The sequence below is a fragment of the Excalfactoria chinensis genome, chromosome Z (assembly GCF_039878825.1).
Source record: "Excalfactoria chinensis isolate bCotChi1 chromosome Z, bCotChi1.hap2, whole genome shotgun sequence".
Classification (NCBI taxonomy): domain Eukaryota; kingdom Metazoa; phylum Chordata; class Aves; order Galliformes; family Phasianidae; genus Excalfactoria; species Excalfactoria chinensis.
In genome coordinates this window covers 32,767,243-32,903,858 of record NC_092857.1, presented here as the reverse complement: position 1 = coordinate 32,903,858, position 136,616 = coordinate 32,767,243, and the positions used below count along the sequence as shown (strand labels likewise).

The window sequence follows — 136,616 nt, the reverse complement described above, 5'->3', positions numbered from 1 at the left end:
GAGGGACAACAATAAATATTTCCATAAATACATTAAGAGGAAGGCTAGGGAGAATCTCCATCCCTTGTTGGACGCAGAGGGGAATATGGTGACCAAGGATCAGGATAAGGCTGAGGTACTTAATGCCTTCTTTACCTGAGTCCTTAATGGTAAGACTTGTTCCTCTCTGGGCACACAGCCCCCTGCCCTGGTAGACAGGGATGGGTAACAGAGTAGGCCCTGCATGAACCACAGTGAGATGTTTTTGGACCTGATCTGAAACTCTGGATGCTCACAAGTTCATGGGGCCGGATGGAGTGCACCCTACAGCACTGAGGGAGTTGGCAGATATGGTTGCCAAGCAACTGTCCATTCTTCAGCAGTCCTGACTAACTGATGTTGTCTGGGTAGACTGGAAACTGGCAAATGTAACACCCATCTTCAGAAAGGGCTGGAAAGATGATCCTGGTAGCTACAGACCTATCAGTCTCACCTCGGTGCTGGGGAAGGTTATGGAATGGGTAATCTTAGGAGCCATCATGGACCCAATAAAGGCCAACCAGGCCCAGTCAACATGGGTTTACATATGGTAGATCTTATCTGACAAACCTGATTCCATTCTCTGACAAGGTGATCTGCTTAGTGGATGAAGGTAAGGCTGTTGATGTGGTCTACCTGGACTTCAATAAAGCCTTTGACACACTACCCCCCAACATCCTCGTGGAGAAGCTGGCTGCCCACAGTTTGGATGGGTGTATGCTCCACTGTGTGAAACACTGGCTGGATGGCCGGGCCCAAAGAGTTGTGGTCAATGAAGTTAAATCCAGCTGGTGGCCAGTCACAAGCAGTGTCCCCCAGGGCTCAGTACTGGGGCCGCTCCTATTCAGCATCTTTATCAGTAATCTTGATGAGGGGATTGAGTGCACCCTCAGTAAGTTTGCAGATGACACCAAGTTGGGAGGGAGTGTTGATCTGCCTGAGGGGAGATAGGCTTGTATCAGGAATTGTGTAGTGAGCAGGACTAGGGAAGCCATCCTGCCCTTGTACTCGGCACTGGTGAGGCCTCACCTCCGTTCAGTACAGAAAGGACATTGAGGTGCTGAAGAAGGTCCAAAGAAGGGCAACAAGACTTGTGAGGTTTAGGTTGGGTATCAGGATAAACCTCTTTATGGAAAAGGTTTTTAAACAGTGGAATAGGCTCCCCATGGTGTTGGTTGAGTCACCGTCCCTGAATGTGTTTAAAAACTGCTGTGGTGCTTAGGGACATGATTTAGCGGAGGGTTGTTAGAGTTAGGGTAGTATGGTTAGGTTGTGGTTGGACTTGATGATCTTTAAGATCTTTTCCAACCTGAGCAATTCTACGATTCTGTGATTCTATGCAACAGGTAGTGACCACTGTTGGGTGGCTGGACAGCTGGCATCAAGCAGCACCTTGCCCTGGGCAGCAACTGCTTGACCCTGCTTACAGCCACATAGATCCATCTTGGCTTTAAACACGGAAAGAAGACAGTATCATGCTGCCATAAAGGTGCTGCATTGTCACAATGATGTCATGCCACCATGACACTTCGTTGTGATGTATTTGGCTTATGGCAGCTGTGTGAGCAGTCTGAGCGTGATGTGGCTTCCCTGGCCTTCCTCAGGTCTCTCTGGGTCTTCCTGTGGTGCCAAGGGCTGGCGAACCTCAGTTGTCCCCTGGCTCCAGCTCTGGCTCATGTAGGCATTGTCAGTCCAGACTTCCATGTGGGTAGTGGCATGAATTTCTCTTCTGGTTGACTGGACTTTTAATCTCAGAGACAAACATTGGCTTAAGTCCAAAAACATGTACAGAAACATTACATCTTGAGTTGAAAAGGATAAAAGAACTTGTAATATATTCCAGAGATGTGATAGAAGAAAACACTTGTTGTATTGGTTTTAAATGTACAGATGGTAACAAATGTACAGAAGGTATAAGTGAATAAGTAAAGGAAAAACTCACCAATGGTGGTGCCTTGGCTGAAGAAGCTGGGGCAGTCCTCCCTGGTGAGCGATCTCCAAGAGATACTGCTTCAGTGGGAGTCAGCCCTTAAATGAGGTCTCAGAGGGGATGGAGTCGAGCTCCACCCCTCCCGGGAGCACAGCTACATCACCCTCACCTGTGCTCCCACAGCTGACCCCATACTTGCCTCAGCTGATTAATCAGAGGTTCAGGCTGTGATTACCAATCTCCCATACACTTGTACTATGATGAGCTGTCTGAGTTTACCTTTTGTCCAGCACAACACAGGCCTGAAGGCTGTACTGAACACATACTGCAGCACAGATGGGCACCTATTGAAGCCTACTGTTGTATGAGTCACCAGCTCATCTGTATACAGTAGTGTCCTGGCCAGGATCACTGCATCCCACACCTTGATCCACATATCCATCACATTTCCCAAAGATGTTGTAAGTTACAAACTGTATTAAAACATTCAGGCTTCTTCAACCCAAAGTATAAGGCCTAGTGGACATAGCCTAAGTGATGAACTCTTGTGAAGCACTGCCTTCTGCAGGGCTCCTGATTCACCTCCTCACATCTATGTCTAGCATGCTGTGGGGCCAGACAGTGGTACAGTCCAGCTGTAGCAGGTAGATGTTATACATGTTGATGCATCTGGTGTGCTCCCATGTTGTTCTGTTATTCATTTTGTTTCTTTGCCTATATAAACACATTCTTATTTCCATGTAGCCTTTTCGGCACCAGCTTTTATCTATCTATCTATCTATCTATCTATCTATTTATTTATTTGAAACTGGTATCTTGCAGGGCTTGCCTAGACAACTAAAGGCTCTGAAGTGTATTAGCCAAAAAAATTTCTCCGTGCATGTTTCATCTCTGTGTTATTCCTAAATATCTAAAATCTCTTTATGGGCATGCTTTAATTCATAAATAGCTCTTGTGATTGTCTACCACCTTGCTGGTCTCCTGGAGCCTGGCTTTTAAACTGAGATATATTTTAAATAGTTCCATTGAGCAGCATCCTCAGCTTCCAAAATCTTCCTATAGAAGAAATACTTGGGAGTCATTAAGACAGCATCAGTGCCAGAATTATAATTGGGCTTAATTCAAAGCCGCTCATACTAGCTGCAGGTTATGCTGCCAAATCTGTATTCACTAGTCAAACTCGAAAGAAATGTGATGCCTCTGGGAGGTGTCTCCTGTGCTGGTCTTAATGTGGCCTACCTATTATACAGAAGAGCACCAAAGTAGTTCTCAGTTAGGTTGGATTTTGCTGCCAGACAGAACTACCACCCTCCAGTTCCTGAAATGAGATGCTATGAGGGAGGAAGCAGTGGATGTGAGCACTGTGAGGTGGTGGGTAATGTGTTTCAGCAGTGGCAACTGCAACTGTGGGTCACTTCTGTTGGTATAGGTTTCTACAAGTGCAGCTTGCGGGCTTTTGTTCATCACTGGTGAAAATGCAGATCTAATGGTGGTGACTATGATGAAAAACAATGCTTTTTTTTTTTTTTTTTTTTTTTTTTTTTTTTTTTTTTTTAGCTGAGAATTTGCTCTATTAAACAGTTATTGTGCTCTTTGCATCTGTTGTAGTTTCCATGGAAATACATAGGAAGCATTACCTTCAGAGTGACCTATGTATACACAGCCCCCAAGACAATTCTCTGTGACTCAGTGCAGCCCAGGCAAGGCAAAAGGTTAGACACCCATGGGCTAGCGGCTAGGGCATACAGCCACCTACCCTTTCCTGCCACTAGGCTGTCTCTGCTTGCTAGGCACTGAGAGGTCCTGAACGGCAGAGTTCTGCATCATTCACTAAGTGGCTTTCTTGTTATGGTCCGGACCTTCCACACCTGCAGCTTTTTTTTATCTGACAGGAGAAAGATGCTTATATTTTGCATAGGCTGGCTTAAATATGAAAGAGACAGATAAAGTCCCAGCCTTTTTGGAAGACGTTATGTACATATTCAAAAGAATGTTCAGATGTGCAATGTAACATATTTTCTGTTTGCTGTACATCCAACAGTGTAGCTATGATCAGGTGCGCTGCTATTAAACCATCAATAAACCTAGCATCCTTGAGATCCTGAGTACTTGGGATCACCGTTTCCTGGATGGAGCTGAGGGTACATAGTGCTTACAGTAATCAGCAGTTTCTTTGGTAGAAAGAAGGCTTTACACGCAGTGAAGGAGCAGACACAGCAGGAGTCCCACAGTGCCTGGGCAGGAAGGCTGATGAGGGTGGCCAGGGTCAGCCACAGCTATCCCCAGTGATGTGGTGAGTCTGGATGCAGGCAGAAGACAATCCTGCACATCTTAAGATCTAGCCAGGAATGGGGAAGGATGCATTGTAGCTCAGTGAGGCTTAGCATGTGGGTTGTGCTGGCAAGCAGCTCCTGAACCTGTGCCATGGAGCTTGGGGACATGTTCAGACCCTCAGGGGAGGGGAAAGGCCCTGATGCCTGCTGCATGTTGCATGAGGAAATTTTATTTCTACTCCTTCAGTATTTCTGTCATTTCTCTTACATTTGAGTGACATTGCTAAGTCATTTATCTGTCTGAGTGATCTCCTGTTACTTACACATTTACTGGTTTATTAATCTGATTTTGGATTTGATCACATAAGAATGAAAACTGTAAGAAGATTTTGACTGGTGAGACATGACTGTAGCTAAGATAATGGGATCTGAATAAGCTTTTAATATTGTGTAGGTTCATTTTAAGTATTTCTTTTCTGTATTTTGTGGTCTGTTACTCTTGAAAAGCTCTCATTTTTTCCAGTGCTCCTGTCTGTAAAGCTGCCATTGGCTTTGGGAATTATGTGGAATTTCTGAAGAGTTTGGCCATGAGCAAATGTGCTTGTCGTGTTATAAGAAACATTTAAAATATCCTAATACCAAACTGATTTTTGAACAAAACTTGCACAGTCTATCCCAAAATTAACTTAGATAATTGTTTTCAATACCTTATAAAAATTGCTGATTAATAATTACACGAAGCATTCAGAAAGATCTTCAGCTTCTGTAAATAAAAGTAGTTCTGCTGAGGTCTGTTTAACATCTGTATCCTTTCCTGTAACCTTAGAAATGCATTTGCATATTTCAGAGATCTCAGGGCTTGAAGTGCGTAATAACACAGGTGCACATGGGAATTGCCATGCTAGGTGTTCCTTCTCTATGGCCAAAAGCTTGAATGAAGTAATGGTCAGGATCTAATTTTACTCATAGCACCACTTCATGACATTCTGAATATGGGATCAAAGGCACATTATAGTTCAAAACTAATATGGGGAAGTAATATTTAATGTTAAATTTTGGGCTGCTGTTCAGATGCTAATTGCAATATTTTTTTATCCCATTTCAGAGGTGGAAAGCACAAAGAAAGAAGAGAAAAAAGCCACATATAGCTTTACAACAAAACTACAGTAAAATAAAGTGGAGGTAAGATATTCAGTCTAGTTCTAGCAGCATTTTTCTTTTGAGATATTTGGGTGTAGGGAGATTGCAGAGGTGTATATTTTCACTAGCATATAATATGTGCACTCAATTTTCTCTGCAATCCGTATTGAAAAAATAAAAAATTACACCTCATTATTTTTGTCTCGGTTATATTCTTCAGGGACCTTTTAGGACCTCTTAGAGCAATATTGCTGATGGCTTATGTTTTCTGAGCTCCTTGGAGTTAACAGTTATCTCTGGCTGCATTTGAAAACAGCAGTCTGGAACCCTCAAGATTTTCATTCATTCTTCACGCTGTCACTTGTACTGAAATGCACTGGTATCTATTATAGCTGTTTAAACAGTTCTTGGACCCAAGCTTTCTTGGTACTACAGTGTCTGTGACACCTACTCCCACTCAAGAGAGGCCTTTAGAATAAGAAAATTCTGGAATTTGCCCCCTCTTCCTGACTCTGAAAGCAGATTGTGACCCAGTGACACCCCCAAAAGACTTGCATGCCTCCTGGCATGCATTTTAATATGTAGTGGTGCCACTTTTTGCCCTTAAATACCTCTATTCAGAGGCCAATGCAAAAAATGAGCAATGATCATTGATGTTTTGTAAAACTTGTTCTCACTTCATTAACCTGTATTATTCTCACTTTATTTAATCTGTATTAACAGATTATATATGTATCACACATGTATTTATATATGTTTGCATTTTGGAGACAAAACTGGCTGCTGCAATCAGTTTAAAATATGCAATATGGAATATGAAGTTGATCAGGATACCATGTTTTTTCATTTGTATCTTCTGAAGTGCTGGAGAATTGTGTCTGAAATGGTAAGTATATGGACAAGTATTGGGAATAAAAGTCATTTGGTGATGGGAACTCTTCTGATAGGAAGTTCATTGTGCATTGAGGAGTGCCTACAATTAGGAGGAGTGTAAACAGAGTGCTGCTGCTCTGCTGCTAAGATTTGCTGAATTCAGTGGACCACACAGAGCTTGTATGGAAGAGCTTCTGAAATCTCCTTGGCAAGTAAGAATGTAGAGGCTGAAACTCTACATTCCAATGGAAAAGCATTTCCACCCCATTTTAATTCTGCATTGCTTCCCACAGTGCCTTCATAAACATTAGATCCAACTTTCTCGTAATGCAGTGATTACCGTCTGGCTCCCAAACATCCATATGCCGAGCAGACTTGCTTTACAGCTTTTTCACGTGTAGAAACATCTATCTTCTACTCACATAACTCTGTTTATATTTCTGATATATGACTGTGTAGCCACTAAGGCCTTCTGCAAATGCATATGCAGTATATTTCACATACTTTGCAATATTCTTTCAAGTTCCACATTTCATAGGCATTTCTTATTGTTGAGTTAGCTCCAAATTTCAATCTCTCTGTTCTTCTGTACCACTTTTGATTACCCATATTTTCCATTTCTTCAATTTTTCATTTTCTTTAAATATATTTTTTTTAAATTATTTTTTTTTCCCCTTAGGGCCCAACTCTTCCCTAAACATTTGGATTTGTTTGGGTTTAATTGCTTGCTCCAGTGCATAACTTTTATAACATTTTTTGTTAGGTTTTTTTCCCTTATGCATCCTGTTTATCTCTTTTTGTTTCAATTTCCCATTCATTATGAGAGGCTGTAACTACTTTAGTAGTAACAGTGATGATGCAACAATGAGTTCATTAGAGGTGAGGACAGCTAAGATGCTATGTTTATGTCAGTACTTGTCACTGATGGATAAATCTGCTTATCATCATAAGTTTCTCCCTACGGTAATGTTATGTCATTCTAGCTTCTCAATCACTTTCTAGTGATTCTAGGAATCAAAACAATTTTGTTGTCTGAGCCCAGAAAATGTGAATAAAGTATCCTCAGCCTCTCTGATACTCCTGTAACTATGCTCTAATCTAGAGCAAGTAGGCAATGACTGAGAAACAGTGATTGTCGTATGCATACATTCCTATCATGGGCAATGAATTGCTTACATATATGATATAATGGCCTTGACAAGAACCTGTTGCAGAGTGAGGGCAGTCCTGTAATCCTTTAAATCTCTGGTTTATTTCCAGCAAGGAGATCTGACAGGCAAAGAATTGAGTAGACTGATTTAGGTAAAGTTACCCCTTTGTAACTTCTTTGCATGTGTGATCAGATTCTGACCTTGCTACACTTTTGGAAATCCAGAACTAGTTCTCTGAACTCAGGCATTCTCCAGAATTTGGCTGTTTCTTTGTATAAGGGGAATATTTCCTCTCGAGGCTGCATCGTTATGGGGAAATAAAAAGCTAAATGCTTCCTTGAAAGTCTCTCAACAAGATTTTCCACTCCAAAGAGATTTCCTTATGGGTCCCTAGAGGCCTTTATTTTTTATTTATTATTATTATTATTTATATTCTATCCTACAGTAATGTGCACAGCGAATACTTCCTTTTCAGATTTTTCCTTTGTCATTACCACCGTCCTCTGAGGTAGCTGGTGGTCAGTTGTGAACTATTTTATATTGTTTTCTAAAACACGAAGACATTGCTCTTAAAGATCCTTTCCACTGAGTAGTGAGTTAATATGTTACCAGCTGAACTGATTATTTTCACTTTGATTTGTGAATAGAAAAGTACAAGCCAATAAAACCTCAAAACAAGCATGCATTTGGACTGGGCTGCTTGGCACTTGTCCAGCCTATGTAGCTAAATCAGAGAAGAACCAACCCAGTGAAAGTATTTTGCCATTAGTTCCTGGTATTACAAAGCAGCTTATACATATTCTTTGTCATATGTGTAAGATCAGCTGTAGGCTCATTTTAAGTTTTGGCTTTAGTTCAGACTAGCATCTTAAGATTGCAATCAAAGTACCTGGCTTGGAACAGAATTGTGTTATTTTCCAATGCAATGCTAGCCCAGAATTTTTTATTTATTTTGAAGAACTGCCTGCATTAAAAGTTCAGTTTTACTGTATTTAAGAAGTACTGACTACTAGGTCTTTTATCTTGTTTACTTACTAACCCCTGTACAAGAATACGTGATTTTGTCTGGGTAGCTTGAATCTCTGTTCCAAGAAGTAAGTGTACTGCTTTTATTTTAAATTCACATGCTGTGTTGGAGCACAGTTCAGTGTAAAATAGTACCCTGTGCTCCGACTATGCTTGCAGTGTCTTCTTGGACTGGAAACAGCACGCTGTGTTTGCTGTTATGTAACTGCCAAAAGTGTTGATTCAGGGAAATTCAGATGCCATGACAGAGTGAGAGCATCAGGAAAGTTCTTTCCTCCTTAATGGAAACATGGTGTTTGGTGAATAGTGCATCTAAAAGCAGCAGACTGTGTAAATGTGCCAGTGATGGAGTCCAAAGTGAACACAATGATGATGTTAAATTCCTAGGGCACTGGGTCCTGCTGCTTGTTGCAGCAGCCAGAGGGTGGATGTGTCTTCCACAGTGATAGGCTTATATGGCATACGTGTGGCTGCTACCAGAAGGAATCCAGTCTGGAAGGTGCTTTATTTTGAGCAGCCTTTAGAAGGCTGCTTCTGAGAAGCAGGCCAGGCAGATAAATACCACTAGCAGGAGAGACATCCTGCTGTCCAATTGGGTACAACTGCTCACTTGGGCCCTGTGGTTCATCCCACTGACTGGAGTGATCTCCCAAAACCAGCCTGTGGAGAAGAGGGAAGGTGGGGCAATGGACAGTGGAATGGAAATCCTTTTTGTCTTGTGGCATGATGGAAATAGTCTTATTTCCTGGAGACTTCTCTTTGCCATCTTCTACCTTTGCCATCTTATGTGGTAGTAGCCCATCTACTTGTTTGTCCTGGGGTGCACGAGGCATGGCATTGCTAGTAGGTCAAGGAAAGTGACTGTCCCACTGTACAGTCTGTGTGTACAAACTGTGTGTTCAATCCAGGGCAGAGAAGGCTGAGGTGAGGCCTCACAGTGGCCTGCAGCTCCACACAAGAAGCAGTGCAGAGCTCTGCTTTCTGGTGATGTGATATGATAGAAGGGAATAGCATGAAGTTGCTTCAGGGGAGGATCAGGTTGGGTGTTAGAGAAAGGTTCTTCACCCAAGGCTGGTGGGCTTGGAACAGGCTGTCCAGAGCAGTGGTCACAGCACTGACCTTGGTGGAGTTCAAGAAGCATCTGGATAAAGCTCTGAGACATATATTTGATTTATTTTTTTTTTGGTGGTCCTATGTGGAGCCAAGACTTGGACTCAATGATCATTATGGGTCCCTTCCAACTTGAGGTATGCTATGACTTTTTGATTCTATGATCTCAAATAAAGAGAAATTCTGAGTGATGATATATTTAAAAGGCATTGTGTTTTCCTTTATCATTGGTAATATTAGGTGTTTCAGATAGTTGCTTTCTTTAAACTTTTAAAACCAAGGCTCAAGTAAAAGTTGGTCCATATATTTGTGTCATAGAATGTGAACTTGGAAAAGTTAATTTTAAACATCTATATTTGAAATACTGAATGCCATTTAATGCATCCAAGAGACTTGGGAAACAATCTCATTTTTAATGGCATAAAACATTCCTGTTTCCTTTAGGAAATAATATAGAAATGCAGTATTCCTTTCAGCTTTGTGTGAAATCAACAAGAGTATATCTGTGAAATATGTTCCTTGTTATGTCAGGTACAGTGCTGCACTAGCATCATGTACCAGGTGGCATCCAAAGTCAGCTTTGCACCGAACCAAAATGTTTTCTCATCTTCCTTCCCCAGCAACCTGGGATCTGTGTATCACAGTGTGCATCACACAGTATGTGTGAAGATGTCTGAACATGGAGTCTGGTGCCTACTGGGAAGCCTGTAGCCACAGAAGGTATCTCAGCTGACATAAAATGTGCAAGGATTGCTAGCACTGCTAGAAATAGGCTGCTTGTGTTAACCCTTAGTAGTTACATTCTGTTAAGAACATGTCACAAGTGTCTCCTGTTTTCAAAAGAGAAACTGCAGCTGCATAACTTATTCCATGGTAAGCTCTAGTTTAACAATACTAGACAGAACTACTAGAAAATTGCTGTCACCTTTGTAATTCTGTACGTGTTTGACCCAGAGTCTCCGTACTTTCATATGCGCATAATTGCATCCATCTGCTGTGATGAGATCAAAGAATGGTTGTTTTAACTTTTGATCCAAAATGAAGAAAGTGGTTGCACCAATTTGTCAGTTCAGTGGCTCAGGATCATTCTTTGATTCTGCCTCTGACAACTGGAGGTTAGATTGGAGTTTGTAAAATTAATGCATTATTTAAATTACTCTAATTGTATCACGACCATTTCTGCTTAAATACAAATGCTGTTTTTAAAACACTTTTTCTTTCTGTCTAAAATGCAACGCTTCTTCACAACTGACACATTAAGTAACTCTATTCCAAATTTGAACCTGAATCTTCAGGTGCTAGTAATCATTAATCAATTAACTGGTCTTAGACAAATAGTTATAAAGACTACAGAAGCAAATAAAGTCAAGTACGAGATGCATTTCTGTCATTACATGTATGTGTAATACAGCAAATCCACATGTACTCGTTCAGTACTGGTTTTATTGGTTTACTCCTTTCACTAATCTATACTCTAATTCCGGTAAAGCAAAAATACCAAAGATGTGTGGAAACTAGACAACACTGCCATTGAAGTGGTTATAATTTTACTCCTTCCAGGAAAAATCCTCAGAGATTCAGAAAGGACTTTTCATCATCATAAACATGAGCAGGAGCACAGAAACCTAGACTTTGTGGAGACTACAGTTCTTCTGCATGCCTGACATGGTCTCTTTTGCAGCACGTAGACTTGATGCTGCTAGACAATTGTTCATTTATCAGAAATTATTAAATCAGGAGTAAAGAAAACAAATCCTGTCTTCACAGATTCTGAGAAAAATACAGCAAACAAATGTGTATGTGCAGGTATATATTTTGTAAAACTGTGTTATCACGGATTTAGCTTGTAAGATCTTGGAATAAAATCCTTTCTGAACACCTTCATGATGAAAAGTGGTTCTTCCTTTTCTACTGTGAATGGATCCTGACAAGTGAATGTACATTCAGGATCACACTGTGACATTTCTTCAAAGCTACTGCTGTGTCATTTGTGTAATTATGAAAAGGAAGTCATCAATCTGAATAGACCCAAAGCTTATATAAAATAATAAGGATTTCCAGAAGAAACTTGGGAAGGATAGTTCAAGTCTTTTCAAGAGAAAAAAAGGCAAGGAGATGGAGAGAAAATAGAAATATTCCAACTGAAAATAGAAATATTCCAACTGAAGTGGTGAGTTTCTTTTCTTTTTTCTTTTTTCTTTTTTAACTGTGTTGATTGCCTGCCTTGATCCTACTGTGCCAAACTAAACTGTGGTGACTCACACACAGATTTTTTTGTGTGTGTGGAAAAATGCGATTTTTTTCCCATGTAAATTGAGTTGGGGGAAAAGAAAAAAAAAAAGTGGTTTATCTTTAAGTGGTACCCCCTACAAAAGAATATAATTTGCTACACAAAAAATGGTGGCCCCAATTTCTTCCCGAGAATAGGAAGTATATTCTTCATGATGTCAAACTATTATGTAAATAAGGGAAGAAAAACAGGCAGTCAAAGTCTTTGAAGAGTTGCCCAGGAATGTAGAGAAAGAATGTAAAAGGATTTACTTTCTAGACAGCAAGAAGTATTGAAGACAGGATTTGGTATGTATTGGGATGTTGAACTGCAATGTCTCCAACATAATTTCCTTAATAAACCAGTGTATGTATCTGAATATTTTAGGGTAGAATTGTGTAGTCCTGAAGTGTAGAGTTGTGGATGCACAAATGAAAAACAAGACTCTTGGGGTTGGTACTGCAGTCACTGAGTATGGAAATAATTGTGTTGAACAAGAACACGATTGTGTTCAACACATACAGTGGCTTTAAATTAAAGTAAGTTAGATAGTAGAAAGAAATTCTTTACCCTGAGAATGGTGAGGCACTGGCACAGGCTGCCCAGAGGAGCTCTGGATGCCCCATCCCTGGAGGTGTTTGAGGTCAAGTTGGTGGGTGGCACTCCTGACCATGACAGGAGGTTTGGAACTTTGTGATTGTCAAAGTTCTTCCAACCCAAGTCATTCTGTGACAATTCTATGATGAACCCTTACAATCTAATGTAAGCTGCCTGCTTTAGCACAGGGATTGAACTCCATGATCTCTTGAGGTCCCTCCCAACCCCTGCAATTCTGTGATTCTGTGGAATACCCACGGGAATGAAACTACATGCATAGAGCTCATTGAGATACATTGTTTCAGATGCCTACATATAAGATTTATTTTGTCTTCCTGCTTATTTCTAATTCAAGTGCATTTGCGTAACTTTTTAAAAGCAGAAATAGGCATTGTGATTATTATGAAGCACACTGTATCTATCACATTGATGAGGGAGCAACAGCACTGCTTTGACGGCAGAGAACTGCATCTTCCCTGCCTTCCCTGTAAATAATGTAAAGTCACATTCAGTTTGAAGTTAAGTATTTGACAACAATAAAATACAAAATATGCTGAGTGTATTTATTATTGTCATTTATTAGGAATGCTATACCCTCAGCTCCACACTACTGTGGAAGTGTATATAATAGTTTAGCACCAAAAAATGTGTGTCTTCTGAATTGCAAAACCCCTCATTTAGTGAGAAATGCTTGGGAGTCTGATTTCCATTGGAACTAATGGAATCTAGATATCTAAATGATGATCTACTGCCAGTCCCTGCAAGTCTCTAAAGAGACTGGACACTTGAGCAGCTCAGCTGTGGGAAAAATGGAACCCTTCTAGGGGATGTGCCTGGAGTCCTCAGGCTAAAGATTGCTCTGTGCAGATGGGTCCTGGCACCTGGAAGCATGCTGTGTTCCATGCCACGCTGGTCCAGCCTTGCTGGATATAAATCATAGAACACAGCTCTTCTGAAAAGGATTTGTGGGTGCTCACAAACAGCAAGCTGGATATGAGCCAGCAATGTGGCCTTGCAGCCCAGAAAGCCAACCATATCCTGGGTTGCATCAAAATAAATGTGGTCAGAAGGTCGAGGGAGATGATCCTGCCCCTCTACTCTGCCCTGATAAGACCACATCTGTAGTACTGTGTTTCAGTTTGGGAGAGACACAGACCTGTGGGAGTGCATCCAGAGGAGGACCACAAAAAAGTGGTCCAAGGGATGAAACACCTCCCCTTCAAGGACAGGCTGAGAGAGCTGGGGCTGTTCAGACTGAAGAAGAGAAAGCTCCAGGGAGACCTGAGAGAGGCCTTTCAATATCTGAAGGAGGGCACCAAGACTCTTTAGGAGGGTCTCTTGTGATAGGACAAGAGGAAATGGTTTCAAACTAAAAGAGAGGAGATTCAGATTGGTTATTAAGAAGAAGTTTTTTACAAGGAGTGGTGAGGCACTGGAACAGGTTACCCAGAGATGCAGTGGAAGCCCCATCCCTGGAGACACTGAAGGTCAGACTGGATGGGGCTCAGAGCACCCTGACTGAGCTGCAGGCATCCCTGTTCATTGCAGGGCAAGTGGACTAGATGCCCTCTAAACGTCCATTCCAACTCAAATGATTCTATGATATTTTAATTATTTTGGCACGTGTGAAGTCTTCAAATTGCCAGTCAGCTCTGACAGGTTTGTGGACACGGTGTGAGCTGCTGACTTGCCGGCTAGCTTAACAAAAGAAGAGCAGAAAATAAACAAGCCTGAACATTTGTACACTGTAGGCACACGGCATGGCCGTTCACATAACAGCAAGGTGAACGGTTAGTTACTGCCTGACCGGTGGCATTTTCATCAGTCGCACCCATCCCTCCGGGAGGTGGGCATCGACTCAGCTGCGTGTACGACACGGCACTCGCTCGATCGAGCCGGGCGGTGGTCGCGCTCGTATTTCAGTGACTCGGCGGAGGACTCGTGGAGCCGCCACCGGGAGGCGCTTCCAGGAGCGCGGCAACGCCGCCGGGCAGGGCTTCTCTCCCTCCGCGCGATGCGCGGCGGCGGCCCCGCTGCCCAAAGCGCAACTCGGGGCGCCTCTCCGCTCTGCGCCGCGTCCGGCACGGGCTCAGCCACGGCCGCCTTTGCGTTCTGAAAGCACAGCGCCGTGCTAACAAACGGGCGGGGACAGCTGTCAGCAGCGCAGACGCAAGGTGGACGAGCTCGAGCGTCGCCTCACCGGCATCGGGCTGCCGCGCACCGCCCGCTCCGAACAGCAGTTCTCAGCGGGCCGGGCGGCCGGGCTGGGGGAGTCGCTCTCCCCGCGCGTCTGTACGGCAGGCAGCCGGCAGGCAGCCGCGCTCCCCCTCCCGTCTCACCGGCCGTGCGACCGCAGCCCCTCCCCAACCTGTTCCTTTAAGGGCCGCGGAGGTGGGGCGGGACGGGCGGCTCGCGGCCGCGCCGCCGCGCGCCATTGGCTGTCCGCGCCGCACCGGTGTCCGCCCCCTCCGCGCACTGTTATGTCTGTGTCTCGGTGTCAGCCGGACGGGTGTTGCGCATGCGCGGCGGGCGCCCATCCAGCCGGCGGGGCCGGGGCCAGCGCTGAGAGCGGGGCCGGCGCCGCCGTCGCGGCCGGCCGAGGGTCGGTGCGCTGCGAGGCACGGAGGAGGCAGAGGCAGCCGCCGCCACAGAGCAGCACCGGGCCTGCAGAGGATGCCCGCCGCTGCCGCCCGACGCGGCCGCCTCTGCGCCTTCATCTCCATGAATTAGCGCCGCGGGGTGGGGGCGGGGGCCGTGGCGAGCGCCCGACGGAGCCGGCGCCCCAGGCATGGCCAGCGCGGTGAGTGCCCGGCCCGGTCCTCCCCGGTTCCGCTCTTTATCCCCCGTTTCGGGGCTCCCGGCTGCTGCTCGCGGCGCGCGGCATCCCCGGGCGCGGGGTGCGGGACCGCGCCGCGACCGCGCAGCGGCTCCCGTTGCTGCCCCGGGTGGTGCCCGTGGGGCGGGCTCGGCTCTCGGGGCGCGCGTCCTCGGCCGCCCGCTTGGCGCTGACCACCCGCCGCCTCTCCCCGCAGTGCGCCGTTCAGGTGAAGCTGGAGCTGGGGCACCGAGCCCAGGTCAGGAAGAAACCCACCGTGGAGGGTTTCACCCACGATTGGATGGTGTTCGTCCGCGGGCCCGAGCACAGCAACATCCAGCACTTCGTGGAGAAGGTCGTCTTCCACCTGCACGAGAGCTTCCCCAGGCCCAAGAGAGGTGAGGCTGTCCTCGGGAACGGGTGCCGCCGAGCGCAGAACAAAAGCGGCGGCGCCGCGGGCCGCCCGTCGCCCCGCCGCGGAGCCGAGGGATCCGGCAGCCCTCCCCGAGCCGCCGCCCGCGGGTCCACGCCCCGGGCACCTGCGGCCGCGCGGGACCGGCGCCTCCGGGACCCGGCCGCGCGTTGCTCCCGCGGGCCCGGACGGCGCTGTACTCCCCTCCGCCGGGGCAGGTCGGGCTCGCGGCTGTGCCGCCCCGGCCCCTCGCCGACCCCGCCGCGCCCGGCGTTGATGAGAACTTGCGGAGCGGTGAGCGTGTGCGGTGGCCGGGCCCGTGAGGGAGGTGCGGCGGCCTTTTGTCTCCGGATCCGATCCGGTCTTGTCCTGAGCGCCGTGGTTGTTAGCGGAGGTAACGGTGCAAACAAAAGAAGGTGCTTTGTTTGTGAGAACGTTTATGCGCTCGTGTAGGCGCGATGGTTTGCGGTTGTCTTTCGTCGGATCGGTAGTCTCTATTGTAACATAGAGCTCCAGCCTCTCCTTAGTATGACATGGTAAGGAGTCCGTTCGCCCGGAGGTACCTGGGGGAAGTCGGGTGTTTGGGAGGCAAAGGATGGGACGTTTCACTGTACTGAAATGAGGAACGTTTTTGAGGCAAGGTAAAAGCACACATTCCCATTTAATGTTTCTCAGTTCGATCTGGGACTTCTTTCATATTTTTGCATTTGTTTCGTTTTTTGTTTTTGTTTTTTTTTCATTTCTCGAGGATATTTTACTCCAAATATAAGAAATGCAACACTTTGATGTTGATAATCTCCGTTCTATTATTTCTGTTTTGTCATTGCAAACCTGAGCATGTTTTTTCAGTGAGTGTGAAAGCAGAAAGGTATTGCATGAATAGTTTTTAGCGGAATATATGCAGAACTGCTACATCTGTGGTAAAATAAATGGCCCAGATTGCACAGTGAAGTCTTCCTTTCCTTCCATTTTCCTACCATTTCTTGTGCAGAAAAGTATGGCTTTAGATTGATCTGAATAGTTTGGAAGAAAAACTGAGAATAGATGTGAGTAGCCTGAGTAGGCAAAGTAGCATTGTTTGCACACAGCAGATAGGGTGGTGTATTGGAAGCAATGCTAGGATGTAGGTTTAATACTTTGAAGTGCTGGGACTGCCTGGCTGATGCTTATGATACTCTCTGCTTTCATTACCTATTCTGTGTTTTCTTTTTTTATTCTTGTCTGGCCTCGGGAGATGTGACTTTGCAACCCATGTGTAGGGGTGACGTGGATGTTGCGAATAGGAATACATTTGAGGACTTGTGCAAGTGAAAGATGGCATGGTTTGCTTCTGTGAATGCTTTGTGCCTCCAGCTGCTGAGTTTAGTTAAGCAGTCATTTAAGCTATTGTTTTAAAGTGTTTGGAGTTTTATTTATGTGCATCTTCTTCATGATGTGGCAACTGCTGGGAAAGATGCCAGCTTATATAGCTCGGGAGGGGACTTGTCATATTGTGATTGCACATGACTCAGATCATAGGATATGCTGTCTTTGGTGGGAGCAGTTGCAATAAGACCAGATGGTGAGCACTCTGCTTGCTCCTTGGCTTTGCTTAGTCTCCTGAAGCTGAAGGAGTGCATGTGTGTTGGGGCAAGCAACAGAGATTTCAGGTCCTTGAAATCACAGTGGAAACGAGGAGCATGGTGCTGCTGTGTTTGAGTCATCTAGTATGCTGCCTTGTGTTTAATAGGCTGGTGCTGATATGTGCCCTGTGAACTGAAACGTTCTGTGTGTTTTTCTAATTTAGCAAAGATCTCAACTGTATTTGTAAGAACATTCTAAGTTTTCTTGCTCTGTAAATCAGGGCTGCTAGCTTGATTTGACCTCAAGTGGCTTTCAACACTGTGAACCAAAGTGTTGCATGTTCACTAGGAGTAATGTGTTTGCTGATAGTGCTAGTCAAGCTTCTTGTTCTCCAAAGCTGTCTTGGAAGTTGTTACACTCTTCAATGCTTTTCTATAAGCTAACCTACCACTAGGAGATGCATGGTAAGTTCTCATGCTAATCCTGAATCATGTTCTGAATGAGCTGAAGTGAGTGTACAACATGAATCAAAGCCAAGTGTCAGAATACTGATGAGCCATAACACCGAACTTCTTGGTGACTAATCTTTACATCTCTGGATTATTGCTGTGAATGGCCACTCTAACATGCGTGCTTGCTAGGAGAAGTTCTAATTCATTAAATCTATTTGTTAAACCTTTAGATCAATTCAAGAATAATAAATGAATAGGCAATCATAGGTTTTATTAGCTCATAATGTGTTTCTGCTGCCAGCTCAGTTTTTATTATTGGCAGTCATTGCAAACATCAAGGGAGGAGAGATGAATTATTTTCTGAAGCAGCTTTTCAGTGTGCTTGCTTTGTGTGTGAGAATAGCTGTTTGAATGTCAGTTTGGCTTCAGCTCTGTTTTTGTTTCTCTCTTTCCCCTGAACCAGGATTTTGGATGTACTGGAGGCTGGTGGTCAGTCTGCAGACAAAGGTGTGCCCATGTGTTTGTTCTACTAGTAGCTGCTGCATGCAAGCAGGGTTGGGTATACTGAAATTGCATCAGTTTTAAGGTGGGAACACAGCTAGGAATGGCACTTGGCCTCTGGAGATATCTGGCCTCACAGATAAGGCTGGTGTGTGTTTGTGTGTGCAGGCAGGATAGGAAAGTGATGGTGTCTGAGAGGGAACAGTGTGTGTATAAGCTAGAGTGACCTAATGAAGGAGTTTCATTCATCCTTCATTGTGTCTTACCTTAAAAACTTGAGCTTGGCAGTGGTTTCTTTGTTTTCTGTTGTTTGCCTTATAGTGACCAAGTGTTTTGGTTTGTCTTTGCTCAGAGGAGCACGCCAAGTCATTCTCGTTGGTTTCCTGGTTTCCTGTGCTTTGACCCAAGACTAAAGCATGCCTGTGGAGCAACATTTGCCACTGGATTCTGGTTAGCTTTGGTCCAACTAGCAAGCTGTCTGCAAAAGAGGAGTTGTTGGTCTTCTCTGACAGTATCTCTAATTTCTTCAGATGCTAAGCAATTTAGCAATACTTTATTCCTTTTCTTATTCAGTGAATGTTGGTGCTCTGCAACAGCAGTTTAACTTGCTGTTCATCCTGCAGCATTTCACTTGAGTAAGGGGAAGCACCTTTTAATATCCTTCAATGCTTTGTTTTAAGTACGTGTTATTAGAACTGGTATGGTCTCAGTGGTTAAGTTCTTCTTAATTAGTGGTACATCTTGACAATCTATGTGAAGAAGAGGTGGACTAATACTTTTGAGCTAATAACAGTGTGAAAATGCAGGTTTGGACACTGGAAAGTTGTAGCTTAGAATGTGGAAGGTGTTGCTTTTCTTTATAGTCTTGGTAGTAACAATAGTTACATCACATCATACCATGACTCTAGACCATCCTGAGTTGAGTGATGGAAGTGGAACTGCTTATTATTCTGAACATTCTTTAGAAAACCTACATTTCTGTTTTTGACCTTTTCTGTTGTGTGTTATCTGATGGAAATTTTAGTAGGAGTGTGCCTAAATAACCTAAGAACTTAAGTTAATTGTAGCTCTTTCATTTATTTTTCATTCCCCAGAGGCTTTTTTCTTCCTCCTGCATTTCACTTAAGCCTAGCCCTCCAGGTGTGATTAAGTGGGAATTTCTTTTTCTGTCAGTCTTACAGGTACGCTTTTGATACAGTACCAGGTTTGATACTTCAACATCATGGTAGGCATTGCTGTTTTAACTTCAAACACATTGTTGGCTGAGGATTTGCTTATCAGTGGATTTCAGCTGCAGCTAGATGGAACTTCTGATGTCTATTGGACAGTTCTGTTTGTTTAATAGGAAACTCTTGAGATGTAACGTAGCTGCTGCTTTAATAAGAGGCTGAAGGGCTCTGAGAGTATATTGGTGTTTTCAAGTGCAGTTTCTAATTCAGCCTAGTGTAAATTACAAGAGCATGTCACAGTGTTCTTTCTGAAAGAGAATGAGAAGCAATTGAATGTGCTGAAACTCTCAAGGTTCATCATTACACAAGTGCCATCACTGAGTACTGGCAGCACTGACAATAGGATGCTACTTGTCTATGAAAACCTTGTCCTAAGAAGTAATTTACTTCTCCAATAAGTCTCCAAACATGCTGAAGTTCAATGTCGATCCTTTATTTGGAAGTATACAGTGTAATAGACTTGATTCCTAGATTGAATAGTGTACAGCTGTTTTCTAAGCAAGCAGATGTGGTGATCCCTTTTCTCCCACTTTAAAGTCTACCACGTATATTTGGCCCCTGTTTTCAGAAGTGATGATGTGCTGTCTGGGGTGACTTGCATTGTGTTCAGTTCAGCTGAAGTTTAAATACGAGACTGAAGTATGATGGTCTCTCCATACAGACAGGAATTAGCGACAGCGCAGTCTGCAGTATGTCAGTGTAACAGTACATGTGAATAACAAGACCAGCAGTATTCCCAGGCATCACTAAGTTACACTTCTTTAACTGTCATTTTCAGGTTTTCAATTGTGGTTGAATTAAGTATTTTGTGGATTTTATTTTCACTTTCCTGAATAGGATGTCTAGTTTGTATTAGATATTTTTAATTCCCATGGAGCATATTTCTGCAGGGGAGGATGCTGACCTGTATCTGTTCTGACTGATTTCATAATCCTTAAGAAATCAGCCTGGGTTACTAGTGAAGGCCTCTGGAATTTGTCTTGTGTCAACTTAGTTTTAAATAGCATTTCATGGTTAATACAGTGTTTTTAGTTGAGGAAGTTGCGGCTAGGTCTCTTCTAAAGGTACAACGCTGATACTCTTTAACACCTCTAAGTTTTAGTTACAAGGTAAGAAATGAAGTGTAGTTTCGGAACAATCACGCTCAACAAATTGGATTGCTGTAGAGCAGTACTCTTTTGAAAGGAATGTGGAGAACAAGGATGCTCAGTGTAAGGTTATACGTGTTGCATCTTCATAAGAGGAAGGGGGAGATCTCAATGTTGTTAAATCAGTAGACAGTTAAACTTATTAGCATTTTACTTCAGAAAATGAAAACAGCTGGATTTGCTGTTTGTTGTTGTTAGTCTGTCTACTGCTGTGCAGTTTATATCCTTGGGAAAATTAAAGTGGGGCAAAGTTATGTTTATTTTTAATATCCATCTATTTATTATTACAGGTTAGATAAAATGAGCTCCAGATACAGTTAAGATTTTTCTTTTTTTTCTTCCCCCCCCCCCCCCCCCCCCACACACACATTCTGTGCTTGTGCTTTGCAAGATGTTTAATTTGGTCAGTAACTTTTCATGGTACTGATAAAGGTATGGGAACTGTTCTTAACAATCATATACACTGTGATTAGGGATTTGAGGTTGTTTTGATTTAGGTTTTGGAATTAAGTACTAGGGAGTTACTCTGTTCTTTGTTGTGTTGGAATCTGTAGCTGATAATACTCCGAATAGAAAAGAGAAGCGCAGATTAATTCATAAAGGTTTAACCCAATCTTTAGGCTGCTGCGTTTTTGTTAAGTTCTTATAGTGGACATCTGTATGTTTAAGGTTCAGTTTGTAAGTGTTCTACTTCTTTACTTTCCAGCAGTGGTTAATGGATGCATGAGAACAAAGTAACGGTCAAATTCTAGCACTTGTGTACATTTGCATGAAAATTATGTTTTTACAGCAGGATGAGGAAACACTTGGCTTCACATGGAAAATGTTATTTGTTTTTTTGTTTGTTTGTATTTCTCATAGTTTTTCATTGTGGTTTCTTGTTCATGAAGGGGAGGAAGAGCAGAGTGGTATTTGAAATATTTGTACTTAGCTCTCTGTGTGGGAAATTAATTCTAAGTGCCTTTTACTGCCTACAATTAAAAGACACAGCTAAAATATTAATACTGTAATTTATTATGGCTTCAAAAACATAATGTTGCTGGTTAAAACTTCTTAAAAACAAAACAAAACCAGAACAGCAGCAATACCACCTTTGCTTTATTTAGGGGCACCATTTTTTTAATTGTACCATGTTGCTTTTTAAAGCCATGTTAGCAGATAAGACTGTTGCTAGCAGGCTCAGGCAATTATTGGTAAGTTTATTTCATCAGCCAGCTTGTGCTGCCACCCCTGCGCAGAGTACTGGTGCAGAAGGGTCTGCTCAGAGGAGCTCTGGCCTGTGCCTCTGCTGTTGCTGCTGGATCACGCCTACTGTGGCACCGCAGCCTGCCTGCTGCCACACCTCAGTGACTGAACAGTACTGTTATGAACGTAGCATATCACTTGAAACAGGGGCTTTTAGATGAGGTGCTTTGTGTTGGTAGACTCGTGAGGGAAACTGAACACTATTTCTGTGTATATTGAGTGTGAGGCATTACTTTACCTTTCACTTGCTAACTTTAAAGGACAAGTAATCCAGAAAGGATTAATGTTGAGATTCTATTGAGATGGAACTTTTCCAGTAACGTGTGCTGGAGGCTGGGAACTCTGGAGCTTTCCACTATGTGTGGAAAGTGGGGCAGATCTGGAAATGTTTGTGGTAACTCAGAGGAGCCTTTCTGTTGTAAGAGGTTGAAGTCTTACTGGGGAATTTTGCTTAGTGTTATCCTCTTATGTAGGTAAATCTTGGTATTCAGTACTGGACTGAAACTTAACAGCAGACTGCATGTTGAGTCTTATGTAATGTAAGCTCCAGGTTAGTGTTTTACTGAAGCACTTGATAAAATCCTCTTACAGCATGGCTGTTGCAGAGCGGTCATAGCACTGACATCATGTTTTACTGAAAAGCACCTTTAAAGTGAACTTCATACTCTTGTAATTTTAAGCCATCACTGCAGTATTTTGGGGGGTGAACTTAAGGAAATAAGCAGGCAATAATATGCACAATTTCATTGTTTTTAGCAAAATCCAGCATCTAGCTGTTTTCAGCCAACAACCAGCTGATGTCTTTTATTATCAGAACGCCACACAGGCATTTGAGGCACTACTGGTGTTCAGGATATTTGCACAGTGTGTGCTCACTTGCTGTAGTCTCAGTGCTTGTGACTGTTGTTCTGCTTGTTCCTGCCTGTGAGCTCACTGCATTCAAGGCTGACTGGTGCTGAGGGAAACAAGGGAGAACTGCATGTCTGCTGCCAGCAGGTAAATCTGTGCTGGTCTTGCACATGGATTTTTGAGGGAGGATTTTCACATGCTTGAAAACTAAACACTGAAAGTATTGGTGGTGTAAGTCATTGCCTGAATTGAGGGGTTGACTAGAAGATGGGAACATATTTGTAGTAATTATTCCTTTGCTTGTATCAAAGCAGCACAGTAATTCAAACCAGAGACGTCTCAGTCATCTCAAAAATAAGTGATGTCAAGAAATAAAGACATAATCTAATGACACTAGTAATATCTGGAAAGTAACAAGCATGTACAGCATTTGAACAAAAGGCTTTTTTACAAACATACTGTTTTACTTAACTTTTTGTTTAAAAATCCAGTCTTGAAGGAAATGTGTGTGCTACCTCAGTGGCAGAAAATCTCACGAATTCTGTAGTATGTGAAGATTGTTGATATGCTTCGATGCTGCTTCCGTTACAGTTTTGCCTTCCTTAGCTGGAGTAGTCTGTTCTCATATGTGATACAATTCATGTATGGTTATAATTGTTAAATCCTTCTGACAATCAGATTAGTAGTTCTTTGCCTGGCTGTTACTCACTGCTGTAGAATATCTTCTTAAAGGTTGTGGTTTCTGTGAATCTGTACGTAATGAAGGATCCCACTTGAACCTAGCAAATGCTTCAGAACAAAAAGTACAACTTTTGTAAATTTGCACCTTTCCATTGAGCCAGGTATTATTCCAATTCTGCAAAACATTGCTGTGATGTCTCCTCAGCAAAAACGATTTTACCTGTAACTTGCAATCTGCTCGGTAACTTGTTTGAGCTGGGCTAACAGAGGCAACAGTAGAATAGTACAATGTCTGTCCTTATTTTCTGAAGAATAAAGATCCTTTAGGGATTTTGGCTTCTCAGTCCAAGGATTTTGTCTTCTAAGGTTGGTCTTTATTTGAGAACCAGTGCACTTCCTTTCTTAATAAAAATACAACTAGAACATCTAAATGTGTTCTGTCTTGTGGGATTAGCCTTGTCTGTCTCCTGTTTCTAAGTATGAGAAGTCAGTACTGTTACAGCAGCATTTCTGTTTACCGAACTAGCATCCTTTCTTATCAGGTGACTGGCTTCTAATGTTCTTTAGAACAAATCTTCCCCATAGTACTTCCATAACTGCATACTATTTTAAATAGGAAACTACCTGTAGCTGACTGTAACAAATGCTGTAAGGTATTTGTGTTTACATCACTGAAAAGTGACTCTCTGCAAGTTCTTTGGGGACCTTTGGCAGTCATGTGTAAATACACTAAGAGCAACCCCTGAATATAAGTCAAATAAAGTAGCCTGGCAACAGTATACCTTCTGTGGGCATTGCTGGGCTGTCATGGCACCACTCTTCTACTGAGTGGGTGGACATGAGAGTCCATCATTAATGCAGTACAGATAGCAGTGGATCTCATTTGCCCTAGCAGGGAAGTAGGTTTTACTTCAAGATACCCCAGGAGGTCAGAAATAACTCCAGGGAAGCTGCAGTGACCTGTGATCTTGATGCTTCTGCAGGGAGCTTCTGGTAATGATATTCTATGTGAATCTGATTACTGCAGTTTTGCTGCTCAGACAAGCAGGGACCAAACAGTTTTGCTGGGATGATGAATTTCAGAAACCCACTGTAAATACAAACATACACACACTTCTGACAAATACTGACCACATTTTTGAGTGGATTCTGTAGCTGTCCAGCAGTTTAAGTTGTTACACCTACTGTGTTTAAATGCCTCTGCTTTGGGAAACCAGAAAGTATTTGTGAGATGCTGCACTTATTCAAAGTCTGTTCTTGAAGTGGTAGTCATCAATTATTTTGGAATTTACTTCAGGCTCTTTTTGTTAATTGTCGAGCACATTTTAGGGTACAGAATGGGAGGTTTAATTTTTACTTGCAAAATTATTTCTAAACAAACTAGATGTCTCCATTGAAGGTACACAAGAATAAAAATTAAAATTTGATGTGAAAAAAGATTGTCAAATAAACTGTGTGATGATTTTGTTTTCGTTATCCTCTCCACTGCCTGGAAATGAAATGAAAACAATCTGGTTTCTATGGAGCAGAACTGTGTTAGGTTACTCACTTTTGGTATTATAAACGTAAAGTTTAACAACAATTGCAGAATGCAAGTTCTGTAACAAAAGTTGGTTGGTTGTACTCCTCTTCTGGTGCTGGTTTTCTGTGTTAATGGCTGAACTGCAAGTTTACTGAAACTGGAGTAATGAAGTACTTGTGTACTGATATTTTGAATATACAGTCCAGATTGTCTGTCGACTTCAGGTAAAATGTTTAAAAGCTTTTGGTTTCTATTTTGTATGTTTAGGAATTATTTGAATCTGTCAGTTTGTATCTAGACTATTGAAAATTTTACATTTTGGTTTTAGTTTCTTCCTTTATGTTTTGACCTGAAGTCCAGTTAACAATAACTTCTCAATCAAAGTCTTGATCACTGCTTTTCGTATGTCCTTTACATTATGCATTCAATATGTAAATGTTAAGGTTTAGCTGCATGGTTGCCATATAGTCCATAAATGTGTTTGTATGTATTGTAGTGTTAGAAGCTTAACAGCCTATTTTTTTTCTGACTTGAACCGTAAGTGTTTTGGAATTTAATGCAGTGATTAGATCAGTGTGTTTGCCTTCAGGCATCAGTCACTTAATCTAAACTCTGCCGAAAATTTCTGGCACATGACTTATTTGAAAATAATACTATTGAGTAAAAGAAAAACTGGAATCTATATCTTTGTATGAAAAACAGTGAAGCAAATAAAGACTGGCCTACAACGAGGCACTGAAGGTATGACTTACTTTACTTTCCTCCTCCTGCTTTCCAGACTGGGCTATCTTCTTTCAAACATTTTGTGCAGCCTGTTATACTTTCCATTAATCTTAAGTAACTGTTCTCTAAACTATTTCTCTAATAAAATATTTTCACAGAGGCAATGTGGTGTCTCACCAGCTTAAATGTGAATTAGTGGTAGAGTAAGCCCAGAATGCAAAAGCTTTTAATCATGTATCTGTGGTTCACAGGCAACTTCTTGTCTTGCTGAAGTTGAAATAGTCGACTTCATAAAAACTGGGCGAAACTCTGTGTGATCATGAGAAGTTTTTTCTTCAAAAGCGCCTTGAAAGAGCGGAGGGAAAAAATCAGGAAAAGGCATGGATTGCAGTTGATTCCTTTTGTTTTGATTTCCATGGAGACCTTATGAAACAACTCCTTCCCGTACTAGAGATGGTCAGGTTTTTGTTTGCTCCTCAAAGGAAGGATTAAAACCAAAATTACATGTTTTCTTAGGATGGTATTAACTCCATGTAGCAACTGTTTTGCCTGTGAATTCACTCAGTGTTGAGGAAAAGATGGGACAGGTGTGTAGGTGCATTCTGGCCTAGTAGTTTGTACGGTCTTTTCACAACAGGTGAAAGTTCTTAGTCTTTCAGTTTTTAGCCTGTGGAAATCTTCAGGTATGTGTTAAGTGGACTACCAGTGTATTTCTCTGGTCACTGGTAATGCTGGTAGTTGGAAATAGTATCTTCTGCTGCGCTGCTAGGTAGTTTCACTGTTTCCCTTTACTATTTATGATTGTTCCCCATTTCTTTCATTCTCTTCCACACCAGAAGAGGTGAGAAGAATGCTTAAACTTGAAAATGGGCTTCCAAACTTGCAAATAAATATTAGCGAATCAAAAACACATCTGGTATGTTTTTCCTTAGCTTTCTCCAGTTGTCCCTATCTCTGCTTTCAGTGAAGCAGTGTTGACTTAAACTGTTGCTGTATGTTACCCATTCCCTGTGGCAGTTAAGTCAGCTTAGTGTATTGATGTGAGATAACAAACTTAGAATAGTTTTTTTATTTGGATTAAAAGAATAATCAACTCTGGTTGGTGCCTATATGCTTGAACAGATGGACTACAGTTCAGGTATTATTACATTGTACCTTAATGAAACAGAGAACTTATCTTTTTAAACCCAACTGGTAGTTTTTAACTGATGGGGATGATGCAAGCCTCATGAAAATCATGTGGTGTATGGATTTCCTTACTGGGCCAGAAGAATATTTGAACAACTTTCCTTTCAAATACGCTTATCCCAGTGTTAAGATTTTGATGTGTTCCTGTTAGAATGTCTAGGAATTGATGTTTCATCTGTCCTCTGCCTTTTTGAAGTTAGTTTTTAGCATTTCCCCAAGATGGCTTTGAAGTTCTGTAGTTAAGCTGGGATATCAAAGGGCCAAAGGAATTCAGCCATAATTGTTTTATGGCTTGCCAGAAATCAGACCTATTTGTATAGGTAGCACAGAAAATAGCTGTGATTTGACAATTTGGTGCCATTTATCTCTACCATTAAAAAAAAAAAAAAAAATGTTGAATGGGTATTTTGAAAACAGGAACTAAGTTGTAAATGAAAATTGCTTTTCTGTTTTCTCAAAGGAGCAAGAAGGAAACAGTTCAGGAAACTTTTTATTGAAGTGAAGTTAATGAGGACCCTGTCTACTTTAAGAATACCTAATACTGTACTTGCTCTGTGAAACTGTGTTTGTTCTTGTAGTACAAAGGCATGTAATCAGACCTGCAGAATAAAAAGGACTTAATTGCTAAGTAGTCAGAAGAGTAAATTCATGGAGATTTATGCTGTAGCTAGAGTAAGTTGTCTAAGTGACAAAGTCTGAAAAACTAGGAAGAAGTCATTTTATGTTAGCAGTATATGCATGATGCCCTTGTCTTCTGAAAATCTTTCTTTGTATTAATGCCCAAGTATGATTCAAGTCTGAGCAGCTAAGCTTGAAGACTGGAAAATTATAGTAGAATTTTTTCTCAGTTGCTTGGGGAAGACATCCTAGAAATGTGTTGGCAATCATACTTTAAAAAAAAGAAAAAGCTCTGGATCCCCATAAATAATGAGTTTTTGAGCATTCTTTTACTTTCCAGAATGTTGACATGCATCTGGTCACAGCAGCTTGCTCATATGTCTTCATTTTCTGTTAAATGTTTTGATTTGCTTAGGGGATCTGATTAAGGTTAAAAAAAAAAAAAATAAAAATCTGCATGAATATACGGAGGAACTTCTTCACAGTGAGGGTGACGGAGCACTGGAACAGGCTGCCCAGGGAGGTAGTGCATTCTCCTTCTCTGGAGGTATTCAAGACCCACCTGGATGCCTATCTGTGCAGCCTGCTGCAGGGAGCCTACTTTGCAGGGGGGATGGACTTGATCTCTAGAGGTTGTTTCCAACCCCTACAATTCTGTGGGTTACCCTAATGTTACAGTTTGAAGTGGCAAGCAGCTAGACACAGCAGAGCTGTTTGTTCACTAGCCCTGCAGTGGGATGGGGATGGAGCTAGTAAGAAAAATGAAAACTTGTGGGCTCAGACAATTAAATAGGAAATGAAAGGAGGAAAAATAAACAGGGAGGGAGGAGAAAAAATAGAAAAAAAGTAACAAACCAACACAATAGTAGCAAAAAGAGTCAACAAAATAGATCATTCACAGTGAAGTTACTCATCACTAGCTATCTGATACCTAGAATGGCTTGTGTTGGAAGAGGCTTTGTCACTTATTCTATGCCATCTCCATCATGCTTAGTTCTTAAAATTTACACTTTTGTTATTCACTTTTTCTGTCCTTTGATACATGCAGAGATATCATTCCCTTCATCTCTGGACTGCCCCTTTAAGATGTCTGCTGAGATCATTTTATTCCCCGACTTTGGGCTCCCTCTGTTGTAATGGTCATTCCAGACAGGAGGGATAATGTGTGGTCTTTGATTGTTGAATGCTGAAGCTTGCTCTGGTCTCATCACTTCCATGCTCTCCTGGTGCCATTAAGATTCATTCTCAGTACCACGGTATCAGTGGTATTGCTGTACTATCATTAACATTATGTATAATAAACATAGTCATGATGACATTTAGCAATTGTGTGATTCAAATAATTGGATAGTTTCAGCTCAAATCAAATCCACTTGAGGTACATGTTGGACTTGTGCATCCTTCTGCATCACTCATCACGTGTCCCTAGGTCCTCCATGCCAGGAGGACCTTATCTTCTTGTCTTGCTTAATTGCAGCACATTCAACATCTACAGAATCCTTGTGCAAAGCTTGTCTGTGGTCAAGCCCACCCCTGATTCTGAGCTCATCCATGTGTTGCATCTCTCCCTTGATAGCCTGAGGAGACCTTCTTTCCTTAGTTTAAAGCATTTAAGGCATCAGGCCTGACCTTAAAGCCACTGCCATATCTGAATATGCATCTATAAAGATGTCGAGCTGCATCTTGTTTGTTAAAGTAACAAACCCAGTTGCTCACTGATACAGTATTCTGCAACTAGAGAGGCACCAAGGCATTAGTGTTGCTCAAACTGAGGACTGTTGAAGTAGTTGGTACTTAGTTGGCGGTAGCCTCTGCTGTGTAAATAAAGCAGCGCGTATTCATTGTGATGAGAGTAAGAAGTGTTCCAACCTACAGGTGGGGATTTGAGGCCCATAAACAGCAGCACAGTGCACAGAATTCTGCTGCAAAGTTCCAGTTTGAAGCAGCTGATGAGGATTTGGATGCTGTGACCTTTGTCTGGCATTGAATGTTTCACCCAGTTTCTTTTCAAAACTCATTTCCAGAAGTATAGACCATCTACTTGGCCTTCGTGTTGGGTCCACTAGCAGGTGACATATAACTAAGGACACCCAAGTGGCTGGAAAGCTTACTATAAAGCCCACTATTTAAAACTGTAATCTGATACACAAATAGTCTTCATACGGTTGTTTTGCAGTTTACTTCTCTCCTGGTAACTTGCATGGAGTGTGACAATATTCTTGGTTGTTTGACAGCCATGCAGCTTAAACTGTTTTGGCTTCTTATCTTATTTACATCCTAAATTTTTAACTCTTTTAGCTATAGAACAATGAAAAACTGGAGACTTTGGATACATCTTGAAATTTTCATTTGGTGTACTAATGTTGACTGGAATATGAAGGGAGGCTTTCCACCTGTAGCATGACTATAGCCATTTGACTTCCATTAAGTCCCTATTAATATGCTTTTATCAGGTCTTAGTTGATTGTGTTCTGAAAAAAGGTTTCAATGAAAAGTTAATAATGTTTATTTTGGTTGGTGGGCATCTCTGAACTGTATTAACTCCTCCAGAGAAGTATGTCTGCTGCAGTTAGCAGTTGTAGTTTGCCTCTTTCTTCATTGCATAAAGGGTGCCAAAGAGCTGTACGCAGCACATGGTAAGTGCCTTTGTGAATATTCCATTTAGTAATGTCCCTGTTGTCAGCTCCTAAAACGTAAATAATATGGTATTTCTGGTTATTTTAGTCTCAATGCACTAGTTGAAGCAACCAGAGGAGTTTTATTTTTCATTTGCTAGTACATTGCCAATGCAGTTTAGTTTTCAGGGAAAAATATGAAGTGCATCTGTGCTTATTCTGAGCTTGGGGTGCCTGAGAAGCTTTAAGTGGTAATGGATCATTACAAGAGTTCTTGTTGATACCATCCTTTCTAATGCAGCTATGCTGTTATTTGCTCTGTAAAGTTTATAGCAAAAAGAAACACAATTCCTTTTAAACATCTATAAAACAAAATACCTGGTGAAAAATGCAGGTTGTGAGCTTACCTACCAAGCTGAATTCCCGTATGATGAATCTTATTGTGCTTTAGGTAAGACCGAAGGTATGTTCTTCCAGAGCAGCTCAGTACCCCATTAAAAATTGTGTTGTCCTTTTCCTCCTATTCAAAGATGGCTGTGCTCTTCTTTATGTGAGCTGCTGCTGTTTTTCATGTGACAGCGGTGTGAGCTGGACCTTCATTCAACAGGAAACAACTTTAAGTCCTTCCAACTACTTCTCATTCTGAGCTCTGGAAAAGTCATTTTCTGTTGGGTTCATGGGCTGAAGTGACAGGCTGTAGAGCTGCAGTGCAAATGGGAGAGATGGGAGTAAGTGGCAGAGAGCTGGAAAGAAACACAAGACCCTCTTATGACGTGCTCTTACAAAGCACGTCGTCTATGTTTAAAAAATAATGAAAATGATAGGTGGTCTCCCTCCAGAGAATGGGCTGTAATTAAAATATGACTTCACTTCTGATTTGGTCTGCCTGTGCTAAGTTTAACTGAATGAAAACCATTGGAACTGAGAGTAATGGCATGAAGCTGCAATTCAGGGTGGGAGATGCTGGAAGGCTCTTCAGTGAAAGAAAGGGTGGTCAGACCCTAGAACAGGCTTCCCAGGGCAGTGGTCATGGCACTGAGCATGGAGTTTTTCAAACATTTGAACACAACTCTCAGAAACATGGCTTGAATTTGTGGTGGTGCTGTATGGAGCCAAGAATCAAGACCTTCTCATTGCATGTGTCTCTTCCAACTCAGAATATTCTGTGATTCTCTTCTGCAATTGTTTCATTCTATAGTTGTTCTTTTAATGTTAATTTCAAAGCAGAAACACAGGAGGCCAGCACTGGCTCAAGCTTTATCTCAGTACAGGCATATAGCAATATAATAAGACCATAGTTTTAACACTTTCTGCAGCAAACCTGATCCATGCTAAAGTTGGATTAGCTGTTTATTTCTCCTACATCAGTTCATACTTTGGGAACAGTCCTATTTTTGTAAAAGCAATATAAACTTTTTATTTCTGATAGTGAATGTTTTTAGTGCTGATTTATTACTTATACTAGCAGCCTGTGTTTAGTAGATAGCTTTAGATAGCTGAAGCTGAGAGGCTTTTTTTTTAATTTTTTTTTTTTTTTTTTTTTTTTTTTAAGAATTAGACTCCTTTATACTATATTAGTTGCTTTTCTATGCTGCAGGTTATCATCTCTTAGGCCCAAGAAAGTAAAACAAATCTTTTGGTCCTGAGTCTGCAACACAGAAGTGTAGGTCTTCCAGTACTGCTTATAGGACTTGTTATACCATATCAGACACGTCTAATGTCTCTTCAGTAATGCTGAGCCCAAGAAGAAAAGGTGTTAGGAATCCTAGAGTTTTTTTATGTTGCTGGCAGCAGTAGGACTTGGATGGGTTAGAGTACTATAGACAACGTTGCTTCTTGCAAAGTTGAAGACTCTTTGACAGTTGCTTGGCAAAAACTAAATGTTATCAGCAAAATATGGAGCAGTAGCTAATTGCTGTATGTTTTTTGTGCCTACTGATTCAGAAGCCTTTCCCACACATCTGCCTGCTTCAAAATGCATTACTTTATGGTTATATGATTTTTTTTTTTTTTTCCCCACAAAAAGATGTAGCCTTCCATTTGTTGCTTGTGACCTTACATGTGGTTCAAAGTTGAGTTGCCTAGCTAGCAATGAAAAACAAAAACCCCACAAACTTGCATTTTGTTGCAGAGTGCAAACACAAGTGTTGGGAATGCTTTCTCACTAGTAAAGCTGGTTATTATCATTTGTAAGCATTGTAACAGATATTGTAATAGTCTACTGCTTTCTGTTTTTGCTTGCTCCCAGACCATTGGTGTCCAAAAGACAGAAGCATGTGATGTCACATCAGTGTCATGGAGAGTTCTGGTGACATCAGAACTGACCAAACGAATACAGAATGAATGTACAGAATACAGGGGTGTTCCATCTAAGCACTTTAGAAGTGGAGAAAACTTTTCAATCGGTGTGTCTGAAAATTTCTTGGTCAGCATGGTCAACTGGCTTATTGTGCATCTATACGGTTGTGAATAGGGCCAGGTGCAGATGCTTTCTGACAGTTTTTTTTTGCAAAAAAAAAAAAAAAAAGCCTATTTAATGTTATTAATTTTAATTGTAAAGTATTGTTCAAAACCAATCTATTGGTCTCTTCAGAAATGAAATATGTATAGTTTAGAACTGAAACTGCTTGTCAGGTTCTCAGGCAGATTGAAAATTCCTGGCCTTTGAACTGACAAGTACAGACTGAAAAATAGGGTAGAAAATATGTTGGTTGCCCAAAACGTGGGCAGTATACAGATGTTTACACAAAGAATATTCTTGTAAAAGCTTGTATAGTAAATGCTTGGACTTTCTACTACTTCCCTTTTTTTCCTCTGGAGGGAAGGTATGGTGTGTGCATTTGTCAACAGCCAGGTAGAAAAATGATGAACGGACTCATCACGAAAGCAGGGAGACTGGAGTTTCAGGGTTAGCATTTTTCCTTCTAAGCCAAATGAAGTGAACAGAATTAACTGTCTAAGGACAGGTACAATTCTTAGATTTACATGTATGCTGACACAGCTCCGTATTAACTCTCCTAATGAAAGATGCAAAAGCTTCTGTAGCTACCTACCTACGGGCATTGCCATGGTGGTTCTCCTGTGGTGTTCCAATTTGTCAGAAAGAAACTTTCACAAAACTTTTGTAATTTAAAACACTGAAGAAGAGACTTTTTAAAAAACCAAATGAAAAATGAAGCCAACCTGATGAGTGATAAAAAACTAAGATGGGGATTTCCCTGATTTGGTTCATCTGGTAGTTAGTTATGGTTTGGGTTTGTGTACCTGTATTAAGAACAATACCTACTGTTGACATAGCAGAATTAACCTCTCCTGGAACAAAATAGTGAGGGAACAGGATCAAATGATGCAAACTCATTCATCTTAATGAGATTTAAGAGAAGTGTTATGAGGGAGACCTCTTCTGGCTTTTTCTTTTTCTTTTTTTTCTTTTCTTTTTTTTTTTTTAAACAAGGTGGTCATTTTTTTTGCTATGACTTTGTTGAGCAGCTTTTTATTTTCCCTATTCTGTATACTTGTTAAGTACTTGCAACTTGCAGACCAAAATCCCTTCTCCTCCCCCTTTACTCTTGAATCTATGTACTGAATGTGAAACAGCATTGATTAGTGACTTAAAGTGGTTTGATTTTTGACACAATACTAAGGTAATGATTTTAAAATATGTTTTCTTAGATTGTTTCTATCTCTGAAAAAACTTTTAACTCTCTTTTAAAAGCTTTTTTTTTTTTCTTGTTGTTGTTCCCTCTTCCAGAATACTCTGACTCAAGTAGAAGAGTAAGACGTTATTGCCTGGTTTATTTAGTGGGGAAAACTCTGCAACATGCCTCTTTTCATTCTTGCATTCAAACTGCCTGGAGGTGGTTTGGGGACAGTTATGATAGAAATATATTTTTTGATTACTGAAGTATTTGAAGATTATACTACTGGCAGAGTATGTAGTGTTATTCTTCTGTTGGTAAAAACTTTTCTCAAAATAGATGGCCATTTAATTTCTTTAAAATGTTTGTAAAATTAAGGCCTTGCAATTAAAATACTGTAGCTCAAAGAAGAAATATCCATGCTTATTATTTCCTGGCTTTCTGTATATAGGAAGTAATTGGACTGAATGAAAGATATCGCTTCCAGGGAAGTTCAGGTAACTGAATATGAAGGGTTAGCTTCTAGTATCAATGGCTGAAGGTCCTGGCAGAACCTTATATATTTAAATTACAGTTGCTGATGTACCGATACACATACACTAACTCAAAATATGAGTGCTGGATGTTTTTAAATCTCATTACACAAAGTGTAGTAAGTTTATAAGAATGTAATGGTGGTTAATGTGGAGAAACATAACCATACCTTGAGTACTGTGCTCAGTTTTGACCCTCTCACTACAAAAAAGACTTGGAGGTACTGGAATGTGTCCAGAGAAGGGCAATGAAACTGTTGAGGGATCTGGAGCACAAGTCTTATGAGGAGCAGCTGAGGGAGCTGGGATTGTTTGGTGTAGAGAAGAGGCTCAGGGGAGGCCTTACACTTCTCTACAGCTATCTGAAAGGAGATTTGGCAAGGTGGAGGTAGGCTTCTTCTCCCATTTAACTAGTGATAGGACTAGAGAGGATGGCTTTCTGCTGTGCCAGGGGAGGTTCAGGTTGAATATTGAGGAAATTCTCTGAGAGAGTGGTCAGATGAGCTTTCATGGGAGGTGGTTGAGTCACTAACCCTGGAGGTGTTCAAAAAACTTTTATACATTGTATTGAGGGACAAGTGAGGAAACGGTGGTGGTAGGTAAATGATTGGACTATATTATCTTAGAAATCTTTTTCAGCCTTGGTGATTCTATTATTGCTGGGTCCTTTTTGCCCTTTTTGAAGAACGGAGGGATGCTGGATGTCCTACAGTCTTCAGGTACCACTGCCATTCTCTGTGGTCTTTCAGAAGTGCTAAAAGTGGTTTTGCAGTCACTTTTGACAGCTTCCTCAGCGCTCATGGGTGGAACCCTCTGGGACCATAGGTCTGTGTGTATCACATTTGCCTAGATGATCTCTAACTAGATAATCCTCAATCAAGGGAAATTATTCCTTTCTCCAGACTCTCTCTCTTACCTTCAGGATCTGGAATTGCCAAAGGCCATCCTTAGCAGTAAAGACTTAAGCAAAGAAGGCATTTGTTTGGCAAATAAGGGATTATATGTTAAAATAAATTTAATATTAAATATATTAAATATTAAAGAACAGATAATACATGGTGGATTCTTTGTGGTGTGCTGAGATGTTTGTGCCAAAATGTAAATTTATTGAACTTATATTTGGAAGTCTGTCCTTATCTAAATTAATACAATTGCTGGAAGCAAAATTCTGCCGTATGTGTGTGTGTGTTTATTTGTCAGCTGAGCAGTGCCAGTATGATAAGCCTTCAGAAGAGGAGATGGACAGCTCAGATTTTTGCTGCTTGAGGTAATAAAGGTATAAGGCAATACAGAACACTGTGCAACTGTGACCTGCATTGGCATCAGAGGGAAAAGGTTAGATGTTTTTTCTCTATTTTTCCTTCCTCCCTCAACATGAGTCTGTTTAAAAAGAAACCTGTGGCAAGTAGAAGGTCTTATTCTGTATTCATCAGTTACTATTGCTGAACAATGGAAGGGCAACTATGTCACAAGACTCAGTGGTAACAAAAATACAGTTTTGCTAGTATCTTTGTTGTGTTTTGTTTTTTTATAATGCAAAGCAGCAGTTCCTTTGCAAGAGCTTTCCTGGAACAACAAACACAGGACTAACAGCAGAAGCAAAGTATATTGTAAGCAGTTTGCTTTTGGTCAGAAGTTGGTTTGACCACTTCAGTTAGCTGGGCCAAAGAATCCAATGGCTGACCACTTTCGAGGGAACAGAAGAATTTCAGATCTGCAAAGTTTTCCAACCAAAACCTATTAAAAAACCTCAGCCAAACAACAACAACAAAAAAACCCACCACAACAACAAAATAACCCAACCAACTCAGATCCTTTTCATTGTCTTTTTTTCTTTGGTATTCATAGTTCTATTTTTTTTCTTTCCCTCCTCCATTCTCACATGTCTATGTGATAAACTACATATGAGAAGTTGAGATTTGCAGAGATCTGAAAGGCTGATTCTTGAGGGAGGCAGATGGTGCTGAACATTTACAATCTTTTTATTTAAATACAAAACTAACTGAAGGAATGAAGGTGGAATTGTATGGAAACATACATTTGTATTTGTTACATCAAACTCTGTATCCAGGAATGGAGATGAATCAGCCTTTAATTTTTTTAATTTTTTTTCTTTTTTTTCTTTTTTTTTTTTTCTTTTTTTTTCTTTTTTTTCCTGCTAGGTAACATCAGCTTGACTGTTTGTCAGGGCTGCAATAAATTAAGGTCTGTCTGAGAGCCTCTTGTCACTTCTTCTCACCAGGCTCAGTCAGTTTCTTGCAGAAAATAATTGAATGGAAGGAGATGGGAAGATTCATTTTGCTATCTCATTTCAGCTTTTCTGGGTGTTGTAGTTGAGCAGTCACCCTGCACATCAGGGTGTTAAGTGCTTTTCAACAAAAAGGGGAGGCAAGGAAAGAGGGCAAGTGAATTTTAAAGGAATGACTCAATGCTACATATTGTAAACACAGAAAATTTGAACATATATTTAAATTAGTCCTAGATTATCAAAAGGTAAAGGCCATGCCTTACACACCTGATATGAGTAATCCTGTTCTTAATCTGTGCTGGAAACACTTTTTTGTACCCTGAGAATGTGATTAGACTTTCTCAGGCCAGACTGAAAACCCCACAACAAATTGTATGGCAGTCGGATGACTGTGGTACTGAAAATTTCAATTGAATGTAAGATGGAAAAGTTGTAACTCGATTCTTCACATACAAAGAAAATGAACTTTTTTCTCAGAGATTTTCAGTGAAATGCTGGGTGTATTAGAAGTTCTGCAGAAGAGTTTATCTGGTGAAAATTTTTGGGCTGTTTTGTTTGTTATTTTTCTAAGATGATTGGGAACAGCATTTTGTAGTTCTCTTTTTAATGGTAATTCTGTATAGTGAAATGCAGTGCTGATGACTTCTTTCATGTTGATAGCGTTTTTAATTTAGTCACTGTTAGTTTGTTGAAACTTAATGTTTGTTCATCCATTTTTCTCCTGGCTGGTTTGGATGCTTATTAAAGCCCTCTCCCTTTCTTCTTGCTGATGTGACAGTCATTCACAAGCTTTCTCATAGATACTATTTTTTAAAAATAGACCATTTGTTCATTTTTTCTTGTTCCAAACTAATAAGGCAAAATGTGCAGACAGCTGATCAATCTTGTTTTTTATCCAGGAAGATGTGCTTAGCATGGCGCTGATGTTTTTGCTGTTTTCTTTATAGTGGCCTCTGAAATATGAATAATCCCCACTCCCTGGCTTTCATTATTAACATGGATACTGAAATTGCTTATCGAGCTTTATCCTACTTCTCTCTCTCTCTCTCTCTCTCTCTCTCTCTCTCTTTCTCTCTCTGTCTCTCCCCCCTTTTATATTTCTTTTGCTCATCTCTGCCAGTGTTCCAAATGAGGAGATGGTCTTCAGGCTGATCTGAGGAAGCTGAATCGTGCTTCCATTAAGATCAAAAGTCACTTCCCCAGCCATCTGTGGTGCATGTGGTTGGCCTTTTAAAATGGAAAAACTTGATGTTGGAGAGAAAACTGCCTAGCAGAAAAGGTATTGAGAAGATAGGAACTTTAACTTACCTAAAAATGCTTTGTTGTAGAGCTGGTGTTGAAAAGACCTTTGAATTTGTATAGAAAATCCTTGAGATTTCTCACTGGGAAATTGCTTCAAAAATGTTGAGTATGTGCACAGTGTTTATGTAGTTGGGTTCAAATTTATTAATGAAGAAAAGGGATGTTTATTTTCAAACCTCTGTTACAGTAAGACCAGCGCATTAGGGAAGATAACTGAATCTTGCTCTTATAGTTAGGGAACTGTTCTCAATTTAACTTGTCTTCAGACCACACTGCTAACTAGAGCAGACAAATGGGAAGTGTGAGCAACTTCAGACACCAAGTTGTGACTTGATTTGGTACTTAAGCGCAAAGCAGTTTAATTTGGTTGTTTATAGGAGATGACACACAAGAGGCCTGCAAAACAGCATCATCCCTTTTTTATGACTGTTCTTATGCACTGCAGATGTCTTCCAGGGTATGCTGCTAGTACATGTAGTGGAGCAGCTCTATAGTTTCTTCAGCTATTTCTTCTAAATGTCTGCGGTGAGGGAAGGTGTTTAAGTGTAGTGGATCATCTTAGGCTGGGCAGGAGTTATATCTCAGACTGAGTATATATTCAGCATCATGTTGAGAAGGGAAGGGTAGTTATTGCTCAGGTATGTATGTATAAGGGAGAAAATGTGGGTGCTGTTTTCTGTTTAATGATAGGTAGTAAATTCACTAACACAAGCATAGTTGAAGAGTTAAGAAATAACTGATATTCTTCCTTTTTCTGTTTTGATCTGTGTCTTGGGATTTATTTAATTGTAAGGAAAATGCAGTCTTATCTGTTTGCTAGAGAGACTGTATTTGTGAGGGTTTTTAGAAGAATGACGATTCTTATAAGTATAACGTTTTCATAACTATTAATTTTTGGATACTGTTCCTGAGACTGAGTAAAGTGGGAAGAATTTGGATTTTGCAAAGTTGACTTTGGACAGCTGGAAAAGTAAAACAGCAGAAGTTAGGGACAAGGATAGAAGGCTGAAGAGAACTGGCACTGAACATAAACTTCAAGGAGTCATGAATGCTAAGTAAGGAGAGAACAGCTTGTAGTGATAAATAATCTGATTTTCATTTTACCGTGCACAGTTTCCTAGTCTGCTTTTTTCTTTTCTTAACTATAATAGTTTTGAGAGTTAATCGTTGGAAATATGTGGTTTCTACTTTCAAAAGTCACTTCAGTTAGGTTTGATTGATTAAGTCAGCAGTAGCATTTTACAGATGTGTCTTCTTGCAAGAAATATAATTTCTGAAAGCTTTAGCCGTTCAAGCTAATGTTTCCATGCCTTGCGTCTATTTGCGTTTTTTTTTATTCCCCAGGAGAAAAGTTCTCCAAAAGTAATTCTGCTCGATTTCTCTGCAGAAAGGGAGGAAGGAGTGTTTAAAAACCATCTACCTGAGTTGCAGCAGGTCTGCTGCTCTCTGGGAAGCATTCATTTTTCCATGCCCCTGAAGCACTGAAGCACATGAATGAAATCTGGTGGAAGAAGTAATTTTGATTTAGATATTCATTTTTTGCTGTTCCAAATTCAGAATCTGTTCCACTTATTCCTCTTGTGAATCCTTAATTTTTTTATTTTTATTTTTATTTATTTATTTTTTTTTTTAATATGTGCTTCTTACTACACTGTTTCTGTTACCATTTGCTCTGTTCTCAAGTTTTTATGGCTGGATGGATGTTCTGCAATACAATTCCCTTCTATGTATGAAGACACAGAAGTTCTTTTACTTGTTTCAGGGCTCTAATAGTAGCCTGTGTCTTCCATGATGATAAGGAGAAAAAAAATGTTGTAAACTTTACCCCTTTTTAACTTTTTTGAGTAAAATAGTTCTGTGTGGGCATATAGAGCATTCTGTAAATCTAAAATTTTGTCAATTTTATACAAAAGGCATGCCGGTATAAACAAATTAGTAACTAAAACAAATTAGTAACTAAAAACATTTGAAGATTTTTCCTTCAAGTAAAAAGATTGAAAACTAATGTTTCTCAAAATGTCTGAGATAGTGTTACATTTTCTACTATTCTTTTGAAGATAATTTGCTTTTAAGTTACTTCACCAGTATGATCTACAAAGTAAACCTTTTTTCCTTTTCTAATTTATGAGCATTCTGTAATACTTACTGTATTATGAAGGCCACAAGCATCTTTTTCATTGTGTCAAGGACTGTCAAGTATAGCAATCTTTAATCTTGCTGACAATTACTCTTTACTTCAGCAGACTGGAGGTTTAGACAGGTTGTAGCTGTAAGGAAGGTGAAGCCTCTAGAGAAACTCAAAGATGGTGGAAAATATCCGGGATGGAGAACTGCAGTTAGGGTATCCATCCAGAGGAAACCTTTGATCAGGTATGATTTTATTAAAGTGAATGTTGCGTGCGACCTTACTGTGTCATACGTATAGGTCTTCCTTTGAGTTTCCAGAGATGTTGAAAACATACAAACAGGTTTTTAGTACATTGTTCTCCTAGATTGCATTTATTAAACATTAAAACAGCATGGAGTATTACTGGAAGAGAAACAAGTGTAGGATAAATTCCTGAGTGATCATAAAGTTATTGGTATGAGGGTTTGAAGAAATCATGTTCTTGCCATTACCTGTCTTTACTCTGGATAAGGAGAGCTTCAATGGATCTCAGCTCCTTGGAACTGTAAAAGAGAGGGTATGTAAGTACTCAGAAATAGTTGAAATATGTGTACATCTGCTGCAAAGAGGCTTAAGAGTTGATCATGGATTAAGGAAGGGAGGAAATAAATCCGAAGGAAACATGATCATTAGTAAATGGGATTTGAACAGAGCCTGTTAATGAGACAATGGATTTGCACTCTGAAAACCCAGCCACACTTACACTTTCTAGTGTATGTAATTTAGTAAGCTGGTAAAAGGTGGACAGCTGTTCAGAGGTGAAAGCAAGGTATTTCCACCCATTCCTGAAATACAGCAACTGGCTGCCAGCAGTTTTCAATACTGAGTCACTAGTTACTGAGGCTTTAGTGATGTAAATGGGTATCTTTTTGCTTAGCTAAAAACCTTCCATTTGGAATGTGCTTCATTGAAAGGTTGGATGAGACAGAGTTGATGATTATCTTAAGAGGGTAAAGGGAAGGTTTTAAGTTGATTATCTCCAGATAGAATTTTCAAGTCAAGTAGACCACTACTCTTATAAATAACCTTTATACAGCAATCGGGGAAAAAAATAAAAATAAAAATCACACTTTAAAACGTATTTTTTGGGTTTTTTTGTTTGTTTGTTTTTAAATTCAGTCTGACAGGATGAGGAACAATGGTTACTTCACTGTGTAATTTTATCCATTGAAGTATTACGTTCAATACTGGAAAAGAGTTTTAGGGCTTTCTGTTCTCAATTAACCTTCTCTGTTTGTTTTCTGTGTCGACTTGATGGCTATTCATGAAAACATTCTGATGTATTCATGGAGCCTTCTGCTATATTTCATCCAGCAGCTTTGTCATAGGTGATCAAAGCTTCTAATACTGTAAAATTATTTCGGTTTTGACCAGCCCACAGATGTACATGTGCACAAATCCATAGCCAGTAGCACTAAAGCTATGAGCATGCTCTGCCTTGACAACCATTGCATACTGTCATAAATATAGAAGTTTATCTTCTCTCAGAATAAGTAGGATTTCAGAAAGATGTCTATTTCCAGAAAGTTATTCACAGGATTATTCATATTGTCTTCCTCCTAGTATCTAACAAAGTACTTTTAGTTTCTTTTCTCTATCCATGTGTCTGGAGTCAACTGCATGCTGTCTGTGTTTGTGTTCAGCTTACTCTGCCTTCACAGTTCATCTTCTCATACAGTGAAAGATCCAACTCTGACACTTGTGTATTGCTAATACAGAATGTCACAGTTCTGCCTTGCAAGAGAATGCATACACACTGCATGATTTTCTCTCTTCTCGAAACAAATACATAAGAAACATCTTTGGTATACTTGCAGCTTTACAGTCTCTCCCCAGACCTTCTGCGGTCACTTCAGATACCGCAGAAGCTGGTGAGTATGTCTTCATTCACAGACAGATGATTGTTGTTGGAAGTTGTTTTCTCTTAATAGAAAAGAGAGGCTATGTATGTATGTAATGAACTTGCAGTATATCTTTCTTGCCATATTCCTGGTCTTCATGGTTTTTTTTGGATGTTACTGACTGTGGTATTCTTGTTGAACATCTTGGTTCTTGTTAAAATAAATAATATTTTTTTAATTTGTTTGCTTATTTGAACACTGTATGAAATAGTTAAAGCAATGGTGGCTATTACAGCTTTCAACAAAGATTATGTAGGGTTCAGCTATGATAACACTTGAATTTAGTCTGTGGAACTTGAAGCATTCCACAGGTGAAGAACTGTATCCCTGTTTACAGGGTTGGAGATCCTGAGACATGATGACGAATTTTCTTTAGAGGTGGATGAGAGTCCAGCTCTGCTGTGCACTTAGTCCTAGGTCTCCCCACCAGATCAAGCGTGAAGGAAGAGTGTAGTTATATGCTGCTGTAGGATAATACATCCAGTGTTTTTTGTTGTTGTTGTTTTTTCACTGTTCAGGAGAAGGGACTGAACTGTTACAAAGCAAGCAAAAAAACTTGTAAACACGACTTGAAAATCTTGTAGTCATTTCTTAGAATCACGTACTACATGTCTGTGGGCAAAACAGACCAGAGAGCTTCCTGAATGACCTGTAGGTCATCCCAAATATTTCTTTCTCCCTCTTCTCAGCTATGTGCTTTTACTATCCATCTGCTGTTGTGGCCACATTCAAAAAGGCTCTGACTGCTGTCTACCTGTTTTCTTCTCTGCCTAGAGAGCCTGTATGTGCTTGCACTCAAAGGAGGAAGTTCTTAACTGGCACTTGACCCATTTCCCTCTTTGTAATCTCCTGACTGAAAGTTTCCTGCTACTGTTACTGTACCCCTTCTGTACTTTAAACATTCCTTTTCCAAAATAGAATTGTAATTTATTTTTTTTTTTCCCGGTAGACCTGTAGACATTCAACATACAGTACTACTCTTGGCATATGAGCAGGCTTTGTCAGTTGCTGTGACAGCCAAGCTCAGCACTCTGATGTGCTGCCAGAGAGGCTGTGCATGTTCTACCTTGCTTCACAATGGGTGAAGAGCATGCATGCAGAACCTAACTCTAAGCTGAGTTATGGGATTGTATTTACAGTCCCTTTCTACATTTTTTTTAATTATTTTTCCCCCTTGTTTCCAACAGTGCCCTTGACAGTCAGTCTTCAGCAAAATTTACTTTATCTTCTTGGGACACTGAAGGCTGCATTTGCGTCAGTCTAGGTTAAGTTCAGTGACCACACACTATATTTTCCTCTGTGCTGCCAGTGCTGTAAAAGAATGCATGATATGTCCTTTAGAATGACTGGAATATAGACTAATTGACATGTGGATTTACAGGGCATGTTTTGCTTGGCCTGTAGAACCCTTTTTTTTTTAATCCCAGTTGAGCAGGAGGTATGGAGGTCACTCGCCCAGTTGAGGTGATAAAGGAATGCTAGTAGTTTCACTCCTGTATACAAACCAATCTGTAAACAGCTTTAAGGAGTTAGCTGAATTCTCTGACCAGTTTTCGCACGGTGCAAGGAGTAGTAGCAGGCAGGACATTTTTTTTTCTTGGAGGGCTTTGAATTGTCCTTTCAACACTGAATGTCCATCAGCATTGACTGTACCAGATCTGTCACTTGTCAGGTCATTTTAAACTCTTCAAGAAGTTAATTCTCTCATGTACGTTGCTTTTGTATTTTATAGGAGCATAGCAAGTCGCTAAAGATCAACAGTTACTGTGTCTTTTCACACTGTCTTAAAGTTGTCCTATAATTAATTTTAATTGGGCAAAAAAAGCACTTGTGACCTGGCTATTAAATACCTGCAGGATAACTGTAGACTCTATATGCAAGGAATATCTTTATTTCAGTAGAATGTGTTATGTCTGCTGGAGTAATGCAATGACTGCTGACCACTGGGCAGATATGTTTGTATTTTGGGGTACTTAAAATGCATGCTAAATGCATGCTTATTCCAAGCTAGGTATCCCTGTCCTTGATGCTAGCTAGGAGCCTATACCACATTTCTTGTCCTTAGAAGATGCATTCATTATCTTCATGTGCTATGAATTGTCCTTGTGATTTTAGCAGTGTTGCACAAAGTTCAGGCTCTCCTCTTGAGCAATTTAAAAGTACAGCTAAAAGAACTCCAGAAAAGTGGAGTTAGTGACTGGACTAGTCCCCAAGGCTGACATGGCATGCTCCCCTAATAGTAGGGAGAGATAGGAGCTGAACGTTAACAACTTAAGTGACTGAAAATTTGCCCTTTAAGAATTATTCAGTGGTCACGTTCAAAAACCAAAGGACTGTTAAATGTAAAAAGAGAGGAGGTACAGCGATACTGGGGGGGGGCCAATACTGAAAGGACATGAAGCTGTTGAAGACAGTGGAGCAGGTTGCCCAATGAGGTTATGGATCCCCCTTCTCAGGAAGCATTCAAGGCCAGACTGGATGTATTTTTGAGCAACCTGGTCTACTGGGAGGTGTCCCTGCTTATAGCAGGGGGGTTGGAAATAGATGATTTTAAATATCCCTTCCAACCCAAACTGTTCTATGATTTGTTGCTCCCATTATCTCTCATTTCATGCAATTGCTGAAATTTATCTCAAGGCATTGCAGCTAAAATTTTTCAGGAAGTTGTGACAAGTTCTTAAGATGGAGTACTTTTGAGGATGCTAAAGTTGAAGTAAAGTTGGCAAAGTAAAGCAGAAAGAGTAATAACCGAGTCACTTGCAATTGATGTATTGAACATCCAAGAACTTTGCTTCTGTGATTCATTTGTATGTATTTGTATGTGACACATATGTCAGAACTGTCCATCCTACTTGTGAGCAGTAACCAAAAATTAGTATATTTTTCAGGTTATACTTCTGTATTTTGCTTGGAGTTTGCTAGTTGGTTGGTGTTTTGTGTTTTCCATTAGTCTTCTAACCCTAATAACATGGTTAAAAGTTTAGCTGCTCAGAACCAATTGTTTGTGGTTTTTTTTTTTTTTTTTTTTTTTTTTTTTCTTTATCAGATTTTTGTTGTTCCACTTTCAGATGGCAGTCCCTCTAGTCTCTAGTGTAGAGTTCTGTTTGAGGTGCTCTGTAGTGGTTTATTTTCCTTTTTCTTCTTTTGTTGTTGTGAAGACTTCCCTTAAAAGTTTTACTTTGCTTTCTGATGGGCTGGGCGATGCAAAGCTGAATGGTAAACCCAATTAACTTCAGAACACTTGTTTCAGCAGGGATCTTCACGACAGAGGAGAGTGACATAGTTGCTTGCAGGCTGGCTATATATTGGCCATCAGAAGCTCTCTGATGTGACAGAGAGCACAGATCTGCTGTGCAGTGTCAGCTGAAGAAGTGTTCAAAGGCAAGCTGAAAGCCATGCTGTACAGGAAATTAAATCACAGGGCAGGGAAGTGGAACAGGGCTGACTGCAGTCATTAATGCCTCTGTCATGAGGGGCCTACAAGGAATGTTACTCAGCAACTGCAGTGTCCCTTGTGTGATGCCAATTAAGTAACACAGATGTGGAATTTCAGACAGCTAGGATTTGGATATAACCAGAAAGGACTGAAGGCTTCTTGCAATGCAGAGGTTAATTGTGGTGTCCTGGAAAATGAGGAGTGGTCAAACTGTATCTGTATGAAAATTTGCTAAGCATTGTTACTTTAATATAAACATGGAGAATTTGGTGTTATTAAATAATTCTGGCTGAGAACTGAGTTCTAGTGACAGGCTTTGATTGCTGAGATAATTGTGTATTGGCTCTGCTCTATTTCCTCCAGGAGCTATTGTACCATTTCCTCGGGTGTTGCTTTGGGAGCAGAATACACGGAGGTCACTCTGAAAGTAATGCCTCATATTTATTTCCATGGAAACTACAGAAGATAGGAAGAAAAGAATGCTAATATTTAATAGAGCAAATTCTCAGCTACAGAATATGCTATTTTTCAATGTAGTCACTACCATTAGAATTTTTTACTTATTTTTTGCCAGTGATGAACAAGAGCCTGCATGCTATGGTTATAAAAATTTGCACCAGCAGAGGTGACCCACTGTTACCTCTGCTGAAATCACCACTCATTGCCTTGCTGTGCTCATATCCACTGTTCGGTAAGCATAAATGTTCTCAAGCATCAACAGATGTCAGTGGGTGCCACTTTTTACTGATGGAGGAATTTAGTGTCACCTCTTTGCTTCATCTGCACAGCAGTGTCAGACTCCATTGTGTCAGAGTGCCCCTCTGCTGCCATCTGTCACACAGCAGCAACATGTAGTGGAATATCGGTGGGAAGGTTCGTCCTCTACTGCCATGCCACCAATATCCATGTGTGACAACACAATAAAACAAGAGGCATACTTTGAGAGCAGACCTCACAGATCATTGCTAGTATGTTTATTTCCAAACTGTACAGTGTTACAAATGCCTTATTTTAGATTCATACGTGTGGATATTTTGTTTGTTCTGCTTCCTTTACTTCATTACTTGTATGCAATTGTTAAATGACTGTGTAGGTAGGGTAGGTATCTTATTTAAAGTGGACTGAAAACTCAAGCACCATATCTTTCACAAATAAACAGTGCTAATTCTGCTTACCAAGCAGCTAAGGTAGTACACTGTAGTTTTTTTGTTGTTAAGCATGTAATTTGCAGTGAAGGAAGTAGATAATTGTGGAAATGTGTGTTTAAGAGACCACATTTGGTGCCAAGAGGAACCACGTTTCCTCTTTTAGCAGCAGGGGATTTGAGGAGGAATAGTGTGCCTCACTGATCTCCAGTGGGTTATGTTTTCTTTCCCAAACCAGCCAGTGGGAAACCTTACTGAGATAGTGGCAGTCTTGTTATAACAGTCTTTGGTGTAGAGGTGAAGGTGTCATGATATTTACATTGGAAGGTGGCTGAAATGTTGGGAAAAAATGCCTATTCAAAAGACAACCCCCCAAAAAACTACTCTTTAAATAAAAGCTGTGGATTTTTTTATTTTTTTTATTTTTTTTATTTTTTTTGGTTGAGGAATTTCTTTTTCTACCTGTAGGCTTCAGAAAGAACTGAGTGTAGTTAAATTTTTAGCTTATTTTCAGTGTTTCTAAAAACAAGTTTTTCAGTTTTATTTTATTTTATTTTATTTTATTTTATTTTATTTTATTTTATTTTATTTTATTTTATTTTATTTTATTTTATTTTATTTTATTTTATTTTATTTTATTTTATTTTATTTTATTTTATTTTATTTTATTTTATTTTATTTTATTTTATTTTATTTTTTTCCCCCAGCTTTGTTCCCCAGTACATCAGGATGAATGTATTATAGTGGAAGATAATACCCCCCATTTTCTAGGACTTGTCCCAAATTCTGAAGGATTTTGAAGGGAGGGAAGGAATGAACAGATTGAGTTTTAGGGAAGAAAACAGTACAACAAAGATACGTCAAAATGCACTCTAAACTGATGTTTCAAAACTAATGATTTTGAATGTTTGAAAGGTTCATCTACAAATACTACCTGTGTGCAAACATTGCTATTACAGGAAGTGATGCCGTGAAGTGTCTGTGGTGTTGAGCTTATTAGAGATATATATGCCTGGCTCTGCAATGTGTGGTGTTGCATCCCAATAAGGAGAACATCCAGTGCTAGTAATCCCCAGAGCAAGTTGTGTGGACACAAGCATCCATCAGCCTATGGGTTGGTTGAGGACACAATATCTTCATTACCATTCCCAGTGATAGCTGCTTTTTGCAGTGTTGTGCTATCGATGTTGTTAGAAAACATTTCTCTGTTTCTATGACTGCGTGTGTGGTTTTAAAATCAGGTGTTACGCAGGGTTTTATCTTCCTTGCAGACCTGAGTAATTCTTGTGTTTTAATGCTAAATTCAACTTTGTTCAGCCATGTAAATGTGGAAGATGAGACCAAGGAAAATAGGATTTGAATTTGTAATTGATTTTTCTTTTTCAGGAGGTAAACTGTACTTTTATTACCTTTACTTTGTAAAGTGAAAAAGCTGGCAGAGGGGCTGCTAGTGTAAATTCTTCTTAGCCTGTCTGATGTGAAACAGTGGATAGTTACCACTACCTTCAGCAGATTGTACATGCATGCTGTTTTTTTGGAGTTAGCCTGTGTAGTAATTCAGTGCATGGTACTGTACAGTCCTGAACACTCAGTTTAGGCAGTTCCATTTTTTAATGAAGAATTCAGTGTCCGTATGGGTTTGGGTTGTGTTCACAGAAGTTACCTGAGGTTTATTGTGGAGGGAAAACTGTTGTGTTATGCAGCATTTATATTGCCTGTGTCTGTGTCATACGAGAGAATGTACAAAATAGTAAAGGCTACTTTGGGTATACACAACTGTAATTGATTCATCAGCCTTCTCAGCAAATTCTTTGAAATATGTAAATGAAATTCTGTGATTGTTAAATCAAAGTTTGTCTTTAAAATTTACAGTACTTCTAAGAGACATAAAAAGAGCTGTTCTTTGTTAATAATTCTGATGTGAGCAAAGGAAGAAAAGTGTTCTTTTGATGGGCGTATTTTGAGTCTCTCCCTCTGACTCCACCCCTTGATGCCTTAGAACTAGGTTAGGAGGTTTGTGAAGTCAGAGTTAAGTCACTTGCCCATCACAGAGCTTACCTGAATGCTTCCATATTGCATGCTACTTCTGTTTTAGCCAACATCTTGAGTGTGGGAAGATATGGCAGTGCCCGTAAATCGACCGCCGAATAGAATTCTGCCCATAGTCTTTTTAATTATGGTCTTTGTTTACGGATTATTTACGTCTGAGGATGCTTTTTGGTGGACAGTTCTCTTCATCATAGTTTTTGCTATCAGAAGCATTTACCAACTTGACATTTAACCTTTAAAAAGCCACCCCCCCCAAAAAAAAAAAAAAAAAAACAAAAAAAACCCCAAGCCTCCAAACAAAAGAACCCCAAACCAACAGCAACAACAAAAGCAATCAGACTCTTAAGAAAATAAGGGAAGAAAACAGATTCTCCCCTGTTCTTAAATCTTTAAGACATTAAGGAATTTAGATTCAAGGGAATAGGAGAGACCTCGTAAGTGACTCCTCTTGTGAAGAAGGTTACTATTTTTGCTTAGGGGGAGGAATCCTTCAAAAACCGTTTCAGCTCAAACCTTGTGAAACGTGGGAAGGGCTGTTGTCATGGGAAAATGCCAGCTTTGATGAAGACCTAACACACTGATGTAATACTACTGCTTTGGTCTTGTGATTGATCTTTTTCTATTATCTTTTACTTGTGGAGTTTTGAGAGAATGGGTAAATCAATGCCAGAATTACATCAATGTCCGAAGAATGGGTTTTGCTGTTCCTTCAGCCTGTGTGCAAACGTGCTGCTTGGAGTTACTGGACGAGGTAAGAGAGGTGGAGGAGCAAATGAGCAAGGAAAAATGGCTGTGTTCTAAACTGTGTTCAAATCTGTGTTTGGAAGGCTCTTCTTTCCAGCTGTGTCTTTTGCTTGATGACAGGTCACTTTATTGTCAGATAGATCAGATGAGTATTAGTGTTGGTAGCAGATGAAGAGTGTAAAATAAAAAGCTGTTGGGAATTCATTACTTAGTGAACTGAACAGCTGATTAGCTTCCTCTGCTTACCTCTCTGAAGGGCTGCTGAAGGCAGTAGTCTTTCAACAGGTTTTTAAAATTTCATGAGAAGTTTCATCTCTTGGCACCAGTAAAATGGATAGGAAGTATAGTGTAGAACAGTTATAAATGAGTTAAACTCTGGTAAATAGATTTAAATTAAAACCCTTAGAAATCAAGGTGGATGTCAGGCAAAGTGGATTCTTTCAGTCAATATACCCTAGCACTTACTCAAGAAAGTAGAGGGAGTAAAAAAAAAATTCACTGGAATGAAGTTTAAATTCAGCATAAAAGATGATGATTTATAATTTCCATTAGATGTAAGGGACTTAGCACTGAAGGAAGAGATGGTCACCACAGATATTTGTTTATAAGAGAGGTCTCTGAATTTGTAAAACAGCATCAAAATAGGGGCTTTAACTCCCTTCTGTTCTTTTCTTCCTCATGCATTGTGTGAGCAGTGTGAAGAGTACCTTATCTTTGGGACAAGTTCTGTCAGTCTGCTATGGACCAAAAGATTTGGGAAGGACCTTCCGTAACTGGAAAAGAAAATCTTCATTAAGTAGGAGATAGGAACAGGGAAAGTAGTGAAAATGATGCTCGTAGAGAAACGGGGGTAATCTGAAGTCAAGAAGAACTGTCAGTGTGGAACTTTTTTTCGGTCATGAATATGACTTTTCTATATCTTCTTGGAAAGACAGTTTTATCTTTCTCCCTCATAGTTTATTTTTTTATTTATTTATTTATTTTTTTTCCCTCTCAATTTTTGTGAATGGATATCAACTCAAGTATCTCCAATACATTATGGCATAATTCTACATTAAAAAGCCACAGAGTTTTATCTGTATCTCTTTATATGACTTTCCAAAAATTTCATATTTGAAAGTGTTTGCTATAGATTCTGAAGATGAGCTGTTAATGCATTTTAGGATATTAATGTGATTGTGTGTGTTTGTCCTTAAGTTAAAATGCAATCATGAAAATTAAAATGACCACTTTACTCTGTGTTTTTCTGAAGAAAAAGTCTTTATGATATCTATTTCATTCCGTTCAGCGAGTTTGTGACCATATAACATGCCCTCCATGCTTGGGATTACTGTGTCCAGCATGATGATGCATGATCTGCAGGTTGGTGAACAGTGGAGGGAGGCAGAGTGAATATCAACTAAATGGCTAATTCAGAAGCTAGTTGATTGAAATCCAGTGCATGGGAAGAGGAAGTAAGGGCAGAAGTTTGGAGTCAGAGACATGAGTTAGCAGGGAATGAGTAGCTGGCCATCTCTTTCACTAGTCTGATTAAAAACATATCCTCGTGCATTGGGCCATTCAGAATACAAGACTGGCACATTTTCCTGACTAGTTTTTCGAAGTGGCTGTGGACAAGCTTGATAGAAAGCAGTTTTGGAAGGTAGCAGTTACAGTGCAATAACAAAGGCCCATAAGGCAGTAATAAGGGCCTTCAAGGGATTTAGAATAACAATTTGACATGGTGAAAAGCCTTATTGTTGCTTCAAGAAGACTGAAAATCCTCAAAAAAATTTACCAAAACTGATTTACAGAGAGTGAGGAAGAGAGAGAAGCATGTGTTTTTAGTGACCTTGGAATAGAACACTGGCTTTTGGGATTTGATGGGAATAGTTTGCAGACCAGGAGAAATAAAAAGCATGTGTAGTAAGCATACAGTTACATTTGGCTGAAATGAGAACAGAACATTAGCTCTTAAAGCTCTTTGCACTTCTTTTTGTAGCTACAAACATTGTGATTGTTGTTTGGTTGCCAGAGTTGTTCTTTTCAGTTGTAACAGTGTTCTTAAGGATCTGAAAATAAATGAGGGAACAGCTAGGCATAAATGATGTTGTATGTCCTCTTTTGATGTCGTTGGAGTGGTTTTTCTATTTTTGTTTGCTTCATACCAAAATATGGCTGTGCTACTAAGCTTTTTGTAATGGATAGTATGCCTCATAAAGGAAATGGGAGAGGTGGGAGAATAAGACTGCATATGCAGTGTTTATTGAGGAATGGCATTTTTCATTGGATATGTTTACCAGCTTATGTGGACTGCAACAAGATTAAAACTTGGAAGTGACCAATACTGTGGAAGCCATGTACTGGGACATTTTAATGCCTAGTGCCCAGTGTATTTGCACAGTTAAACAGGGAATCAGAGTTCTTCAGACTTTGCTGCTTAATAATTTTTTAATAATTGCTCTGAATAAGTTACTTCATTTTTCACATCTCTCTTTCTATGATAACAACTTCAGGAAAGGTGCTACAAGAATAAACTCTCCTCATCCTACCCCTCCCTTTCTGCTGTTGAGAGTTTTGACCGGTTATATCTGGAGATGTATCTTTACTGCTGGCTGAGGTCTCTGGTATTTAAGAGACAGAGGATGTTTAAGTATGATGAGAGTCCATCTGCCTGCTCCCTATGGATCATCAAGAAATGTTGGTGTTTCCTGTTCATTTTGTCTCTCAAAGCAATCAGAGATAGTCTGTAATATAATCAGAACAATGAGGTGGAGAAAACAATTGGAAGATATGCCTTTTATTTAGAATCGAGGATCAAGTGGAACTGCTTGATCACTTACTTTTAAATGCTGTAGATAGACCAGTATAGATATTAAGCTATGAAAACAGTTTCTATTATGGCTGTCAAAGACAGATGTTACAGTAGATTATACAAGACTCAGTGTTCCTGGTTTCTTTTTGACCTTCAACCTTTTAAAGGCTGTGGTACTGCCTTTGGCATAAAATCCCTACTGATAGAACATTTTATTTATTACATGTTATAATAAGGTAGTTGCAGTTGTATAAACATACTCTCCTGGCAGGTGTCACTGACTGCAGGAGAGTAGGATGGGGAGAGAAAGGGTGTGTGTGCGCGCATTCATTCTTTCTTGTCCACAGCATAAACAACTATTAGATGACCTGTGTTAAACTATAACAATGCTATCACTGAATTCTTTTTTACAGTTACTGAAAAAATTGCTAATGCAGTGCTAAAACTGCGCGATTACATTTAGCAGCACCTTGTGGTTGTAGCTGGGAGCCAACGGAAGCAGTGACTCAAGCATGTACACCTTTTCTGACATGAAATAGAGAATAAAACAAATAGTATAACATGGACTAGAAAAATCAAGAGTAGAAGATGTTACACACAGATGCAAGACCAACAGCTTTCACTCTTGCCTCAATACATGCTCAGTCAATTGTATAAGTTAACATAGTTCTGTGTTGGATTTTTTGTTGTTGTTGGAGAAAGAAACTCATTTAAACTTTTGCTATAGAGCTTGCAGGGGATAGCTCTTTTTTTTTCATTTATTTATTTATTTATTTCCCATTCAAATTAATTGTGTGGCACTGTATGATGGGATTTCCTTCTTTAGTTGTAGACTTTGTGGATAGAAACTATTGTACCTGTTAGTCTAGTTTGGACCAAGTACGTTGTAAAGGAACAGTGCTTCATTGAGCACCACTGGTTTGTAGAAATGTATGATGTGTGCTGAAATGCTGCACGAAAGTGAAAGTAAGTTCTGGGCTTGTAAAATAGATGCAATATGTGATTCTAAATTTGACTGGCAGTTACTGATCATGGTAGTTCTGGATTGTTAGAAGACAGCTTAGGGTAAAATTATAACTGCATTGACTTAAGCTTCATTCACTGGAGAATGTGCATCAGAATTTCTTGGAAGCTTCATAGAATGGCCTGGGTTGAAAAGGACCTAAACAATCATTTAGTTCCAACCCCCCTGCTATGTGCAGGGCCACCAACCACCAGACCAGGCTGCCCCCCTCCAGGGATGGGGCATCCACAACCATCTTGGGCAACCTGTTCCAGTGCGTCACCACCCTCTATGTGGAAAAACTTCCTCTTACTACCTTCACTGTCTCATTTTGAAACTATTCCCCCATGTCCTATCACTGTCCACCCTTGTAAACAGTTGTACCCCCTCCTGTATCCACTCCCTTCAAATACTGATTTTATTTTTATTATAAGTTTCTATTTGTATTATAAGTTTGGATCAGGACCTCTGTTATGTTGATGAGTGACTTTTTGGTATTTGTTTGTTTGAGTGGTGTGGACTTGCATTCTCCTTATGGGATCTCCCGAGGCTGTCAATGCATGTGTGATATAGTTTGATATCAGTCTGACTTAATTTCTGAATATCACTGTGTTCTTTGAAAATTAGCTTTAGATTTGGTAGGTGACCACCATCACTATCACTATGTATGTCTGGTGCTGTTTAGCTGATGTGGTGTCACTGTTCTGTCTTGGAAGAGATTCCAAGTGTTACACTGGGTGGGTCTGTAGGTAATGGTTCATTGAATCAACTTGAATTTTTAGGAAAAAAAATGTGTTGAGTGATTCATTCCCCTCCTTGTATTGCTATTTCTCCAGGGTGTGTATCCAACCTAGAGAATACAAACTGTGCTTTTACTGATGTCAGTATGGGTTTAGTCGACAGATGGTGAGGTATAGGTATGAGAAAAAGGAATATTCTCCAGTGTTGTTAGTCATGAAGTGGAGAGCATGACTATAGCATTTGGTGTTCTTTATTAGATGTCCTGCATAATGTCCATGGTGCAAATGATGACACTGGGAGATGACCTTCTGCAGCCTTCCCTAGAAGTGGAAAATGGTTTGCTTTTGGTTAATGTAACAGATAAATTATATAGTTAATATGTATACATAGGAAGCAAAGAAGGAATACATTTTATGTCAGTCCAATTTTGTAAACTCTGCTGTGATTTGGTAGGAAAAGTGGAAAATCATAGCTGAATTGTTTTAGATGGACAAAAATTGATACTTCCAGCTTGCCACTGAATTGTTATTTTCCCATTCCTTTTATATCTGAGAGTTAGACTTTCCTGACTGTGAAATAATATAAAAACTTATATTCATTTGTGTAAGTAAATTACTCATGTGGTGAGCATTTAGGGTGTATGGAACATGCATTTCCACAGCTGATAAGATGCAGATAGCCATGTGGGCGATACTCTTAATGCAGGCAGCTGCACATAAAAACAAATTGTAAAAAGGAGAAGGTATTGCAAAGGGTATTTCTACATCAGTTTTACTTGGGAATTTAAGATGAAATAGTGAAAGTCTGGACTATTTGTTAAAGTGAGTGGAAGGAGGTCATGGATGGAATTGTGTTTTTGCAAGTGAACAGAGGATTCACAGCGGTAGTTTTTCTGGCACATAGATACTAGCCGGTTTCAACAGTAACATTAAGGAATTGGAATTATGTGGATGAAGTAATAGGATGAAAAGCAATATGAGATTGGGAAAATGAAGAGGAAACTGCTTTTTATTTTTATTTTATCTTTTAATCTAAGGTGCTGTTCCAGCCTGGAACGGTGGGACAGAATATATCTTGCTGCTATTGATGCTTCTGGCATTGCTGATGCCTTGACTGAAAATGGGATAGTTTTTGAACACATGTTGCAATTATCTAATTTAAGAACACAACAGGTAATCTTGGCAGTTAGATAAGACAGCGTGTGGTGCTTTCCTAAGGAAGATGCTTTTGGGGCTGTGATAGTGCTTTGCTTTTAAAATCAGTGCTTAGCTGCGCTGTTTTCAGCACATTACATTGCAGGCTATAAATGGCAGTGTTACACTGTCCCTTGTGCTATTGCTCACACTAGATGCAATCTGTGGGTACTGATGGCAAAATCTCAATTGTTGCAGCTACCCTTATGATAGATAGATACTTTGTCACTGTACACATTAACCCCCCTCTCCCTTTTCCTCTCCCTTTTCCCCCATAGTATAAAATGTGGAAAGTAAGACTTCTGCAAATTACACAACTGTTCTGAATAGGAAGACAAGGTATCTTGAGTGCGAGCACTCTCTTTATAGAAGTAAGGAGGACTAATAGAAAATGATTAGCTGATACTTGAACTTTCATTTAATCATATTAGCTTTCTGCTTGCGGATTCCAATTACAGAGCACTTTCCAATATATTTTTCTTTCCACATCTGTTTACCATATGTTGTAAGAACCAGTGCATAGTAAAGTTGAATCAGGATGACTTTATCCTGTACAAATATGATTCACTCCCATGAAGAGTACCTGTGTTGAACTGTGTTTCTCTCTTGAAACCCTTGAACTACCCTCAATGGCTGACATTCAGTGCTGTGACTCCTTGAATTTTAGTGGAATTAAAATACTTGGAGTAAGCTTCTGCTTGCTCATCTTGTAATGAAGTGTTTAATAAGAAAGGGCACAATTGAAACATCTACTGTTAGTGTAGAGGATTTTGGTTTCCTCTTTATGACTTGCATCAAAAGCTCAAAAAAATATTTATTCTTAGGAATATGTGCTTATCGATTAAGAATATTTGAGCAAATGGCTTTTTAGGAAAGCAGCTTACTTGTGTAAGGCTTGCAAATAAATTTTTCTTGGAAACAAAATCTTCAATACAGTGCTCAAACAAATCAGGTAGGATATCTGTTAAGAAATCCTAATGCTGTCATTTTTGAGAGACCTAGCTAACCCCTGCTGTTGCACTGTACATATGTCTAAACATATTTAACTGCAGTGGCTTTTGAATATGACATTATTGTTCTGTGATAATATCAAGTCTTGTGCTGTGACTTAAGTATGTGTTGGATTTGCAGTGTTTTACTGTTTGAATTGAATGTTTACTTCTCTTTTATCCTTTGTTGTAGTAAAAGGACAAATTATGTATACTATTCAGAAAATTCCTACTTTAAACATTTTGTGATTATAGTTCAGTTTTTTAAGTGATCCCATGTAGCTTTTTAGATTCAAAACCAATCAACTAACAAATTAAAAGCAAACTTAAACAAAACAAAGGAAAACAGAAGTAACAAAAATGAGAAAACCAGCTTCAGAAGCCCCCAGACTTATATTAGTGGGAAAATAGCTGTTATATTTTAGTTGAGCTGGGTTTGGATTTTCCTTTGTAAAATCTAGCAAAATACAAGTCTTTGTGGAAAGAGCCATATCCTAACATGAGTGAGCACTTACCTTCTGTAAGCTATCACCACTGGCCAAATAATTTGAGGTTAATACTGTACTTACATTGAGCTGGTTTGAAATTATATCCAATTTCCTGTTCAACTGAATGATGAGATTTCACACTAACATGGTTCTTAAAGTGAAACTCTGTTCTTGTATACTGTTTTTAATTGCAGGATATTCTTTTTAAAGCAAACTATATGCTTCTCCATGAATCAAGCCTTTTTTTTTTCTTATCGATTGGAGGATGGTGGGTACCTATATGTGCCTAGTGTCCAAAAAGAGTTACAGAAATCAGAGGATTAATTATCAGGCTAAATTACAATTACAATTTACTGATAGAAAATAGCAGGGTGTAGATCATGCATACTTGATAGCTTTAGTAAATGGTGTGAGTTGGCTTATGGCTAAATCTTTCATTGGTACTGACAAGATGAAAGCTAAATTAAATCTAATGTACTTTTTCAGCCTCTGCTTTGTCATCAATTATTAGCTCACAAGGATGAACTTTCATACTGCAAACCTCTTTATGTGCATTTTTCCAGAGTACATTATGGTGATTTTTAGACCATAGCTTCAACCACACTGTGGAGTTCTACAGTGTTGATGTTAAGTTGGTTTTCTATCATCTTTCCGTACTTTCTTCCTCAATGTTAAGATGCTCAGCATATGCAACAGCTTTACATAAAGTTAGAGAGATGGTTTTCTGGAGGTAGAGACACAGTATGCTGTGTTCAGGATCCTGAGGACAGAGATGACTGAACTCAGCAGGATGTCCACAAATAAGGAGAAATGGTGATGATATACGCAACTTGTAGAAGAGAAGGCACAGAAAATACTGGCACTGAAGGTCCTAAAGCTTCACAGAGAACATATTGTAACTTATGTATGACCCAGACCCACAAAAATATGCATTTGTCACACTGCAGTATTCTAGTGTCTGGTCTGCTGCAGTGTCAAGATATTGTGACAAGAGAACAAAATAAATAAAACTCAGTAGAACACTGTATTTTGACCATAAGAGGAAACAGGTTCATCAAGATTCCAAAAAGAATTTTCATTGATCTCTCTTTTAAGTGTTTCTTATGTTGGTAGTAACCCTATTTATCTGAGTATAGAAAGCATGGGGGTAGAAGGAGGATTGCCTTCTTCTATCCATGTTACTGTTCCTTAAGATTAGAATGACTGTGGTCTGGAACTTGCATAAACCAGTAGCACAGGACATTAGCCAGTGATTGAAATTTTCACTTGGAGGGTATTGAGGTATTGAGTAATGAAAATAAGCAGTGTCCTTCCTACAGAGGCTTTTGTTGTTGTTGTTGTGGCCTAATCTCAAGGTCCAAGAGTCCAAATTTTTCTTTAATGTTCTTAGTAGTTAATTTACTACAACAGTTTACTCAACCAGGGTAAAAATGTGTAGATGCCGAGGATGGATAAGCTACTAGCCACTGAGAGTTTCATAGTGATACATGTGGTACCTATTAGGGGCTCCCGTGGGAAAATTTTGTTTTATTGAATGTGGAGAAAATTGTAATTCACAGGGTGATCAGAATACAATTGCTAGGTTAATGCAGTTTTTACTGGAAGATGGGAACTGAAGGTAGTATTTATTTTTTACTTTTTCCCTACATTTTGTTAAAATTAGTTCCTTAGGGAGGACAGGCCCAAATCAGTGCCATCAGTGATGGACAGAACACAAGATTTTGGTACTGGTATTTTCCATATGGGCCTTTTTCATAACCCATCAGCTGAGGTGCACAATGGCATGTGTTAATGCCTGCTCACAAATGTGGGAAGCTGAACTGGTTGTCTTGCTAGGTGAGATGCTAAAGGAAATCTCTGTAGAGAGGTCTTGGGAATAAAGTGAAGAAGCTCAAGGCACATGGCCTCATATCCATTTTAAAAAAGTAATTTAAAAAAAAAAAAAAATCTAGATGGAGTAGGTCTGCAGTTTTGAGAAAAAGTTTGTTTCTGTAATTCAGAGCAGTGTTTTGCTTACTAATAATGTCAGTTAGCTGTAAGGGAGTAAATCAGCCCCTTCTGCAGAGGGTGACAGCTCACTTATGTCCCATGCTCAAAACGTGTCAGTATAACACCTGGAGGGAGGTGAGCAAAGCAGAAACAGAAGCACAGCTACAGTCAGCTAGAGAGCATAAGCATCAGAAGGTAGAAAGAGTTGTTAACTCCATATGCAGAACAGTTGCTCACATGTGGAAAAGCTCTAGATTGAAAGAACTAAACAACAATTACCTACATGAGTTTAAATGGTATCAGATTCCAGTCATAACCCAATCTGAATTATTTCCTAGTAGTATGGTATGTCTTTAACTGTCTGACTCCACTAGTTTTACCTTTTTACTCTTCTCAGTGAAAATGTGGTGAAAAAGACCAGTGTTTTTGGTTATTACTTCTGTTCCATAGGAGAACCAGAACCAAATGACTGGCCACAAACTTGTGGATTGAGAATATTGAAAACGTTTAGTCTGATAAAATAATTATTTCAAGGATTTAGAGAATCCTAAAGGAGATGGAAAAAAACTGAAAGTTACCCTCAGATTGTCAATTTTGGTGTTGGTTTAGTGTCCTGGATGAGTTGGACAAACAGTTTTGGAGTCCTGACATCACATCTCTTGCACTATTGTGCATGTTTTGTAAGGGTAAAATGGGTTAGTGTTCACTGACAGCAAAGGCTGCCTGAACACCTGGGAGGAGTTATAGCTGTATTTCTTAGGCTGTTTCTGCAGTGAAGTATAGTCAGCAGGAGTAGAATTATGAATGCTTGTACGTCCCTGTGCACTTCTCTGGGGAGAGTGTTAGCTGAGAGTTGAGAAAAGCAAGTAGGAGAAAATAAGTACAGATCACTATGCAAGTGTAAGGCAGTTGTTTTCTCTGTCTCCATTAAAAATGATCCATTTAGGTAACTGTGATGAAATTACTGATGCTTAGGCCACTGTCAGACAAAGACTGTGGATTTGGATAAAACCTCCTCTGAATACTGTAGAAGTTGTGCACGTGCAATTTCTCCAAGGAAGGAATTGGGATATAAGGAATTAACATAAGCTGTTTTTTTTTTTTTGTTGGTTTTTTTTTTTTTTTTTTTTTTTTTTAAGGTTCACGGGCAAACTGAAGATGGTAAATACAGAAATGTATTGGCTTGAGGTGTCAAGAGGTTTTGAGTCTAATGGCATCATATAAGTAAAAATATTGTCTAGATAGTATCAGCAACTCAGCTACACAGAGAAGTTATGCTACTCTGTAGAAGAAGAGACATATTAATTAACTGAAATAGCCAATCTTCCAGCTTGCTGGATTCACAATGCGATTGCTTTGACTTTTAATGTTCATAAGTAGGTTAAGGTAGTGACTGATAGGTACTTAAAATGGAATTACAGTTCTACATTGTGCCATTTTAGATTGTTTTATGTCTTTCTCTACATTGACTGTCGTATGTTATTACTTTGTTCAGTGTAGGAAGTTATGTTGTCACTTGGTTTTCTTTGTAATGCTTACTTGATGCTTAATCTGCTTTTATTTTATCAAGATGTTTTCTTCCCTCCGTGCTCCCAGCCTTACAACCAGTCATTAATAAATGTAGTGAATAGCAGTCTCATGTTGAAAAGTAGCTCATTAAGAATTACAAAGTTACAAGCTACCTGCTTTTTAATTAAAAGGGAAAAGAAATGTCTGTCCAGTTAGAGAGTTCTGTATTATTTCATTGATTTTTCCTTTTCTGTAGATCTGTGTGCTTCTTCTCCAGCTCCCCTCTTGATGTTTTTCTTGGCTCTTAAGTCTTCAAGTAGGAGTAGGTAGTGCCAGCATGACATGGCATTCAAGTTCTGGGCTTATCTGACTTTGTCATGTATGTTGTGTTACTGGGCAGTGTACTTTCTGTGTGAACCCAGTTTCTCTAACCATAAAATGGGCAGCTCTACTATGTTTTTGTTGCTCATGTGTGAAATCTTTAATATGAAGAAGCTTAAGAGCTTTTGGCACTTAGAATTGTTCTTGAAAGAAAACGAAATCAGGTACAGTCTGTTGTTCTAACTAAAGTAAAACATTTCCTGAAAGAAAAAGACACTGCTAACTTCTTCATTCTCTGGACTCTACCCTGGAATAGAAAGGAGGTTTCATCTTTTATGCAGATCTAATAGGAATGTAAACAACTGGATGGAATCAAGATGTTCATTTTCTACTCTCATGAGGACTATACTACAATTTGAGTGGACTGTGATACTTTTTACCATTTTTACCACAGTGTCCTTGGTATATATACATAAATATTCTCCAGCAAGTACATTTTGGAGAGTGAGTTGTAAAAATGCTTGGTTGTTCTGTGTTTTCAACACTCCGTCCTTTTGTTGCTTTTCTTAGTCTTCCTCTTAATTATATTAAACTGGGACTTGCTTGGAGGACCTGGCTTGGAGTGAATCATTACTGTACAGCAGAGATCTTAATGTCCCACAACTTAAAACTAGTGGAAAGTCTCTTCCCACATTTGACAACCATGTGATTGATCTGCTCTGTCTACTGCTGGTAGACTTGATGTGTCTGAAGAGCACTGAATGTCCATGTGAATTACCCTGGTGAACAGCTAGGAAAGCATCTTCAGTTTCTGATGCACGTGACTCAACCTCTGCTAATAACAAAAATCTGTTCCTAAGAACTTGAATGGAATTCTGTTGTTGGAACAATTCCCTTTCATCATCCATCTCCAGTTCATTGTTCTCCTTCGAACCTTGCAACCCTTTCAGGAGATTATGTAGAGCAATGGAAAATATAGTGAGCCTGAGCACTTCTGTCCCAGGCCCAGTGGCGAATGTCTTTCTGTTGCTGGGGTGAAGGGTGTGCAGTGGTGGAGGGTCAGCCCTCTGACATGGACTAGAAGTGCAAGGTGTAGCAAAGGTTAGTCTTTTCCCAAGAGGCCAGTGGACCTGCACTACTATGTGAAGTTCAGCACTCTTAACCTTGTTGACCCCACTCAGTCTGTCCTTGACCAGCTTTGGGGATAAGTAGAGCTTTTCTGCCTTTCTCTGTTCCATCTACCTCTTAAATTTTCCTCAGTTAAGGACTCGCATTTTAGCCACAATTTCTGGCTTTTACTGCTTTTGTAGGAATGCTCCAGGAAGGCTTCGTGGAAAGGCTCCAGGGGGACCCTATAGCAGCCTTCCCGTACTGCTGGAAGACCACAGGAAAGCTGGGGAGAGGCCTTTTGTAAGGAATTGTAGTGAATGGACAGGCAGAAATGACTTTAAATGGTAGTTTTAGATTAGATATTAAGAAGTAATTCTTTACTGCGAGGGTGGTGAGACACTGGAACAGGTTGCCCAGTGAGGTTATGGATCCCCCTTCTCTGCAACCATTCAAGGCCAGGCTGGATGGGGCTTTGAGCAACCTGGTCTAGTGGGAGATGCCCCTGCTTTTATAGCTGGGTGGTTGGAAACAGATGATCTCAAAGGCCCCTTCCAACTAAAACTATTCTATGAAGTAGGGGAAACTTTTGTAAAGATTGAAGCAATTTACTGCCAGGAGTATGTAGTTTTGCAGGTTTTAATTACTCCACTTCACACAATGAATCAACCTTCCCTTTATCAAAACTGAAGTGTAAATTCTTCTATTCCTCTGCAATATTTTTTTGAGTCATGGCCTCTAATGAAATGATGTTGTGAGCTGCTTTTTTTTTTCCTGCATGTATGTCTGGTGTCATGCACTTCAACTTTTGTTCAAGATGATGAATTATTTGTTGTATTTCAAGGGGTTATTTATTCAGATAAAATACTTGGAGAAATGGCATGCCATAGGAGTATTGAGGAAACAAATACATATTTCTATGGGCAAAAGGAAATAATTGGAACTGAAGTGATAGAGAGTTCTCATTCACAAGGTTAAGTGATGGATTGTAAGAGGAGTTAGTCTCTTTCCTAAGCTATTAATTCTGTTAACGTGTTCTTTGTCAGTTTAGGCTTTGCTTTGTAGGGCTATTGGTTTGATGGGAGTGAGAGCTGAGAGTTCAGTACAAACCAGAATTCTTTGTTTCCCTGTGCTGATTTCAGTGTTAAAATGGCACAGAATAATCTTTGTTGAAACTATGAATACTTTTTGTTTTTCTCAGCCCTGGATTATTTGAACTTCAGAACTACAGTTTAATTTAGTGAAAAATATATGTATATATATAAATTAAACAAGGCTTGGCTTGTTTTAAGGGATCAAAATTTTTGTTGTCATTTTATCATGTAATGCCTGGAGGAACCATTTCTCAAGTGGCCATTTTCCTATTTCTAACTGAGGATCATTTAATGAGAACTAAAGAGCTATTGAAGAAATACAGGGACATGTAACTTTTCTTCTATAAGTATTTTTAAGTACCTGCTATTACAAGAATGTCCTAGTCAAATTCTGAAGTCAAGGAGTTTGCTGTTCAAACATATCAAGCCTTAGATTCCCAGCAGATCTTTGAGACTGTACAGCAGGACCAAGTTCCTACTTGATAAACTTGAACGTAGAATGAAAAGAAGTGTAAGCTTCCACCTCTTAAGACTTCTGAGGATTAGACTGAGATGTATTTATTGATGCTGCTCATTGTTCCCTACACCTCAACTATCTAAACCCACTACAGAGTTATACAAAATCTGCCTATTGTGCAACTGAAGTATTCTTTAGTTTTCATCTTTACAAATGCTTTTCTCTTTTCAGGGTTGTTTCGTAGTGACATTTTCACCCCTTTTCTGTTTTATTGATGTGTTCTTTGAAATGCTCTTAAAATAGTTTTGTAGAACCAGAACATCATATTATAGATTGAGGACTGGAGCACAGTTAACAAATCTGAACGTACTGTTGCCAGTGATTCTAAAAATGCCTGCTATTTCTGTCTAAATGCTGTAGCTAAATTTTGAAATATTCTGTAACAAAAATTATTTTTAGCACTTTGTAGGTGTTGGTATCTATTAGAAAGCACTTTACAGTCTTCACATCTGTAGAACTGAAACTGTTAAGCACCCCCAAGATGTTTTGTCAGGATTGTTAGCAAAGCTATCTATGTTCAGATATGCTTGCAACTTCGCAATTGAATTATGAAAATGTCACTGACAGGAAAACTGGGAAGAATGCTGTATGTTTATCTTCTATGAGAAACAACAACAGGCTACGGTTTACAGGGAAGCTGAGAAGCACAGTTCCCATTCTAGACTAGACATTTATCTTTGCTGAAAGTCTGGTTTCATTAGTTCCAAAGGTAAGATATTTTTATTTTTTTTCAGTTAGTTGTGAACCGTAACAGAATTCAGAGGTTGAGATGGGGCTTCTAGATGCTTGGACCGTACCGGGTGCTCAAAGCTGAGCCAGCAGCCAGATTCCAGACTGCTCTTCTTTAGAAAGATGACTTTAGAGATAAGTCCTGAATTTCCATCTGAGAGTAAAGTGGCTCATTTGAAAAGTAACGTTAACTGTGTTTTTTGTCTGTGCATGTGTAATCGTGTTCTGTTGATAAGCAGCATTATTTCTGTTCTCTTTATTTCTGTAGCATGGTCTCTTAGAGTTGTTTGGCTTTAGGGATTCAGTGAAATCGGTGGTCCTCATTTTTTTTTCTTTTGCCTTGCTTGCAGCCTGCTTGAATTTAGAGGTGTTGTTATACTTATGGAATCGCTCCCCTCTCACGCACCATTGAAGCCTATTCACCTTCCTAATCAGAAGTCTCTGACAGAGAGACTTTTTTTTTGCTTCTGAGCTGGAAAATATTTTTACTTAATAATATATAAGCAATCAAATATTATTTCAGTCAGTGGTTGTAGTCTTTTTTTTGTTTTGTTTTGTTTACTCTTTTGAAGAAAAAGACGAATTTGCAAATGTAGTTTTGTCTACTTTTTTTCCCAGGCATTCTTGAAAATGGAGTTGAAAGAGTGCAGAACAAATGGCTTTAATGCCTAGGAAAGCAGTTTGCTTTCTTAGACAAATCCCTAGACAAAATCTATCAAACGTATATTTGGACAGTGTTGTCACTTTATTTTTGTTACTGTTTTACAGATTACCAGCAGATTAGTAATACAAATAGAGTCCCATGAATGTAGCTTTTTTTTTTTTTTTTTTTTTTTTAAGGTGAGGATTTTTTAAAACCATTTGTTCACTTTGTGCTGGAATTGGCTTAGAACAAAATCAATTACTGGGGATTAGACCACGTACTGCTTTGAAGATTTTCTGCTTTTAAGTTCCAATCTATACTTCCTCTTCCCTTTTCCATCATGAGTTACGTTTGGCATTTAGAAAGTAATATCTTGTACTTACTAAAGGCAGAGAAATAAAAATTGAGTGTGCTATAGTAGAAATCTGAATTTTCTATGATCCTTCTTTACAGTGTATTCATCATTATGCTCATGTGGTAATCTGTTCTCTCGTTCTCTACCCCCCAAATGTTCAATGACAAAATAATATAATTGTTGTGCTAATTACCTGCATGCCAACAAATAAACATGTGCATTGCCTACGTGCAGCCCTTAGGCTGTGTTTATGCCCTGGGGTATACTTTACATTGTATTTATTGTAAAATGAATTGCCCAGAGACTTGACATCTCTGTGCTTACTGGTTATTTTTAGTTGAAAAGGTTTGTTGGGTTCTTAGGCAAGAAATGTTGAGTGAAAGCCAGAGCAAACAGACACATTCATATAAACATAGTGCAAATAATTAATTATTTTAACCCTAGCTGTACACTCCTATAGCTTTAAGTGTATATCATATTAATATAATATAGATGTTGTTTATATTAGGATACTATACTTTATTTCCCCATCTGCTCGTGGATGGTATTAACCAAACATATATGTAACACTATTTTTTTGTTTTCCTTCCCTTAGACTCACTCCGCATTTGCTAAAGTAGCAATGAAATATGGACTAGTATTCATGATCTTGTATGCAGCTGCTCTGAACAACATCAGGAAGGCTATCAAGTCTTCCTGATAGAAGCAGCATTTTTTGTATTTTCCAGTACACTAGATATGAAGAAAGAATCATTGTGATTAATACTGAATACTTGAGTAACAAGCAACTTGACATTCCTACTGACCTAAGTTAAAATGTTTTGCTGTCTGTCTGCAGACTGCAAAATGCAATAAAGGTATATAGTGGATATTGTTTAAGTGTAAAATGCTATTGCCACGGATAATCGGGTCATGCTAACTCTATTTTGCTGTTAGATATTAATTAATATTATATCAAATGTTCTTTTTCTTGTGAACAGCAACAGAATAGTGTAGCTTTCATGGTGTTGTGAAATCTCTGATCTGTTTCTTATTTTAAATACCTCATTTCACTGTCTTTGAAGAATGTCCTTTGCTACTTAGCTTTTGCTGGAATCTGCTACAACAGCCTCCAGCTTCAGCTCAGGAGCTGTTCCAGCCACTCTAAGGCTGATGAAAACGCATTTAATGTGGAACAGCCCTTTGCAAGAGAATTTTTCTGATATTATTCAAAGGATATGCTCAATAATGTTAAAAACCTTACAGTTGAAATAAATGATTTACTGATCAGTAAGATAACCTCAGAGAACCAAGAGATGGGATGGAAAATTCTTAGCCTTGGCTTGCGGTTTGACAGAGGTGTTCTGACATGAGTGTGACGTCACTTGAATTCAAGGGTAATTTTGATAGCTCTGAAAATGAGTTCTCGGAAACCAAGGGAAGTTGAGGGGGCAGACAGGTGGAAAGGGTTGAACTGTGAACCATCCTAGGCATTTCCATTAAATTATTTGTTCATAAAGGATTGCTGCACACATGTGAATTGCAGAATCCAGATCAGTGGTTTTGTGTACTTGACTCAAGAGGACAAACTCGGCACCATTTATAACGAAGATTAAGCTGGAAAGCTCGCAGGTGCCAAAGTATCTTTAGATGCCTGTAGTTTCTTGGGCTTCTAAGATCAGTTTTCTTCCTGGTGAAAGTCCTGAAATGGGTGGGATCTGTGGGTTTAATATGGCATTTCAAGGTCCTGTGGGTGATTAGTGGCTATCTGGTGTTGCTCTGTAATCTGTTATTTGAAGTGGAGTTTTTTTTTAATCCTGGCCCTCTTTTTTTTTTTCTTCAGACATTGTCAATTCTGTGCTCAAGGCATGAAAAATCAGAATTAAGAGGGCAAATGCAGGCTTTTAAGTTGGCTTTAATTTATCTTGTGTGTTTAACTGTGTAAAAATGTACCTTATTTTGACTGTTTTTGTTTGGAGTGGTTAAGAAACTCTATCTGCTGATCTCATAGTAGTGTTTAAAGGCTGGTGCTGAGCTAAGTCGCTGAGCGATACTTGGATATGGAAAACACTGTTGGATGTGACAGAAGATTTTCTGCTTCCTTTCTTCCTGTCTTGTGTATCTGTTTGATCTCCATTGATGAAGACGACAGAACCATAGAATTGTTGGAGCTGGGAGGGATCTTTAAAGATAGTCTAGTCCAACTCCCTTGCAGTGAACAGGAATCTAGAACAGTGCACAGAACCCTGTCCAACCTGACCATGAATGCCTCCAAGGATGGGATATCCACTACATCTACGGACAGCCCATGCCAGTGCCTTACCACCTGTACTGTAAAAAACTTAATGTCCAATCTAAATCTCCCCTCTTTTGCTTTGAAAACATTTCCCCTGATGACCATCACTAGCTACCATGGTTGACCTGTAGACATGTAGACACTTTATACAGAGAGTGTTACTCCCCAGCCTTGTTAGGATTCCCTTTTGTTGTGAAATGGTAGGAATGTAGGCAGTTCGGTATGTGGGGTAGGAAATTTAATGCAATTGTAAATACAATGCTGAAATCTTAATGTTAATTTTCCCTTAGATCTCTATAGGTAATTTTGCTTCAGTGTTCTGTGTGTTTCATGAAAGACTTGTCAGCATAAGTTATTAAGCAAATTGGAACACTGTATTCCTGGCATGAGCTTCCACTTAAACCATACTCAACCTAGTACTTTTAGCTAGCTGTTGTTTGAACCTGTCTAGCAATTTGTTAGTATTAATGGCTGAGATGTGCCCAAAACTAGGGTACAACACACGCCATCTTTCTTGCCTCATTTTGTAGAGTCAGAGCACTGGAGCCCACCAGCTGGGGTACCAAGCTAAAAGATTTTTCATGGAAATCGCAGCCAAGTACTTAAAGCTGGCTTGGTACTGTAGTCTGCTTTCATCTGAAAATTAATGCTGTTCATTTGTGACACTTATTTTGATGAAGATGATAATTAGCAGGAAACGTTAATGAGACAGTGACCAGTGTGAGCAAATTATAGGCAGGAATCTATAAAAACACCTGCAAGGCCCACTACATCTGTCCTGTAGGGTGCACAAAATGGGTGTGAATTGTAACAGTTATAATTCTGCATAGCCCTACTAGAAATGAACTGTCTTGACTTACTGTTTCTGACCATATTTTTCATCAAGGAATAAACACAAAGTGTTTGACCGGTGGAGTGGCAAACAAATCTCTTCTTAAAGCTATAAAACTAATGGTTATTACCACAGTTTTGTTATTGTAATCTGTGTGGGCCTCAGTGTTGTTACTATTACTTAAATACATCTTCATGTTTTGGTTTACAGCTGTTCTTCAGGTGTCAGTTATGTCTGACACAGTGCATGGGAATGTGTGCTTAAACATAATGCTTCACTTGTGCATTAAAGAAGCAAACTATTTGAAATAAATGGTTTAGTCCATTAATGTGAGCTGTAGACAAGGCATATTGCCCTGACAAGTAGAAGACATACATAATTTAGAACTTACAGACTCCTGCCCTGGCTTGCTGTAATTTTGTGTATGTCATTATGCTGATGTTACCAGCAGAACTGAGTTGTAAAGTGCATTGATGAGAGCTATGTGCTCACATCTATTTGTGATAATGAGCGTGATAGGGAACAGTACTGAACCAGGTACTGAAGTCACATAGAGAAGAAATCCTTGTTAATAAAATTGTCTCGATAATGCTGATGTTGTTACTGCAATTTTCATCTTAAAATGCACATTGATACTTTGTTTGTGGTCTCTGAAAGGCATGTTTTGTTTAAAAAGCATTAGGCAATGTACTTCTGACTATTCCTACAGTTCTTGAAGTGTTTTTTGTTTTTAATACAGCTAGGACTGCAGCTGAGTGTATGAATAGCCCTCTATCAGGGGAAATTAAATGACTAGGTAGTGCAGGTGAACACCTGAGATTTGCATATTACTGTAAGTCAGTACCCGTGCAGTGGCACATCTATGCACATATAAATATGCTTCCCCAGCATTTATGTTGAAATTGCATGAAAAATTGCTTCAGGGAATCTGGTCTATCTATGTTTAGCACATACATTTACAAGTACTTTAGATTAAAGCTTTCACTCATGGAAAAGATCCTGCATTCTGATGTAGTATCATGAACTCTGTATTGTTCTACACAAGAGATGAAATGTGCTTGTTCTGTGAGCACTGAACTCAATGAAATTTGCCTCTTTTATTTTTCTCTTCAGTTCTCTTGGGCCTTATAGTTCTCCTGAGATGAGACCATATACCGGTGGCTGCTTCCCATTGCACTGCAGTGATGATATTCTCTGGAACTGCTTTCTCAGTGAAGGAACTAATTTTTCACTGGATCTGTAGTAATCTGTAGGGTCTTAATTATTATTGAGACAGCATTGAAGTTGGGCCACCTATTCAAACCAGATACGGGAAAGAAAGGATTATTTCATCAACCCTTGGCTGTCCCAGACCACACAGATAATGTAGCTTACAGGAGGATCTGCTCCCTGATCTTCCCAGGCATGGACACAAGGCTCACCAGTCTGTAGTTCCTCGGGTCTTCATTTCTGCCCTTTGTAAAAACAGGAGTGATATTTCCCTTTTTCTAGTCACAGGGCACGTCACCGGACAGCCAAGATGTATCAGTCATTTCTTCTTTTTCTACACCACTACTCTATTTTTCCTTTTCTGTTACTTTTTGGTCTGTATCTTCTGTGATAGCAGTTAGGTGAACCACCTCTCTCTTCTCCTCTCACCAAACTGGGTGGTTGTTAGCTGCTGGCTAACTTACATATGCTGTTGCAGGAGCCCTGGTTGCCAGCTGTGATAGTTTTAAAACAAAAAAGGGTTTATGCCAGTGAGTCCTAATTCAGGCTGCACAGGCATGTTGCTTTTGCTGGTATATATATTAAAAGCCTACAAGAAAGGTGAGAATAATGTTCTAGCTTTCAACTTAGCTGCAGTCTACTATATATGCAATGTAATACAGTTTGTAGATATGCAATGTAATTCAGATTGTAGAATTTTCTGCCCATCTTTCAGTCTGGGAAGACACTCAGAATAATTTGCATGTACATTTTGTAACCCGTCATCGAAGTTTCAACAATGTCTGCAAGTATAACAAACTTCGTTTTCAGAACTGTGATGTGAAACTCTGATTTGCTAAAAGTTGTGCAAGTGTGAAAGAAGAGAGATATGAGGTAGAGAATAATATCTATATAGGTAGATAGATAGTCTGTTCAAGGGAAGACTGGATGTTGTGTTGAGGGACATGGCTTAGTGGGAGCTATTAGTAATAGGTGAATGGTTGGACTGGATAATCATTTAGGTCTTCCAACCTTGGTGATTCTATGATTCTATATGTATATTCTATATATACATACATACACATATATATACATGCGTGTGTGTGTGTATATATATACATATATACATATATACATATACACGTATATGTGTGTGTGTGTATATATATATATATATATACACACACACATATACGTATATATATATAAATATAAAGTCTGTCAGTGTTTTCTGCACCAATACAATTCTTGGTAAAATAGTGCTGTGACTTTTATTTCTTAAAATGGAAGGTGATTTCTGGCATGCCATTCAATGGAGCCTGAAATCTGTGAACCAAATATGTATTATTACAGTTTATAAATATCTGATGTTTAATCATTTTCTACTTTTGTAAGTGGCTTTCAGTGTCCTACATTTACATCTGTGTGGGCATTCAAACAACATCCCAAAGGCTTTTTCCTCAAGTTATCTTCTGATTCTGAAGAAGAAGGAGGGCTACTGCCCTGGCTGAAACGTTGTCAGTATATATTGCTATAATCCCTAACTGTGCTTAGGGCTGCTGTATTTACATTTTCAGATGCTGGTCAGCTCTCATAAGGAGGGATGTCAGTATGAAGTAATATTTCTTTGAGATTCTAAGATAAAATGCTTAATTTATAACTCAAAAGCTGCTTCTGTCTGAATCCACCTCTCAGTTTCAACCTATTATCTAAATATTTTCTTCAGAATCTTTTCAAATCTTATCTTATAAACTACAGGTCTTCTCTTCCTGCCAAGAGAGGCAAAATAAGTTCTTTGTTTTTAAGAGAACGGTGTTGATAACAAGTCAGGAAAAGATTATTTTTCCTTTGCTTTTCTTAAATTCTTCTCTCTTTTCATTGATTGTCTGGAGAAAACTGAGTAGCCAACTCAGTTGCAGCAGGTTAGCAAAGACTTGGAGTCTCCCTTATTTTTGACTTCCCTGTGCAGGGTTAATGCCAACAAAATAGGAGGTGAATAGTGAGGTAGCAGGAATAACTTACATTAATCTACGTTGCAATTAACTAGGCTTGCATTTCCTCAGAAGGCTGAGGTACTGATAGTACCCTGGAGAATGTGTTGGCAGTTTTATTCTTTTTTATTTTTTTTTTAATTTTGAGAGGCCTTATGATAGCCAGTGCTAAGTGCACTTCTGCCGTTGCAGTGTCTTCATATCCAGTGAGTCCACCAGGTGTTGATATCCCTTGGTTCTTGTGTTTAAAGAGACTGAAGGAACTGAAAAACTTGTATGTATTTTATGTATACACACTGCTCTCCCTAAACTGTAGGTTGTGTATTGACAGGAGCAATGTGCTTACAAAATTCATGTTGATGTATGCAAAGATGTGTCCTACTGTGTGTGTGCGTAATTTTGTAGTGGTGCTTTCATGAAAGTCTTGCTGCAGATTATTTGCTCACATATTCTGTTTTTAAATGTTCTTTGTTAAATACAGGCTTTTTCTCTGTTTCAGTGTGCAAGGATCCACCCTACAAAGTTGAAGAATCTGGTTATGCTGGTTTCATTTTGCCAATTGAGGTTTACTTCAAAAATAAGGTATGGAATTGCATATTTGTTCATTTAAAAGCGGAAAAAACAAACAAACAGCAACAACGTAACATCCAAGGAGAGAAGTAAAACTCAACCAAGCATATACATGTCTTCAAGTACATATATTTTAATTCACAAATACTGAATGTAGGTTTAAAGATATATTTCAAAGTGCTGTTCCATAATTCACTGTAACTTTTATGCATGTCTAACTGTGTTTAGTAGACAACACTTAAAACTTAGGATAACTTGATGAAGTTCAGAAGCTGAATTATTCAGTAATTAGAAGGATAACTACTCCTACTAAGAAGTAGACAGGCTTTAAATAGTGCTTCAGGAAGCTCGAGAGCCACTTAAAAAACTTGAGGAGAGGAAGCTGATCTTGATCACAGTGAATTCATAATGAACCCATTGTACTATTTTAAGTATTGCCGATATTTATAGTTTGTTCATTTTTGGTCTTTCATGAAGAGCCTTTTTCATATTGCAACCTCAGTCTGAAAAAAAAAAGACATTCTTTTAACTGGGGGCATGGTTTAGAAACAAAGCTTGTGCCATTCTAAAACATTTGCATTACTGTGAGATCTCAAATTTAATGTGAAAGTAAATACTATACTTAGTTTGCAGTTCCCCAGGTAGCAAATACAGAGATTTCTTTTAATTTTTTTAATATAATATATATATATAATATATATTATATTATATATATATATAATATATATATATAACTTTTTATATTTTTTTATAACTTTTATGACAAAGTACCTAGGAGGATTCTGTATTGCAACTAAATGACTTGTTTGGATTAAAAGAACTCGTCTTGGGTAGAATTAAAGAAGAAGCTCTAATAATTTTGTGGACTTAATGCGCAGAATTTTAATAATTTCAGTATTTTGGATTCCTTCTGTGCTTTGACATTTGGACCTTTTGTTTTACTTCATGCATGCTTCAAAGGTACTTACATAGGTATTTTTATAATTCCATGATTTAATGTAAGATTGTTTTAATGAAGTCAGTATTTCACCTTCCGTAAAATGACAACTGCTTTGTGTAAAGCTTAAAAACAAGTGAAAATGGGTAATAAGTCTTCTGGAAATGCACACACTTAAAATTCAGTTTAGAGTACAACTTGGTTAGTTCTGTTTGCCTTCAGGAAGATGTTCCATTATTCTTCTGCCTTCCACAGAAACTCTGCTAAGGTGTGAGGTGTAGATAATTCTGCTGAGCACATTCTAAGTAGTAGGTTTGGGAGTTAATTCTGAAATGTTCCCTGTATCAATCTGTGAGGAAAAGGGCTCATTCTACTCCATCTGCTGTTGGAAAGGGAAACTGAACTGCTTCATTGAGTTGGCTGGCTTTTTTTGGTGTGCATTTTAACTCATCTGTTAAGAGGCCATCCCATAACCAGGCAGACCCATAACAAAATCAGAAGACAGTGATTCATTGAAGAATCTTTGCAGAAGGCTTCCCCCACTACATTTCTTTTTCTGTTTTCCACTCAGAATTTTGGCTGCCTTTGACTGTGGAGACCTGCAAGTCTCAGGAGTTCTCCAGCAGGAGTTGTGGCTTAGACTGAAATCAAGAGGGCATCAGTGATTACAACTCACCTCACCCTCAAGCAGCATGTGGAATTAGGAAGTTTGCAAACATCCCCTGCCCCTATTTTGGTGTTACAGAATACAACGAGCAGCAGTTGGACTGTGAGTCAGCTAGCTCTTCATGCAGCTGCAGCATCATACCCTTTCCTGGGCTTGGTGCAATATGATGAAGTGGCAAAAAAGTTGAGCTGGCATTCCTGAGGCAAATTACTGCTTTCTCCTGGTTCAGTTTCTCTTCCTCCTCCAAGCCACTTCACAGGTATTCCAGTAGAGAAAAAGAGGAGCTAGAAGGAGGAAGAGGAGACAGACCATCATCACATATTCAAGGTAGATAACCTTTCAATTTCTGGTTCAGAAAGAGCCCTAATGAGGAGAGAAGGCAGTGGTACAGGATGCCACATGGACAATGGAGGATGAAACTGTTCCTCTTGCCAGGACTAAGTAAAAATTGGTCGGAAATCTAATAGGCATTTTAACTTGACAAAAAACATTCCGCGTGTTAAAAGATTATGGAAATAACAAACATCCCATGCCACAAATACAATAACCCTCAAAGTATAGCTGCTAGCCACTGAGACATGTTCCTTGGAAGAAGTCTTTAGGTTGAAAGTCTTCTACTCTGGAAATTGCAGTCAGTTTAGGATAAGGCTCATAAACTGCAGTATATTCTGCTTTCACTGTCAGGACTTCGCTGTTTTGAATTATTGGCAATGGTACAGGGAGTGACATATTTAGTGGAAGTCTGCCTTGAAATTATTACTTAAGTTCATCAAACTTTCCACAGATTTCTTTGAGGACTCCGTTTATGCTTTTTTTATAACTTTTATGACAAAGCTGCTGATACTGATTGCCTATACCCATGTCACAATTTTCTGTGGTTCAGTCTTCCTTTTTTCTGCAAGAAATCATGTGTTTATCTGTTATAAGAAATATCTTCATCCATGACTGCCTTTGAATACTATCAAGAAAACAGCCAGTATAAGGCAACTACTCTTTTCAGCCATCAAAAAATAAGCTATTGCAAGCTTTTCATCTCAGCTCCCTTGTTGTAGTCTTTGTTTCATATTTAGAGACAAGATACTGAGGATATCCCTTGCCTGTATTTGAAAACCTGAGACTTTTATGCTTCCTATTCTTCATATCCTTAATATCCTGAATCTAAACTGAACATTTTAATGTGTTTTTTCTGTTTTTTTTTTTTTTTTTGGTGGGTTTTTGTTTGTTTTTGTTTTTGTTTTGAGTGCTGGGAATGTTTGTCACTGAACAGAACAACACAGATTAGATGCACTGTTGTTTATATGCTGAAATTTTGCTGCATCTCTTCCCTCCTCCTCCCCTGTGGTTCCCTTTTTTGGCTTTTTGCTTGTGTTCTGCTTTAAGACTGTCATTGGTTTTGTGCCTTCTTTGGCACATTGGACCTTTGGAGAAAGGGCTACTTGGTATTGCTTTAGAAGAGCACTGAAGTTTTATACAGTGTCTAGAACACATCTGTGTAAATGTGTTACACAAAATATGCTTAATGTCTTTTCTCTGGTATTAGCAATTCAAATCTGTATGGTCACAGTAGTGTCCTTTTCCAGCTGAGGATTTCTCAGAATAGCAGAGCATTTGATTCTGTCCAAGATAAATTTGTTTTTCCTGTTCTTTTTCTCTCCATATTGGTACAGGGAACATTTGTCTTTTTTTCATTATAGTGGCAAAGAATTTTTTAATGCTTGGACGCTGTGGTGGAATACTTGAAATCTTGCTGCCCAATTTGGTTCAAGGAAATGAAGTTCCATTAGTAAATACAGACACCATGTTTATGAGTCAAATATAATTTGCTGTGGAAGTTTCAATCTTACCCTTACAACCTTTTTGAATTTGTGGAGGAAAATTTATCCAAGGATTTATTGCAGCATCTCCTGTATTACCTATAGCTCAGAAATGATTGTGTTGGTGACTGAATTACTTTGTGCCAGCTGAATCGTGATACTTGCTTTTGTGTATGTCTTTAGCCTGTGCCAGACAGCACCTTCAAATAAGCTTTGTCAAGACAGCTGGAAGGTCTTGCATTTTCCCAGGTATTATGATGGGCTGATAGGACCTTCTCTGATTTACTGTAGCCCAGCAGATGCTTGGTAAATTCTATCATGTATCTCAGAACACGGAGAATGGTTAAAAATGATCTAATTTTAATTTACAGACTGATGTAGCCCTTGTTTTAGTTTTGGTGTTAGACCTTTTTTATCTGGTTATTTTCAACCCTCAGGAAGAACCTAAGAAAGTTCGATTTGACTATGACTTATTCCTGCATCTTGAAGGCCACCCACCTGTAAATCACCTCCGCTGTGAAAAGCTCACATTCAACAACCCGACAGAGGAATTCAGAAGAAAGCTGCTAAAGGCAGGAGGGGTGAGTCCTGCACCCACGTCAAAAGCAGTTACAAAGATTTTGCTGCTCATTGCTGGTGCATTATTACTGTTAAAAAGGTTGACCAGGCGGTGCAACTAAGTGAAGTGTTCTTGTTATTAATGTAGTAGATTCCTCTTAACAATGAAATGATTCGTGTTTGATTCTACTTAGGCCTTATACATGAAGCATTGCTTGCTTGCCACTCCAGAGATAAAGTATAGCAGAGCTGTTGTGATGAGAGTTAGACAAAAAGAACATAAAATTTCTCTCTTTCAAAGGTAAATGGTTCTACATAACACAAAATGAATTCAATAGTAGTTGAGCAACTTAGAAAGTAATTATTAATAAACACACTGGAATTTATATAATGTATGAATACTCTGAACCAGAAAATGAACCAAGACTTCTTCACATATTTGTAGAATTAATGGGTACAAAAAATCCCAAAGTAAGTTAGCCATTTTATAAGGTGCAGAGGGTTAGAACTTCAGGAATATACTTGTATTTTGTCTGTTGGTGGAAATCACTCTACTAAGTGTACTTAGTAGTACTCAGTACAGCACAGTGCTACTTTTACACAATAACAGAACACTCATTCTGGCTGGATCAACGCTCCTTGCTCTGCTGGGGCTCAAGAGTGGCTGCTCAGGGCTTCACTCAGCTGGGGCATGAAACCCCCCAGGCTGGAGCCTTGGCTTTGTGGCCAGGCAGTCATAGAATCATAGAATCACCAAAGTCGGAAAAGACCTAAAAGATCATCCAGTCCAACCATTCACCTATTACCAATAGCTCCCACTAAACCATGTTCCTCAACACAACACCCAATCGTTCCTTGAACACCCCCAGGGTCAGTGACTCCACCACCTCCCTGGGCAGTGCATTCCAGTGCCTTACCACCCTTTCCGAGAAGTAATATTTCCTAATGTCCAGCCTGAATCTCCCCTGCCGCAGCTTGAAACCATTCCCTCTTGTCCTGTCACTAATGACACGAGAGAAGAGGCCAACCCCCAGCTCACTACAACCTCCCTTCAGGAAGTTATAGATAGTAACAAGGTCTCCTCTGAGCCTTCGCTTCTCCAGGCTGAACATTCCCAGCTCCTTCAGCCGCTCCTCATTTGGTCTGTGCTCCAGACCCCTCACCAGCTCTGTCGCCCCTCCCTGAACATGTTCCAGGGCCTATGTCTTTCTTGCAGTGAGGGGCCCAAAACTGGACACAGTACTGGAGGTGCCGCCTCACCAGTGCTGAGTACAGGGGAACAGTCATCTCTCTGCTCCTGCTGGCAACACTGTTTCTGATGCAATCCAGGATGCCATTGGCCTTCTTGGCCACCTGGGCACACTGTTGGCTCATGTTCAACTGAGCATCAGTCAATACCCCCAGGTCCATTTCCTCTACGCAGTCTTCCAGTCACTCAACCCCAAGCCTATAGCACTGCCTGTGGTTATTGTAGCCAAAGTGCAGGATGCAGCATTTGCTCTTGTTGAACCTCATCCTATTGGCTTCAGCTCATCTCTCCAGCCTGTCTAGATCCCTCTGTAGGGCCTCGCTACCCCCAGGCAGATCCACACTCCCAGCCAACTTGGTGTCATCTGCGAACTTACTGAAGGTGCACTTAATGCCCTCATCCAGGTCATCAATAAAGATATTGAAGAGGACAGGCCCCAGCACCGACCCCTGGGGACTGGCCACCAGCTGGATTTAACTCTATTCACCACCACTCTCTGAGCCTGGCCCTCCAGCCAGCTCCTTACCCAGCCAAGAGCGTACCCATCCAAGCCATGGACTGCCAGCTTCTGCAGGAGAATACCGTGGGAGACAGTGTTAAAGGCTTTGCTGAAGTCTAGGGAGACCACATCAGTAGTCTTTCCTTCATCCAGCAGATGGGTCACTAGATCATAGAAGGAGATCAGGTTAATCAAACAGGATCTGCCCTTCATGAACCCATGCTGGCTAGACATGATCCCCTGGTTGTCTTGTACATACTGCATGGTCTCCCTCAAGACAATCTGCTCCATAACCTTCCCTGGCACCGAGGTCAGGCTAACAGGCCTGTAGTTCCCTGGATTCTCCTTACAACCTTTCTTGTAAATGGGAGTCACATTGGCAAGCCTCCAGTCTTTGGGACCTCACTAGTCAACAAGGAGTGCTGATAGATGATGGAAAGCAGCTCAGCTATCACCTCCACCAGTTCCCTCAGCACTCTTGGGTGGATCTCATCCAGCCCTATGAACTTGCGGCAGTCCAGTTGGAGTAGTAAGTCTCTGACCGTTTCTTCCAGAATCACAGGGGGGTTAGTCTGCTCCCCAGACAAGACTACCAGGTCAGACCAGTTATCCCCAGGGTACCCCACACTCTGACTTTTAAAGACAGACGTAAAGAAGGCATTCAGAATCTCTGCCTTTTCCCTATCCCCAGTGGTCACATTCCCATCCTCATCCAGCAAAGAGTGGATATTCTCCTTTGTCCTCCTCTTACTGTGTCAGTTGAGAGTTATCTGTTGACAGTCCTTTTGGTCAAAAGGCTTCTCATCTCCAGCTTGAGCTTCTTGTGTCTCAGCTTGTGTTTCTGCCTCTCACCTTCCATCTCACACTATGTGTAAAGCCTGGCTACCTCTCCTCCATTCCCTGATGCTGGGGCTGCAGCTGGATGTCCTTGAAGCCTCCCCTTCTCATGGATGAACCAATCTTGCTCCACAGCCTTGGCTCACGTGGCTAAGACCCCAGCCCCTGCTATCACTTGCTCTGGTGCCGTGTCCTGATCCAACAACTCCAGGCACTGCTACATAGGTGCACATTTGGCTTCTGCTCAGCTGAATGCCACCAGTGCCCCAGCTTCCTTTATGGGACTAAGGGGCTGCAGGTCTCAGAATTTGTCCTGATGGTGTTTCATGAGAATTCTGTTAATCTGTTCCTCCAGCCTGTCTGGGTCCCTCTTGGTTGCTGTCCTGCTCTTGAGTATTGTTTGCTTCATTTCCTCAGTAGGCTGATAGGATAAGCAAACCAAAGCTCTGCATGACTACATTAGGCCGATATCTATACTTTTGACCAGTCGTAAGTAACAGAAGTGGTTAGACTTATCTGGTACAATTGTATAAAAGTAGGTTCAGGGGTGATGATAAGAGGGATCTGGTTTGTGAATAATCTCTTTGAAGAGTGTCTGTGAAAATAAAACAAAAATGAGTAGCAGGCACAGTCTGAAAGACCTTATTATCTTCCTGGAGAAGAGAACTGTTATGACTGTAGAGGTATTGAAATAGAAGCGTGAGCTGTGTTTTATGTTTGCATTTATTAGGTGCAAGAGGGTATCCATGTCTGGACAGTGTATTGCCTTTTTAGTGTGTTTCCAAATAAAACATCAAGATTGTATTCTGGAAAACTTCATGAGCAGCTGCTTTAATATTAATCATATCAGGTCAGTTGTTAATAAACAAGTTTCACCCACAAGTGTAATAAATCTAAATGTATGCTGGTAGGAACTCTGGGAGGGTGGAATGGGTAAAGAGAAAGAAAGAAGAAAAAACATTAAGTGACCTTTCATTATCAATTTTCTGCACCTTCTATTGTTAGGTTTCATGAATTAATAAAAGCAAAAATGCTACTTCATTGTAAACAGTGAAATATGGGATGTTCTAATAAAATTGTTTCCTTGAATGTTCACATCATTGTCTTTTGTCTACTGGAGGAAGCAAACTGTGTTTTTTATATTTCATACTGTTTCCCAGTTTCCTTCCATGAAATGAGTCCCTTTTTCTTGAGACTGTCGTGTTTCACGCTTCCCTCTCTAGGTTTTCTGACCTAGGGCTATGTCCAGCCAACTCAGGAGAGATGATTTAATAACTTTGTCTTTATGAAGGGCTCTTAAATCGTCCAACATTGAAAGGCCCATAATACTTCTGTTAAATTGAAATATGACCATTATTTTTCTTTGGCTTTTGTTGATGTCATGGAAAGCTGGTTCTCACTTCCAAGTGTAGTTGGACTAGACCACTGAATTAATCCACGAAACACTAAGTTAGTTGTAACTGCAGTTTGTTAGGCTAAGGACACTTACAGTAAAACAAAGTACAAGAGGTGGGTTTTGCATTTACTGAAGTCAGTAGTTAATAATTCTAGTCACTGAATTTCTTTGATTGGCAACAAGGCAGACAAAATCAAGTTCATATTCTTCAAAATGAATTAGGTACTGTATTAATGTAAAATGTTGAGTGGTAGCTTTAGGAAGAGCACTTGAAGGTGGAGGTCATTGTTGCTATGCTTGTAATTCACAGTGTAAAGTGCTTTATTTCTGTGCACTTCACATTGCAGCTCTTGTTATTGCTCTCCAGGGAATAGCCATGGGACATGTAGTTCAACTAAAGTCAACTACTAAACATGGCATTTTTCATTTTCATAAACTTACTTATGTAACAGGCACTATACCCTTCCCCAGGGAACAGTGCAGGCTTTATTGTAAAATAGTAAGCAACTGTCACATTGTTTATACGTAAACCAAAGCGTATGCTTGAAGGCAGTAGAGGTTAGGAAAACAGCTGTAGTTTGTATTCACAATTGGAAGTACTTGGCTTCATTCAGTAGATGAACCCAGACTTTCTCTGAGATATTCATGCTTTCTTACTCAGAATAGACTTGTCTGTCTCTTGCTATGGAGTTTTCTTGAGCTGTCTCTTGAAGGTTCATGACTTTGCTCTTCAGTCAGGCTGTGTCTCAAATGCAAGCTACTATCAAAGAGAAAAACAGTTGCTCTAGCAGCTATCTTTCAGACTAATAACCTGTTTTTTTAAATGAAAAAATATGAAACTGCAGACACATTGCAAGTGTCTTCTCATGGCTCCCTTCCCCACCTTCTCCATATGTATGCCCTCTTTTCTAAGCATAGAGGTCTGACTGGTTCTCCTGCAGTTGATTGGGAGTGTAAGAGTAATGTTTAGGTATTAAAAGTAATTAAACAAATAAGAAAACAAACTTAGCATAGCTTTGCAAAGCTTCTATGTCACTTCAGCTAAGGCAAACAATATATTTTGAGTGGTCCCAGTCATTAAGTTTAACACTATGGAATATTTCTATCTTAATGTTACATTTGCTATCATGAGAACTGAAGCATGAAAGTACCCTCAGTCTTCAGTCACAGGAGGTCACCAAACTGCTGATTTTTCTCTTCCAATATAAGAAATACTTTTTGGCTCTTGCAGAGAGAATGATTTGATTTGGCTTTAGAGACACTGTTTCTGTGTTCAGGCAGGAAAATAGAAACCTTTGGTTCAGTTTTACTAAGCGCCTGTCGAATTTGCAAGTCCATTACCAAGCTCTTCAGAAATAATTATTTCTACTATTAACCTACTATTAGCTGGCCTTACTTTTGTAAATACAAACAAATATGTATGGAGAAAAAAGAGTACACTGAGCAAATCCAGACAAAATATTCTGTGTAATTATTTACACTGTCTTATTCTGTATAAATTCTAAATGATGTGTCTTTTATGAGGTGTTATCATTTTCACAGTAAACTTGAATTTTTTTCCCTCAGCTTCCCCAGCATAGTACTTAATGATGAGAAACTAGTATTTATGTGAACGTGACTAATTTAAATTAGCAATGTATGTCACAGTTTAACCTGTTTGAAATCCTAGAAGGCATATTATGTACAAGTGATGACTCTGGTGGTTATTTGACTTTTCACCAAGGAAATTCTGTGCACGCTCTCTTACAGAGCTCTTGCTCTGGATACTATGCAAAATTATACATGACTAAATACAGCAGGATTGAAGTTTTCATCAATTAAATGCTGTAAAGCATTATCATTATATAACTATTACTTCCTAGATTAGTCAGTTACCATTTCTGCTTAGTTTCAGCATTTAAAACCTGGAAATCTAAGTGGAAAAAGGAAGCTTTGCTATTCTTCTTTAGGAATATGGGAAGAGAGATGATACTAACAGGGAAGTTATACTCAGTTAATGATAATCTTCAGTATTAAGTAGATTTTGTGTGTTGAAACCCACTAAACCTGTTTATAAACAAAGCATGACTTATCTGATATATTGTTAGCAGTGCTCATTCTATTGCTGTTTTGGATTGCACATCTTTTATTTTCAGAAAAAAAAAAAAAAAAAAAAAAAAGAAAATGCTACCTAATCTTAGAAACTAATTAATTTTGAAGATACTGAATAATTAAATTAGATTTTGACTCCGAAAAGCTTAGGCTTACTCAAGCGTCGCTTCAGTGTTACGCAGTTTTTGAATCTTGCAGGAAAAGGTTGTGGAACTGTTGTCAATTCAAGTCAATGTACCTTTGTCTCTCTGCTGCAAATAACGTTTGTACTGTGAAATGCTATTGCCTTTTTGGTAGAAGAAGCAAAATCAGTCATTTACTCCTTCAAATGTAGTATACAGACAATATTGCAGGCTTGGATTTCCATTCATAAAAGGAATGTTCATAACATTACTGCAACCTTGCATGGTTAGTAATGATATGGTTTGAAGTTTCAGAATCAGGGCATGCAGGAAGAGGTCATGTTTAGAGTAGCAGTGATTCCTTTTAGCAACAATTCTGTTGCTATTGTCTGTTTTCTTTAAAATGATTTTGGAAATACATGTGGCTGTGCTCCTTCATCAAGGTAACTCTCTTTAAAGGCAGCTGATCTACTAGCAGGTCAAGGAGGAAGAAAAACATTGAGATGGGTGAAGATTTAGGGGAAAAAAATGAACTACCAGAGGCAGAAGGTTTGGTTTTGAGATTAAAAAAACAACACTGCTTTCTGTTTTATTTCTGGAAGCTTTGTGTTTTCGCTGTATAAAATGTGAGAAATACATTTCATGTTGCTTCATAAACCTGCGTAATACATGTTTTAATGCATGATGAAATCATGAGGATCTCCCTCTTCTCTCTGATCCCTTTTTCTTTTCAACCCTTCTGTGTTAGAATAGTTGGCTTTTACCTGGAGCCAACTTTAGATAATCCCTGCCCTCAAGCAGCATTATATCTTTAAGCTTGTACTTTTCGTAACTAGGTAATTGAATTTTCTTTAAATGATATACTACTTTAGTTTCAGGCAGATAACTTAAAAGAATTCAAAGAGGTTTTCTGTCCTTTAGGCTGTGGGTTTCTGTTAGAGGTATTATTACTTTCTTGAATAGAAATTGTTGTTCAGAGCAATTGTTTTTGTTGTTATTCTTAGTAATGTACTGAATGAATTTATTCTTCACTGTAAAATGATGTGGGGTGGCAGCAGCCCAGGACCACACAAAGGAATTTGTTTATTCCATATGCCAGACAAGTATAATTGCATCTTTAGAGCTGCAGAAATGCAGTAGTAATGGGTCGTTTTGCTTGGAATCCTAATAGATGATCTCAGATTTGACTAAAAGTGCTACTTAAATTTTTCAGCAGCTCATTGTGGAGAAATTTTTCTACCTGATCAGAGGCTGCTTTGTGGGGATGTTGGTAAATTACCAGCTCATTAAATGAAACCACAGGTAGCTAGGTGTGGACCCGATGGAAACAGGATTATTCCAGCACTGATGGCCTCCCTGCATTAAGGAAAATAAAAAGTAGAAGACAGACAGGCTTTTTGGTAGTGCTCCATTCCCCTACAGGAGCTCTGATGTGCCTTAACAGAGTCTTAATGTGGAACAACTGTGACAGTTTATACAGTTTCTAACACTGTAACTGCATAGAATGATGGACTGTGATTCCTGCATATCGGGGGACAGGATGTTTGTTTTTAGAAATTTTCAGTAATAGAAGACTTTGAGACTTGTTTCTCTTGCTTTGTATGCCGAGATCTGAAAAGCAGTGCTTAGTGTTCTGAAAGCAGGTTTTCCTTGTTGGCTATGTGGGGTACTCCAACATATTAATCTTGTTGGTAGATAACAGTACTGTCTTTGGCAAGTCAGTTTTTGTAGGGCACTTTGAGAATCAGTTGTAAGTAGGTTTATGTACAGGCATTATGGTTTCATGTTTACTGGAAAAGGGTCCACAAAAAAATGGCTCACAGTTGAATATAGAATGGTTTAGGTTGGAAGGGACCTTTTAAAGACCATTCCAAAAGGACATGGGCAGACTGGAGAGAGCCTCATTAAGGGCTGTGATGATCAAAAGGCTGGAGAAGCTGTCCTATGAAGGAAGACTGAAAGGTATAGGTCTTCTTTCTACAGAATGCTTGGGAGCCTTGTCAAAGGTGGCTACAAAGTGTAGAGGTCTCTCTCTCGATGAGGGAGCCACATGGAGAAGACAAGATGCAATGGGAGAAATTTTGTCTTGATTATAACTATTTTTATAGTGAGAACAATCAATGTGTAATTGTTGTTGTTGATGATGACGGGGAAGGATACACTTTGCCTTTGCCTGGGAAACTGTCTTTTATTTAAAGCAATTAGTGAACAGAAGTGTTAGTTACAAACTCAACATCTGCAGGCTAGTCAAAGCTGTTTGAACTAGAGGCCCGAAAGTATTGCCAGCAGATCAGTTTGAATACTTGTGCATGTAGTGCTTCATAACATACAGCTGTACATAGGCAAAAACAGTATAATTTTTCTCTAGCATTGGAGTGGTAAGAAGAATGTTTAAGAATAAATGCACAGTTCCGTCTTCTATGTCTGCCTATGAGGCCACTAAGCATAAAAGACAGCTATGTCTCTTGTGCATTTGCTGTTACGTGGTGGGAGTTAGTTACTCTACTAGACAATAGCAGCAGAGTGTTAATGTGATATATTTTTATACAACAGTAGGATTTAGTATTGCTTGTTTTGATAATTTTTTCTTGGATACATTATTAGGATGAGAACTTGTTGAACTTCAAAAATTAAGTTATCTCTTCCTAACCTAAACTAAAACTTTAGCATAGAATGGCTTACTAAACGGTGGTGTAGGAAACCACCCAGTTAAGAGTGTAAAAATAAATAAATAATAATGATCAGTTCTTTCACAGAGACAGTGAGATGGAGTGCGTCTCATTTCACATCTGACTTGGATTATTAATGAGCTGCCCATTAACTGCATTAACTCTCTTTGGTGACAGTGGGGCAGGACAGGGAATAACGTCAATGGACTTGTTTTCTCTCTCTTTTTTTTTTTTTTGTTCAGTCATACCTATTGGTTATTTCATGAAACATTACTCTTACTTGTCTTTTTTATTTTTGTCTTCACCAGCATCCTCTGACATGGAGCTATCATCACCTCTCCACATGTACTACATTTCAGACTGATTTTCTTGGGAGTTGGTGTCACTCTCTGACTTTCTGTGTATGTTAGGAAATAGCTATTCTACTATTTTTTGTTCTCTCCCTTGAAGATCTTCCATTCTAACTCTCATGCTCTTCTGAAGAGCACAGGGGCCTCCCTGAAAAAGAGTTACCTGTATATCATCTATGAGCTTGCTGAGAATTCCCTATGGGTCATTAATGAAAACATTAGACAGTTTTGAAACAAGTGTTGACCGAGTCCAGAAGAATACCAGTAGTCACTGGCCTCCATCTGTCCTTCACACATCAGCCGGGCCCTTTCAGCAGTCCAGATAATTCTCCACAAATCTTGTCTGCTTTTTATCCAGTCCATATCTCATAGATCTGGCTGTAAGAAGACTGCAGCAGTTTGCAGAAACCTTTGCTTAAAATCAGTATATACAACAGCTGTTGCTTTCCCCACATCCACAAAACCAACCACCAATAACTGTCACTTCCCTTGTGTTAGTTGGGCAAGAGTAAAGTATGTGTGGAAGAAAGGACAGAGAGAAAACAGTTATTTCCTACTTCTCAATAGTGAGTGATGTTCAGTCATGTCTTGGGAAGCAGGACCTTGACATTTGTAGCAGTTATTTGGGAGGAGAAACATTTCCATATTGAGTGACCCACATCTCCTTCCTCTTTTCCCACTTTTATTTCTGAGTGTGAGATCTTAAAGCATGTGAAGAAATTGTTTGCTCAGAGGGTGGTGAGGCCCTGGCACAGGCTGACTAGTGAAGCTGTGGATGCACCATCTTTGGAGATGTTCACAGCCAGGTTGGATGGGACCATGGGCAGCCTGAGCTTGGTGGGTGGCAGCCCTTTCCATGGCAATGGAATTGAAACTGGATGGTCTTTAAATATCATTTCCACTCCAAAACATTCTATGATTTAGGGATTTTTATTTTATTTTATTTTATTTTATTTTGAAGATGCATGATTAAATAGTGCAACTGATTGCCATGTGTTTCAGATCCAGGTTATAAATGTGAATGAATAAAAAACAATGAGATGAGGGTGTAACAGTTTGCATAAAGAACTAGCATGAGTCTTGTTAAAAACAGCAGTGTGGATTCAGCCTCTGGTGGAGGAATTCTGTGAACTGGTTTTTACGGAAAGGAATCCTGAAAGGAGGTAGGAATAACACTGGAATAGTGTTAGGGAAAGGAATAACACAGCAATTTGACCTGTATTTGTATATTTCCTCTAACTTCCTCTTGACCACATCAAAGACATACTGTGAACTTAGCTAAACCTTTGCTCTGCTCGAGTATAGTCAATATTAAGCTAAATCTCTGAGACAATGGCAAGGCTACAACTAGAACTTCATGCTTTATGTATTGATGAATTCACGGTGTCATTACATGGCTGTTTAAACTTATTTAAAGCTAGGCTCTTGACTCTATCTCACCTTGCTTCACTAACACCCTTACTGGTGTCTGATCCTACTGAGCTGATGACCTGTACGAAGCAGAGCGGTATAACTTGTGTAACGATTGAGAAGTTAATTGCTGTCTTATGTCTCCGAAGTGATTGTAGAGCATGGCAGCACCAGCAAACAGCTCCTTGGACAAGACCTCTTCTCTGAAATTCTAAACTGGCAGGGGATCTACAGTGCAGAAAGCAGGAGCTGAGTAAACAAACAAACAAACAACAACAACAACAAAAACAACAAACAAGCCTCCAAATAGAGTGGATGTAATGGAGACTTCCTACTTTTCTTTTGATGACCTTGCATTCTTGGTGTAGCTATCTTGCTGCTATATGCTCTCATCTTTTGCTTTTTTTGTGTAGGTTTCTCTTAACGTACTTGCGTACAAATGCATGAACAGTATATTCCATAACCTACTGTGAAAGCTGCTGCAATTCTGACATCTCAGTTATTCCACTGGTAGTGTTTAAACTGGATATGTAAAACAGTCTCTTTCCTAAGTTTAGCTAAAGAGGAAATGCATTGCACTTAAAAATATGTTTCTGAAGGCTTTTTGCACTTTTTTCATGTTTTGCTCACCAAGATCAAATATTTTAGAAGAGTTGTAAGATTGTTAATGCTATTCTTTGAGAAGAAGACCAGTGATTCTCTCTGATTTAGGAGGTTTTAATCAGGGTCAAATCTTCCGACAGTCATCAGTTTGGAAGGTAGAGGTGTGTATTTTATCATAGGACCCAAGAAAGGAAACTTATAGAAGACTTCCTTGGTGTTTTGTCATCTTTACAGAGCTGATCTGGAATGACAAAGTGGTGTTCTGTTTTATCACACACGTTATTAATCACATGAAATAAAAGTCTGAATCTACAACTACCATTTTTTTTGTGGGATTTATAATGAACCAGCAGGCTAGGAGATAATAATATGAAATTTTTATGGCTCGCCGTTTGGAATGTCCGAGTTTTGTTTTCAGAAAACTGTATGTGTAGAACTAGGACAGATTTGCTGTAGCTTCCAGACTTCAAAAGGTACTGTTACCTGTCCAAGACTTGCAGATTTTTCTTCAGAGAGTCCTCCTGTTTCTAAATATATGATCTGCATGCTGAGACTGTTCATAATCCAAATAGTACTTTAATTTATACTTGTCTAGAAACTGAGAAGTCCATCTAATTTTTTTAAGTGCCAGCTTTCTAAGAATGTGTATTGTACAAATAATAGAAATACAAAATATAGAAATATTTCAAAACTGAAACATATAACTTTAAAAAGAAAATCTGTGCAATTTGTTCTATTTAGTCAGAATTCCGCACCTCAGAGAGAAAATGACAGCTTTTCAACTATGGGAGAAAGATCCTTAGCAGCCTTTTTTTTTCTTTGCTTTTGTTTGATAAGGTGGGACAAGCCCTCATCTCCCTGACTTTATTTCTGCTCACAACCTATGCATCATTTTCTTTCATGAGTGCGTGAACAGAACTGCTTGTTTCAACAAAATACTTGCTTAAACTCTGTAATAATGGGTAATCTTGTATCTGCTTTTGCTGAAAGATTAATTGGTTTTAATGCAAGTGGTGTTTTCTGTAATGAAGTTGGTGGATTTAAAACACTGCATTAAGTTCAGCTTAAAGGATAACAATCTTATTTAACAATTCGCTTGATTGGTTTTGTTAGAGAAGAGAGAGAAAATTATTTTTTCTCTATCGTTATCTGTTGTACAGGCTTATGGTCTTCTGGCTACAGCTAGGATAGGTAATTTTCTTTATATTGGCTGGTTTGATGCTGTATTTTGGATTTAGGAGAAAACACACTGAGCAGTGCAGCACTGAGCCAAGGGCATTTCAGTTTCTCATACTGTCATGCCAACAAGGAAACTGGAGTTGGGGGTGGTGGTGGTGAGAAGCTGGAAGGAGACAAAAAGAGTACAGTGACCCAAACTGGCCAAAAAGATGTCCCACAGTAACTGGCATCATATTGAACTATAAGCAGAGGGAGTTGGCCAAGGAAGATTCCTCTGCTTGGACAGTGGCTAGTCATCAGGTAACAAATGATGAACAATTGCATTGTGTGTTACTTCTTTGTTTATTATTCTTATCTATTTATTTATTATCCCTTTTATTTCTGTCCTATTAAACTGTATCTCAACCTTTCTATCTCTTTTTTTTTGGTTTGCCTGTTTCCATTGTTTTCCATTCTCTCACTGTGCAAGGCTGAGCTGTGTGATTCTTGGCTGCCTGCTGGCTTAAGCCACAATAGATATTTACATTGGGCTACACTTTTCTTATCACTGGTTATTTGTTACTTCTGCCCCTCCTTGTGTTCAGCTATGCTGAATTCAGCCAAAACCCTAGGTAAGCTGAGGTTAGATAGTATTCACATGCCAAAAAAGCATGTGAATATTCTCTTACCATGGTTCACAATAGCTAGTTGCAGCTGACTTTGCTGTGAATACAGGATGGATGCTACTGTTTTCTGCCTTGTTGGTCTTAGTATTTCTGTCCCCTTTGTGCTCTGGATTACCAGTCTGAGAAATGAAAAAGGGAAACTGGGTACTAAATTTGTTATGTGCCCTGTGTGGGGTGTTACTTAACAACATTTGCTGAATACATGCATAGTTCTTAAAAATATTTTTTTGGTATGTGAACCTATGGAAGAGGAAGTAACCTAAGTTTTGACTTAGATTGCCTGCATTAGCCTCCCCAGGATTCCAGTTGCAGTTTTGACATATGCTCAATTTACAGGCCAAAAAAAAGTCATAGTTATTACCTAGGCATGTCTCTTAATATTCTCTAAGCTACCACATCTTTTGAACAGTGTTTACTGCAAAAAGATTTATTTTGAGCTTATGTTTAATATATAAATGAATAAACAAAGAAATTGAAATCCTGACTTGAAAAGCAGTAGATAGTAAATAATAGCCCCTTTTGACTTGTACTGACTGGAGAGTTAAAATGTGGAGTATACATATCTACACCTTAGATTTGCCACTGAATGTGCTAACCATAGGGCACTAATCTACAACTGGCTGAATTATCTGAGGTCCCTGGGGTTTATCGGTTTGTACTTAGGAACCTTTGAAATCAAGACTGGCAGTTAGAACCTTGTTACAGCAAAAATGTTTGGTCACCAGCCTTCCAATTTTCCGTACCCTAGGTAAAGTAGAAGCTTGAAGTTAGAAATTGAGTATCATAACACCTATCCCTTCCTCCCTCCTTCCTGTGATCAACATTACTCCTTCATTCTTGATACTAATTTCTTCTCCTCCTCCATGAGGTCAGTCCTTAGCAGTTCTTTGCTGCTCCTTCCTCTTATAAGCTTTTGCCCTGATTCAGTGTGGGTTCTGTTACTGTTAAGACCACAGTTATTCAAGAACTGTTTCTAGTGTGGGCTCTCCATGTGCTGTAGCCCTTCTAGGTATATCCATCTGCACTGGTGTGTGGTCTTATCTGGGCTATGTATGAATGTCTCTGGAAGGGTTCTCTCCACAGGCTGCAGGTAAATACCTGCTCTGGCACCTGGAGCATTTTCTCCCCTTGCTTCTTCTCTGACTGTGGTATTTGCACCGCAGTTTCTCACCATTTGATTTTCTTCATCTCAGTCTTAAATATTTTGCTAGAGGCATAAAAAGCTTTGCTTTGGCATTCAGCTGTGTCTTGCTGTGAGGCTGTTGCAGCTAACTGGAACTCACTGTCTATATGGGGTCACTTTTCTGAGGTCACCGCTGCTACCACAACCTTGCCACCCTTGGCCAACATGATCTTCTGTTGTGCTGCTTTAGTGGAGAGCAAAAACATACGCACATACGTATTTCTGTATGGGACATCATTAGCTTGCAGATCTTTCTTGAGCAGGTAGGACAAACATACAAGTGTTCTTCCAGACATTGCCTGGGACAAGGGAAAGAAACCTAAGTACACAATGCCACGTAAAAAACTGTATTAGAAGAAGTTCTGCAGTTTTTTGAGGGTGCACTGAAATTGTATAGAAATTGAGGGATATAATTCATTCATTCAATAGTGGATGGCTGAGTGATTTCACTAACTCATTCCTTGTTGAAAAGAAGCAAGGATAGTGTTTGCTGTATTAATTTTGTTTTCATACCAAAGTGATTTGCTAGTTACTTAGGTGAGATTGATGGTAGTAGTTGACTTAACATGCTTTCCCTCTTTTAACAGATTATGGTTATGACAGATGGCACGTCGTTCTCTTCAGGTCAGAGCCTTCATCTTCCCAACCTTCCTAGTAACTCCCTGTCTTTTTCTGAAGCAAAGAAGAAATCATCTCACGGGCCAAAGGTGAGACTTAGTTGTTTAGCAAATATTTGAGCCATCATGGCTTTTCCTGGGAAATAACTTGAGAAGGAGGGTCTCTCTAGGTATTTCTTTTTTAGGTTGTGACATAGTCCAGTGATGTCAATATATAATAGGTGTGTGTGTATATATATTATTATATATAATAATAGGTATAAACATTTATTCAGTGTAAACTTACTGTTAGCCTCATCACAGTAATGCAGAACAGGGATATAAGTGAGAGTTGGTGCTAAGTGAAGTATTGCTTTACTAGTTTTCAAACAAGCACAGGTATTTTCCTCTTTTTCCAGATAGAATTCTAATTGCCTGTTGTACTATTATGAGATTCAGGGGATGGAAATGTGATTTCTGTTTTTAATTACCAGCCTGGGAAACAAGGAAGTGCCTCACATTCATGTGTTCAGAAGTCACCAGTATCCTGTTTGTTGTTTAGAAATGTAATATTAACTTGTATTTACAACTTTGTATTTCGAAGTAGTTTATCTTTAATTACTGCGGGATACGGGCAGATATTGGTATATGTATTAGTGTACATATATATCATATTGAAATTTCAAAATTGACTTGCTGTTAGTAGGAGCTTCGCACTGTAAGCTTGCCAAAAAACATTTGTTTTGGCTTGTTGATCGCAGACCCATTCTGTGTATTTGTGATAAAAATTTAGATAATGCTGTGGAAGTTTTTCCTCAAACTTTTTTGCAATTATTTAGTTTTCAGTTTTTTTAATTTATTTTTTCTCTCAACATTTAAGGCAGGTCTACACGAGGAAAAGAAAAAAAAAAATAATGTTTCCATTCACTCTTATTTTCTAGGTTTATTTTCCCCACCATGTTTGTGTTGTAGGTTACTGGTAGAACATTTTTACATTCTGGTGACTAGGTATGGACTCTCCTGACATTTAGCAAGCATCAGAGATGCTTTTAGAATTAATCCATAATGCATTGTATTTTACTTTTGAGACAATCCTCTTTCCACATCTCTTCATTCAGTTAGGGATGATTATTTTGTTGAGGCTTGCATGGTCGGTTGTTGTTTATGCCCAATATTTAAGGTTTTCTCTTTGTCTTATAGGACCCCTAAGTTGTCCCCCTCTCAGAAATCCATCTCATTGTATAACTGTTGAATTTTAAAATGCAATGAAATGCTCAATATAGACAACAGTAAATACAAAGAAGGAGAACCTTCTTAGTAGAAGCATTCTGTTAAACAACATTTACTACTGAGAAGTTGCATGTCAAATCATGTGTGACGTAGCCAGACTGGATCCACAGTTGCCAGTCTGTATAAGGAATAGGCTCTGGCTAAAGTTGAAGGGGGAATCATGGCATGGTACTCAAGCTATGCCTGAAATGTCAGTGAGAGGACATGTTTTACGCTGGTTCTGAATTAATTCTGTTAACAGTGTATGATTCATATGGTGATCTTTTGTTGTGATTTTTTTTTTTTTTTTCTTCCCTGAAATTTAATGGTCATAGTTTAGGAAATGTTAACATCTTTATGTTTACCTTAAAATGTTCCTTGAAGGCCATATCTGATTCTTAGGAGATAAAAAATAGCCTTTGTCTTGCAAATAGCATCAGGCAATAATAACTGCTCATGCTCCACAGCTTTGTAATAGTTTCTCTATCAATTCTTAGATGGTCATTTACTGTTGCTTTTTTTCACTGTGTAGTTCAAAGTTTCTGACATGAATCCTGTGTCTGTAGTTTACCTTTTCTTCTTTTTTATTTAAAGTTTTGTATCTCCTTTTTGCAGGACCCAACTAAGATTCTGAACACGAATAGCAGTAGCGGCAGTAGTAACAGTTTTTCGAAGCCCCACAAGTTAACAAAGGAGCACAAGGAAAAAACTTCTAAAGACTCGAAAGAACAAAAAAGTGCCTTCAAAGAACCTTCCAGGGAACACAACAAATCTTCCAAAGAATCCTCTAAGAAACCCAAAGAAAATAAACCACTAAAAGATGAAAAAATGGTTCCTAAGATGGCCTTCAAGGAACCCAAATCCATGTCCAAGGAGCCAAAATCTGAAAACACCCCCATCCTCACCACTACAGGTGGACAGCAGCAAGAAAAGAAGACCCCTACAAAAAGGCCCTCTGTTCTGGATTCTGATGAACCTTCTGCAAAAAAGAGGAAAAAAAGTGTGTCAGAGTCATTATTTAAAAGCTTTTCTAGTGCGCCATCACTTATTCTTACTTGTTCAGCTGACAAAAAGCAAACAAAGGACAGGTCTCAGCTCAAGATGGGGAGAGTCAAAATTGAAAGTGATACACTGGGAAAGAAGACATCTACTCTGCCACCATTTGATGGTATTATAGACCCCAATGATTCTGACATGGAGGAAAACATGTCTTCTAAATCTGAAGTAAGATGTGTTTTGTTTCTTTTCATATGTGTAAAGTATTCCTTGTCTGTGGGATTGTGTGCTGTATTTGTATTTTCATTTCTCTTCTCCTTTATACTGGTAAATAGTTCAGACTGAAGGGTGTTGACTACTGGCTGTTTAAACTCATGCATTTTGTGCTCCTAATCAAGTGTACGTCATTTTTAAATGTCAGTGATATGACCAACAAGCATAGGGGAGATGCTCACAAATAGTATTAAATAGTATTGCTCTTTGGATCTTGATCTTTTTGATTGATTTTTATTATTTATTTATTTATTTATTTATTTATTTATGGTACACTGAAGGGAATTGGCTTAAATACTTGTATTTCACATGCTCAGGTTTTAGGCTCAAGCATTAGATCATCCAGTGTATTTGGGAAAAGACTGCTGTAAAATAGTGTTGTTTGCTATTTTTCTGCTAAAAAAGTCAGTTCTGTAAATGATGCCAGTTTACTGGTAAAGGTGTTTCTTGAATGGGGAGAATCTATCCAAAATTAGTGGACTTAGTCAACCAGAAAGTTTCTTCTGTGGAAGTTTGCTTTCCTGAAAATGTTTCTTCCATGCCTGCTCATCTGTTTCAAGCACAATATTCTTTTGATGACTAGGATTTAAATCATTCTCCTGTCAGGGTTCAGCTTTAGGAGCATCTTTTATATAGATAGATGATAAGAAGAAAGAAAGGGATAGGAGGAGAAGGCCTGTTTGGTGTCTTCATTTGTGCTTAAGGCTTGAGACAGTAAACAAGATGAAGAGAAAATCTGACTAATTTAGCATATTCAACAATTCTTTTGTTTTATTATATTTCTGTGCCTTCATTACCATTCATAGCTGTGCTTGTGCTCTCTGGAACAGGCTGTGAGGAGGTAGCAGCAGTTAGATTCTTCATAAAAACATGTGGCTGAGAGAGATCTCACGTCTCTGTTGTGTTTCTAAATTGGCATTTTAATGCATGGACATCTAAGGCATGCAAAGGCTATACAGTCTGGGAGGTGTTTAAAATGATAGGCCCCTCTCTACAGCACTGCTGAAGTTGTGTTTATGATGTTCCCATTAAACCTGAAAATGTTCATACTTAATAGCTTAAGTGTAAATTAGATTTAAATGTCTTTAAAATAGATTATTTAGCTTACTATGAGTCATGACAATACCCTAAGACTTACCACCTACCCTTGATGTAGCCAGACAGTCAGCACTGAGTTTGATTTTAGACTTCTTATTTACTCAGGTGCCTATGTAAAGGCGTATACATTTCTACATCTGATCTTCAATATTCTTCAAAAAGGAAAGAATTAATAAAAACGACTGCTGTGTAACTGGAATCTTCCAAATGCAGACACTGCAGATTTGTGTGCTGCATAGCAGCTTGCGGATGACTGATTTGTAAAGGATATAGATAGGTGCTTACAATAATTTTTCATTGTTGATGTGTGTTGCCATCTTTGTCTTGCAACTTCCTGCCTTTTATCAATAGTATAATGTTCATCCTCTTGTTTTTTTTCATAGAGACTACTCAACTCCTCCTGTCCTGCTGATTGCCATCCAACTGGATGGTTGTCCCTGCAGGATATGAGGGGTGCCTTAATTCTGTACTAAAGCAAAAAAGCAGATTCAGAGTTTTCTAGTTTTTCACACCTCTCTTACTGAGAAAGTAGACTACTAAATTCCTCTCAGAGAGAAGAAGAATCTACAGATACAGACTCAGGTTTATATTACTATTGACATCCTGGATCATGGAACAGTTGGGTCTTCAGTAGGACAGTATAGTCCATATCACTGTATGGATGAAAATGGCTTTGGGAACGTGCTTATCAATAAATCAAGATGACTATGGGTCTAGTCAGTGATAATATTTGGAATGTCAGCAATATGTTTATAGGAAATGTATCTAGAAAACCTGGAGTCGTACTCTAAGGTACCTGTGGATTCACACTGCTGTTACCATTATGGGAGAACTGGGCAGCATGGTTAACTAATATCCACAGGATTTCATAAAGTCCTTCTACATTTTGTTAGTTTTAACCAAGGAGCATTTGAGCAATGCTATAAAGCAATAGAGGTAATTGTGTGTTGGAAAAATAGGAACTTTTATTGTGTTTGTGGGTTTCTAAGTATTTCAGAGAAAAAAAAAATACAGCTAAATCAACAAATGATATATGCTATAAACAAGGTAATGTGGAAAAAAGAATGAAAAGTTGCAATGTTATATAGATCTGCTATATGTCAGTAGCTATTTATGGTCTGTTCATGCTCTGTGATATTAACCATTTTAGTTGCCTGAAGCTGGGAAGATGCTTCTTTGGTGGCATGCTCTGACATAACAGCATGTTATAAAATTCATTCCAGTCTTATTTACTTAACTGATGTCATCACAAGACTTTTCTTAATTTTTCTGCAATGATCTCGGGAATGTGGAGAATCCCCATTTGACTGGGAGCTGTCAGATATTGTCTTTGTTTTCAAGAAAGTAGACCCTGGTACCTACATCAGTCTCACTTTGGTGCCTGATGAAATTGTGGAGAAGGTCATTATGAGAGTTGCTAAAAAACATTTGGAAGACTATGCAATCATTGTTCATAACCAACACAGGTTCTGGAGGGGGAAGTCTTTTTTTAATGTAGTCAATTACTTTCTCTGACGAGGTTACCCACCTAGTTGACCAAGATAAGGCAGTTGATATCATCTTTTGAATTTCAGCAAAGCAGTTTCTTACAGTATCCTTTGGGTGAAGATATCCAGCATAACAATACTAAAACAGGCAAACATTTGAATGATGGATTAGACTTAGAGGGTCAGAGTAAATGGAGTTAGATCTGACTGGCGAGCAGTCAATAGAGGGGTTCCATGGGTCTCTGTTTTTTGGACAGTCCTTTATTTTATGATCATAGAATCATAGAATGCCTTGGGTTGGAAGGGACATCACAGATCATCAAGGCCCAACCCATGTGCCACAAACAAGGTTGCCAAGCACTAGATTAGAGTACCCAGAGCCCCATCAAACCTGGCCTTGGACACATCCAGGCATGGGGCATCCAGAACCTCTCTGAGCAGCCTATTCCATCACCTCACCACTCAATAAAAAAAAACAACTTGGTCTGATATCTAATCCAAATCTCCCCTCCTTTAGTATAAAATCATTCTCCTTTGTCATGTTGCTATCAACTCTCGTAAAAAGTTGGTTTCCCTGTTTATAAACTCCCTGTAAATACTGGAAGGCTGCAGTGAGGCTTCCCTGCAGCTTCCTCTTTTCTGGGCTGAACAAGCACAGTTCCTTAAGTGTTCATAAGAGAGGTACTTCAGCCCAATGATCATTTTTGTGGCCTTCCTCTGCACTTTCTCCAACAGCTCCACCTTGTTTATGTGTTGGGGGCCCCAGACTTGGAGAGGGAGTAAAAACACGAGGGATTTATAGTTTTATTGAGGTGTAGGTATACTAGCACAGCTCGGGTAGAAGATCTTGCTTTTAAGTTCAGTAACAGGATGCTTTAGTTGAAATACACTGTTTGCTTCCTGTAAGGGACAGTGCAGCAGTATGATTAAAAGACTAAAACAAAAATGAAGACACGACCTTGTTTTTGTTCTCTGACCATGAAATAAGGTGATGTTCTCATAATATTTATGTGAACTGTAAGCTATGTGAAATAGGGAAATACAAAGCTTTGGATCCAAGGGAGGTGTCGTTCAAGGCCTTGGAGGACAGCTACCCCTTCTGAACAGTGAAATGGTCACAGAAGGGATGCTGTGATACTTCTTTTTTGGTTTTGTACCAATTCTCATGGGCTTGATAAGGAGAAAAAATAGTGCAGTGCTCTCCGTTTTGCAAAGCTCTCTTTGCAGCAACACAGTGGCATCAAGAAGATCAAAGAGATCGTGTATGACAGATCGGCTGATCAGTGTTGCTCATCTTTTCAATAGTCTGCAATAGCAGTGATCTGAATAAAAACTGTCAAAGTCCACCATATGTGAAGGCAGAGTTTGAAGGCACACAGCTCTGCTTTAGGAATTTCTGTCTTCGGCCCAATTACTTTGCACATGATTAGCTTTTTTCTTTTTCTTCCTACAGTTATAACATTGTGATTAGTAGTAGGAGTTTTTTGGCATGCCTGAGTCTATTGGAATACAACCCAAGTAGAAACGCATGCTAGCAAATTGTCACAGCTCAAGAGTGAGGTGCTTTTGATTTTTAAGAGTAGAGTACTTTAGCCAAGCCATTTGCCTTTAGAAAAATACAAAATTCTTAGTAAGTCAGTTACAGAACAATGAATAATATACATAATGGTGATGTTATATGGACTGTGAGTTGTATTTAATTAACTGCTTGCATGTCTTAAAGTAGTCTTAAAGTGGTAACATGGGCACCTTTTTAAAGTAATACATAAAATGCCACTTTAGATCTGGAGTCAGATTTATTAATTTAAATATTACAAATGTGCAAGAATATCTGGAAAATGCCTTTTGTTTTGTTAAACCTTCAGGCACTTGTTAGCTGAAAATTCCTGCTATTCACCTGGGCTGAGAGCCAAAGAAAGATCTTTCAGATAACACAGTTTAGAGTCATAGTAGTTGAAGATAGCTCCATGTGGTGTTTTCTTGTTGTTAACCAATGTAGTTACTGAAATCACGGGAAGGTGTTAGCAGATAAAAAATATTGTACAGTCCAAGATATTTCTCTCCAGATTGTACTCAGAGATAAATAGTGGCTTAAGATGATCCGTTCTCTTTGCAGAAGTGCTAGACAGACAGTAGGCAGAAGCCTGAATAGCCATCAGTACCTATGGTACTATAGCATTGTTCAGCTTCTGTATGGGGTAAGTGCCAGGCTTGAATAGGGCAAACCCCATCTTCCATCTAAGAAAAAACACCATAGTCAGCACATGGGATGGAGGAAGAGAACAACCACAGCAGTAGGCACATTCAGCCACTGCAAAATTTGGACTAACTGCTTTCCCTGGTCTTTAGGCCAGCCTGCTCAGAGCGTCTTCAGAAAATCTCAGCATTTGGGGCAGTGGGACCAAGGGAAATATAGGAAAAAAGTCAAGTCTTTGAACATTTCTATTTGAAGACAACTTGAAACCTGGCAGTGTCCTTTGGTTCACATTTACCATGTGTTCAGCCAGGCTATGCAACAGATAACATTTATGTGTCCCTTACAACTCAGAAGATTGTGCTGAACCTGTTTTCATTAGGTGTAGTCACAAAGGGAAGAATGTTTTTAACTTCACTTAGAGAAGTTTAAGTGCTATCAAACTGCTTTGTATATGATGGGATGAATCACTGCAGGATAAAGAGGCAGTGAGATCAACAGGCAATAATTCCATCATGGCAGCAAGCTGGGATATTGAGGTTTTATTCCTGTGATGCGCTTGGAATTCACTTGCTTGCAAAAATAGTAAGGATTTAGAAATGGAGTGGAGAGAAATTACACAGATATGGCTAAATATCCAGGTTACAACTACAATCTTGCAAAACATAGGAAATTTTACGTTTTTGAGGCAAAGTCATGGATATTACATTATTTTCTTAATTTCTTTTCAATTTTAGAAACACGGGAATTTCATGATATGTTATATTAGGCCACTGATTTAGGCTTCAGGATGTGACCATACTCACTGCATCTCTTGAAGTGTAGACTAATCATGTAGAGTAACCCAATCATTTGCATGAACACTTTTTATGTATTTATTTATTTTTACTGGGGCTTCCTTTTCTCTATTTCAGCCCCAGAAAATTCTGTTCTCCCATTAGCCTACAGCAAGTGAGGTTTTTAAGAGGGTGTGTGCAGTGCCAATATTTTATTATCTTATTTTTTTTCTGGCATAAATGGCTGGGATGGCAAAGTCATGGCATCATGTCAGTTTTGGAGGGTTGAGATGATTGTGGCAAAAATGCTATAAATAAATGCATTATTTTACTCATGATCATGTGAAGTCTCTGTGGCATGGACTTCATTACATTTAAATTACTTTATCTGCTTACATCTATTATGCTGTGATCCAGAGAAATGGTTCCGTATAATTACTATTAAATCCAACACCTGTTAGTTACCAGCAAAAATAGTTGAACTACATCTAGTTAGATCTAACTGAGGCTTTTATGACCTTTCCTCTTTTTTCATTATTTTATTTTATTTTATTTTATTTTCCCTTTTTAAATGTGGAACCATCAAGTTTTCAGTTGTTTTCTTTGGGGAAAAATTGGCACGTACGTTTGAAAGGTTAGTGTAAGGCCAGTGAAAAGACAGCAATCTGTCCTGTGTTTTTTGTTCTTTTTCTCAGGGAATCATGATACTGTAGCTCTGTGTGTATATATAATGTACATGAACTTTTGTGAAAGTGCAACAGAAATGCATAATAATATTAGCATAAAGTAGGGTCTTAGGAGCCATACTGACAGATGCTTCAAAAATAGTTGCAGAGAAAAATGGGCATATAGCACGCTGCCAACAGTATTGATGCATATGAAAGTCAGTGTTCACTCTGGTATCTCAAGACTGGCTAAAGTTTATGTAGCTTTGAAAAGGGTTTCCATGGCTTTTATTTGTTCTGAGCACTTGAGAATTTTTTTAGGGCATAACAAAGCTTTTTGTATTTTTTTTTTTCCCCTAAATCTTTTCACTGAAACTGGAATGCACAGAAATGAAATCTGACATTTTAACATAACCATTTAAATCCCAGGAATCAAGTCTGAGCAAACACTGAATATAATAATACTTGCTGTGAAAATGGACAGGGCCAACACCAATGGTGTGGAAAGCACTGCACTGATACTCTGTTAAGTCTGCTGTGAATTTTTGGGAATATCTGTTGGTTGCTTCCCCCCCACCCCCCCTCTGCTCTTAGGACATGGATTTAGGAGCCTGTGGTCTACAATAGCAAAGATAGTATAAAAGCTAAGATGGTACGCTGCAGCAGCAATTTAGATGAAAAGCAGTTTTTCCAGATGTTTAGGTGGTGTGTATTAACTTGATATGTATGACTTTCATGGATTTTTGAGCACTGAATATTTAGTGTAGGGTTGTGTTGGAAGCACTGCATAGAGTCTGAGCTAAACAAGATAAAAGAGGAACTACACTGTATTTGCAGTGTTTCCGAGTACCTGCTGAGAAGACATGCTCTCTAATAGTACATAAATGTACCAGAGTGCAGAATAACATACATAAAAGGAGTTTAACAAGTAGTTACGTGGTTCTCCAGCTGTTTCTTTGTTAATGTGAGCACATGGATTTCTCTTATACCTGGTCTTGGATCTGGGAGAATTTAAATGAACTTTCTCCTTACTACACCAAAGTGACAGCAAACTGTCTGTTTACCCTCCTGAGTAGAGAACTGGGATGGCATCAACATCTGTCCTTCTCAGCACTGATACGTAAAATAGGGCACAGCAGAGAATACGGCATTAAAAAAATTAAGAACATCTTTCTTCCTGCATGGCAGCTGTCCGGGCTGACCAAAGCAGTTACCACCCAGCTGTGCTGGTTAATGGCAGTCCCCTGTGAGGCAGTAGGAGTTGCAGATCCAGGAGCTCCGTTAGAGAAGAAGCCATGTCTTAGGGTAGTGTTTCAGTTTCCTGAGAAGACAGCTTTGCACAAAATGGGAATGCAAATAACACTCTGACTGATTTAACCTCTCAGTACATACAGCTCAGGGAAACCTCAGTCCTAGGACTACTGTGAGTAAAAGCAGAAAATATGTAGACCTGATGATGGGATGTGGGATCTTACTGCAGATTTTAGTTTTATGTTGTAATATGAAGTAGTATGCAAGGTCCTCTAGCAGTCATTCAGAGGAAGGCACGGAGAGCCCGTGTCACCCACATACAGATGTTTTCTGTTATATTAATGTGAATGAAGAGCTTTAAATGATGGGCTTTATTTTTAATATTGTTATATGATTCCAAGTAACCACAAAATATTATAGAAACAGTACTTTTATATGGTATGTCATAAACAGGTGACTTCACCTGAAAATTGCTTCTCGCTTGAGAATAAATTGTTGTATAATAATGTAGAATAAATTGTATTTGTAGAAACAAATAAAAATGTTTTGAACTAACCAAGCCAGGAGATTTAGAGGTGGCCAAAAAAAGTACCTTTTCAGGAAAACTTGAGCCAGAGAGAAGTTCCTTTTCTTGCCAGTTTCAAAACACAGAATCCCTCAGCTGGGTCTAATAAAGAAGCCAGTGTCTCCTGTGCATCAGTGTGAGAGCAGTAAAAGGGAATAAACTGAGTGCAATAAATTATATCAGGTCATTGCACTAATGAGCAGTTTGGGTCTGAGCTCTCATTAGCTTGTCTGCAGGAAGAGAAAACCAGTAAAACAGGAAAAGGACGTATGACAGAAGCTCTTTGCTGGTCCTGTCTTTAGTTTCTATTGTAGAAGGACACCCTTTAGCTAATTTCAGACCCATTAAAAAAATCTACTTGGTGATTAGTAACTAGTGGATAAGAGCAGAAAACTGAAGAGAATAAAGCTGTAAATACCTAAGCTCTTGGGACAGCATCCTGTGAAGCTGTCAAAAAGCATTGGTTAAGTGACAAAAGATACCCTCTGGTAACAAGAAGTGTCAGTGCTATAAGGTCTAGTCTATATTTATATATGGAAAGAACATTTTTAGTTCCTTCTAAAAGGCAGGTCTTTTCTTTTAATGATGTTAATTCTCTTGTTAAAGTCAGCTATCTGCACTATCCTTCGGGTGCAATCGCATCCTCGTTTTCTTACAGCAGAAGAAAGTTTATTTTCCAGCTTGTAACATATGTATGTTAACCCGAATGTCTTGGAGTAAATTTTCAGGTGGAGCAACTTAAGAAAATAAAGGCTTCAAGTGGCATTAAGAATCCCTTTCAAAAGAGAAGGGATGATGTGTGTTTAATTGGTAGTTTGCGTGGTTTGGCCTCTTAAAGTGATCTCATTGAAGCAAGGGGGAAATTTCATCAGGAGGGTATTATACCAGTGATGTATTTATTCTTAGACATTCCTGCTTGTGATCCTTTTTCTTCAGATAATGCTGGGGGAAAGCATTTGCAGGTATTTCTTGATCAGGCCTTTTCCCTTCTAGTTCAAAATGAAAGTGGTGAAGTTTACAAGAAAACGTCTCTGTGTTGGTGCATATTTTTTCCCCTATGGTTTTAGAAATTCTTCTAGCGTTTTAAATTGATTATAATGTTTTTAGTGTTTGGAATTTTATTTTTTTATTTTTATTTTAAAAAGGAATGGATTTTATATGTGCTACTGTTTGTGTGAATACTAACAAAGGAAAAAAATGCAGTTAATGGAAACCTTGCTGACTGTCAGCCTATAATTTTGCTGTGAACAAACCAGATGTGTAGGGGTTACCTGCAGCTAGAAGACTGAAACTAGCTTTCAGAATTGTAATAAGTTTGCTTTAACTCCTGTTTTTCAACAGTGCAGTCTGTATCATGTCATCAAACTTATTTTACAGCTAAATTCAGAAATCCAGGCAGGAGAAAATAAATAATTCTGTGGAAAATTCCAGTGGTAAAGAGAAAATTTGCTTCAGAAAATTACTTTTTCTTAATGTAGTGTCAAGTGATACTGCCATATCTTCCAAAGTGGTCCCATCGTGACAACAGCGTTAGAATCACACTTGTTAGTCAGAAAGGGTTTTTATAGTTGTTTGGGTTGTGTTTCTCAGCAGAGGGTTGGTTCCTGTGTATACAAATGATATATACCCATTCATCCATGGCTGGTGGTTAGACTAGATGATCTTAGTGGTCTTTCTAACCTTAACATTTCTATGAGTCTTTGTCTAGAATTTGTATTTTGACTGTGTTTTTGTGAAAGCTGTGTACATTTCAAGGGCGTAGATCTCAATGGTGTTTTTCTTAAACATTCTGCTGCCCAGAGAGGCATCTTTCAGTGTGAGAAAAGGCAGTAAGGTGCTGTAAATCTGCCTGCTCCTTATGAAAGCCAACAATGGATTGTTTTATGGAGAAAAGACAACTGTGACTGCATGCTGCTGCTGTTTTATACAAGGATTTAGTTCTGAGGGAATCACAGGGGTTATTGTATAGGCAAGGAGAGGCAGAAATGCTTGATTTACCTGGATAACAATTCACACCAATGCAACTATATAAAATTTGAAGATTAAGTAGATTTTATTTTCTTTAGTAGATTTTTCTATTATTATTGCCTCAAGTTTCACCATTCTTTCTGTGTGGACATTTCCTGTTTTGTGTTCTGTTAACATTCCTGATGCCCATATACCAGATTTGTTATCTCATACGCATGTATGTGTGCATGTACATACCTAAAACCTACATACCACAAAAGAAGTGTATGGAGGCATGCAGTATACCAGCAGGAGGCAAAAATTATCGGAACAATGCTCTTAAGCCATGGACAGAATGGGAAAAATTATATAGAATTGTATATTGATTAATTTGTCTAAGAAATTTTAATGAATTTTGAAGAAGAATATCGTTTAAACAGCACTGGAAAACTATGTATGTAAGTCTAGTTTTCAATGAGTTAAAATAATTTTCCTGTGTAATAAAATAGTCTTTCTAGTTTAATCACTGTTGCAGTTTACAGGACTTTACTATGTAAGGAAAATACTGGCATAAGAGGAAATAAATTAACAGCAGAAAAGTTTGTTTTAACCGCTCATCTTAAGGTTTACTTTCTAGGGAAGTTGAAAGTAAACTGCTTGGAGCTTTCTGCTTGATCTGGTCAGGTCTTTCTCTCTTTTCACGTACCACTAAAGCATTATTTATTTGGAAAATGCTGCAACTGCAGTATGGCAAGTGCTCAGTAGCCTTAGGTCCATGCATTCTGTTATGAACTCATTTAAGCTTACATGAGCCACTCAAACATGGTAACTTCTTGTTGAGATTTACACTTTGCTAAAGCGCTGTGTGTTATATAGCGCATATGTATGTTGAGTGCTTAGCTGTTTTTATATTGTTTAGCTTGCTGGCACCTGAAACAACGATCTGAAAGTATTGTTCTGTTCTGGAGTTCTAATTTCTTCACAGTATGCCTTAAGCAGTATAAGTGTTCTAGGGAGAGAGAGAAAAAAAAAAAAAAAAAAGTTCATTATGATGTTATTTATTTATTTTTCCTTTCTTTTTAAGTCTGAACAGCCCAGTCCTGCCAGTTCCAGCTCCAGTTCCAGTTCCAGTTTTACACCGTCTCAAAACAGCAGACAACAAGGTACCCAGAAAGGAAAAATAAAAGTAAAAATGAAAAGAACGTGTGAAATGAAGGAGCCAACAGAAACAGACTGATGGCATCTCATTATCACTTTTCCGCTGACTTTCCTACACTGAATTGGCCACTGTTTTTCTTTAGAGGCTTTTCCTCAGGTGTTTGGAAATATGACTATAAGGGCAGAATAAGAGGGGAGAGAAGATGTCTATCTGTCTGAGAAACAGGCACAGTTAATATTCTGAAGTGCTAGATATGTGCCAGTCAATTCTTATACTAAACCTGAAAGGGTTTCTCGTCTGGAAGCTGTCCTCTTGCAGGGTTATGTTGCAAAGCACATGTGTGCTGCCCGGAGCCCCACTCAAGCTGATGTGGCTTCTGGTGGAAAGTGAAGGGATGTGTGTATGTGGATCCCTTCAAAGAGTCATATATTCCTGTATTAGAAGCAGGTTTAAAGAGCATACAGTATTTCCTTTGGAAGCATGACCGGGGAAGAATGTGGTTATATGTTAAGTTGATGTTAAGTTGATGTTAAGTTTGCATTTTGGCTTTCTGGCTAATAGTTTACTTGGACCTCAGAAAAGAACTGCAATCTTATTCTCAGTGAGCTTGCCAAAGGAATTTTTCTGTGAATCAGCTGAGATTCATTATACACAATGTATTAAACTACTTAGTTCTTGCCTTGGCTTTTTTCCCTGCATTCGTAAGGTTGGACGACTGATACGTTTTTAATCAGCTTTTGTTTCATCCTTTAGATATGGAAGCATTAAAAAAAACAGCCTTTTGGCTAATTAAAATCACATTTCCTTTATCTATTTATATTCCTCAATTGTCAACTTGCTTTTAAGGTTATGAAAATACACTAGTACCTCAGGCAGACATTTTGTTTTCACAAAGGTCTGTGTATGATTTGTATCTGTCCTGCTGCTTTTCTGGAGGTGACTGTCACTGAATTTCTAATGTGTTTCTGGCAGCATTACTGCAGGTGAAAGAAAGCAAGAGCTGAAGTGAACTGTGGCTGATAGCTGGCTGTAGGCATTTGTTTTCTAACAAATGCTAAACAAAACCCTTTCTTGCTGAAACCCCATTTTTGCAGTCATGAAAATGTCATTAGTGCTGTGAGCTGTCTATGACAAAACAGCAGGTTTTGATACCCAGTGTTCCAGCTAGGTTACCTGATGTAGGAGGAAAACCTGTTGCCGTAATGTTTTCTTCTCAGCAAACTGTATTCATCTTTTTCTCCTGGGTCATATATAAGACAAATCATAAATTGCCTTTCACTTCTGTACTTCAGAAGAGTAGGTGGGAGACTTTCCCTCTGATGGGAACTATTTTAAAGTACATGTATTACATACCTCTTTGCTTCCTTGTCACAGTAAATAGCAATTACTACTGGGAATTCCAGTCATCTAAAAACATCTGTTGCCCAGGTTGTGCATTTGTATAGCAAGGAATGAAGCACTAGGCATACTGTGGTATGTTTGCCCTGTATATTTTGTGCTCTTGTGTATATCTGTGCTTTATTCTTTAACTAAAACTTACAAGGCCACAAGGCCTGTTACTCTTTTTCCTTTTTTGTTCAGAATCAAGTGCTCGCTCACTCAAGTGTCAGAACCACTGCAAGATGGGCTTTTTTTTTTTCCAACCAGTTTTTGGGTAAACATTGGGCTAACCGAAGTTTTTTCAAGTTCTTTTGCCCGCAGGGCTTACTTTGGGTTTTCTGTGTTTCCTTGCCAAGAATATTTTCTCTTGGGCAGCTCTTAGTTTTCAGTTTCTTGTGAGCCACTCTGACCTTTTTGGAGAAAACAGCTTCTATAGCCCTTTAAAAAAAATTTAAAAAAAAAAAACAACAGAAGTTGTAAATTAAGTATTAGCAAGGAGTAAAGTTCTAATGGCAACATGATTACCAGAAACAAAATACTTAAAGCTTAACACTGCAGATTGCTAAGAAGGCAGGCAGAAGTCAACCAGCTAGGTATGTAGTGTCTTGCTCAGAGCTGCACAATTGATTCTCAATTCAGTGGAAGCATGTTTGAATGGCAGGTTGTTGAATGGCTCATTTTTCTCCAAGACAGAAGAACGAGCCCATTGCCAGCTTGAGTTGGGACTGTCTTCCCCAAAAGGCTGCATGGAACGAGACGAAATGGCCCTCTGCTGCACTGGGAAAAAAGAGAATGAGTTAGCTCAAACCTGGGAGGACAGGCTATGTAGGGAGTTTGTTGAATGTGTGCTGTTTTTCTTCTATTTAAAAATAAAATCAAGCGCTGTTGTTGGAATGTCTTCCAACTCACTGCCAGCCCAGCTTGTAGGAACAAGAAGTCTGTGTAACCTGCCTTTCCTTTTGGTCTGTGTGAGTGTCTGGTCCACCAGGACCATGACCAGCAGCACTACTTAGGCCTGCTGCCACCCAGCCTCAAGGTGTGCACACCTGAAAGAAAGCTTGCCCAAAACTGCCTCAACTCACGAATTTTCTTGTGCAGACTTAGTTTTAAGCCATACTCAGCAGTGGCTTTGAAGTCAGTTACACAAAACTGATCAAAATTATTTGACCTGTGCTTTGCCGGGTTTTGGGTAATCCACAAAGCTGTTCCTCCTCAGAAGGGAACACCCTCACTGTTAAGGGGTCAGGGAGAGAGATGTCTGTCTGCTGTTTTGGTTGTGACCAAAGATAACGCTCCTTGGCCCAGTTCTGCCATTAGCAAATACAGAGTGGAAAGGTTCATCTCCCTTTGGAGAACACTGTGGCTTACTTCATTAACATCAGTACTTGTGTTTCTTTAGCTGGGAGAGTTACTGGGTTGGTTTTTTGTGGATATTTTTTTTTACTTTTTTTTTTTTTTTTTTTTTTTTTTTAAACGTAAGAACATTGGCAAAGAGCTTACTTGACCTGAAATTGACCTTGAAATAAAGGGAGCTGCTAAATCTAAGTATATCAAAAACAGGAAGACAAAGACTGCCTTCACAAGTGCAAGTTACAGTCAGAATGATTTATTGGGCTTGCTTCTCAGTATGTGGATTAACCTAACAAATATACCACTACCAGTAGGTCCCTGTAGGTCTGTACTGACATGTAATACCCTTTGACAAAGCAAGAAAAACTAAAACTTAGCAATTTAAAATAATCTTGCTTCTAATAATAGTAATGCAGTAATAATAAATTTCTCCTAAACTAAAACATGCACAGAGAATGGCTGTAGTGACAGCATTTTATTTACTTCATCTATGTTCTAGGGGGCCAAACCTGCAAACACTTGAACACAAGTCACTTCATTGTCACAAGTAAGTCTCCTGAAGCTTACTGTGTTGCTCATGTAAATAAATGATGCATAAATTAGTGCCAGCAGCATAAGCCCCCAGTGCATTACTTCACTTGTTTAATATTTGACTCTCCCCTCCCAATACAGTGCTGGGAAGGTCACTTTCTGTTATCTGTAAAGCTGGGTAATTTGCCTTGAACACCGCACAGTGAACTTCATTTACCTGTTTTGTTTGTTTGTTTTGTTTGTTTATTTGTTTCTGTTGTTACAGGTCCACTGAGGTCTATAATGAAAGATCTACATTCTGATGATAATGAAGATGAATCGGAGGAACCAGATGACAATGATAATGATTCTGAGTTGGAACGACCTGTAAATACACGAGGAGGAAGCAGGAGTCGCAGGTGAGTGTCTTTTGATGGCACATAGTTTGGTGGCCTAAACATTCTTCCTGATACTCGTGGAATGAAGTCTATTGTTCTCAAAGAGTGCTGAGTAGCACATGGACAGAGCTTAGATTCTTATTTAAAAAAAAAAAAAAAAATGTGTAAACAAACAACTGTTAGAATTGCGATTCCCAACACAAGCTGTTTCTGTACAAATAATGTTATTTATGTCAAGAAACAAAGAACTGTTAATTGAAGCAGTTTTCCAAACAAAAGTACGGCTTTTAGAACACTTTTACAAGAGTAGGAAAATATCTCTGAAAAATATCTTCTCCCTTTCATGTGACTGAGATACAGATTCACTCCAGTAATGATGGAAACAGCAGGTTAATTTTTGAAATACCTAATTGTTTCTCTCAATGTTATCTGTTGTTAACTGGACGGTGTCATCTCAGCTCAGTGGAAAGGATGCCATGCTACACTGGACTTTTTCCAGAATGCTGCCTTATTTGGATGGTGCTGTGCTACTGAGCAGCACTTTTCCAAGTTACTCTGAACAATAACTTCCATAGTAAAGGATTTATTCTTGGTATCCTCCCTTAAATATGAGCTTGGTTCACTCCTGTAAGCAGCCCTTTGACTGGCCGTGTGATCTCTTGCCTCTGTTTTTCCATAGGGTTAGTCTGAGTGATGGAAGTGACAGTGACAGCAATTCAGCTTCCTCACCACTGCATCGTGAGCCAGCACCACCTTTATTAAAAACTAACAGCAACCAGGTAAAGTCAGGATTCATAAATGCAAGTCTCACATGGAGCATGCCTTGCACCTGAGAAATACATATCATATTTTGATAACTTAAATGATGTTACTTAATCTGAAAATTGACAAAACCATTTTTTTTTTTCAGGAGATGGAGAAATATTTGGTTTAGAAAATACTGTAACAGCAAATTATCATTATTATTAATTGTTATTATTATTATTAATTATCCTTATTTTAAGGAATGTGTTTATTGCATATGAATTAACTTCATTAGGTAAACAGTCTAAACTGGCTTTATATCAGTTTTATAATTCATACTGTTTTTGTTTTGTTTTTGTATTAGATGCAGTTGAAATTGATAGGATTAATCCCATGAGTTTGTGTTTTTTTTCTTTTCCCCTCTCTTTCACCAGTGTTTGACTTGAAGATGGAGTATTTTTTTTCCCTCTACTGAGAGATACAGTAGTCTTTACTTCACAGAAAGAGGACTCAATCCATTGCAATAAAAGCTGGCATTATTCATGTCACTTAAAGTCAAATATATTATGGAGGGTTGAAAAAGCCTATGGAGTAGGTTTTGTGTTTAGCAAAGAAAGGAGGATGTGTGATCAGAAAGCATTCTTATTATCCACCACAAATACCATAGGTTTTTTCTAAGATCATCAGTACGTAAGTTTCAAGTTCACTTAGAGATATTTTTTCTGAAAAGAAACAAGCCGTGAAGAGTAGTGGAATGTTGCATTTACTGAGACATAAACACAAAAAATTTAAATACGTATCTTTACTTCTTGTTTAATGAAGACATGTACTTCTAAAGAAGTAATATAATTAGTCCATAAATGTAAGTCCTAATAAGCAACGTCTCACTCAGTCAAGTATTTAAAGTTCCTTTCCTTTTTGTTGTACTACCAATATGTCTGTTGGCCCACCTAGGTGCTCCAAAAAGTATCAGTGAGCTAGCTAAAATGGAATGTCTCATTATTTCCTTGCATTTTTACAATTGAGCTGAGAGTCTGAAATTTATGGAAGTATTAGGACAGTCTTTAGCAGGGTCTGTGGTGATTAGACAAGGGGAGATCATTTCAAACATAAAGATGGTAGATTGAGGATGGATATAAGGAAAAAGTATTTTTAAGTGAGTGTATTGAGGCACTGGAACAGACTGCCTAGAGATGTAGTGAATCTCCCATCCCTGGAAACATTGAAGGGCAGACTGGACCAAGCTCTCTAGGCGAGCTGTTCGAGCTGTAGGTGTCCCTGTTCAGTGCAGGGCAGTTGAACTAGAGGATCTTTAAAGGTCCCTTCCAACTCTGAGGATTCTGTGCTTCTATTACAAGAGTTCAGATTGCATGGGCCATAGTTGCAATTGAAGTCTCTGCTTGGTAGCATGAAGCTGCTTACTATGAACATTCTTTTGCCTGATGAAAATAGACTTGTGTTAAAGTAATTCCATTTATAGAACAAAAAGACAGAGAACAAGTTAATATTGCTAGAAGTGTCTTCTAGCATGACTAGTGCTTTATCTCATTTAAACAAGAAGTTCAACTTTAATTGTGCATCAAGAGCACTCTAAGAAAGCAGCTTTTCCAAATGCAGTATGTCCTTGCAGAGTTTCTATCTAATACAAAGAATTGTCTTTTTTTAAAATATCAAAAAGCTACTAGATCCATGCCTACAGCTCATTTTTCAAGACCAATCACTTTTTTCCACTGGCTTGCACTGTACAGTGCCCCAGAAGCGCTGAATCAAAGAACTGGGATTTTTCTTCAGCAGAGTATGTTTTACTTTCTGACCGTGCATTGCTTTTGGCTAAGTAAGTCCTTAGGTAAGGCTATGTCAGATCTGCAGTCATTTTGTATGGAAGTAGTTGCCTGCTCCATTATATATTTATGGTGCAGGTTGTCTTAGGGAACATATATACAATTCTAGCCATTTATGCCAAGCGAAGTAGAAACTGAAAGGAACTTTAAGATAGCTGTCAGTGAAGCTCCTGAGTAGTCTAGAATGCTTTTCTTTTTCTTTTTTTTTCTTTTTTTGCAGGCTTTATTTCCATTGTTGTACCCACTGAGTTTTGTATTGTGTTGTGACTTATCTTCAAGGTTTTGGAGAAATGATGCTATTAATGTTGGTTTTATTTACAAGGAAATGTGAAATCTTCATCATCTTTGATCACATATTTTTCTTTATTGTTTTACAGAAGAACTGATGATATTGCAGGTTAGGAATGACATGGTGTTTCAATAATTCTACTTTTAGCTTCAGAAAATGTTTTGTAAACATAGAAATTAAACTACAGTTTTATCTCCTCAAATTATTCCTCACTTCAGTCCTAAAATTTTCATGTAAGGCAAGATGTTCTGTTGCTTGCTTTTGAAGCATTCTTTATTCATATATATGTCAGCAACTGACTCTGTTCTACATTGAAGGAAGAGTACCGTAGACTTCCAAGACTCTCTAGTTTTCTCCATTAAAACTCTTGCAGTCACTTCAAAGACTGTTTTAGAATCTTAACTGTGGAAGAAAGGAGCCTTGCATGAAAACTCATGGAAAATATACTGATACATGTCACTTCAAAGGTACTAGTGGGTCCTGTTGCATAATTTTGTATCTGCAAAATCAGACCTTTTTTCCTACCAGCAAGGTAATGATACAAATATGTATATATATATATATATATATATATAGAGAGAGAGAGAGAGAGAGAAGGGTTTAAATAACATGAAATTAATTACTTTTAAAATTAATAATGTCAATAACACTCCAATCCAGCAACTTGACATTTTCAGCTTTTTTTTTTTTTTTCTGAAAAAATTAAAAATTAAAAATAAAAGGGCAAGTTGTTTGAATTAAGTGAAAAGTAATTAAAAGCCTGGCTTTGAGTTTAGATTGTTTGGTTTTTTTTTTCCATATGTTTTATTCTTTGTGTTGTTAACAGCAGATTATTATTATTTTATTTTATTGTATGTAATTGTGTCCAATTATGCATTTATTTTTTTACTGGATTTTCTTTCTTTCCCAGATTTTAGAAGTGAAAAGTCCAATAAAGCAAAACAAATCTGATAAACAAATAAAGAATGGTGATTGTGATAAGGTAAATGCCAATTAAATAACGATACATTATCGTAGAATGCAATATTAATGTATTTACTGAAGACAAAATTCTTCTTGTTAGAGTGAAAACCTGTCATTGCAACATCATTGCCTTGGGTCCCTTAAAGTGGAGATTATTCTTTTATTTTATTTTTTTTTTCTTTCTGTAATGCTTTCTTCTTTTGAGCTATTTTGAAAATGTTTTTCTTCTCCCCAAAACATGCAGTGATTTAGAAAATATCATCAGATGAGAACCTACCGTATACTATTTATTTTGCCTACTCTCATGCATGAATTTGCATTGTGGTTTTCAGATGAAATGGTGGTTTTTTGAACAGGAAACTGCAGCAGTATTTTTTACTCAGTAAACAACTGAAATAAATGTTTTATTGCATCATTTTGTTGTGCATTAGGAGTGTGAATTAGGGAATGGCAATGTGATTTAACTCATTAATCAAGACGATGTCAAGCAACACATAGAAAAGTGGTTTTGTTGAAAATCATGTCACCTGGTCACTGCTAAGAGTTCTCAGTCCTTTTGAGAGAGAACGTTGTTATTTCCCAGTGTGGACAAGTTCTTCTTAAATTTTATACAATACTTTATTTTCTTTGTGCTAATATGATGTAGGAGACCAATGCTGCAGTATCTGTTGCTAGGTTTTTGGCATTATGATCCATACACCTTTTTAATTTTTTAAGCAGGGTGCCATATTTCTCTGTGCTTAAAAGCAAGCATGGTGTTTGATGCCTCAAGCTAAAGGAGACAGTTGATACTTGGGTGGAGAGATGGGACATATGTGATTTCCCAGGATTGAAGCAAGTGGCTAGTGGATTAAATTTTCTTGATCTTTTTACCCTTATGTCTCCCTATTGGTGCAGAAAATTCATTACTCAACTTTAGAGGAAGAGAGGAAATCAGTTGTGAGACTCATGTCTTATGTGGAAAGTTGGGAGACTTTTTTTTTTGAATATGCTGCTTTCAGTGTCATAAAATATCTAAGAATACCCACTAAAATTTAGGTGTGGGTTGTATAAAGCATAAGAAAACTAGCCTGCTAAGTAAGAAAATCTAGCTTAAGGAAGGTGTAGAATAAAATTTCCTTTTGTATCTGCGTTTTGTGAAATACATGGCTATGATTTCATTAACAAGTTGTTTATTTGGGGGGATTTGTTTCTAGGCATATCTCGATGAACTAGTAGAGCTCCACAGAAGATTAATGACATTGAGAGAGAGACATGTACTGCAGCAGGTGAGGAGCACTCACGAAAAATCGCAGCGTGCTCATTGAAGTTATGAAGTCACATTTTATTTTATTTTTCCCCTTCGTTTAAATCTCTATAATCAGATTTGATAGCCTTAAAGCCTGTGTAATCTATTTCCTGCCCATTACACTTTCAGCATAGCTTAGGGGATTTGCAGACATTCTTTAAATTGAGTCGCCGTGCTAAATGGTAAGATTAAAAGTTAAACAAACAAAAGCTTATCTGAGATAATTTTTTTTTTTAATGCCAATCTTGTTCTAGGAAAAAAAATAAATAAGTGTTTGTGTCTTCTGAATTCTTGGAAGTAGCAAAATGAAAAAAAAAAAAAAAAGTATGAGCTAAGAAGGCTTGAATTGTATTTACAAATTACACAATAGTAAGAACTTTTATTCTTTGTTTTTGGTGGCACTGTTAGACACCACTGGATTTCAAATAGTGACAATGAGGCAATAAAGGCGTAGTAGCAAAACAGATGTGATTGTAGCACAGATGGTTATATTGTATTTCTCACACTTAAATGCCTCTTGTTGGATGTGTTATAAATATGGAAATTTTTACTGCTTCTGAATGACTGCTGTCGCTCATCAAATTTCTCAACACTTGGATGAGTGTGTTTAAAAAATAAAAAATAAAAAAATAGAAGAAAAAAAAAATCTCTGATAAAGCCTCAGCAATGATTTGTGAATGCTTTTTAGTCCAGGCTTTGTTTGCAAAGATCAGAAAATAACTGCGAGGTCAATGAAAAGGAAGATCATGATTGAGAATATTCTTAAAGAAAAATACTGCTGGCTACATCAGGTTTCATGTCTTGTGACACACAATCATGCATCCTTTGTCCTGTATTTGGTACTCTTCACATTTACTGTGCTGTTGTTTCCAGTGTTCACTTTGTATTTAGTGCAGACTAGTGTGTTCTTAAGACCAAAGCACATTCCTAGCTGTAGGAGTTTTAAACATAATTGTGGCATTGAAGTGAAATAACAGCAGCAGTGTGTGTTCCTAAGTGATGTTTGTAGTACCTTTGGTTTGTTGGAGCTGGTGAAAATGTCTTGCACGTGTCAAAAACTTATCTGCAGATTTTTTAGGAATTTTTACAGAAGTGTATGATGAGAATAATGTAGATATCAATCAGAACTGTAAAGAATTCTAATGTCAAAGAACTCAAAGTTTTACTTGAACTGCTGAGGGATGTGAAAAGGAATGGAAAGTTTTTTGCTGTCTGAGTTGTTAACAAGGCTGTCGGCAGTGACAGCAAAGAAGAGTATGGCTTGGCTGGAAATGACAAAAATGTGTCTTTTTGAGAATGTGGCTTTTCCTCAAGGGAGCTATTTCTCTTTGAGATGCTTAGTTAAAGAAAGTTGAAAGTAATCCACCAAAAGAAAGAGAAGACAAAAAAAGCGTGAGGTTGACCTGGAAGTGCCTAAGTAAGAACTAAGTAACTGTGGTATCAAGTGATTCTTAAAGATACATAATAAACGTTCAAGAAGGAAAAGGTGGATGAAAAATTACATTTGACCAAGAAATGAGTTCTCTGAGAATCTCCTCAACATTTTGATACAAATATTGGACCATGACTAGACAGAAATTGGTCCGAAATTACATTTTAAAAAGCACTCTCTCCAGCATCTTTCACAGTGATTAAGCATCTTATTCTCCCTTCATCATCTGCCATAAAAAAGTAGGGATGATCATGTCTGAAATCAGATGTTAATGCTGCATGTCCCATATATTCAAATTTGTCTTTCTGAAGCTGGGCTCCTAAATCAACGTTAGCTGAGCATATGATGTTATCATGACCCATGAAAGAAAACGATATTTCTGATAGGCTTTGCCTTTTGTTTTGATGTATCTTCATCAGGTGAAAAATCTCCTTAAAGCCAATGTACTAGACAATACAGGGATAGGGAAGAAATTGAGAGTATGCAGCTCTGCTTAAAATTACATTGCTCATGCCTACAAGATGCGTAACATCAGATGGCAACTATCTTCTGAGAATTTTCTGCAAGGGGCAGCTTGCAGGTCTGGAAACTATCAGATGGCTTAAGACCTCCATAAATTGAAAAATTACTGTGTCATTAATTGCACTTCGGCTTCCTTAAACACACACACACACTCATTTGCTTGTTTAAAGGCCGATAAATAGTTGCACTATGATGGATAATGATGAAACTGAGCTGGAGAAACATTATGTAAACAGAGATGTATGTTACAGCAGAAAAGCAGAGATTACTACACTGGGAACAAATGAAATATTTTTGTCTTTTGCTGCCTGAGCTCTCTGAATATAACATTTTAATGCAGTGTTTTTAAGATTGCAACTGTCAGACTTCTTGGCAACTAATCTCAACCTTTTGTTCTTTTTCAAATATTTCTGAATAGCACAGAGATGCAAATGCTAATACTGTAACTCATGAATTCCTCATTCATGGGCACAGAGGCAGATGTTTTTCATTGAGCTGTCTGGGTTTATCTTGATATATTTTTATACATCCCTTCAAAGTTTTGGGGTTCATTTCAGTCTTGTTTACTGTGGTTTCAGTCTGGTGCCCTGACATAGTGGCTATATTTTGAAGGGCAGGATGATATATTAAAAATGTTTATATTTCCTTTGGTCTAGGGCCTAAAAGCCCAAAGCAGAACTTTATCAGTAAAAAGTGCTTATCAGGCTGGTTTGTTTTTTAAAATATACGGTGCTACTTAAAAATACACGTGGTAACACTTCAGTGTAATCTTTGTTCTTAAAATCAGGAATATTGCTGTGGGGATTTTGGGAGTTGCTGTTCTTCCACAGTAATACAAGAAAGCATAGACAGAATTGTTCAGCATAGTTACATCCTCTTGGCCACAGCTTCTGTAAACCTTTTCAGCTAGTTATTTAGCATACGGTGGATATTCGGGGACCAAGTCCATGATTAGATTCCTAACTTTACAAAAGTAGGCTTCCCTCTTGAATGAGGCTTCAGAGAGTGCCTTAAGATTTAAAATGATACATACAGAATTTTCCCATCGGTAACAACATTACATGCATATGAGACAAAGAGGTGATTTGAGACAGCCAGCATGGCTTCACCAAGGGCAGATCTTGCCTAACCAATCTGGTGGCCATCTATTATGGATTGTCAGCCTCTGTGGATGGGGGAAGGGAGATGGATGTCATCTACCTGGAATTCTGCAAAGCCTTTGACATGGTCCCTCACCACATCCTTCTATTTAAATTGGAGACGTATGGATTTGAAGGATGGACTGTTCAATGGATTAGGAACTGGCTGGCTGGATGCAGTCAAAGAGTTGTGATTAATGGCTTGTGTCAGGGTGGAGGCCAGTCACAAGTGGTGACCCTCAGGGGTCGGTCTGGGGACCAGTGCTCTACAACATCTTCATCAGTGACTCAGATGATGGCATCGAGTGCACCCTCAGCAAGTCTGCGGATGACACGAAGCTGAGTGGTGCCATTGATAAATTGGAGGGACCTGGACCGGCTGGAGAAGTGGTCCCATGAAAACCTAATAAAGTTCAATAAGGCCAAGTGCAGGATGCTGCATTTGGGCCAGGCAACCCCAGGTATTTTTACAAACTGAGGGAAGATCTCCTTGAAAGCAGTGCTGTGGAGAGGGACCTGGGGGGTCCTGGTGGACGAGAAGCTGGACATGAGCCAGGAGGGTGTGCTTGCAGCCTGGAAAGCCAACTGTGTTTTGGGCTGCCTTAAAAAGGGGTGTCCAGCAAGGAGAGTGAGGTGATTGTCCCCCTCTGCTCAGCTATTGTGAGGCCCCATCTGGAGTACTGCGTCCAGACCTGGGGTCCCCAGTACAGTAAGGATGTGGAGCTCTTGGCTTGGTCCAGAGGAGCGCCACTAAGATGATTGGAGGGCTGGAGTACCTCTCCTGTGAGAAAGGGTTGAGGCGACTGGGCTTGTTTAGCTTGGAGAAGATAAGGCTCTGGGGAGACCTTCCAGTACTTGAATGGAGCGCATAAGCAGGAAGGGGAATGGCTGTTTGTGAGGGTAAACAGTGATAGGAGAAGGAGGAATGGTTTTAAACTGAGACAGGGGAGGTTTAGGTTTTATATTAGGAGGAAGTTTTTCACACAGAAGGTGGTGATGCACTGGAACAGGTTGCCCAAGGTGGTTGTGGATGCCCCATTCCTGGAGACATTCAAGGCCAGGCTGGATGTGGCTCCGGGCAGCCTCGTCTGGTGGTTGGCGACTCTGCACATAGTGGAGGGTTGAAACTAGATGAGCAATGTGGTCCTCTTCAACCCAGGCCCTTCTATGATTCTATTTGAATTTGTCTCTCATGTTGGTTGTAGGACAGTAGGAGATGGAAAAGTGTTACAAGAATTAATCAGTAAGTGGACAAATGAAATATGCAAGTTTAAACTAAAAATTCTCATATGGAAAACACCTAACTGAAGTGGCACAGATTTAAATGAAGTGTTAATAAGGGAAGGGTTGTTTCTTTATTCTTTCAGAGTTTTGGACATCTGCAAAGCAAATTAGACATATTTTTTTATTATTATTATTATTTATTTTTTTTTTCCTCCCAGCCTGTGCAAAGTAGAAAGCAGTAATTGGAAAAGCATTTTTATTGTAACAGGCATTTTCCTCTTAATGTTTTCTCGTTTCCATTATATAATGAAATGGAAAGGGAAAAATTATAAAAGAGTTAGTTCCAACATTTAGTTCTTTTCTAAGTTGGTATATTGCTTTCATATTTATCATTTTAAGGTATATTCTGTTAGCCGTGAGTGATTAGGTATTTCATTCATCAGTAGTAAATAAACTCATCAGAATAATAAAGCTCAAGAAAGTGAAGAATATTTAGCAGCAGCATTTCAGCGGAGGTGTATCTGGAAACCCCAGAAGAACATGGGTTTCAAATGGAAGTCACAAATACTGAGCCTAACCTAACACAGAAAAAATGGTTGGAAGTGTGGAGCAGAGGAGCAATATTCTGTCAGTCCATTACCAAGAGGCTCTTTTCAGGATGGGGAGACTTTTCGTGTGCTCATTTGGAATATCTATCTCTTGGAATGTAGAAGTGCATAAGGGGTCAATAGCTGTAGTGTTGGCATCATTTTAGCCTGGTCTGACAAATTATACTTCAGCTTTCCAGGATGTTGACTGTATATTTAGGTGGGTGAACATTTTAGCATATAATATGTGTGGAGTTACTTGTTACAGGAAATTCAGTGTTGACTATGAGCACTTTAAAAATACACACTACAATTTAGAGACTACAAAATGTCGAAAGTATAGGAACACACAACTTAGATATTAATATTGGTTTCACAGAATTACAGACTGGTTGAGGTTGGAAGAAATCTCTGGAGATCTTCTTGCCCTAACCCACTGCTTTAGCAGGGCTACCCAGGGCAGACTGTCCAGGCCCATGTCCAGGTGGCTTTTGAACATCTCTGAAGAGAGAGATTTCACAACCTCCCAGTACTCTGCCACCATCACAAGAAAAAAACATTTCCTAGTGTTTATACAGAAACCACCGTGTTCTAGTTTGTGCCTATTGCCTCTTGTTCCATCACTGGGCACTCCAGAAGAGAACCTGGATTCATCCTCTTTTGCACCTTTCCTTCAGGTATTTACGTATTAAATGTACTGAGCATGTACTTACAGATTAAATACATGGTCAAGATCTATACTGAGCCTTTGCTCTTGCAGACTGAACAAACCATCTCACATAGATGAGGTGCACTAGTTCTTGTTCTCAAGGACTCCTAAGAGCTCTTCTGTTTCTTAGAATGAAAACTGTGATTGTAGATTAAGTAGTCACCATAGCTTTTAAACCATTAGTATTAGTCCTTCACGGTAGATCTGTTTCTACAAAAAAATTAAGTATGTTATTTGAGGGAAATAATACTAGTACATGAGCTAACCACAGATTTGAGAGCACTTGAGTACTTCATTGTTGTTTAATTTAGACTAGCTGCTGTAAGGATCTCTTTCTTTTTCTTCCTTGTGGAAAGGTTTACGCCAGTTATTTTCTAAAGTAACTTGTTTGGCAGCTAAGCACAGGGTATGTATTCCATAGAGATTTGCCTGGTTTTTTTTGTTTTTTTGTTTTTTTGTTTTGTTTTTGTTTTGTTTTTGTTTGTTTTTTTGTTTTTATTGTGGTTGTTAAAATGATTGTTGTTGTTGTTGTATGATTACAGTTGAAGGTGCTTTTTTATCTATTTATTTTTTTTTTTAATTTAGGTGGGGTTTTTATTTATTTTTGTGAGAAAGACTGACCTTAAAAATATGAAGATTTTCTTTAAACATTGCTAGACTGGTGAAACAGATGTTAATGTTCTCAAAAAAAAAAAAAAAAAAAAAAAAAAAGGAAAACCTGTAGTCTGGACCATGTTTTTGTGTCAGCTAGTGATAAGGATAATGGTTTAATATGCAAATATTAGTGAAGTGTGTTTGCTTTTATGCTGTTCATATGATACTTCATATGATACTTAGGGGCATGTTAATGCATTCAGTAGAAGCATCATTTTCAGCTGCATCTTTTCTTTCCTTTCAGATAGTAAATCTTATAGAGGAAACTGGACACTTTCATATCACAAATACAACCTTTGACTTTGATCTTTGCTCACTGGACAAAACCACAGTCCGAAAACTACAGAGTTATCTGGAAACATCTGGAACCTCCTGAGGATTCAGCATCTGGACGCATCTAAAACTGTTCTCTAAATGAAACATTCAGAATGATGCAACCAAAATGGGGGGAAAACAAAGCAACCTCATTCAGCTTTATTTGTCATTAAAGCCAGTCATCATCTCTTGATAAAGAAGAGGAAAAGCGACAAGACTCAGAGAACTGCTCTTCTCAACAAGAAAATGCTCTGGAAGAGTTTACCTGGATAGCCTTGAAAATCAAACACACAAAAACAAACAAACAAAAAACTTGGTCTTAATGAATGTGTATGGTATCATGTATCTCTTTGTGGTGTTCCAGTCCACAAGATGAATGCATGTTCAACACACTGCCTTATTGCATAACTGATCTATTTATTACTGCATACATGTATTTCCAAGTCAGTGAGTCACTGAATGACACTACCAGATGTTGTAAGTAGTGGTATTCCATGTATGCTTTTTTGATTCAGTCTCATCAAAAACCTAGTAATCTTATTCATGGTTGAAATCCCACTTCTTGCTAACTTTCTCTAGACAATGAAAACACTGCGTTCTTGTTTTCATTTCTGCACTTCCAGGAATCAAGATACAAAGTGAGGGACCAAATGATGGTCCTACATTTTGCCTCCAGTCTGCCAAAGTGGGTTGGACCATGGCAGGTTGGATCGCAAGTCCTTGGCTCTGTCCATTTATTGATATTGGTCATGGTAGAAAATGCAACAAATAGCATCATATGACTTGCTGTCTAGCCTTAGTGAATAAACCATTAGAACTTCTAACAAAAAAAAAAAATGTTATGTATACTGTCCTGAATCCAGATTTTTTTTGCAGTCTGCTTTTTTTTTTTTTTTTTTTTTTCTGTTTTAATGTTATAAAATTAAGTATATATGAGTGAAGGTGTTCTGCAGGATCATCAAAAAAGAAGAAATACTGATCCTGTCTTCTAAGGAAATGTTGTAGAAAATTCTTAATCTGGAGCTATTTATTACTATGAGTTTCTGCACTCCTTTGCTTTTTGCCATAAAACTATTGACATAACATTTTTTGTTTGTTCATGTAGTAAATAGTCTCCTTACCCTCTTTGGGGATTTTGATTTTGTTTTTGTTGTTTGTGGTTTTTTATTTTTGTTTTCTTGTTGTTGGCTTTTTTGTTTTTTGTTTTTGTTTTGGTTTTTTTTACAACTGATAAATTAAAAACCTTTATTTGAAAATAAAAGAAAAATTGGTTGTTATACAGTTACATGTTGGGATAAATATATATATATCATATATGTGTGTGTATATATGCACATATTCACACATATATAAATATAAACACACACACATATGTCTTTTACACTTCCCAGATTCAGTAACATGCTTGTGCTTCCAGAAGGGATTTCTTGTCTATAAAAATGAGTTTTCTTTCATGCTACTCTTTTTTTTTTTTTTTTTTTTTTTTTTTTAATGGGAATCCTTGTTCATGCATGATAAATTAGAGGAAGTGCTTGATAACGGTTTGGCGCTGTCACATTGCTGATGGTTTCCTGATGAAACCATTACCTTTCTAATGACTGAACGCTAATTGCTAAAACAAAACCCCGTGTTGAAAAGAGAAAAGAAAAAAAATATATATGTACTTCTGGATGCAAAAGTTTATTCAGATTTGCCAGCCTTAAAAAAATGTATCTTATTTCTGGACAGGCCAGTATATGTCATGTATATGCTTTTATGCCACATGTGGTCTATGTATAGTGTTGAACAGTAGCATCTGTATGATTTATTGTTTCATGCGCACTGTTTGTGTAGCACTGTAAAACTAAATTCCTATTGGGGTTATTTCTTATTCAAATAGTAGATCTTAATACTGTTTCTTTAAGTCCAAAGAAAATTTTACACCTTACTGTTTTTGAGAGGGTGAGCTGGGTATTGGGTTGGGGGCTATTTTCGTATTTAAAACGTCGTTTGACCACACTCTGCAGGAAGTTCTTCTCAGGCTTCCAAAGAACAAGTGTACTTTTTCAGTAATGTTATGACTCTTATTGACGATTGGCATGAAGCATACTTGAAGCATTATGTTGTTCTTTTGAGTCCATGTCTTAATGTGCAATTGTTGGAGGGAAATGGGGATCATTTTAAAGTTACTTCTAGCATAAGGCAGGTGATAGTTGGGAGGAGGAAGGGGTGCATGTGAGGGGGATTAACTTCAATTTTTATTGATATTTTATATGAAAATGTTTGGAAATCTAAAAACAACCATAACTTTTGGTCCACTGGTGGTTGTTCAACATCCTGTCTCTTAGTTATACCATATACTTGTGGAATTTTCTCCATTTTGACTTTTCCAAGTTTCATGCTTTCAACTCCTTCAGTCTCAGGAGGGGAGGGGGAAGGATTCTATGGTACTGCTAGTAAGAATGTTGGACTGTTTTGTTAGAAATGGTGAGATATATCTTTTTACCCTTAAAATACTGGATAAGCTTTAATGTTCATTGACAGCAAGGGTAGAAGAAAACAGCAAGTTGGAAAACAGGTGTAAGAGACTTGTAGTATCAAGTTACTGATGAATTTAATGCAAATTGTGGAGCATCCATAAACTCCTTACTTTGGTCAATTCGATGAGGTTGGGAGAGGGAAGAAAAAAATAGACTGAGGAGTTATGTGTGTGTGCATGTTGAGTTTTCCACAAAGTTCTGATAGAATAAGAGTTACCAAATGTTGATCTGAGAAATACGTTAGCTATTTTCGTCTAATTTTGTATACAGAAACAAAATAAATTCTTGTTCAATTAATTTCACACAGTCATATTTCTCTTAAAGAAATTGTTGTAAGGCACCCTACCAACATATAGAAACACTGATGTTTGGGATTGGTTAAAATGTTTCAGCAATAAATGTTTTGGAGTTGTACATAACATCAAGCTATTTCAACAAAGCTGTCTGTGAGAATTTGGGTTAATTCACTGAAGTAAGTGGACAGAGGCTATCAGTGAGTTGCAGATTTCAGAGCCAGTGAGTCACTAGAGTAGTAGCTGTTTTATCCAGCTAGTAAAGACAGTTTCCTTTCTTGCCACTAACTCTTCCCATCCAGGTGAGTAGGCAAGTTTTGGTATCTTTCTAGAAGTCTGGATTTATTGAAAGGCCTTACAAGATATTCAGTATCTAAATTTGAAAGCCATCATAATTCAGAGTAAATAAATAAATAAATAAATAAATTTTAAAAAGATGGGTGTACTCTTATCAGACTCTTTCAAGATAAAATAAAACTTGTGCTCCCTCTCCCAGAACGTTTGGATCATAAGAAACCGTCAGTCATTTCTCTTGGTGAATTTACTGCCGTCATTGGTTTAGTTCATTAGGTTAAGTCTGTTCTTTTAATTTTGTACACAGAGTATACACAGTACAGTGCATTTGGAGAGCCCTAGTTTTATTTCTATTAATATTTGTTTTAGTCTGGGAGAAGGAAAAATTGCAAGTTCTTGGGTTGTGCCTCATCCGTTGTCCATCTTTCCCTTTCTTACAGTGAAATAAAGTATGTTCACAATCTGTTTCAGGTCCCTAGAAGTATAATTTTAACTTCTTTAACACTGTGTTACTGTTTTGGGGGTCTTTTGAGCAACGCACTGATCTGAAGTCCCATTAGTCTGCAAAATGAATAGGAAAATTGTAGACCAGTCTGAATAGAAAACCACCCTGTTCCATGGTCATATGCATTATCTTACCATCAGAGCGCTATCTTGAATAAGGTGTTTGATTTGCTTCCTGCTGTCTTTGATCACACATATCATTTTCTGTATTTCATGTCTTGCTGTTTAATGCCAAGCCCTCTATCTTTAGACAGACTCTCGCTTCTGTCTGTAGGAGTTTTTATTTCTGTGTTTGCTAATTAGTCCATTAACTTCCGTGATTCAGTGCAAAGCTGGAGTGTATTTTGAATCGCTGTTATTTTCTCAGTGCTGCTCTGTGTGCTTTGTAGTGAGGTAGCCTTGAAAAGTGGGCTTTGAATTGGAAAGACAAAAACGCCACTCTGTATGGTTTAAATATGTATATTGGCAGTTTTAGTACATTGCACTGAAACTGGGGCTTATTGGTGAAAATTCTGTCAGACCTTCAGCCATAGCAGAGGCTAGCAGGAACCACAAAAGTAAGCAGTATAGAACATGCGCCTAAGTTCAGCTAGCGCACGTGTTAGCTTTTTTTGTGTGTGTGTGTTTGGTTTTTGGTTTTGTTGTTTGTGTCTCAGTTTGCTTAACTGTTAAGCAGTATACAGCTGTATACAGTGTATGCTAGGAAGCTCTTCTGTGTAGTGTACAAGCGGTTGTACTGTTAGGCATGAAAGGCTTGCAAACATGATGATGGGGAGGGACTACTACTCATATTTCTGCGGTGCTTTTGTGCGGCCTGGGAGCTAATCAGTGCATTAACACAGCTAAAACAATGGCATTTACAAGGCAGCTCTGTGTGAGTGAGCAGATAAATTAACATCAAAGCACAATCGTATAAGGGCCTTGCATTTACTTGAGCAGCAAGAAACGCCACTGTGACTAGACAGGAAAAAGAAATATTACCAGAGTGAGAACAATACCCTTTCAGGAGGGAAGAAAAAGAAAAAATGGGAGGGGAAAGGAGGGGAGTAGTGTTCAAGGCATCCCTTAGTAACAGAAAGTGGTTCTTAACAAAGAGAATACAGTTTGCTGGTTGGTGGTTCTATCTGTTGTAAGTTACCACAATGACAGAGCTAGCAAAAGAGCTAGCAAAGTGGCAGCTTCTTCAGTTTGCAGCTGCACTGATTGTGTTACTGCTCGCTTGATGAGATGTGCTGCAGTATAGTACAATAATCTAAGTTGCCTTATGATTTGAAATGGTAATGTCTGTTTCATATTTGTATGACTATTACATCTGTGTTTTACCCCAGTTGAATTTGTTTTACTGCAAAGTGATAATCTTGCAAGTTTATTTTATTTTTTTCATTCTTCATTTACCTTTAATTTTTTTTTTATCCTAGAGATATGAGCAAAGTCAAAAGGAAGCCTGTGAATACAGCAGATCTGTTTTCACCATCAGTCAGTACAGTTATGAGTGGAAGTATCCCTTTCCAGAATGTTGCATCAAATGGGTTGTGCATTTTCCTACTTTCCTTCAGAGAACTGATGCTATAAAACTGGTCCTACCAGTTTTTGCCCTTCTCTGCACTCTGAGGCATAAATGAAGTTGACAGGGAAACAGAATTAGAGGTCTGGGTCCTGTTCAGGAAATGGTTTCTGAAGCTGTCACATTTTTAGTCTCACCTACAAATAATTCTCATCTTTGAACGCGGGGAAGAAAAATGCACTAAAAATATTTTCGCGGTGGTAATGTATTTTTCCCACAGTAACATACCCTTTCCAAATCCTTAAGCATCTCAAGGCCAGCAGAGAAACTACATATAAACCATTAAGAAATCAAAGGTATTGAAAAGATAAAACAAATGAGTTGTATTAAAAGCTTGACTGTGCAAGTAATAAGGTTGTAATGCTGATACTGCTTTCAGTGCAGGGCTGACATTCCTAGCACATGTGGTTTGTGTATCCATGTCTGAGTGGGTGGTCTAGAAAACAGTGCGAAGTGCAGCAGGAGGGCTTAGTTTTTGAGCAGCGTAAAGAAGACATTCTGAGTGGATTCTGCCAGCACCACCCGCACTATATGTGATAAAACAGTTTTCTTCCAGCTTTCTTGATCAGCTAAGCTTTCACTTTGAAAATATTTAGTTGAAAATATTTAGTTGAATAAACCTTTTTTTTTTTTTTTTTTTTTTTTTTTTTTTTTTTTTTCTTTCTTTTTTCTTTTAATTTCCTAGCTCTTCAGCTGACACAAGCTTACGAAATGTTTTCCTTTGGAAGCTCCCAAGTGTGGGAGGAAGTTAATGCTGCTCTCACCAGCGTCACTGTCTTTTGGATCAGCATACAAATTAAGATGAAGTTTCTTTTGAATGTACACACACGTAAGATAGGATGTGGCTTGTGAGCAGAGGGACCTAGCAATGTTGCTGTTGTTATTACAGAAATGTATGAGTTAGACTGTCTCACCATGTGAGCAAATGAGGTAAATGGTATTTGTGATTAAAGTATGGAACTAAATTTTGTCTTTTGCTCAAGCTCTCTAGAATATGTACACACCATCTATGTAAAAACAACTTATTAGTAGTACCTGCTGAGATTTTTGATTACTTCACAGCACTCTCTTTGCATTATCATGAATAATAAGAGTCAGTGCTAGAGTAGGCACTTGTAGTCGTCTTGCCTCTACAAGACAGAGTTCTGCAGTGTGTTGCTTTGAATTATTAAGTTGAATTGAGTTGTGGAGTAGTAATGATCTTGATTCCTCAGATAAGTCTTTGTCCACAGGCTAGAATGGTGGTGTCCCTTAAGATACTGTGGTCATTGCTCTTGCCTTGTTCAGCAAACTTTTCTGGTATTCATCACCTAGATGACAGAAGAAGATTAAAGAAATGTACTCAAAGAGTCTCCTATAAACAGGGGATTTTGTGAAAATCACAAGACCTCATTCAAGCTTAGAACTGATGAGAATCTCCTCTTTTTACACCAGTAGTGCCAGCATGCATCCTTTGCAGAACTCGATTATGCTACACATGTAGTTAAATGTTGGGTGTCACTTGTTGGATGCTTTCTTTTGCAACTTTTCAACTTAGGGAGGATCCAGCCCTTCATGCATACCAGTGTTACATGAGGTATTTCTTGTCAGAATTAAAGGCTCATTTTACTGCAGAAACCATCTCTCATGCTGGCTATTTATTCTCCCTAAATGGCTGCTTCAAACTTTTCTTTGCCACACAGTGTCTAATGAAGTGGAGGTCACAGAACCACAAAGTGGTTGATATTGCCAGGGACCTCTGGAGGTCGTTTTTTTTGCAACCCTCCTGCTCAAGAACAGCCACCTAAATGAGGCAGATGGCCTAGGACCTTCCTGAAGATCTCTAAGGAGGGAGAATCCTCAACCCCTCTGGTCAACCTGTGCCTGTATTCCATCACTGTTGTACTGGGGATTGATTTTTAAATACTTATTGACTGAAAGAGTTAACGATACTGCTCTGATGTTTCTCAAATTTGTGAAAACGGATGCATGTGGTTTGTGCACTGGTCTGTGAGGCTCGCATGATTCTTTGCCATGATGAAGGTGTTAAAAGTGGTATTATAGACCAATCTCAGTACTGTTACCAAACTTATAGTGCATTCAGAAGAGTAGAAACTTAAGGTGGAAGCTTATAATGCTGTTGAATCGCCATGGCTGACTGACAGTGAGCCTCTCCAGCACCATAATAAGCTTTTAGTAGTTACTTCAAGAAGAACAGATGTAAAACCTGGCTTGCCTACCATGGTAATTATTGTGAAAGCTTGAGAAAGTGATAATTTTGACTTGAGTGTTACAGAAACTTTGGATATAGATTTTATCTGTGCTTTTTAAAAGCATAATTTCAGAAATAGGAAATGTAGCATATTTATGTAGGAACTGTGAGTACTCCCTATAGAATTTAGTACAAAGACCTTTGTTTTATAGGACTGAAACAGTGATGTAGAAGATGTTAACCTTCCTTGAAAGTTCCTGAACACTTTTTGTTTCGCTAAGGCTTGACGGTCTCAATTTCTATCACAAGACCGTAATCTCAAGAGGGAGAGGGAGTGAGCATGTTAGCAAAATAATAATAAAATACTGAAGGCCCTGGGAAAGTCTTCAGCCCCTACGCACAGTGGGCTTAGCAGGGGCTCAGCCTGGCCTGCTCAGGGCCTCACCCAGGCAGGAAGCGAAACCCCCAGGCCTACGCCCAGGCTCCAAGTCTGGGCCATCCTGCTGGGGAAAAGGCTGCTCCTTATGTCTCTGCACCCTGAGTCTCACATGTCCCAGCTCACGCTTCTGCCTCTCACTCTCCCACCATGCACTACATGCTGAACACAGCTGCCTGTCCTCAATTCCCTCCCAGTCGTGCTGGGTGCCCCTGAAGCAACCTCCCGTAGCTCACACATTAAGGCCTGCAGCCCCAGTACCTCCCCCACCTTTCTGCCAGTATGTCAATGCTTTTCTTGCATTCAGTTTCTTGCAGTATTCAACAAGTGCTCAAAGCACAAAGAAGGGGGTATAATCTTTCCCCTTGCTCTTGAACCCATGTCCTCACACCAAACAGAGCACTGCTGGCCTTCCTTGCTGCCTGCAAACTTGGCTGGCCTCTTCTCACTACATTCTTGCAAGACTCTGCCTTCCCAGGGCAGAGCTCAGTGTACTTTTTTGCAGAATTTTGTGGAGTCATTTTCATTCCCTTCCTCCCACTCACTGGTCAAGCAGTCCTGCTCTCAGGTGATTAACAGGAAGCCCCCTAGCTAGCTATATGCAAAACTGAGGCAGGTATACTTCATCTCCTCCTCAAGGTCAGTGATACAGACATTAAACAGGACAGATACCTCTCAAGTAACATCACCACTAACTGGTTTCCAGGTAGAGCACAAACTGTTAACAATATTTATACCCACTGCCCAACCAGATTTTTTAACCCATGTTAAGCTGTCTCATCCAGACCATAAATGTCCAAAGCTGAATACAAAAATACCGTGCACGAATGAACTGAAACCTTCAGTAAACATTAAGAGGCATTCACTCCATTTCATTCTTGGTAAGCACATACTGACTATCACCTGTAACCACCACCACCTTCATCTCAGTAGAAGAGATTTACAAGAAGACTCTTCGTGTGATTTTACGTGGTGCTGCAAAGAAGCTCACTGGCTTGTAGTTCAACTTCCTGCCTTTCTAAGGATCTGCATCACATTTGCCTTTTTCTACCCATTAGGAGATACTCCTTCAACATCTACCCAAGGTGTAAGAGAGTAGCCTTGCTAAGGTATCAGACTGTGCATAGCACCTTTGACTGTGTTTTGATGGGCATTACAGGAGTAAGGATTTCTCAAGAGATGTTAGCCTTGGTCATCATCCACTATCAATAGCTCCTCTCCTCTATGAACCCTGTCCTTACATAAACAGGACTGAGAGGCCTTTTCAGTGAAGGCCACTGGGAAGATGCTGGCCCTCTCATAGAACAGACATGTAGTGTCTACAGCCACTAAACATAACCTAGGACTGTTGTCAAAATATAAAGCTTCATCATACACAGGCTGAGCAGGAACTACTTCACAGTTCAGTGTAGGAAGAGTCCACCTTTTACCTGAAAATAAATAGGGATTCTCTCCAGGTTTTGCTGTTGTTGTTGTTATTGTGTTGTGTTGTTTTGTTTATTTTGGGGAGCTTCGGGGTGTTTTTTTTGTTTTTTTTTGTTTTGTTTTGTATTTTTGTATTTTTGTTTTTCCTCAGGGAAGAGGAGAGAAATTGGTCGGTGTGCATCACTTTCTCAGAAACAGCAGAAGCAAGGAACACAATAATATAGAAGCTTAATGAATTGAATATTTTTTGCTTTACTAGTAAGGTTGTATAACATGAATGATGAGGAATGACTATGGACTCTCTTGATCAGAAAGGTTATGGACAACTGGAAAGGGAAATATGTAGAAAACAAAAACCTGGCAAAGTATCTGTTTGGCTTTAGGAGATCTGGTGAGCTTGTCATTTAGTGGTCGTACACTTTGAGTGCATAACAAAGACTGATGCTCTTTAACATCTTTGTCAATGGCATCCTGATGGAACTGAGTGCATGCTCATCAGGTTTGCTGTTGACACCAAGCTGAGCAGTGCAGTGGAGGGAAGAGATGCCATCCAGAGGGACCTCAACAGACCTGAGAGGTGCACCTGAGTGAATCCAATGGGGTTCAACACAGCAAAGTGCAAAGTTTTGTACTTGTGCCAGAGGAATCCTAGGCACATATACAGACTGGCAGGAGCAGTCCTTGAGAGTGGTAGTGCAGAGAAGGACTTGGGGGTCATGGTGGATGAAAAACACAGCAGTGTGCTCTTGCAGCTTTGAAAGCAAATGGTATCCTGGCCTCCATCAGAAGAGGGGTGGCCAGCAGGGACAAGGAGGTGATTGTCTCTCTCCACTCTGCCCTTATGAGACCCCACCTGGAGCAGTAAGTCCTGGTCTGGAGTCCCCCATACAAGACAAAGCTGTTGAAGAGGGCCCAGAGGAGGGCCACAAATCTGATGAGGGGGTTGGAGCACCTCCCCAGTGAAGAAAATGGGTTGAGGGAGCTGGGCTTGTTCGGCCTGGATGAAAGAAGGCTACGGGGTGACCTCATTGCAGCCTTTCAGTACTTAAAGGGAACCTATAAACAGGAGGGGAGTCGACTCTTTGAAAGTGTAGATAACAGCAAGACAAGACTCTTTACTATGAGAGTGGTGAGGTGCTGGAACAGGCTGCCCAGAGAGGCTGTGGATGCTCTGTCCCTGAAGCTGTTCAAGGCCAGGTTGGATGGGGCCCTGGGCAGCCTGGTCAGTATTAAATGGGGAGGTGGGCAGCCCTGTCTGCAGTGGGAGTGTTGAAGCTTGATAATCCTTGAGGTCCCTTCCGACCCAGGCCATTGTGTGATAATGCTAATTTTCTCTCAGTGATTGTTCCCAACAGCATGTAGCTGTACTACGACAAGATGTCTCACTAATACTTAGTTTTTATCTGAGAATGCAAAAAATGGTTATTTGTTCCTTGTCCCTAAAATCAACAACTTTCCCTTCATCTTAAGCAATCAGTTTGAGGCATTTAGACTGCATACTTTTTTTAGTTATTTTAGTGCATAACCTCCATGTTCTGAATCAGACCCAACCATTCCTTTGTTGTCTGCAGGGCATGGCTTCATCTTTCTGGGAACTATAAATGAAGTTTCTAATTTAACTCTCTGTCCTGTGCTTATTCAGGTTGCATAAAGTACAGTTTTTGGAAAATACTCATCCTCTCCTCCTTTTTTTCTTTCTAGTATGACATTTGCTCATCTTACCAAAGTAGTCTGTCAGGAGTAATCCAGGAGGTCTGAAAACATATGTCCGGATTTGACCTCTAACCCTCAATTGCAGACAGCACAAACATAACTCATTTACAGAGCACTTGGTAGCAGCTATACTTCAAAATTGACCAAAACAAAGCATCATACCCTACAGCACTAAGAACTCATCTGAAATATGTGCTAAATTAAAGTCTTTTAAAAGTATACTTGTAAGGAAAAGGGAGAAGGAAATAGGACCATTCAAGAGCTGGTGAAATTTTATTTATTTATTTATTTATATATATATATATAAATATATACATATGTATATATATATATATATTTTTTTTTTTACAGTGGAATACAAGGTAGGTCAGAGAGAAAAGAATAAATAGGTAAGATACCCATTCACAGTGTACAGATGCATGCAGGAAGAAGGTGAACATGGTGTAGTTGAAGGCGCAAACAGCTGTAAGGCCAAAGCTGAAAGCTGATTAACAACTCCTTCCTGAAGTTACTCATTTTGTCTACTGTGAGGATGGGGAGCTCAAAGGTTGTCCCCACCAAAGGCTGTGACAAGAACAGGGAACACTGTCTTCCCCACTCTCCTGCCTGAAGGCAAACAGGCAAAGAAAGGTGCAGTTCAACTGCCAAGAGGAAGGAGGAAATGAGCTTTGGTGCTGCTAAGTGTTTTCAAGGGGAATACCCAAAGAAAATCCAGAAATCATTAAGGATGGAGAGGAGGGAATTCAGGGTGTTGACAGATGAGAACTTTAATTCAGACTGGAGAGTGTAAGGCATTAATATCAGTGTTGTAATTTATTTTCTGGCAAACAAAAAATCAAAAGGCTTGTAAGTAAGCAAGGTGTGAACTCAGAAAATGGGACTTTGCGGGGCTAATTATCAGAGAATATTTATAAGCTTTAATTTTTTATCAGGCATAATTCTGTGGGCACTTTCAAAATCTGAATACTGGAGTTGTGACCCTACCACAAATTTTTCTAGAGTTGATAAAGATAAACACAGATAAGGCTGATATAGTAGGAAGTTGAGTCAATACAGACTATTTCCTCATTTGGGGAGTTATGGGTACATGAATACATATCTAAAAAAAGTGATTTTACCCATCTATTAGCAAGATCAGCCTATCTTGATTTGTTTCAGAGAAGGAGGTCTAGGAGGCAAAGATGCCAAAGAAATAGGGTGAAAAAGTTCAAACATGAGCTTCTGATATATTTCAGAAGGCTTAGTATCTTTTCTTGCCTCTAAATTTTAGTATGCTCTTACCTCTGATTAACCTTTCACCTCTGCAGTGTGGCAGAACAATGGTGCTTTTGTTAAACTCTCAGCTGAGCTACTGATTCATTGTGTCCTACTTAATGATTGCTTAACCTATTGGTAATTTTCCAGTTTATCCGTGTTAGTTTTTTTTTTTTTTTCTTTTTTCTTTTTGAAACAACAGAAGCCAAAAATAGCTCTCAAAGAACCTTCTGTCTTTTCTTAAACCCTGATTGCTGAAACATGAGAGACTGCATTTCTTCTTAGCCCGTATAACATACTCTGTAGTGACTATTGGCTTTAAAAGCAGCTAAATCAGGACTTGCACAAGGTTTTCTGAAATGAAAGAAAAGTATGGGGGTTATACACCTTGTTCTATCATTTCTGGAAAAGCATGGGAGTAACAACCATAGGAAGATTTCTTGCCAAGACCCCGTGGTAAAATACTCTACAGTGTATGGGTGACATTTTCCAGACATAGTCACTGAGATTTTTACGCTCATATGCATAAGTATTTAATGTATTTGTCACTGATATCCTTCGGTCTTGCTCAAATCATTTACCACAGTATGGGGCCTATAGAACAACACCCACATGCCTTCTATTGAATGCAATTACCTGTGTATAGAAGAACCCCGAGCTCTGTGCTCAAAAAAAAAAAGGTACATCTGCAGGTCTGCATATGCGTTTGGTATGTAATCATTACAACAGACTCAAGAGAGATGTTTTATAAACTGTGAATATGAGGAATAAAGAAGTGAATTTGAGTATGACAATTTTTAAATTAGAGTATGGCATTTTTTTCTCTTATCATGGTGAGAGTAGATACAGAAGTAATTCAATTTGCCGATTTTTATTTTTTTGTGCAGCTTGCACATATGATACTAGTCTGGAACCATACTGAACCTGAAAATGTTTAAGTTTAGTCTGCTGTTTTGCCTCAAGCCTTGGGGTGTTTGCACTTGTTTTGTTTTGTTTTCAATTAAATTTTCTTATCATCAAAGACCAACAACTAACCTCTATTAGTGGGAAAAAGGAATGTAAGGCTTTGGGGTTGTGTTTCCTTGCTTTTGCAGAAGGCATTATTTGTTTATTGCACATGAGTAAATCAAGAAAATTTAAATTAATAGTTAATGGTGTGATCACTTTACAGCATCTGAAGCTTTCAAGAGAATTTGTTTTGTGTCTAAATTTAAGTAACTAAACACATGAGTTTTATGGATCTTCAGAGAAACACAGTAGGTGAAATAGGTTTTGCAGGGAAGGTGTTTACTATAGACCCTACAGGTTTAACTGAAACAGTTATTAAATCACTTACAGACACTTGCAGTAAATCATTTTTACGGTACTTTCAAGATCAAAGTATTGTTTGCACATCAGTGTGAGTAAATCCGACACTCTGCAGGTGTCTGAACATCACAGAGAAATGTACCATCTAAATAGGATGTAATTCAGCTAGTAAAAAAATAAAATAAAATTGTGAAGCTCAGAAGTAATTGCACTGAATTTGTTGTAGGCAATGTGCCAGTTTTAGAAGTGCTGCTGTACTGGGAAAAGTTAGCAATGCCAGGCTGTTCAACCCATATGCTGTGTTTTTGGAAACAAAAGATAAAGCAACTGAAACAGAATTAAATACCATTCTCTTTCCATGAGTCTCCTTTAGCTCATATTCCTATGGCTAGACAGTCCGAGTCTGATTCTAGACATGTCTGTACCATCACAGACCTTGGCCTGGAGGTGTGACTGCAGAAGAGCATTCACTGAAAAAATCTGCAAGGTAAATGTTTTCACACCTGAGATGACTGTAGGCTAAGGACAGTTGGTGAGGTTATCATGAAGAAATGCACTCCATCTTCCCTGAAGTTTTCTCTTCCCACCTGTCGGAGGAAGGTTATCTCATAAACAAAATAATTCTTCTGTTTTTTAACAGGCCATAGCTCCTTATCATATCCCATAGCAAGTTTACATCAAATTAGGGGATCAGACTGGATTCTGAAGTGTGTCGGGTCCAGGATCAGTAATCCCATCATCCAGTTACTTCCAACTTGTATTTTACTTAAGTTTCTAATCCCCACTATAGCAAATAAAATAAAATGAAAACTCTCCCTTATGGTGCCATGTGGGACCAAAATCACGGATCATTTCTGTATTCAACTTTGGTTAACCTTTAAGAAGTATTTTGAAACTTTAGGACTGCAACTTCTAACTGCTTGCCACCCAATTACTGCTCATCAGTGCTCTGATGGTATGCCCCCTGCTCACTGCAAGTCTGGAGAAGAGGCACAAACAGATGCACAGCTGCACAGGGTGGGAAGGATTGCTGGAAAGTAGTGCTACTCCCCCGATGTGCTCTCTATGGCTCACACTCTGTTTTCAGTAATGGCTGTGTTAAGGCTTAAGTGGGAATACTCCTTTCTGATATAAGTTTCTGAAACTTTTTCTATTGTTGTTTTACAGCCAGTCAGTTTTTCTCCTCATAGCTTCTCAGTTAATACAAGAGAGTTCAGAAGAATTAAAAAACATGCTCAAAAGGGCTACCTAACTTGTCCAAAACACTATTGATTACGCAATAGCTGTTGAGTTGGCTGTTTCATCCCATGATGCCCATCTACCTCTTGTAACTGCGAAAGCTCTCTGAGCACTTGCAGCTGCTTGGTACAAGTGTTGCAGAGACCGCAGAAAGTTTGGATTCCTTTTTGTTGATACAGAAATGTATAAGTCACGTTGTATGTGAGTACCTTTGAAAAATAAGTACGCTGCAAAACCCAAAGGAATGTTCCTGTTGCTATTCCGTTGAGTGTTGTATGGTAAGGCAAAAGAAAAAAGTATAGAATTTTCCTATGTTGAAACTTGGCCTGTGTCTATAAGCCTGAACATTTGACTGTTTAGAGTACTGCTGAAACATGAATATAAATCATCTACTAATTATTTCAGAGTTCAGTTTGTGTGTCTACCTTCTCCAGATACACTCACATTATGGTTTCTGATTAGTTTTGTGACCAAAAATAACCAGAGAGAAATATTTTCCAGCGTATGCATTTCCAGCGTATGCATTTCTGGATATGGAACTTATTTCATGGACACACATTGTGGGAGGATGTGTGCATCACATTTGTCTGTGAAAATCAATAGCAGCACAATACACAGACACAATCCTCAAAGAAAACAAAAACTTTACAAACAACTTGATAGCTACGGAACACTGAGGGCCTTTTCCATCTGTGTATGGTCCAAAAGCATACAGTACCTCTGGTGCCAATTAATCTAATTGGTTCACTTATTTGGGCAGTGTTTTCAAGTAACACTAAGCTCTCTCAGGCCTTTGGCATGCAATTAAAGAAGGAGATGGCTTCAGTAGTTTTAAAAAAAAAAAGAAAAAAGAAAAAAAGGAAGAAGAAAAGGAACAATTAAATCATATTTAAATGTCTTTGTGAAAGAGTTTATGAGTAAATGTGTGTAGCATTCATACACATGCATGTGCAAACACGAGTCTGTTACTGATTTGGAATCTTAAGCAGTTTCAAGACTTTTGTCTTTCATTAAAGTTTCTTTGAAAAGTTAATCACATTGGCTTATAAAAATATATCAACAAGTTCTTTTTTCTAGCTTGGTTTTTAAAGCCTTGATTCCTTTCTCTTCCTTTTTCATTTGATTCATGTCTCTACTATTATCTGTTCCTGGTCCAGCAACCAGGATGGAAGTTGTTAAAGAGCAGAGTCATGGTGAGGTATAGCAGGATGCGTAGATTTTGTAGGTCACCTTGGCACTTGCAGTTCTCCTTCAGCAGCAGTGAGCTGTGGAGGTTGAAAATATTGTACTGCAATGTCCCAGATACCGAGTGTACAAAAGCAAAGCCACTGTCCTCTCCTGATGTTGGCAGTTGAGTGCAGACATGAAAATCGATTGGGTTTTGAAGAAATGTTGTTCTGAGATGGCTATGACCTCTCGCCTTCTCTCTTCTGCCTGAAGGTGCTTCCTCTGTGCCAGAGAACACCCAGTCATGCATAACCACTGACAGCAGTCGTCCAAAGAGCTGCTTGGAGAACTATATTAACTCCCAGTCTTCTGCCCCATTGCCTTCATGTCTACAGCTCTAAAAAAAACAACCAGCTTGCACTGCTGTGTCTGATAAAGTAAACCCATCTGTCATCTGAGGAGCTCCCTTATGTCTCTGCCTCTCTGCATTTCAGGCTCTGTGTTTCCTCTGTGCCATCACCTGTATCTAACATGGGGCCAAAATTAATGCCTAGGTAAAGGAGATTAAAGAAAACTTAGGTATGAGGCTTAAAATGAGAGGAGATGCAGTGGTCTGTTGCCTTAGGTACGGGAGGAATGCCCTCCTAGGCTGCCAGTGACTCTGGCAAGGATGCAGAAATTTACTGGTGGCTAATAATTATGGCCCCTCTCTTTTAAAGAGCAATAAAATATAATTGCAGTAGGAAACTAGGTGGGTGGTTGGTAGAGTGAAATCTAATTTCAAAAACAAATGATGCATAAACATGCACAGGCATTAAAAAATGTTGCCTTGGCTGATTATATTTTTATTGTCCTCTAGCTTTCTTTTTTATACCGGGTAACCTTGCAATGGAGATTGTAACAACACTTCAATACGTGGAGAATTGGAATAGTAGAAGTTAATGGCACAAAACATATTAATCTACTTACAGGCTGTTTCAGTGTTGTAATTCTGTGCCAGCAAGCGTCTTAGGACTGTCTTTTATTCCCTTTAGCGCAAGTGAGAGTGCATGGTCTTAAATTTCCTAAAATGGAATAAGATACCTATAAGTCTGCAGTTTGTTTATATTTCTTGAAACTAATGGAAAAATGTGCTTTCATTCAATTAAACCTTTTATTTCAGTGTTTGCAGTCTTCTAAACATCTTTGTGTGTGCTTTTTGATCTCCGTATAGATGCATCTATGCTAATGTGATTCAGCCCTGCTTTGAGACTCTGTCATATAAATGTTAAAATAAGCAAAGGAATCACTCAAATGTTGCCAGTCGCTGCTTCCTCCGTGGCACTTCTGGGAGTAAAAGAGTGCCGCAGTATTTCGTGTACGTGTGTATGTAAACATCCATTACATTTTGCTTGTTCATACACTTGTTTTCATGGTGTGA

General features: G+C 38.9%; 1 protein-coding gene across 1 annotated transcript; it reads left to right on the top strand.

The window, feature by feature from the left end:
- The first annotated feature begins 15,059 nt into the window (after window positions 1–15,059).
- Window positions 15,060–119,581, top strand: MLLT3 (MLLT3 super elongation complex subunit). Its single transcript, XM_072359510.1, has 12 exons — window positions 15,060–15,187; window positions 15,420–15,600; window positions 71,369–71,451; window positions 75,295–75,438; window positions 90,256–90,375; window positions 92,149–92,757; window positions 103,870–103,948; window positions 107,471–107,603; window positions 108,262–108,361; window positions 111,367–111,438; window positions 112,616–112,687; window positions 119,219–119,581. The coding sequence occupies exons 1-12, from the start codon at window positions 15,176–15,178 to the stop codon at window positions 119,348–119,350; spliced, it is 1,737 nt and encodes a 578-aa protein (XP_072215611.1). The 5' UTR covers window positions 15,060–15,175; the 3' UTR covers window positions 119,351–119,581.
- The last annotated feature ends 17,035 nt before the right edge of the window (window positions 119,582–136,616 follow it).

Excerpts from the sequence above, each read along its gene's own strand:
- MLLT3 (XM_072359510.1), top strand. Across the intron at positions 71,452-75,294 it reads AGGTTTACTTCAAAAATAAG|GAAGAACCTAAGAAAGTTCG; the intron begins GTATGGAATTGC and ends TTCAACCCTCAG. Across the intron at positions 108,362-111,366 it reads TAAAAACTAACAGCAACCAG|ATTTTAGAAGTGAAAAGTCC; the intron begins GTAAAGTCAGGA and ends TTTCTTTCCCAG.